A 127,779-nucleotide genomic window follows, 5' to 3' on the forward strand; every position below is an offset into this window, starting at 1 on the left:
ATGCCTTGGGTCAATTACAAAATAAAACTACTTCAGCTACACTTAGCAATATATTCAGAATTGTCAGTGAGCACCCAATGGTTAGCCATAAAAATTCTGAAGCTATTGGTTCCATTGCAAGTAAGATTACATGATGTTAATAATCCTACATAAAATTTCATATTTATAAGGGTTGCTAATAAGCCTTTCTTAAGCCATTTTTTTATTGTTCTCATAAGGAGTAGGCAATAAGTGTTGTTGAGCCATGGGATTTGATCACTCTCTCTCACAAATTCTTGAATGACAACTATGACTTATGAATGTTGCTTCTTTACTGTTTTGACCTATTGGGTTAGTATGTCCATGCCATAGATAGGGTTGGCATCGGGTCGGGCTCGAGGTGGGTTTTGCTCGCCCCGAACCCGACCCGATTTAATAAAACTTGCCCCGAATCCGACCCGATTTAATCTTTATTAAACCCGAACTCGATCCTACCTGAAAATTTTTTTGATTTTTCATACCCGAACCCGACATAATGTAAATCGTACCTGACCCGACCCGACCCGAAATTAATAAAATATTATTTTTTAAATATAAATATTTAAAAATATCATTATATAAATATATATAATAAAAAATTAAATAATTAATTAAAAATAATTTTTTATATAATATCGGGTCGGGTTTTGTCAAAAACCCGACCCCGATCAGACCCCGATTGTTTTCTTATTTTACCCGACTCGATACCTAAATTTTTAAAAAAAAAATCGACCCCGTGAGATCGGGTCGAGTCGAAACCCGTCGGGGATGGGTTAGTTCGCCGTCCCTAGCCATAGATGATCAAAGTGTATTTAAGTTATTTTTTTATATATTTTAAATTTTTAATTATGCAAAATACAAAAAACCCATAATGAAGCACGAGGATTGTTTTAGTATATATAAAAGTAACCTCTAAGTCAATACTATTCATCATAGATTCTAATTTTGCACCAAGTGTTGGATAACAATTGAATCTTCACTTTTTTATGTTTTAATTAATGTCTCTACTATATTTTTTAGTTAATTTTAAAAAGTAAAGAAAAAAAAGTCAAAACATAAAAGCAAAATTACAAAAAAAAATACAAATAAAACATCTGTGATCTAACCAAATTCCAAATTTTACAATTTTTAAACTTAGTAAAAAGCAAAAAAAAAAAAAAAGAAAGAGGAAAAAATATTCATTTTCAATATTTTTTAGAAAATAATAATGAACAAATCTAAAAATATCTTTCAAATTTGAAAATTTTAAAAATTGTCTCCCAAAAACATACAAAAATAAAATGTCCCTTAAACTTTTTTTTTTAAATGTGAACTTATAAAATCCATAAACAATTAAAGTTTAAGTGAAAAAAAAAACAACAAAATCAAAAACACCAAAAATAGAGAATATAGATCCAAACCTTATATTTATATTTTTTCCTTTTTGGTAGTCAAAAAATAATTTAAAAATCCCAAAAACTTGAGTTTTTCAATAACTAAAACCAACACAAATACAACAAAACACCATAAGCATTGAATTTCTTTTATTTTTTTATATATTTTTTATGAGATAGAAAAGTAAGAGAAGTAAAAGATAGTGAAATTGATAATGCCAAATGAAAAAAAAAGGGACAAATGAAAGAAAGGAAAAGAGAGAAAAGCATATGAATTTTTACAAAGCTGAAAAAAATAAGAAAAAAAATAAAGAAATGGAAGAAGCAGCGCATGTGAAAGGCAAAGGAGATAAAGGAATATGATATAGGTTTTTAGTTGAATTTAGAGTGCCACTAAAAAACTATCTTGTGCTAAGAATGGAGAAGAGAAAAAAAATGTTATAATACACTACCCTCGGTCCAATCTAGATTTGTTACTTGGGTTATTCCCAACATGTATTTTACTAATTTATTTTTAAGGTGAAGGTGTCACGATCTTGAAATAAAGCCAAGAATCCCACATCAACTGTGTACTAGAGTTAATTTTGAGATATAAGAGTTCACACATTTTTCTCCTTGTGAGGTACCTTTTACAGGATAAAATCATGAGATCAGAGGGGTCAAAGCAGACAATACCTCACAAGGGTGTAAATCATAATAGTTAGGCTGATGTAGGATGTTGGATGAATGCATACCCAGGTTCTAGAGCCGTATGAGCCTAGAGGTTGAGTTTCAGCCCATGATAAGTGGTATTAAAACCAGTTTCGATGGTACAAGTGATGTGCCCTCGAGAACGGTAAACCTTAATTGAAGTGGAGAAGGATGTTACGGTTCTGAAGTAAAGCCAAGAATCCTATATCAACTATGTACTAGAGTTGATCTTAGAATATAAGGGTTTACACACTCTCCTCCTTGTGAGACGTCTTTAGTAGGATAAGAACGTGAGTCCAGAGGGGTCAAGCGAATAATACCTCACAAAAGTGTGAATCATGACAATCATGCTGATTTGGGATGTCGAATAAGTTCATGCCCGGATCCTAGAGTCCACGAGCCTGAAAGTTGAGTCTTGGCCTGTGACAAGAGAATATAGCAGTATTTTTTATTTATTTTGGCATTATATTTATTTTTATTGTAGTTAAATGAGCTAAATAATGATGTTGGATCATGGGGTCCAACGATCTCTCTTAAGCACTCGGTATGTTGGTTCATCTGGGTTAGATATCTCATGACGGATCAAATTTTAATGTATGACAACCCAACCTGTCGAGACCCAATAGGTGAGGTATCTCATGAAGGCTTTGCGAAGCTCTTTATGTTTACCTATCGCTTAGTATGGGGCTTTACGCTACTAAAAAAAAAGAATAAGAAAATAGAGTTACGCCTTCACCATTAGCTATAGCTTTTGGTACAATGGTAAATCTTGATCCTAAAAATTGGTATCCAAGCGAGGTTGCAGATTTCAATCCCTCAAGTGTCGTTAGGGGGGGAGATTGTTGGATTATGGGGTTCAGCGATCTTTTTTAAGGACTCAGTATATCGGTTTATCTAGGTTAAGTATCCCATGGTGGATCAGATTTTGATCTATGACAACCTAACCTGTCGAGGCCTAACGAGTGAGGTATTCCATGAAGGCTTTACGAAACTCTTTATGTTCACCTGTCGCTTAGTACGAGGCTCTACGCTACTAAAAAAAGGAATAAGAAATTAGAGTTGCACCTTCACCATTAGCTATAGCTTTTGATGCAATGATAAGTGCTTGATCTTGAAAACTAGTATCAGAGCTTTGGTCTCTTTTTGTAGGTTTAATCACCTTGAGTAAAGATCCTATGACTCAATTTTGGTTTCAAGATGGTGAGAAAGTCCTCAAAGCTCTTATGATTGATAAATTTAAATTTTGTAAATGAAAAAGAATGATGAAGATGTTTATAATGGCCCAAGATCTTAGAGCTTGAAATTTGATTGAAAAAGAGCTTGAAATTCCTTCAAATGATGTAAATTACATTAGGCAAATAATAAATAATGCAAAAGCCAAGTGCATTTTCTATGGAGCTTTAGATGATTACAGCTTCAACTTGATTTCAAAATGCTCAACCTCAAATAAGATATGGAGAAAGTTGGATAAGTTATATGAAAGATAAATTTTCAACCAACATGCACCATATCTCATGGCTATTGAGGAATCAAAGGTAACCTTTAACTCTTGTGATTCAAACTCTTATACTTTTGATGAGTTACAAGATGCTTACAATGATATAGTAATTAAGTTTGAAAATATGCATTTGAAACATAAGAAAATGATTTCAAAAATTAAAAGTTGAAAATGAATTTCTAATGAATTCAAAAAATGATTTGGAAAAGGAAAATGATAAATTGAAAATGAATTTTAAAGCTCGTTAAAAGAGAAATGAAATGCTAGAAAAAGAGAATTAGAATTGATAAAGAAATTTAAAGTTTTGATGAATGAAAAACAAGAGCTTTTAAACAAAAGTTTAAGTAATAAAATGATTAAATGTAATTTTTGTAATTTTCATTGTCATACTATACATACTTATCCTATTAGAAGAAAAGTTTCATTTAGAATTAGGCAAGTATGATTCTTAAAGGAACAAGAGATTTACTCACTAACTTTCAATGACCTAAAGTAATTTGAGTACCAAAAATCAAATAAGATTGTCTCTTGTAGGTGTGCTAGAGCAAAGAGCCACAATGTGAGAATGAAGATTGAATACTCTAGACATACAATGGAGATGGGTAACCTCTAAACTTTTATTTGAAAAGAATTTAAAATTAGTTACCTATTTTTTATGAAATTTAAATGCTTGATTGATTATACAAAATATGATTAACATTGATTACAAGACATATATTGCACAATCTTGAAAAAATGTGAGCTTACATTGAATATGTATTTATTTTGCTCTTAAGTATGTTTGAGATGCTTGTTGAAATTGTTTGTGATGTTAAATTACTTAAGCATACTTTTGTTGATAAATATTTTATTGATTTGTGATTGTTAAACATTCTTATTTGACCATGATGTTTAAACTTGCTTAAATTTGTTTATAATGTTTGGATGTTGTGAATTCTTTCAACTTGATTGTGTTATACATAAGTGTTTTAACTCTTGATTTGTGATTTTAAAAATTGATGATCATCTTGTGCTTAAATAATATATATTGATGTTTGATTGTTCATCTCTTAACTTCTTATGAAATAATCTTGAAGTATGATTTAATTCATTATCCTTATTAATTCAAGATTTATTTTTTCTCTTGTGTTGATGAATTGACAAACTTTATGTGCTTAAAAGATATATATATTGAATCTTTGTTTATCTATGTTTTTGGTCAAGATATGTACTCATATGATAATTGATTCAATTTGACTTTAATGCTTGTAGTTTAAAATGCTTGAATTGATATATCTCTTTATTTGTGATTTTGAATATGATGAACTACTTGCTTATAAATTATATGTGTTGTTGGTTTATCTATTATTCTTATCAAGTGTATGCTTACGTGATAAATGTTATTTATCTTTACTTGATATGCTTACAACATGACTTAAGTGAGTTATTTTCTTATGATGCTTATTTTTAGTTTAAGTTATTGTTGATTATAGCCCATAATTTGTGTAGAAATATTTATGCTTTTGTGTTTAAATTTTTTTGAACATTTTTTTATGATAAATATGTCCTCCTTGAGTTTTTAGTTTTTATATGGCCTAAAATATATTTTGACATATTCTTTGGTGATTTCTTGAATATACGTAAATATTGAATATGTCTATTTTGTGTTTACGAATGATCTAAAAGGTTTGATTTTTGCACATTACATGAGAACTTTTGCTTTAGTGACATTTTTATAGTATTTGATGTTTAAATTAATATATGACCTCTAGCTTAAGTATATATCTCCCTTGCAATTGATAACTTGTGCTTAGTAAATAAATTTTCTTTTACCTATAATGACTTAGAATATGGAATTGTTTTCTAACAATTGGTATAATTTTTATCAATTGATTTTCTTGGTGCTTCTAATGAAAATCCTTTATCAAGAAATTTTTCTAAGTTTATGCTAGGAGAACTTGAAATGAGCATGAATAAGCCTACATTTTGGAAATTTTAAGTGGAACAAGCAAAAAAGTCATCTTCATCAATCAAGCCCAAGTACATCAAAGACTAGCTCAAATAATGTGGAATGGAGGATTTAAAGCCTCACTCAACTACAATAAGCACAACAACATAGCTTGATAAAGATGGAGGTAATTGTATTGAATATATGCTATGTGTCTATGATTTATAATGCTTAATGCATGATTTGATAAACGCTTGCTTTGATTGTGTGCAAAAATGAGATATTGTGCTAGAACATAAGAACACATTGCACAAATTAATCACTAAGTCACTTGGTAGATATTGTTCTAATATGTTTGAAAGCTTGGATTGATTAACTCACCTTCATTGATATTCATGCCTAGTTCTTGAATACTTTGATTACTAGTTTTTATTACATGAATATTTGTTTGAATCTTTGAATATGGATATGAGTTAAATAGATTTATTTCCTTGAACATGTTCATTGATTGAGTCCATTGAGATAGCATGTGCCATACTTTGTCTAAAGGTTTGCATTTTTTTTTTTTTTTTGCTATACATTTTTGAAATGTTCTTGCATATGCTTGTGTGATTTTGTTTGAAATAAATATATGTTTGATTACTTGCATATGCTTGATTAAATACATTGCTACACATTGAAATAATTTGGATTATAATTGAATAATTATTCTTTCACTATTTATTTGCTATAGCATATGTGTCATCATGTTTGAAAAATCATGTTTATATAATCTTTGTTAGGACATGATGATGGAACCTCATTGCTCATTAGTACTTATGATTCATTATATATTCATATGAGTTTTTAGTTCTTGTTTGGATAGGATAGCTTATGAAATATTACTATTATCATTTATGCATATATTGAATGAATCTTTTATATGCTTGAAGTATCTATGTTTTATGAAAGTTGTTGAATAAAATTGCTAACAATTGATAACAATTGATATCAAAATTGCTAAAGATTTTTTTAACTTTCTAGATGCTTATTTATGTGCCTATCCTTGATATAACTTGTACCTCTCATTCAAAATTGTGTGTGCCTTACATTGATTAATTTTTATTTTAAAAATGAGAAAAAATCTTAGAATACAATTTTGTTTGATTTATTTTATGATAACAATTGGTATGCTTTATCATAATATATCTTTAACAGTTGATGTCCATAACTATTGGTATAAGCTTCTATGCATGTACTTGAATTTATGCTTAATTGCTATTGATTTTTTAGGTTCTAAGCACATCTTATGATAACATGATTTATGAATAGGTTGCATATCATTTATGATCCTTTTACTCATAAATTTTATGTGATTAGATTGAATGAATGATTTTGGGCTATAACATTTCAATTGGATACACTTATACTTTTATGCTTGAATACATGTATGTGAACTTCATTGCGTATATTACACTTGATTACATGTATTCAAAATCTCTTGATATTATTAGCATCAAGCATTTTGTCTTATGCCTTGAATTGGTTTCTCTTTCTTTTGAAATGACAAAAAGGGGAAGAGAGTTTAGAGACATTTCTTCATGTATGCTTATAGCAATTGATATAAGAGCTTAAACATTTGGTATAAAGAGCATAACCAAAAGGGAGGAGAAATGTTTTATGAATATATTTGTTAATGATGCCTCTTTGTTAATGATGCCTCTTTGTGTTTATTTGCTAATTAATTTGCTCATGCCTTTTCACTATGACAAAAAAAGGGAAAAATATCATATGGACAAATTTGCTTGTGCTTGACATGCATATGTTTGATTGTGTTTACTTCATATATTTGACTAACATATGTTTGTTGAGTTGTGTTGGATTAGGATGCATAAATTAAGGGGGAGTTTTGCCATGCATTGTTTAAGGGGGAGTTTTCTAAAATGTCTTTCAAAATCTTAATGTTTGAAAGAAAGTTTTTCATCAAGCAAATTATCTTTAAGTTTTGTCATATCAAAAAGGGAGAGATTGTTAGCCTTGAATTAATCCTTATTTTGAAATGACAAAACATTAAAGATAAACAAACTTGATCAAAATTTTTAAAAAGATTTATTTAGTACATGTTCTTAAGTTTTATATTTTGGTACTAAATAAATAATATGATTTTCAAAGCTTAAACAAATCTTTCTTTGTTTTCATATTTCTCAAACCAAATCTATCTTTAAAGATTATTTATTTGAGCTTAAATGAAAGTCCAATTGTCGTTTTTAAAGTGAACTTATTCATTTTGGACTTAATACAATTTTGATAAAATTGGTTTTGAGAAATAGACTAACTTAAGAAAGTTGTTTTACAATAACAAAGTTTTTCAACATCGAATTTGTTTTATTTTTCTGTATTAATTCACAAAGTCTTAATATTTAAATTTTATATGGTTGGAAAGCTCTTTGAGTCTACTTTCTAATGGATTAAACAAAATTAAAATCCAAATTTTCTAAGAAAAGATTTTGGATTTTTACTAGACACACTGCAGTTGTCTAAAAACTGCACAAGAGGTAGATTTAAAAATTCACTATAATTCATACACATTGAATTAGATGATGAACTTTATGGATAGAAATTCCTTTAAGTCTAGTTTCTAAATCTTCAAACGGTTTGTAATTTGGATTTGTATAACTCAAGATATGATCAAATTAGTAAGTAGAGTGCAAAACAGGATACTACCACCCAGCATAGACAGGATCGATCCCCTCGATTGCTTTTTCAAATAAAATGCTCCCAAGATTGAAAATTCAAAAAAGGGATTGATCCCCTCACATAGGGGATCGATCATCCCATTAACCAATTGATCCCGTACAAAAAGGGATAGATCGGTTAGGCTGTTTTCAAGTGAAAAATGGTTCAAAACATAAACCAATTGATCCCCTCAAACAAGGGATCGATCAGTTCTAAGCACAAGCACACCAACGGCTACTTTTGCATGATTCCAAAGGGCATTTCTTCACTCCAAGCTTTCCCAACGGCTACTTTTTTCAATTTCTCTATAAATTGGGCACTCCAACACACTAAGAAGATTAATGAATCAAGAGAGCAAGAGCCAATAAGCTATATTTTTATTCTCTCAAAGAATCAAGAGTTTTTAGAGCTTCAAAGTCAATATCTTTGTATTTATTATATCCAAATTATATTTGTTGTTCATTCATCATTTTCTTATACTTAAACTTAGCAAACACTTAGCCTTAGAGAGGTTGTTTAATTATTTACAAAATTACCTTTGATATACAAGAGTGGAAGAGAATAAGAGGTGAGGTATTCTCTTGATATTGTAAGGGTAGAGGTTGCTATCTAAGCCTTGAGAAAAAGATAGAGATTTAGTACAAGATAGGCTTGTATCTTGTAAAAATTTTTCTTCAATTAGTGGATTGAAGCCTTGGTGTAGACAACCAAGAAAGAAGACGTAGGTACCTTGTAGAGAAGGATCGAACCTATATAAATCATTTTGTTTGATTTCTCTATATATTTGATTTTAGGTTTATTAATTGTTATTGTTAGCATTATATTTTTATCAAAAGTGCTTATTGTTTTCATTTCCATTCAATTATATTGAAATCATTTGTTTGGAAAGAATTTGAAGAAATCCAATTCACCCCCCTCTTGGATCACCATCTCACCTATAAAGCTAACAAATAAAAATTGTAATTTAAAAAATTTTAAAATTTTTGAAAAATTATGAATAACAATTTTTAAAAAAATTCTTAAATGATATATAACTTTAAGTAATTCCTAAAAGTATTGTGTCGAAATGATTTTAAAAATTATTTCAACATTGTGAATTAATCTTAATTAACCAAGAAGATATATAATAAAAAGAATGAAAAGTTTTTTAAAAAAATCTTTATCATTTATAACATATATTTTTAACAAAAATGTATAATTATTTTATTTTTTATGCAAAAAGATAAAAAAAAACTCTCAAATAAAAATTTAATAATCATTTAAACCCCTAATAATTTATTATAATTAATCAAATCTTGAATTTTCTATTTTGAATCAATTGAATCCATAAACATTATTTATTTTCACTCAATTGAACCCTTAAAAATATATCTTTACTCAATTAAGCTCCCGATTGGATATAAATAATTAAACATTTTTCCTTTAACAATGACTTAATTGATAAAAATAGATGTTCAAAGATTTAATTGATTAAAAAAAATAATAAGGGCTTGTATGATTATTAAATTTTAGTTCAATTGTCCTTTTTATCTTTTTTCTTTTTTATTGTAAATGTTTTTTTTATAAAACAATGTATAACTATTTTAATTTTTATTTTAAAAAATCTACCAATACAGTACTTACTTATTATCATTATCGATCAAGTATCAAATTAAAACTCATTTACCAATGAAATTAAAGGCACTAATATCATCACCCATTTAATTTAATTTTTTTAAAGGAAAAAACCAATAATTTTATTATGATAAGAGGGGTATTATAGCAATTTCGGCTAATGTAGTAGGAGAGCATTCTTGTAATTATGATTATAAGGGCATTATAATAATTTTAATTAATTATGGTAGGAGAGTATCTCAGTAATTATAATAGGAGAAACATTATAACAATTTTAATTGATTATAGAAAGAGAGGCATTTTGGACACGTGTCGTTCAATCGTCAAGTAATTAGAAAAGCATTATGATCATTTTCAAGAGAATTACTTTCACATTATTGTATAGATGATAAATTTTAATATGTAATTATGAAATAATTACAAAGGTATTTTCATAATTATGGTAAATGGTATTATAGTAAATTTGACCACTTATAGTATTTTTGTAATTATAGTAGGAAAGGTATTATAATAATTTTGAAAAATTATGCTAGGAGGGGTATTTTTATAATTATAGTAGTGAGGGCTTCATAGTAATTTTGCCAAATTATACTATGAGGGATATTATCATAATTTAACCAATTTATGATAATAAAGATATTTTTATAATTATGATAAAAGAATATTATAATCATTTACAAAACATATTAACTCTTAATCAAATAACCATAGTAGGATTTTGATAATCTCAATGAGATTAGTAATTTAATATGTACTTAATCTTATATTATGTTAAAATTTAATGTATTTAATTTAACAAGTGTATTATAACAATTTTCAAATAAAATTCTACAAATCAAATTTCTATGAAATGATTATAAGGGTATTTTAATAATTTAATATATGATTAATTTTATATTATTATATTAAAATTTAATAAGTAAATTAAATAGAATATTATAGTAATTTTTAAATAAAATAATACATGCCAATTTCTTATAAAGCAATCATAGAGATATTTTTGTAATTATAATAAGAAGCATTATGGTTATTTTAACCAATTTTGGTAGAAAGGTAATTTCATAATTATGATAGAATGATATTATAATAATTTTGATCAACCATAGTAGTAGGAACATTTTCATAATTATATCAAGAGAGATATTATAATAATTTTAGTTGATTATAATATAAAAGATATTTTTGTAATTATAATATAAAAATATTATAATAATTCATTATTTATAAGAGAGATATTTTCGTTATTTGAAGCATAAGAAGCATTATAGTGGCTTGACATTTATAAAAGGAGTAATTTTGTCATTTAAGAAAGAAAGGATATTATAGTAATTTAACATTTCAAAGAAGGGTAATTCTGTCATTTAATACAATAAGGGTATTGTGGTCTTTTGGACATAATGTCAAGCAATTAACATAAATTGAAAGGGCAAAATTGACATTTCATGAGAGATTACAATCTATATATAGTGCAGGTATGTATAATCGCCAAGTAAAATTTTAGTATATCAATTCCTTCCTCGTATACAGAAGAGAGAAAGCTATGGCGTCTCCAAATTTGTCTGAGCCTATACCGTTGTCATCTTCCTTCAACGAAATAATCTCTCATTCTGATACCCACCCTTCAAATCAAAAGCCTTCATATCAGAAACCCAAGAATAAGATTGTGTTAAAGATCCGTCTAAAACATCATCCCATTAGCTCCCTCGCGGTTGAAAGTGAACCAACAAAAATATCCAAAGAATCCACCAGCACTTTGCCTGTGAATGATCGGACTAATCAACCTGAAGATCAGAATAGTATTCAGCAGCGGAAAGCAGCAAAGAAGGAGGAAAAGAAGCGACGTTTGTCGGTTACGCTTCCGAAAGCAGAGATTGAAGAGGACATAGCAGCGATCGAAGCCTTGGCAGGTGTGAAGCGGTTGAGAAGGCCAAAGAAGCGAGAGCACTCCTTGAAGGTTGATCAAGAAAAGATTGATCGTTTGTTTCCAGGGTTAGATTACTTGCTGAGTTAGGGTTCTATTAATTATAACATCAGTTTAATGGACATTTGTTTAGGCTATACAAGCTATTTATGAAACGTATTTTCAATTAATGGTCGATGGTCATGGTAGAGTCGTAGATAAACACTACGAATTTAAGCATGCAATATATACATGAAGTTCATCTGATACTGTCATGAAATCCACCAAAAACATCAGTCCCATCAAGTTGAAACCATTGACAACGCTAATACATTTTATCGTTGTGTTCTAGTAACCGGATAGAACTGATGGCAAGTTTGTTGTCAGTCTTTGGTGAAGTTCTTCATCTATAAATTAAAAAAAAAAAAAAAAGAATTGAAGCAGAAGAGGCAAACAATAATTAAAATAAGAATATTACTTGATAAGCCAACATTTAATAAACATGAGCAATGAGACCCATTATCTGGAAGGGAGAAACATGTTCGATCACTCTAATTGTGAAGCAGGACAAAGCACAAAACTTCAAATTTGTCTCCTTTTATAGGTGACTGGTCATTTTATATCTTCTAATTGCAAAACATTCATATTCTTCAAGAAAAGGAAACAATTCTAAAGGAGGTTTAGCAGCAATATTTCCACTGTGGAAAGAAAAGAAGAAATGAAGATAAGGACCCTTGTTTGCCTCACCCCTCTGACAATGTCACCGTTTTTTCTTGATTAGTAAGGAATTTGTTGAATGGTCAAAACTCAAAAGTGCAACAGAAAGAAAAAAAAAAAACACCACCATATTGGATTTTCATCAGTACAATAATGCTATTGCTTTTTTCCTCCAATGCAAAAGAAATATGACCTTTTATCTATGGTCCAAAAACCCACAACAAAGAAGAAATGTTGCATTTTGCTTACTATACCATGAATAGATATCAAATTATTAACAACTTTTTCTCCTCTATACATTCATCAAAATTATGCAACTAATACAATAAAAGGAAGTGAAAAATAAAGCATAGAAGTTAAATTTAGATAAGAAGGCAAACCTGCTAACTATAAAATAGACAGAATCTGGCTTTGCCTGTATGGCAGTTTTAGTAAATCCAACCTTATCCGCAGGCCAAAGTTCATCCCCAAAGAAACTGCTAGTATAAAGTACCTGATCCCCTGCCTTAAGCCTTGCTTTTGCTGCATTCCCACCCCATCAGCAGCCTGTATCCAATTAAAAAACCACAGTGAATAAATGTCCATCTGCAACCTTAATTGACAAAAAAGAAATTCAAAACACTCTCATGACTGGTATCAATGTCGGAAGGAGCACCGAATCTGAAACTTACAGTAATAGCTACACCACCTCCTTTCTTCTGACCTAATGTCAAGCCTAAGGGCTTGTCAACCTCGACCTCTATAGTTCTTGCAGTGATCTCAATTCCTCTTCTTGCATGACTGGAACTGAAGGTGCCCTTCTCTCAGCTAGGAAGAAACCCGAGACACCCCTTTTGGCCTCTTGAAGAGGCAGGCCTTGGACTGTGGTTTTCTATACATTCATGGACAGAAGTCACAAAACTGAGAGGTTTCTGTCAATGGGATATGGAAGTAAAAGCCTTTTGAAAGGATCTGATGACAGACGCATTTCATTCATACCTGGGAAATAAAAGGTGTGAATGCCTTGGGAGATGAGGTTGTGGTAGCTTTGATAGAGTGGTTCCTGCTGGTGAAGGCGGCAGAGCAAGAAGAAGAGGCACCTGCAACCACAGCTGATGACATGGTTTGAACTTGATATAAGAACAAGTGGCAGGGGAAGAGAGTGGTTGGAAATTGGAAACGAAATAAAAGGAAATTAAGGAAAGAGTTTGTGTTGGGTGAAGTGGCGTGGCTGCTTTGGTGCTGTGAAAGATGTGTGGATAGGTGTGAATGACCAGATAACCTTTCATGGAACGCAGGTGCATGCTGAGAGCCAAACGCCCCCGCCAGGCCACTGCCTCAATTCCACAAATCACTACTCTAGAGATATTAGTCTACCTACATAATGAGTAGTCTTCTCTCGTCTCATATATTTTATTCCATGATTTAAATTAGATTTAAATTCTCGAGCTTTAAGGTAGTCTTAAACTTTAGTAGTTGGAGTATATTATGTCATACTATACACTTACCTCTATATTATAGGTGAGTATCGACTTTGCCATTGAACTTTAATTTCATTGAATTTTACTATTGCATTCTAAATTTTAGTGATTGCCCAAGTATATTAAATTTATTAAAATGCAAAGTTTAGAATGTGTTATCTTGAACTCAATAATAGATCATGATACAATTGAGTTTAGGCATGAATCAGTTCAATGAATATATTGTAGGCCTTAATTAACATGAAATTAAAGATTTTGTTGCTTAATTATTTTATAATTTTACTGAGTTGAAATGCTATTAATTAATATTTCTGGCCTTTTTTTTTTTTTTGTTTATAGAAATATAATGAATTAATTATGTAGACGTTTTTAGGGATACAATAAGTACTAACAATGATGATTGGAGCTGCATTGGTAATTCAAGTACTTGCGGCAGAGTTTAGGGTTTAATAAAAATTTAGAATTTAAGGTTTTAGAGTTCAAGGTAGGCAGCTTATCAATTCTCTGCTTGTTTAATTAGCAAGTTAATGAGTGATTTAGGGAGGTGTTTTAACGAGTAATTTGTGTTTAATATTTAACCAACCAAATTCGTCTGCTACATTCACTTATTTAAAGTCACATATATAAAAAGATGCAAGATGATTTACTAGGTTACTTTGAGTTTCTTCAATTCTTTTTGTTTATTCAAATATAGGTGCTTTGATTATAAATTTTTTTATTTATTTACTATAATTATATATGAGCTTCAAAATAACAATGAGCATATGTAATTGAAGATTAAGTCTCTGAAAAGAAATTTGGACACTGTTTGTTCCAATTTGTACTATGAAGACTTGATGATCGGCCAACTTCCATCATTTAATGCTGCAGCAGTTAGACTTAGTGTGAAATTGGCCTTGGAAATTAAGGACAAACGATATCTTTCAAGATTTTGAGAAAATGCTCGATTTTTTATTTAATTTAATGTTAAGATATACTAAAAACTAAATATTTTTTAAAAATAAAATTTATTCTCATATTAATATACTAATAAAACATTATAGATTAATAATTAAAATAATTATGTTTAATTTATTATTACTACTTTTATTTATAATATTCTTTAATTTAAAAATGTTTTTTATTATTAATTCTAATAAAAAAATTATAAATATTATTAAAAAAAAATCCCTCGCCAAGCGGGGAACCACTCTAGGAGTATATATTTCACCCCAATATACAAAGAAATCCCTTCCCAAAGTAGGGAACCACTCTAGTATTTTGCATTTCACCTCTGTATACATTATTTCACCCCATCAGCTCCTTCCTTCCTTTATATCATTAATTGTGAAAAAAACAAAGTTATGGCAAAAGCTATGGCATGCTCAAAGCTTTCTCAGTATCTACATCGCTTCTCGTTGCCTCCATGGTCGTCGTATTCCTCCAATGAAATAATCTTTTCTCGTTACTTCCACGCTCGTGGTCTTTCTCCAATGAAATAATGTCTGATTCTGTTACCCATCCTTCAAACCAAAAGCCTTCGGATCATAAACTCAAGAATAAGACTCTGTTAAAAATCCGTCTAAAATATCATCCCATTGGCTCCCTGGTGGTTGAAGGTGAACCAACAACAATACCCAAAGAATCCACTAGCACTTTGCCTCTGAATGATCAGCCTAATCAACCTGATGATCAGAATAGCGATGATCACTCTCCGCAGCCGAGGAAAGCAGCAAAGAAGAAGGAGGAAAAGAAGCGACGTTTGTTGGTTACGCTTCCGAAAGCAGAGATTGAAGAGGATACAGCAAAGATCCGAGTCTTGCCAGTTGTGATGCGGTTGAGAAGGCCCAAGAAGCGAGAGCAATCCTTAAAGCGATGATCAGAAAAAGATTGATCGTTTGTTTTCAGGATTAGATTACATGGATGAGCTAGGGTTCTGTCAATTACTAATCATAACCAGTTTTTATATAGTTTGATAGTTTGATTCTGATTATTATGTAATTAATTTCTAGACAACAACTTGAGGAATTAATATATATTCTTTGTTGTTTTATAAGAAATTAACATACGGTACGGCCTTAATTAGCATGAAATTAAATTTTTTTTGTTTAATTATTTTATAATTCTGCTGAGTTGAATTGCTATTAATTAATGTTTCGGGCCTTTAATTTAATTATAATGAATTAATTATGCAGATAATTTTAGGGATATAATAAGTACCAAGAAGCAAGGGCTAGAGTGATTTAGGGTATGATGTCAGGTGTTCTATGAGTAATTTGATTTATATATTTAACCAACCAAATTCTTATTCTAAATTCACTTAATGAAAGTCATATATATATATATAGAGAGAGAGAGATGTGGGATGACTGTTAGACTGCTAAGCTGTTTTGAGTTTCTTCAATTCTTTCTATTTATTCATATATATATATATATAGGTTTTTTTTTTGTTTATTCATATATATAATATATATAGGTATTTTTTTCTGTTTATTCATATAATATATAATATATATATATGGGTATTTTTTTTCTATGAGCTTCAAAATAACAATGAGGATATATAATACTCCATTGCCAACTACCTCTAAACATCAAATAAGAATATCTTCAGACTTATTGTGATGATTGAGTGAGATGCTACATGCATAAATGCATAACCAACTCACTTTTGAACAAAGTCACTTTATTATGCAATTTGAATCTTAATTTTGCATAATTTTAATGTCCAAGATCTTAGAACATGATAATTTTTAAAATTTTTTAATTGAAAAGAAATCATACCTTAATCTATAATTATTTTTTTATATAAAAATGATGTTATATACTTTTTTTTTTTGTTTTTTTTTCTTGACATTTTGACTTAAAACACATTCCGGATAGATAAAATGTATCAATTTATAGACAGAGAGAGAGAAAGAGAAGCAATTTCTTTATTTATTAATGTCATTAATTCATACATTCCATTAACATATACATTTTAAACAAAAACTTTTCTTTTGTTTTAACTATATTCATTAATTTTTCATTAACAAAACAAAACTCTCATTCAATATAATTAAAACTATTTTGTTTTAATTACATTTATTATGTAAAAGTTTTATTTACATTCGTTAATTAAACAAAACCTTTGTTTTAATTGATCATCTTTAAAAACTTTCAATAAACTTAACTTATTTACTTAAATTTATTAAACCATAAATAAATGTTTATGTACTTAAGTTAAATAATAACATGTAGGCCATAATATCTAATATTCTTTCACTTGTCCTACATAATATTATTGAACTTTATGGTTTAATAATAAACATAATGTGTAGATATAAGTTAAGTCATTTCTTAAGTTGATGAAATCATAAATCATCATTAAATAAAAACTAATAAAAATTATAGCGGTTGTATATCATTAGCTCAACATAGTCCCTCCAATGTATCACATTATTAGCTCTATACCCAACATTACATTAATAAGAGATGTCATAATGTTATAACAATAATATCCTTGTTAGAGACAAATCCCATTTTTATTCACATAATTCAATTATGTATATATACTAACATAATAGAACATGATGCATTAATATGTTAAAAACAATATTTAAAAGAGTTCAAAGTGTCAAATTCATAAAATAAAATAAAATAAAACGTTACCATAATGTTAATAATGATTTTCAATAATGCACATTCTTTCAACATGTTCATTAAATGTCTTTAGTGGCAAATCTTTTGTTAACGAATCTGCAACCATAAGCTTGATGCTAATGTGTTTAATTGACACTCTTTGTTTGTTTTTGAACTTTTTTAGTAGTAAAATATTTTAATTTCATGTGTTTAGCACATTTTGAATACTTGTTGTCTTTAGAAAAGAAGACTGTTGCAACAATATCACAATAAATTTTCAGTGGCTTGGCAATATTATCAACTATTCCAAGTCCTAATTTTTTTTTTTTTATTTAGAAATGGTGCTTTATAATTTTTTCTCTCTCTCTTGACCCTTTGACTTAACATGCATTCTTGATGAATAAAATGTATCAATTTATAGATAGAGAGAGTGATGTGATTTCTTTATTCATTAATGACATTAATTCATACATTCCATTACTGTATAAATTTTAAACAAAAATTTTCTTTTGTTTTAAGTACATTCATTAATTGTTTCTTAAATAAAATAAAACTCTTATTCATTATAATTAAAATTCTTTTATTTTAATTACATTTATTAATCAAAAACTTTGTTTACATTCATTTATTAAACAAAACCTTTGTTTTAATTGATCATCTTTAATAACATTCAATAAATTTAACTTAATTACTTAAGTTTATTAAACCATGAACAAACGTATATACACTTAAATCTATATACCTTATATAAAAAAGATCCCTTGAGGATCCTCATGATACATGTATTTTTTTTTTTTTAATGTTTTGCTTTGTATGTTCACATGTGGCTATTTTGTGCTTTGCAAGTTAACAAGTGGCTTTTATTTTCTTTTGTGTTTGCTAGGTATTACATCTATCTTTTAAAATTTCTTAGGAGCTTTGTTGAAGAGTAAAATAAGGGCTTTCCCATTACCTTTCAATTAAGGGTATGAATAATATATTAATACTCATAAATTATTCAGATTCGATTCAAATAAAATTTAAATTTGATTCAATTATTATTGAATCGAGCTTAATCTCAAGTAACTTAATTTATCGATCAAGTTAAGTTTAAGCATTCTTATACCCGATTCGAATTGTTCACAAGCCTAATTGAACTTTTATATTTTAATATATTTAATTATTTTAATTGATAAAATATTTCGAACTTGAGTTCAAGTTTAAGCAAAAATAATCGAACTTTTATCAAATATAAGAATTAAACTTATTTTTACATGTTAATTGAAGCTAATCGAGCGAGCTCGAATACCTCGATTTTTATCTCAAATCAAGCTCGAGCTAAAAAAAAAACTCGATCGAATTCAAGTCAAGTTTAAGTCATAAATTTGGAGTCGAGTTCGAGCTCAAGCATAATACTATATCATTTCAAACTTGATCGATTACACCCTTACTTTCAATAGAGAAAAATTGAACAAAAATGGCAATGGTGAGAAAACGATCTGGTCTCCTCCAAACTGCCCTTCGCAACAGATCTCATCCTTTTGCTCCTCCCAAGAGAGGCTTCGACTCTTCTTCTCATCACGACTATGCTTGTATGCAACATTTTCTCTTTCTTTTTATTTTTCGTTTCTTCTTACAAATTTTAAATTTTTGTATCCAGTTTGAATCGATTTTCTTTTATTCATCTGTTTGAATGCATATATATTGATTTTTTTTCCGTTGTTTGGTATGTTAGGGTTTTATTGTTTAGTTTACCCTTAAGATTTTAATCAATTCTCTCTTAGACATAGAAGAACTAAAATCGAATTTAGATTATAAAAAAAGGTTGAAATTTGGAACCTAAAAAAAAAATTCTTATAGTTAAAAATCCATACTGCTTTAAAAAATCAAAGCTTCAACGTTAATTTATATATTTTTTCAAATGAAACATGAAATGAGAGTAGATAACATATTTAAGCATTGCTACCTGCACTGTTTTAGCGATTTATAACCTATCAAAGAGTCATCCGCATCCTGAAAACCTCTTCCTATGAGCTTAAATTCCTTTTGTTCAATTTTATTTTTTTTAAATACTGTTCTTATTTGTATAGCTATGTTTGCATTTTTTTTCATAACTGATTGTTGGATGCCATGTGTTATGTGAATGTTTGCAACGTACCCATATCTACACATTTGCAACAAGGAGTTCCCATGGGGTATGTTAACCTAATTGTTACGTATTTCAATTTATTTATGTTCTATTTGAATGTTACTTTTGATATTTAGGCTTTGCTGTTTAGGTTCTATTGGGTCTTTCCATGGTAATTAATAACATAATTGGATTTTTTTTTCTCTTTTCCCCGCTTGGTTGAAAGTCTAGGAATGGAAGTAATTCTAGACAATTGTAAAGAATTTAGGTTCTGTTTAGAGCCAGAACCAAATGGAATTCTATTGACTTTGGTTATTTGGAAATAAATTCAATTCTTTCTGTTTAAATTAATTGCTTTTTCGAACATCCAAAACACTATCTTAGGTAATTTATATGGTCGCCAGCTCATAGTGATGTTTTGCACATTAAATAATATGGAAATGTGCTAATTGCCAACTAATTATGGTCGGCTCTTTTTAACAATACCTCAAAGAAACTTTGAAAGATGCATGTGTAATACCTGGTAAATTTCTTGGTAATATCATTGGTGTAATGAGCATATCACAAAGCTTGGTAATATCAGAAAGCTTGATAATATCACTAGATAGAAGACATCCCCTTTGAGTTAAAGTAGTATCCAGCCACCACTTTCTGCTTTAAGAGTAACATTTCATTAACAAAGCTTGATCCATTATGTAGAAATGCTAAGGATTGTGCAATTGTTTTAGATTCCATCAGAGGGAAAGATCCAAATGATTATTCATCAAGAGACATTCTCTTTGATGACTCATTCTTAGTTGACATCACAAAGCTTACAGTTGATTATCTTGAAGGTGCTGACAAGGAGGGTGCCATCTTTTTTTTTAATTGATTGAACTGCAATATTCTATTTTTGCTTAGAGAGAACTTTAGTATAATATAAAACTTAAGGTCTAATTATTCTAAAACCAGGTTATTCATGTACTTAAATCAAAAGGTGTTAAGGTGGTTTCTTTCAAACTAAATTACACTATGGACTCTGTTCAAGGTATCCTATATTTCACCATGGATGCTGACATGTCAGCCCATTTTGATGAATGGCAATGCTTTGTGGATGATGATGATTATGAAGCTCAAGATCAATGGCCTTTTGTGTTATGCCATGCACATGTAGTTTCAGCTGTAAACAATATGCAGGTCAATGATTTGTTCTATGATTGTTGATTGATATTATAGTTGGATGAATGCGTATACCTTTTCAACACATGTTCTTATGAGCTATTGGAAGATAAAAATATTTTTTACTTTCCATAGGCAGACTTTTAGAAATAACCTGCTAGAAATTAGTCTGTTTCTACATTTGTTTTAAGAAAGCTTTCAACTTTCTTTTAAATTATTATTTTATGTTAATTGCATATATTAATCTTAACTTCTAACTCAATCAAATATTAATTCAATAAAATATTACAAATTAATATAAGAAACTGGGCTCTGATTGCTAGTTAAATAATATGTAGGTCATAATATCTAACACATGCATCTAACCTATTAAAACAAAATGAAATACAATAAAACCATAGAAAAAGTTGCTTTCTTTCTCTTCAAATATTGTTGATCTGCAAAAACCCAATTCATTCAAATGAGTGAGTTAAAATCTTTCCATATTTTTCTTATCAATCAGATCAGACTTTAGCTTCAGAAGTCAAAAATTATTAGTTCCACTCTATATTCTATACATTATGACCCCAAAACGATGTACTTATTAAGTAAGTACATTTTTCCAACATAAGTAAAAGCTATTATGAAATAAGAGAATTTTCCCAACATAATTAAAATGTAAAAGCTATCAAATTTTTTATTGAACAAAAAAAAAAAATGCGAGTAGAATTGCTCGACTGTTGCAACTATGAGCCTTGGGCCGTCAGTGAAGTAAAATTGATAAGAAAACAATTCACTAATTATTTAATAAGTAGCATCATTTAAACCTTATGGTAATGATATATGCTCAAAGAAAAAACTAAAATTTACTGAATCTATGCTATTACACTTTATATATGTCCATTTTGTTTCAGACACGTGTAAAAAAATAAAAATCATTATACCTAATTCTTATCAACAAGACCAATCACATTTTTTTTTTATTTTTATCAAATCCATATATAATATTTATCAAAATCTTATATCATATCATATTTATGTTTTTTTTTTTTTTTGTATTAGGTTATAATATTATATTTAAAATTAAATTTAAAACAGTTTTGAGCATTTTAAAAAATAAATATTAAACATACAAGTATCTTAATCCCGCTTCAATTTTATATCCCAAAGGCAAAAATTTTACTATCAATAAATTATATATATATATATATATATATATATATATATATATATAGACACACACGTAAAAGAAACACTTGTTAATAAACATCAGGCAAATAATGCACCTTCTCGTTCACCAATGAAAAGCAGTATATAACTGATCATTCACCAAAATATCAAACGTGAGTGTAAAGGCTTAAAGGCTAGAGTGTGAGTGTGGCCAAAGGCCTAATCTTAGCCTGTACGAATCTTTGCAAGGTTGCTAGCGAAAGCACATACTAGCGGTACGATAACACGGCAAAAACGAAAGCAAAACAGCCAAATTGGGAAAAACTTTTACACTGAATATCATATACATGGGATGGGACTTGGTAGCGAGATTTAAGGCAATTTGATTTCAAAGTAAAGAGGTTAAATCCAATCACTACCACTCGTACACGTCTCTCAATACTTAATATCTACACCACTATCTATCACCTTGAAGGTAGCTCTGTTGGTTGACCACTTAAGGATGGATTCGATGAACTTGAAGGAAGGGATCCATTCTCTTGAGTAGTTGTATTACCTCATTCCAATTCTATATCAGAGGGTTCCAACACATTTACTGCTCCATCGCTCATGCCTAGCGCAATCTGGTTAGGCTCCGATGGGTGAGCAGCTATGACCACCACATATGCACTGTTGCTGCTGAAGAAAGTTTTTGTCAATGGATGTAAAGTTCAAACCGCGTTTACCTGTCGTATGCAGAAACATTTGAACTTTTTTGTGTAAAATTATCAAATGTTCATGCTCTTACCTGTCAGAGAGTGAAGGTATGTAAGCAGAGGGCGCTATTCGACTTCTGAGCCTCAAGTTATCCGAATCAAAAACTCCAATAGCACCATCACAAAAACCAGCATAAATCAGTGAGCCATCGCAGGAATATATTGCACTTGAAATGGGAGCACTGAGTGGATCTTTTGGAAACCACTGCAAGAATGAGGGTCAGTGTAACTGAATATAAAATCACTGTCGGGACATTTCTAAATATCTATATCAAAAAAATAAATAAAACAATCCTGTCAAAAGAAAAAGAAACTAAAGACAACATATATATATAAAATAATTTAACATGCATAGCCAATGCTAAAATCTAGCAACCATTATGTTATAGTCAAAACTCTATCAAGGTTCCAAAAAATCTTCATTTAACTAAAACATTCCACTTAGCAAATGACCATTTGCTTGACAAATCGGCCATAAGGCCAGGAATGATTTTTCCAGAGCAATAGGTCATTCTGTCAGACAAGTTTAAGAAAGAAACAGGTCATGCTCTGGCCGAGTTAACTAAATAGAAGGCCACTACAAAGCCTACCTATTGATGCGGGACCAGACCACCTAAAACTACCAGAACTCCCTAGTTCAAAACTTATGTTCTATCATATTTCAAACAGGTAACAATTTTATGATTACAGCATGATTCCAACTCAATATTGGCTAAGCTGATGTAATTAAATTATTACAAACTATTCATGTTTAATCATAGACTCAAGTCAGCTGGAAATTTATTCTAAGTGCTGGTATCAGCATCCGGCAGTGTTTTCATGAATTTAGCAACCAGGTTATCAGCATTATTTGACAAGCTGTTGCAGTATTTTCTTTGAAGATAGATACCACTGCATGGTAACACGTGGCACTAGCATTCATATGGCTGGATGGTATAATGTTTAAAAGAAAATATTATTTTAGGGTCCAGAAAAGAACAATGTGGGATTTCTGGCACCCACTTTCACTATTGTTAGGGAGGCCAGTCATGGTTCATATCCCTCTTGTAACCACATCTGGAAAAAACACTCTTCATTTTCTTCCTCTTGTAGCCAATGGTACTCAAAGAAGTAACAGGTATCACATTATTGATCATTCTTTTTTGAGGTAGAAAATCATATAATGATGATAATAACCTACTTTCTCAAAAGCAAGCACAAATCATACAAAGGGATCAAGCCATAATAGGCTTATATAAGCCAATATTGTTGGAGCACAAATCAACTTGGGAATTTCAGGCCAGATAGGACCCAATAATAGTATTAACTGATGTTTGCCTTACGTTTATTCCCCGCATCAGTCATGTTCTTATAATAGTCACAAATATATATATATATATATATATTGAAAAACTACGATACAAGGAAAACGATGCCAGGTAGACAACTTACAGAGCGCAAACATTCAAGCTCGCTGTCATAGACGGCTATTTGGCTTTCATGAACAACCAATAGATGAGTTTGGTCATTGTGAAACTGGACTTTTGTTTCTCCTGCTAGTGGAGATTGACATACAGCTGGTGCCTGTATGAACCTCGATTTCTTTTTCTCCCATCCCTCAATGCTCCAAACACATAACTGCAAGTGAAATAAAAGTCACAGCAAACAACAAATTATTTGGTTAAATTATGTATAAGAAAATTATACAATTGACAGTTGTCATTTGTTAACATGCGTTGCCTTTTTGTTTTAAATACGGTTCATGATTTCGCAAATGGATTGCTTGTTTTATGTTATGATTGTTTGAATTCAGTGGAACAGTTAAAAGACACTTTATACAAGGACACATAAAATTACCACTACATCTACGAAAGTTGCATCATACGATATTCATTCAATCAGAAACTAACCAGTGCATCAGCCCCTGAAGACACCAGAGAATTTAAACTTTGGGAAAAGGCAAGTCCTGTTATTCGATTCTTGTGGCCCTTGAGTTTGGTTTTGACCTGCCAAAAACAACAGCCTAAATATGCTTCCAGAGCTAAATGTCAAACCAAAGAGCTTAATCAAGGAGATGCTATAATGAGTTTTAGTTTCTCAAGGAATATCTTAGTCTTTCCATTCCAGAAAAAAGGCCACTATAAGATTTTCCCTTGTCCACTTAATGATCAAATGATTCTAATGACTTTCATCAAAAACCTATTTTTTAATTTTCTTTCTTGTGTTCTATGCATGCAAAGGGGACAGATGGAGGTAAACAAGAAGCCACCGACTCTGCTACATGTGCCAGAATGATTCTAGCATTCCAAGTTAACTTGCAATCATGGTCATTAGGATGCATATAAAAAGTTGACACACTAAATAATTCCAAATGATGATAAGCTAGACCAATTAGGCATAAGCATGGAGCCATATAATGATAAAATAGTGTTCAAATTTAGTAACAAATAATAAATTCTAAGAAAAATAGAAAATAATTGGTTTGGTAAATGCAAGAAATTAGTATTCTCCTACTTTAACAAAGTTGTCCTAACTGACCATATATACAAACAAAGTAGTTTCTATTGCCAATTGAAGCTAAAAAATGCTTCACCTCATCAACTCTGACATTATAAATTTGAATTGTGGAATCTTCCATGCCAATAGCAATAATATTATTATCTTGGGGATGAAATGCCAAGAATGTTGCCGCAGGAGGAGGGGACATAAAGGTAGTCATAACCTGTGAAGAATTAACCCACGTGAGTAACGTGGATAATTTCAATGAACACAAACAAAAAGGAGAACAGTTCAGAAAACAAGTGAAAAGTAATTGTGGACCTTGAATGTCATCATGTTGAACAAAGACACCTTCCCTCCCGATGCAGACATAACATGAGAATCATTTTTAGATAACGCAATGCATGCAGCAGACTCTTCCGGAGGTTTAGTGTCACTTATATCATTTGTCATCAGAGTACCACTAGGTGGCTGCCATAATTGTGGTGCAACATATACAGTAGCCTGAAGTATTAGAGATGGAGAACTATTAGAAAATAAAAGTTAATGATTAAGAGATACAGATTTTCTCATTTAATGACACAAGACAAACCTTGCCTAATGGACTCCTATCACTACGTTGCCATTTCCAAAGCTTGTGAACAGCATTTGATGCGAGGGCCAAAAGAGCAAGACCAGAGTTAGTATACAGCAGCCTCACAACCTGCAATTAAGGATTGCTAACCCTAAATCATGGACCTAGAAAAATCTAAAAGTTGGATAAAAAAATTGAACAATTAGGTCTCTGAACGCACCAAGTTTTTGCATTTGTAAAACATATGACCGCATATAGATAGCTACACTACCCTCTGATCTTAATTTCTCAATACTGAACTAAGTAGAATAATACAAAACAATGAATATATCAAATATATTCACAATCAAACTTTAAAAAAAAATTATACGATGTGTGTCGGTATTATCCATGTGCATGTGTTTTTGTAAGTGTACAATGAAAAGATGAACCAGTACTCCATTGTTCTTCCTATATTGGGTTACCTAATTGCCTTTTTAAGTTACAGCAAGATTATATCTTCAATAGTTACTTAAGCTCCCACAAGAAAGTCCCTACCTCTAGCTCTTTATGCATGAAACAGATGTAACAACAGGCTAAATATGCATGGAAAAGGAAACGAATTCAAAAGAAAAAAAATTCAAATTAGTATGCTTTCAAATACGCTTCTATCATCTCTTTTACAGATTCAATTAATAGCAAACAACCATATATGTTCCCCTACCAAATACTTTTATCAAAAATCAGATCCTTTGCATGCATCAGGGGGGAAAAACTCCTCTCTCAAGCAAGCATAAAACATTGCTGGTTTTTGCTAAACACATTAAATACGTAGCACTATAAAATAAACGTTTGCTGCACTTTTTTTCACCAAAAGAAAAAGCAAAACCAATTACACCACAATAAAATTAATTTCAGCCAGCAACTGTATCCCAACCCAGGACACTTGTATTTCAGAAACATATAATATACTCTTGAGATCTGTGGTAAGATTTTACTTTTTGGCTATTTCCTGAATGAAGGTGCTATTATCAAGACAGGTTTAGAGAGAGGATGAAAAAAAAAAACCTGTTCTGTATCATAGAACAAAGTTAGCATACTATAAAAAAATTCTTATGATGCATCGGGCAAAACAAATTTATTTGCAGTTATTTATTCATTTGAATCTGGCTTGAATGAGATATTGCATTAGGTGCGAAGTTCAAATGCAGTAAAATATCTCATCCAAAGCCCTATTCAAAAGGATAACCACCCACAAATAAAATTTCAAATTAAACCACTAAGGAAAGAAGACAACATTGCTATCATCCAAGTATATTTGCTTCCAACCAACAATGCACTAAAATCCAAAAACCAATCACATGCTTCAAGCACCTACTTTTCCTGATGTTATGGCATCAGGTATTCGCAGGATTTTCAGGTAAAATGGATCTATAATGTCAGGCATTCTCCAGCCCTTGATCTTGTCTGTATCATCTGAAATCCGAGGTTTAACATCAACAGGCCTGCAGCTGTCCACGGTACCCTGCAATGGACATCCAAATGAAATTAGGAGCTCCTTTAACACCAAAGATAGAATGCAACTGAAACAGCTCAACTTATGAGACTGCTGATACATACAGCAGGAGGGACTCTATCTGGGCGTTCAAGGGCTGAAGCAATGGCAGCATTCCCCACAGGAGCAATGGCAGCATTCCCCACAGGACCAAGAGCATTAATATTCAATGGCTGCAGAAAACATTGTCCAAAACAAGTGAAATAAGGAACATTAAATTATTAGCAACATAGAAAGAATATTCATTAAAAAGACATGTAGAGAAGACCATAAAAGATATGAGAAAATATAGAAAAATAAACCATCCAGAAACAGCTGTCTAATGTGACACTGAACAGTTCAGCAAAGATAAAGTTACAGAGAAATATATAGCCATTTGTATCTAAAGAATCAAGAGCCTTCCTTAAGCTGTAATAACACCAAAAATGAGTAAATTTTGCTATACTCCTGGATCTTGTTTGGTCAAACAAATATCATATGTTACTCATTAATGCTTTATAAAATAGCACTAATGAAAAACCCATCCTTAAACTCAGGATATACTGGCCCTATTGTAAAGAATTGAAAGAATCATGAATGGAAAAACTGTCTTTGTTTAAGGTCATTATAACAGAAAAGATCCATGCATGGACCACCACTAGCCAAAACTCAAACCACAAAAGATAAAGCAACCTGAACATTTTATAAACAAAATTGCACAATAAGCAACCAACAGATTCACCAAAAGCACACAACAAACAGTTCCTCATTCAATAAACTGCTAAAATCATGCCTTCTACATTAAAATTCTGACTTTTGTCTTTTAAGACGGTCTTCCCCACTCTAAGCAATGTCTCCTAGCAAGTTAACTACCAAGCCAACAGGGCATGCAGTTCTAATGATGGTTTACTTCTTACAAGAGAATGATTTTACCAGACATTATTTATCTTTTACTTCTTACAAAAGCATGATTTTACAAGACATTATTTAGACAAGCCAATTGCCAAATTTAAGGAATAATTCAATCCAAGCACAAAACTACCTTAGAGTTGGCAGGTTCAGAAGGGCCTCGATTTTTATCAGCAGCCCTGCTCTCCAACATCCTTATCAGGCGTGAACCATCACTGTTAGCCAAGATTTTGATACCATTATCACTAGTTGTAACTGCCAACAATGAACCTTCCTTGTTGAATCTTAGTCTGGGACTAGCCTGTAAAATGATTAGAATGGATAATTGCAACATCTGCAACTTAACTACTAATGAAAATAACATGTAGCAATACTAACAGGCAACCCGCCATCAGCATCAATGGCCATCAACATGGTAGTATTATCCATGTCCCAGAACTTAATCTGGAATTCATCACCAGCTGCTAAGAACCTGTTTCTGGTTGTGTCAAACTGGACAACACCTAAAGAACGCTTCCTAAAACCAGAATATGTTCTTTTGATAGGTCCCTCACTCTCATTCCACTCAATTAAATAGGATTCGCCATCTTCACTGGTTCCACAAGAGAAGAGCCTGCAAGAAAAAATCTAAGTTTTTTGTTCATATATACATACACATAATTCTTATACATAATTACATATCAAGCTTGCACATAAATAACATCAAAATTATGCTTAAAACAAAAATCAGACACCATCTCATATAGACTACTTCTGAGGGCAAGATGAACCATGGGAAAATAAGCTGCAATCTCCTTAATTTGAAAGAGATTTGATGCATATAAATGCCAACATTTCAATGCATAATTATGTAAATATGGTATGGAAACATACCAAGACTTCCAAATAAATTCAAACAAACTGCCACCTCTCCAACAAATTAACATTTTACCTAGTTCCATCAGCACTATATGCCATTGCCGTGCACCGATGTCCAGGAGCATTATAGTCCACTCTAGATCCAAAGCAATCATACAACCACGCTTTAATCTTCCCATCAATGGAGGTGGAAAAGATAAACTGTTCATACAAAAAGAGTTAGGAAATATTATGAGAATGAGAAATGAAAATTTTCAAAAGAAAGGCTAAAATTCTGCAGACCAACCATGAGAGAATACCTAGAAGCAGAAAACAAAGAGTACAAAGCAAACAACAATTTCTAAATGAGGTTTACCTGATAATTTTCTTTATAATGAGGGCAAACAGAATATACAGGAGCTTCATGGCCTTCAAATGTATAATGTCTACATCCAGCTACAGTGTCCCATACCTGCCAAACATGGAACTTCAATATGAAAAAACCAATTCTTCTTCAATTTACAAAAACTAAACCAAGCCAAAAGTTGATACCTTAATCAGCTTATCATCACCACATGTAACAATACATAATTGCTTGTTGGGATGAGCAAATGCTATGTCATTAACACCTCCAACATGGGCATCAATCTACAAAATATAATAGGTTGTTAATGACCTTATCTGTCATGATTCTCAAGAGATATTTGATGTGTTGTGATGGGCTTACCTCCAAATGCTGTCTTAATTCTCCAGTTGGATTGTAATGATATATCTGGACAATATGCTTCGAAAATGCAACACCTATAGAAAGGAATATTTAATTCAAGAACAGATAAAAGCAACTTCAAGAAGGGGAAGACAGGTAGATCAAACAGTATTTAAGTTTTGAACAGAAAAGCTAGGCAAGCATACCAAGCATATGTCCATCTGGTGCCCAAACACATCGATTGACTGATATCACAGCATCATTCAATTGCGCTGTCTGGTGTAGAATAAAGAAGAAAGATCAGTACTCAGCCAAAGAGATTTTTACAGGTTTGGGTGTATGGGTGAGCATGTAGGAGGATGTTTATTCTCAATTTCCAAGCCCATTTTTATCAATGTTTTACATGATGGCAGGGGATAATTTTATCAACTAGATCCCCTAGCCACAAAGGAAAAATTGGCAATACCACAGGATACAGTACCTGAAAAGACATGGAAGCAGCTGAGATATCCCAAACCTTGAACGGTTTATGGGCCAACCTTTCCCGAGATCCTACTTCCCAAAGGCTGATATCACCGACATTCATGCCAACTGAAAAAAAAGAAAATATATCAATAAATAAGCAATAAATGTGACCTAAAATTTGCCCAGAATTTTCATAGCAAAGTGATATTAAGAAAAATATATATCAACCTAGGAGAATAGTTTGTTGTTGAGGATGAAAGTCCATGCTCATGACAATAGATCCTTGATTAAGGGCCCGCACAACAGTTTTTGGAAGGTCGTCTTGTGAGTAGATATTGGGAGTATGTGCTATACCAGAAACATATACCTGCAGAATCCATATGTGAGCTTACTCGCTGTATTTACACAAGGAAAAAAAAAATCATACCCCCTAGACACAACACAAGGAAATGCAGAGCATGTCCCAGCTAGAAGGTTTGAGAACTAATCTTGTCTAAAGAAAAAAACTGAGGAAACCCAAGATAACTAAGGAATTGCACAATTTATCCACACCTCATCAGATTGGCCATTGTGAATGCACTTCATCAAATGCTCTGAATCAGCTGACTGATAATCCATCCCTGGCAGACCTGATGGTGTCCTTGGATGCATGAGGAATGCAGCTGAAACGTCAGGGCAAAACAGATCAAATAGAGCAAGTTTACTGAAACATTATTCCAACAGAGACACCAAAAGCCAGCTACATTGCACCTACCTGCATTAGAAGGCTGGACAAGACGAGGGGGGCCTGCTGCCATAGCTGCTGCATGAGGTAAAGAAGGATTACCACTTGACATCCAACCCACTAAAGCACCAGAACTCGGGGAAACTACAGGCTGAAATGGCTGCACATCAGAGCCATCCAAGAATTATTTGAGAATGCTGCATATATTTTCTATCAGATAAATAAATTAATGCTAAATTCTTACAGCATGGACACCAATAGGAGGGAATGCCCCAGGCTTGGGAATTGGTCCGACAAGGGGACTATTAGTAGGAGGAGGAGGATGAGCCCCATTAGTAGTAGGAGAACAAGAATGATCCATAAAGAGAGTTTTAATGTCAGGGTTTGGATGAGGATTCTTGCAAAGCTGATGCTGCCAGTTTAGACTGAAAAATCCAACAGAGAAAATGAGCTAAAATACATACATTAAGGTTAGCTACCAATCCAAATTCGATTGTATCAATTGCCCTATATGCACATCGTATAAGTAACAAGTTATTAACGGAGACACATTGGCAAACCCCAGACTTTGTTTTCATAAGGTACGAAAGAAGAAAAGATTGAACCAAAGAATACTGACCAAGAATTAGTAAATAATCATAGAATAAGTAATGAATTACCCCTGGTTTATTAAGGTCCTTAGTCGTGAATTTTTAAAAGCTGGGAACACAAGCTTATCGCGAAATAAAGGATTTACTTCAATCAGCCTCTTAAGCTCTACAAGCATGATATTTCGAGCAGATTTCGTGTCTCCATATTTTGAAAGCTGATCATTTTGCCTGATGACAGAATACAAAGAGCAAAATTTAGCATAATTCAATTAAGTAGCTGTCAAAAACAAAAAGAAAGCAAGAGATCATACCTAAAGTTATCAAGAGTGAGCAACTGGGTAATCTCCTCGAAAAGTTCTTCATTATAGAATGCAAAAAGCTTCAGATCCTTTACAAGAATTTCAACAGCCTTTGCTCGATCCTGCCTGGTAGAAGATAACAGAACAATAAATATAAAAGGCATGCATAGATTAATTCAACATTAAGAAAGAACCACGACAGAAAACCACATAATGAAAGCCAATTCTGCATCAGGCTGAAACATCTTCATGAAGTATTCAAGAAAAGCTACCTCCATTATTCTATAGAATATAAAGTGTTCCTTTGACATCAGTCACTTAGGATTTAAGTTAAAAATGACAAGAAGCACATAGTTCGCAAATCCTACAAGTTCACAATAAAGAGACTAACAACAGTACATCAAGTGCTAACCTGTCAAGAGCTTCCAAATACTTCTGCTTCCTAATTTCAAAGAAAATCTTCATTGAGTAACGGTTATCTTCAACCTTAGTGAACCCACATAGATAACGCTCGACTTCATCCCATTCACCAGCCTGGACCTGATCCTCAAAATATTTCATATTGAAGAAAAAACCAGACTCTTGTTCTAACCTGAAATTTAAGCAAGCCATCAGAGAGTCACATGCAAAAGCAGACACCAGAAAGAAATAAGAATCACATGCAAAAGCAGGGATTAGAAATCTATTCAAAGTCAATAAACTTAAGCCTATCAAAGTTGCTAAGAAAAAATAGAAAGCAGCAAAGTTACAAATTACCAATAAGCTATTTAAAAGCACGGAAAGGTTATTTTATTTGCTTTCCAGAAGTAAAATTAATGCAATTTTAGCTTTGGGAAGAACTAATAAAGCACATTTCTACAATGCTAACCAAATTTCCATGATTGCTTGCCATTTGCAACCCAAAAGGCATTAACTACCAGGTCTCATTAGATAAAATAACAGAACAGAAATAAGTTTTTCCCTCTTTCAGCAATAGGCTTAAAAACTCTTGTGCCATCACCCTTCCATGCTAACTCAACAGCCAAAAAGAAAGTTGATATGAACCAGTACAGCAAAATGAGGTAAATAAACTTACTTATGAACAGTTTCCTTGAACTTTTCCTCATTCAGGAACTGTAAGATCAAAAACACCGTCTCCCTACTTAAGGAAGACATCGTCCCGGGTACTCCTAGTCGCTCCAGCTCACAGATCGAATGGTAAAGCAAGAAATTAACTTTTACACTATAACTAACCCAAAATCTTCCTCCCAAAAACCTTACAACGCCAACAAAATCCAACAATTCATATAAACTCAAAGAAACACCTAGAAAATGCTTCTCCTTCAATTCCTTCTACAATTAGATTAACCTTCAAAATCTCTCATTTAAATACTTACTTTCACTTTTCCAACAAACGACCTTGATACTATTCAAAGCCCCAAATCATTACACCAAAGCCCCTTCTGGCCAAAAAAACAAAAATCCAAATTCTTAAAAACCATAACAAACAAAAACAACCCTTCAAAACCTCTTTTTTCAAGCAAACTCCACCTTCACATAAACCCTAATCTCCTTTCACCTTAAACAAAAGATGCAACAACCTTAACAATCGTCTGAGGAAACAAAAATCTCAGCTTTGATTCTCTTTCTCTCTGTATCTTTATAATTTTTTTTTCTGGAATGATTAGGAGAAAGGTTTTGTTGATGTCTTGTATTTGTTGGATCTCCTTTTTCTTTTCCTTTTCTGTTTTTCTCTCACTCACTTAAACGCAAAAACTCTCTCTCTAAAGAAGTGTAATTTATATTAATATATTAAATACAAAATATATAATTTTTATTAGTTTTAAATTGTGTTGCTTTACAAATTTTTTCTAATATTTTTAATTGTATTATGCTAAAATTAACCTATCTAGTACAATTTTGCCTTTACTAAAGTCATGAATAACTCTCTTTCTCTCTCTACTTTTTCAAAATTTTTGTTGTGTTTTTATTTTTTTCATTGGAGGTTTGAAGATTAAATCCATTATTTATAATAATCAAAATAATAATATGTTTATTTTTTATTTTCCCTTCAAACTATACCAGTTTTAAAAATAAGTAAAAGCCATAATTTTTAGGTAAAATATAAAATACGAACTTTAAAGACAAAATGACATTAAAATAAAGGAAGTGGTTCAAAATAAATAATAATTGGGATGGGAATAGGAATTCTTTTTCCTCGCACCAAAATAAATAACAGGAGAGGAAGGACATTAATTTTTTAAGTTGATGAAGAAAAACACTACTAATATGGGATAGAAACGATGTCAAGAAACATTGGAGAATTAAGTTTTTGGCAAAGGTTTTTAAGGTTGAGTACCTTAAAATATTTGTTCAAAGTTGATCGAGCTCATAAATAAAATTTATTTAAAATTATTTAATTTGAATTTATTATTAAAATGTAAAATTTATATTAATAGTTAAATATTATATATTTTTAAATTAAAATTAAATAAAAATAATTTATTTATTATTAAATATGTTCACAAATTAAATGAATTAAAAAAATTTTGTGTTTATAATGAATCTATTTTAATCAAATATATCTTATAAAAATTATTACATTATAATTTATATTGATACGTTAAAAAATATATTTTTTATTTTATAAAATTTATATAAAAAATTTGTGAAAATTTTAATCATTTAAAATTTTTTATCAATTTTGTTTCGTGTTGTCGTCATCTATAACATTATCATGTGATCCGAACAATCATGTGTTTACATTTTTAAGTGGAGTGGAAAAATGAAATGTCCTTATATAAACTCCTTTTTCTCTTATGGTCGGCATCCAATCTAGCAGTGTAGACTAGAGTTGAACCTCAAAGGACACGTGTCAGATTGTTATGGTTTCGTAAAGTACCCAAATGCCCATTAGTGGATGGGGTCGGTAGTAGGAATTCTAATTTCTAAATTCTGACGAGATGACACAGTGGAAAGTGGAATGTAAAGATAACCATCGTTGTCCAAGGAAAAAGAGCTTCTTTAGGTTGACAGTTAATTTGGTTTCAGTACCCCTCTGGACCAATTTTCTTTTCAAATTCTACCCTATTTTCACCATGAAAATAATTTATTTGTATAATAATTTCATATAAAAAATTAATAATTCATTTCATATTTTGTATAAAAATTTATATATTATAATTTATATTAATATAAAAATATTAAATATTTTGTTTATTTTTTAAATTTATATATAATTTTTTTATAAAATTTTAAATTTTATTATTTTCGTATCTTTTTTATATTATTTGTATATCATTTTTATTGTATTATATATCAAATTATTAAGTTTAAACAATCAATTCAACCCACCTAATTCTAAAAATATTATCACATCTACTTAAATTTTAGGTATTGATAAATGATGAAGGTTAAATATAAAAATAGTTTATGTATTATATATTTTTTGTAGTTTAATGTTAAAAAAATAAAATTATTAGTCTCATTTTCAAATTTTATTTTATCATTTTATTTTGATAAATTAGACTAATGCTATTAAACAACTTACTAATGTAATATGAACAAACAATAAAATAATAACACATGTCAAAAAAGTCAAAAAAGTGTCATGTTATCAATTATCATTTTAGCATTAAAAGAAAATTTCAAAAATGTTTTGAAATTTTCTAAAATTTTTTTAATTTAAAAAAATTTGAAATATTTCAAAATATTATAGAAATTTAAAATTTTAAAATATTTTTAGAAATTAAAAAATATTAAAAATTAAAAATTTTTTAAAATCTCAAAATGTTATTAAAAATTCAAAAAAAATTCAAAAATTTTTTTGAAAAAATAAAAAATAATAATTTCAATAGAAATAATAATTTCTAAAAATTAAAAAAATCAAAAAATTAAAAAAATTTAATACATAAATTTTTTTGAAAATATTGAAATTTTAAAATATATAAAAAAAAATTTTAATTTGAAAATTTATAAAAAAAATTCTTCAAATTTTTAAAATTTTTAAAATATAAAATACAAAATTTTAGTGGCTAAAATAGCTAAATCAGCATATAGGCTAATAGAGTTAACTCTTTGACTAAATTAATACATAATTTCATAATTTAAGTAATTATTTAACGATTTTTTTTTATTTTAAGTATCAAATCTAACAAATTATAATAGTTCAAGAGCCATTTAAGACATTACCCTTAAAAAAAATAATGAAGAGACTGAGACGTTTATGACTTAATTTTAAAAATTTCAAATTTAAATTCTTGAAAATTTTGAATTTAAATTTTAAAACATGTATAATTAATTTACAAGATGTAAGATCTCATTATTTAATCCAATGGTGAAAATTTTTTCATCAAAATAAAATTAATCAAATAAATAAAAAATTCAATCAAATCAATTTGGTTAATTCGAATATTGGGTTAAGTTACACAATTAAATTAATTAAGTCGATTAATTTCAATTTTGAAAGTTTATATGAATTAATATAAGCATATAATCCATAATTTTAAGGTTAGAATATTTTAATGTCTTTAAGCATGTTTGTTTGAACATTTTAAATTTTTAAGAGAAAAAAATTTGCATTTGCTTGTAGATTGTAAATATAGCTGCTATTGATCGTTAGTAATGTTAATTGATTTAATAATTTTAAAACAAAATGTAATATGATACAAAAAATATTTAAAATAACGTAATAATTTTTATATTTTATTTGTATTTGGTAAAAAATAAATTTGACATGATACATAAGTTGCAAAATTTATTATTAACATCATTTAATTTAGTATTATAAATAATAGGCAAAAAAATTACAAAAATGAATAAAAAAATTATTTCAATTGATTTATATAATATTTAAAAAAAATCACATTCAACGAACATAAATTCAAATTTCACAATCTTTTTCTTTATTTTCATTTTACAGATTTTTAGAAAAAAAATTACAAAACATGAAAAAACAAAAATTTCACAAGGGCATTTATGTCATGTCGGATAAAATTTTGATTCTGATTTTGGCACGTCACATTTCCTCGTATTGCTTTAAGTCTCAGCACGTTTTTGAACAATATAATATAATTAATAAAATTGCTGTCAATCAGTCATTATCTTTAGCAGTTTAGGGCACGATAATTTGATAAGTACAAAGCTTATCTATTCTTTTTTTATAATTTCTTTCCTTCGATAACTTTTTTTTTTTCAAATAAGCTCATGTTTTTAAACAATGTTTTTTAAAATTTGAGATTGTTAAACAAAAATATTTTAAAATATAAAAAAGAATAGTCATTAATTTTTTTTAATAAATAATTGATCATCTAAAAATTTATTTTTTTAATAAAATAAATTTAAAATTTATTAAAAAATAATTTTGATATAAAAAAAATTAAGTTTGAAAATCGATTATGCATAGAAAAAAATTAACTATTTTATAGCACCTATAACATTGATATCATTTAATTATGCGTTATTTATAATTTTTTATAAAAAATAATTTTTGTATGAAATTTAATTATAATTTACTTCTTTAAAAAAATAATTTAAAAAATATTTATATAAGAATATTATGCAAATTTTAGATTAAATAAATATTATCAAATTCTTTGACAGAAAAGTAGAATTCAAATATAGTCTTTTCATTTAAAATTTATCATAATATTCTTTCAAAAATAATAAAATAACACTATTTGTAAATAATGAACATTAATGACTATATAATATTTAAGTAGATATTAATAATTATATTTCATAGAATGCTATTTTCATTTATTTACTTAAAATTAATTTTTTAAAAACTTTTTAAGCAAAAAAATAAAAAATAATATAATTAATATTGAACATCAATAATTAAAATAAACATATATATATATATTACAAATGAACACATTAATCTAAAAAATGAGACATAGACAAATGATGATAAAAAATAAAATTTTGAATCGGTTTTCAAATATAAAGAAATCACCTGGACTCTCTAACCTCTAAATAGAGTTTAGAATGACTATTTATATTTAAAATCTTGTTCTATAATTTTTTATTATTTTATATTTTTATATTTATTATTTTAAATAAACAAATTTATTTTAAGTTGCAAAAATGTATAAAATTCTTAATGAAGTAAAATTTCCTAAATACTTCAATATTTATGTAGCATTCTGAAATAAATTATTTCATAAAAATTTTTTATGCAAATCCTTAAAAATTTAAAATGAGTTTGAGGTTTTGGGTATGCTTGCCTCTCTAAAAATCTTCAACATATAAGCAAACTTTTGGAGTAAATTCTTTTTTATAATTCTTCTAAAAATAAATTTTTATATTCTTATATATTTCGAATACATTTCTTTTTTATTTAAAATCATTATTATTATTATTATTACGAATAAATTTAAAGTGCATGAAAAATAAAATATACCAAATATATATTAAAATATAAAAAATTAAATTAAAAAAAGCATGAAAATCCAAATAATAAAAAAATTAATAATGCGTAAAATCAAACTTATAATTAAATTAAATAATATAAAAATGGCATAAGTATAGTTAAAATTAAACACATATGTAAATCAACTTTATTGAGAACAAACTTTAAATCTTATATTTTTAAAATTTTTACTTATTATAAAATTCTAACTAGAATGAACTTTTTGGACTTATTCCTTTTTTGACTAAACAAAAAAATGACAAAGGAAAAATATTCAATGCAACATCTTTTTAATAATGCCCCATACGCCATGACTTTGGATGCTTGCATGATTTTATGCAACAACCTTACAATAATGGCCTCACACCGTAACTTTTGATACTTACATGAAAGGCAATAAGGAAAGTATAAATTCATAACCAAATAGGGAACAAAGCTAACGTTTAGGCATGTCTAGGGACTACCTCCATTTTTCTTTTTTTAATTTTTAATTTTTATATGAAACAAAAATGTAAATAAAATAGATTACATCAATAACAACAACAATAATAATAATTTATGACATTAAAAATTAAATTGCATAAAATTAATTTTAGCATAAAAATTTAAACATTAAACATATTATGATGCATGAGATTTCAACTTTAATCAAGTAAGAAATAAATAAGAATGGACATATACAAAAAGCATGCATGACACCTATCAGGAAGAAAGTCAATTTCTACCTCATGCCTTGAAGTTTTCTCATGTCAGTGAATAAAAAAGACAAAAAACAAATTAATCTTTTTAGACCTTTACTCCATCCAATGCTACTTTTTCACCCTATCTTAGATTAGATAATACAAGGAATAAGAAGAAGAAAAAGAAACTGACAATGCACAGCCTATCTAACCCATCCCTTATTATTAATTTGCAAAATTCTTCAAAATTCCAAGTCTTGGACCCACGGTTTGTTTTGTTAAAAAAGAACTCTTTTTCTGCAACTTAAATCTTAAAAGAGAATAGACTCAAAAGATGAACTCCCATAACCAGAAAGGGGGCGTAAGTTGGGTTTGGAAATGCTTACCGCATATATTTTGTTTTTGCCGCATCTTGGAAACCTGTTGATGGAAGCTGGTTTTATAAACTTTTATTTTTTTATTTTTTTGGTTTGTTTTTGCTGCATCTTGGAAAGCTATTGATGGAAGCTGGTTTCAGAAACCTTTTTGATTTTTTGTTTGTTTTTGCTTCACCTTGGAAAGTTATTGAACTCTTTATGCCTTCATGAAACTTTCATTTATCAAAACAAAGATTTGACAAACCAAAAACATGAAACTTCCTTATGCCAACAACCCAAGTAGGTGCAAGCATAAAAAAATTAAGCTTTTGTTTCTTGTTGCATATTTAAAACTGGTTTATAAGCTATAAAGGTTATCCTTCTATTTATCATTTTATAAACCATTAGCTATCATACAAAAAAGAATAGCAAACTCTAGGAAAATGAAGCTTTAAACTCCTATGTACAGACCAAAAAAGAAAGCCACGAAAAAAGAGAAAAGCTTTGAGCTTTAAACTTTATGAGCGAGTGAAAACCTTCAGGGAAAAGAAAAAAAGTTTCAAAAATAATACCTTTTCCCAAATTCTTTCTTTTATTTTTTTGCTTTCAGTTTTCTCTCCTTTTCTTTTATCTTCTCTTCTCATTTCTTTAATCTTTTCTTTTTGACTTCTTTAAAAATCTCAGACTGCTAAAAAAAACCTTCCTCTTTTCTTTTTTTTTTTTAAACTCCAACCCTGCCACCCCCTATATTGCTGCCCCATTGTTTGTTTCTTCTCTTCTCCATTACTTTGAAACTGACACCACCAGCCACTAACTTAGTTTGGTTTTTTTCGTATGTTGCATGCTTTTTTCCCTTTCCCCTTTTTTTGTGACAAGTAAGCTTATTCTTAGTTGGTTGTCTCTTGGTCCATGCAAACTTCATCATCATGTGAATGAAGATAGGCTCACTAATGCCCAGCCTTCATGGGTTTTCCTTTTCATTCGAGTTCTTCTCTTTTCTTATTTATTAGATTGACTAATGGGTCACACTATAGACTCCACTTGGGCTTCATTTTAGGCTTCATAAAAGACTCATAAAATTCGCATTATCGGCTGCTCGTTGGTTTTACAATGGACCTTTGTGGCCTACGTAATGGTCCCTTAAAATGGGCCAAATATAATGGACCTAAAATACAAGTCATATCCCAAGTGTAAAAACAAGTCCAGATTAACAGTATTAAATTATTATGAATAAAATTAGATGTCTATACTATTTCATCTCGAAAATTATATATTTTTTAACTTTCATGAAAATTTTAATAAATTTTAGTTTTAATGTATTTAAATTTAAAATTTATTTTTATAAAATTAATATTTAATAATTTTTAATGCTAAAAATTAAAAAATAAAAATAATATTGATTGATTGAAATAAAAAAAAAAGAGATTTAAGTATTAAAAAATACATAATTTTGGAGCATATGAAGATAGAAAAATAAAATTAAAAAAATCAAAAGTTTATATTTAATGCACCGATGATGTATACATGTTATATATTATCAATCAACTAAATGTTACCATTTTAACAAAGGTAACCTTAGATCCTTTAATGATAGGTGTTGGTCTCTAGGCTCATCGAGAATAATGCTCATTATAAGAAATTTTTCATATAATGACACTTGATTATATTGATGGTCAAATTACGTTAATAAAAGAAATTTATACTAATGATTTTTTAATACTGTTAGAATATATCATATCTATACTGACACTTTATACAATCGTCAGTATAGATAAATTTTTTTTGATGATATATAACTATCTATCAGTATAAATATATTATATACTGACACTTACTTATACTAACAATCAAATAATGTAAGTAAATATCTATACTAATAGATTTTTGTTATTGTCAGTATAGATAGTGCCTATACTAACACTTTATTCTTTCGTCAGTATATATTGATATTTTTTTGATGGTATGTGAATCACTGTCAGTATATGTATTAATATACTATTCGATTGTATTTTAACTATCGATATAAGTTTCAACTGGTAAAAACTATCCATAAGTAAATGGTGCTATACCAATAGAAGTAATTAATTGTCAGTATAGATATAGGATATAATGATGGTTATATCTACTTGTCAATATACACTACAAAATTTTTTTCATATATTGACACTTAATTATACTAATAGTCAAATTATGTCAATAAAAGATATCTATATTGATGGATTTTTAATATCATCAGAATATACAATATCTATACCAACATTTTATATAATTGTTAGTATAGGTAAACTTTTTTTGACAGTATATAAATATCTGTCTATATAAATATGTTATACACTGACAGTTATTATTATAACAGTTAGTATAAGCTCCAAAAAAATATTAATTGTTAATTTTGTTTTCAAAAAATATTAATTCATAATATTTTACTCTAATAAAAATTCTCAAAAATTATAATTTCTTAAATTTCCCTAAAATTAAATACTAAATTAAATAATTACATGACAAAAAAAAATTATTTATAACAATTAAAAAAAAGTATTACATTCAATAAATCACTGAATAATCAATCAATAGATTAGAACACAAATCCAACATAAAATTAAACCAAATCCACATAGAATAAAACTTGAACCTTACACTTTTAAAGACTCCTCATTATCACTAAATCAAAACTTTATTGAATAATTTATTTTTTATTTTTAATATATAATCATCTTGTTAATTTCATTTATAAAATCTAAAAACTCTAATATCAACTAATTTGATAATTTCTTTAAATATATATACCAAAGGCTTTAGTAATCACAAAGATAACCAATGATTACAATGTATTTTAATCAAATATTATTAAGGCCTTAATAATCACAAACATAGAACCCTTAATAATATTATTATGTATTTTAATTATATGAAAATCTCACAAAAAAAGCTTCCTTCTCTTTTTTCTAGATTAAATCTCTTATTCTCTTTAAAATCTCTACATGTCTTCTCCAAAAACCCATAAAGAGAAGTAGAACTGCAAACCAGATTTGAAAAACAATAGCAACCTTCCTATTTCACCTCACTTTCCCAAAGTTTGCCACTCGTCTCTTTCTTTCAACTGCTAGTCTCTCTTGATTACATTACTATCTGTTTCTCTTTCTTTTGAGATGTTAAGCTGTAAGACTAGGGGTTTTTCATTTACACATAAAAAAGGGAACTTGCTAAATCTACAAAAAAAAGGAATGGATGTGAGGAAAATAGTTATGGTAATAGAAGATTTAGATGTAGTAAGAACAACTCTCCAATGGACTCTTCACAATTTACTACGCTATGGGGACTTGTTAATTCTCTTTCATGTCTTCTTTCCCACAAAATCCAAAGGTAAGAAGAAAGCAAGGCTACTTCACTTGCAAGGCTATTAGCTTACTCTTTCCTTCAAGGAAATATATAACTCCAATTTCTTCAAAGTGAGTCAACTCTTGTTATCAAAAATTAAGGATAGAACTGAATCTTTTTTTTTTTTTTTAAAGATTTTTTATGGCAAATTATCCCACAAATAAACCACAATTAGAGAATTTTGTTGCAGATGAATATTGAAATGACTGTCACGGAAGAAGACCAGAAGGGCAGGATGATTGTAGCCATGGTGCGAAAGATTAGAACCTCTGTTCTTGTTGTTGGTCTTCATGATCAGAGCTTTCTTTACAAGTGAGTCAACTCCGTTCTTATAAATTATTTTCTTGTCTAATCATTATTATCATGATTCTTTTAGAGGCTGGACATGTGAATTAGGGAGATTATTTGTAGGGTATTTTTTAATAGGTCAGAGGTAAGGAGAGCTTTTTAAGAAGATACAAGAAATGGCCATAAGACCATTTTGAGACTCAATTATTAATTATATAGCTAAAGAGGAAAACAAGTTCAAAACTTGGAGGCTTATTGTGAATTACTTATGATGATGCTTGAGAACTAAGAAGGACAACAAGAAATAGGCCTCATTGGCTGCACTTTATGGTGAAAGGTTTCAGGCATTGTTCACTAAATTGGGCACTTATAAGCATGTGTCTATGTCAACGATGAAGAAACAGCCAAAAACCTTGAGTCCACTTGGTAGGCCAAATATAGTTTGTGAGTAATTGTTTTGTTGGGATCCTTTTCACAAATAAACTCCATTGTCATTTAGCAATGGATAAACGTTCCCTTTTGCCCTAAAGCATGGGGGTTGGGTTAGGACGGTTCTGAAATCATGGGATAATCAAAAGGCTTCTATCAAACTAGGCTAGATTTCTTATATGGAACATAGTTAATTGGTTGACAACATATTCATTAGCATATTGTATTTTTACATAAAACTTTTTTCTCTTGTTTATTTATACTTTCAATCAAGAAATTAATGACTAAGAAGTTTGAGTTGAAAGTAAAATTTGAAAGTGATTCCTTTATAATAAAACAAATAACCCAATTCAGAGTTAACAATTTATTTTTGAATCTTATAAAATTTTATATATTATGACAATAAATACTGCAGCATATGCATCATGTTTGCAAATTGCATTGGTGATTGTAATTTTCGGTCTTTGAACCATGTTCAAGGGGAAAAATAGCATAAAGATAGTTTGTGTCCCTAAATTATGTCTATTTTTATATGAATGGATAATTATCCACTGGCAACGGAATGGATTTTTTCAGTTTATCATATTGAAATAATGCAATGGTATTTCATGCAATATATATAAAATTTGAATTTTTTTAAGGTGTCTACTAGAAATTAGATTAAGCTCGTATCTATTCTTAAATTGGATATATTCTACCTTAGATGCTTTTCTAACCAAAATAAGTTTCATTAATGTCAACTATAGTATAGTACCAAATTTCTAGACTTTGTGGCTATTAAAGCCTAACCATACGGGGGCCAAAAATTTTGGAGCCTTATCTCCAATAGACAAAGTGTTAGTTATCAGCTTTATTTTGATTTGCCTGTGTGTAAATATGTATGCCTTTGCCTGTTTGATTTTTCTAATTTAGAGTTAAATTGTTTCTCTTACATCTCACATCTAAGCTAATGTTGGCCATTACTCATAGGCATGCACATTTTGTTTATCAAGTAGATATTTATTTCTTATCAGTAGTTAATCGATTGCTTTTTTATGACTTTTTGTCATTTCTTGCTGTTCTTACCTTTTGTATATATATAAGATAATTTATAAGGATTATTTAATTGTGTTTTTTTATGCTATGCAGATGTTTTTTTGTAAAAATCTATGATGAGATCATTTGCTTTAGGAAGTTGTTTATTTATACACCTTGTTTGTAGACATTTAAGCATAGACATTTAATGATATTTATTTTATCGATGTTTGTTTTATCAAACTTAGTATAATGATTTTAGTTCTTGACTTATGCTAAGTTTGTTGATTATAAATAATTTACTTGTAGTTTTAATGTTATTAAATATCTTTTACTTTATTGTGTATTTATTTTTTATATGAAAACATATCATATTATGATTATAAATAAATTAATATTAATAATTAAAAATATAATTAAAAAAAATTTATCAACGTCTTAACATTTATACTGATACACTTGATCGTTGAAATATTTTAGATTATACTAACAATCACCAATCCTTAGTAAAATATAATAAAAAATTAAAATATACAAGTTTATATTGACAGACGATAATTATTGGTACAAGTAAAAAAAATTAAAATATACAAATCTATACTGACGAGCATTAATTGTCGGTATAGGTAAAAAAAATTAAACATACATGTTTATATTGATGGCATTAACCATTGATAAAATGTATAATGGTGAAACACATAAGAAATACTATACTAACGGATATACAATTATTGTAGTGAGGTGTGTGGCATGTGGCATGGAACTGCCATGGGCTTGTGAACCCACGGACAGTTTGGGCTCTTCATAAGATTGTGAAGAGAGAAGGTCTCGAAATTGTGTTGACATAGCACTTGACAAAATCCATAGAAAGCTTAATATGCATTCAGCTTTCGAGGTGAATGCAACTGGAAGAAGCAGTGGCCTGGTTATGTTATGGAAGGAGGAGGTGACACTAAGTTTGCTTAGTTACTCAAAGCACCATATCGACATGGAAGTAGTGGATCCGTAGGGCAAGGAATGGAGGTTGACAGGATTTTATGGAGAACCAAATGTAAGGATACAAAGCGAAGTTTGGAATATGCTGCGAACAATGGCGACCAACTTAGGGAAACCATGGCGCTGCTTGGGGAATTTTAATGAAATTATGTGGGATAATGAAAAAATCGACAACAAGCTGAATGACAGATACGGGGCTTTAGATAGGCGGTTGAAGATGTTGGTATTTGGGGTATAAAGGGTTATGGTATATTTGGGAAAGGGATGATGGATCGAAAGCAATTTGAGAGAGAATGGACTATGTATTGGGCAATGAAAGATGGAAGGGTTTGTTTCCCCTGTATGCAGTTCACAATTTACTAAGCACAGAATCAGATCATAATCCAATTCTGGTTGACACAGATGGAAGCAAGAGAAGGCAATGACGTGGACAAAAGTGGATATTTCTTTTCAAAGCCATGTGGCCAAAGAGAATGCATGCGAGCAGGTTATACATGATGGATAGGTATATAGTAGCTACGCAAACATTCATGCAAAGATGGACAACGTAAGAAATGGGTTAACAACGTGCCATAACAGAACCTTTAGAAGCCTCTATGATGATATTGAAAGGGTTACCAGAGAGTATGAGAAAGCCAAAGGGCTCGAGCTGAGTACTGAAGCTAGCACAGAAGCAAATAAATTGCTTCATGAACTTAACAAGCTTTTGAAAAGAAAAGAGGTATTTTGGCAACAAAGGTTACGAATCTCATGGTTACGCGAAGGAGATAAAAATACAGCTTTTTTTCATGCACAGGTATCCAGCTGAAAGAGGAATAACTTCATCCAGGGGCTGGAGAATGAAGCATGGGTATGGTGTGAAGATCCTACAGAGATAAAAGAGATAGCAATTAATTATTTCAGGAAGTTGTTTGAATCCCAAAGCCCATCGAACCATGGAGAGGTACTAGAGACCGTTGACATAATAATGTCTGAGGAGATGAACACTGCTTTGCTTGCAAATTTTTGACCAGAAAAAATCAACGAGGCAATAAGACAAATGTCTCCAACCAAAGCTCCAGGACCTGATGGGCCACCTCTATTCTATAAAAAATATTGGCACATTGTAGGATTTTGTATCACTACATTTTGTTTGTCTTTTTTGAATGGTTAAGGTAGCATCCAGGATATTAATTCAAATAATATAGTTCTCATCCCAAAAGTGAAAAACCCCAGAGCTATGACAAATTTCAGACCAACTAGCCTTTGTAATGTTAGCTATAAAATTATAGCTGAAGTCCTAACTAATAAGCTGAAACACATTTTACCTTAATATGTAAGTGAGTTTCAGAGCGCCTTCGTCCCAGGTAGATTGATAAATGACAATGTACTGATTACTTTAGAATTACTGCATCCTTTGAAACTGAAGAAGATAGGTAGGATGGGGTATGCAGTTCTCAAACTTGATATGAGTAAAGCCTATGACAGAGTAGAACGGTTTTTCCTCGATCGATTAAGGGGAAGTTGGCTTTTAAAGATAGACGGATCAACGAGGTCATGCAATGTGTGAGATCAGTATCCTATTTTATTTTAGTTAATGGTGAGGTTTCGGATAAATTCTACCTAAGTCGTGGATTATGCCAAGGTAACCCCTCATCACCGTATCTATTCTTATTATGCACTAAGGGCTTTTTAGCACTTTTACTGAAATATCAGAAGGAAGGAAGAGTAAATGGGGTGAGAGTAAGTCAGAAGGGTCTAAAAATTAATTACTTATTTTTTACAGATGATAGTTTGCTTCTTTTTTTTTTTTTCAAAGCAAACTAACAGAAGAGCAATAGGGTGAAGAGCATTTTTAAGGAACATAAAGAGGGTTTTGGGCAGCTGGTGAACCTAGAAAAATCACAACTTTATTTCAGTGCAAATACTCCAGCGAACGCAAAGGGGGTTGTCAAACATTGTTGGGGTGTCCAAAATACCAATAACCTTGAGAAGTACTTGGGGCTGCCGGCCATTATTGGTAGAACAAAATGAGGGCTTTTAGAGAATTGGTGAATAGGATTAAAATGCAAATCCAACACTAGAGTAAGAGATGTCTGTTTGAGGGGGGAAATGAGGTCTTTATAAAATCAATTTTGCTAGCCTTTTCCGTATATGCAATGAATTACTTCCTCCTAAAAGGATTATGCGAGGAAATAAATAATATAATAAGCCGCTACTGGTGGAGCTTAAGAAAGGATAGGAGAGGCATGCATTAACCGAGATGGGAAAAGGTTTGTTTGGCCAAGCTTGATGGAGGGATGGGTTTTAGAGACTTTGAAAGCTTTAACCTGGCTTTACTGGGAAAGCAAGGGTCGAGGTTACTAAAATATACAAACTCTCTAGTGCATAGGGTTTTCAAAGCAAAAGCACTACCATTGTAGAGGTACCGTTAGGAAATAAACCTTCATTCACGTGGAGGAGTATCTGGACTGCTAGAAATGTGCTAAAAGCTAGCCTAAGATGGAAGAGTGGGAGATGGGAAGCAAATTCGAATATGGGGCGATGACTGGATAAGGGATGGTAAAGAGTTAGCCTTTCCAGCAAACCAAAACGGATTGCATGAAGATTTAAGTTTTTAGGTGGAAGCTAAACCATGGAATTCTACCTGTTCTTTGCAACCTGAGAAAGAGGCATATAGATACACCAACCTTGTGTCCACTATGTGGGCAGAATGGTGAGACTATCATGCATGCGATAAGGGGCTGTTATAGAGCAAGGGAGATTTGGACAGCAGCGGTAGTGGACAGCAAGTGGATGGATCAATCTCACACGATAGAGAAGGACTGGGTAACTGGGTTGGTGGACTCGTTGGAAATGATGGCTTCAAGGAGGGACTAACTGTTTGCTGGGCAATTTGGCACAGAAGGAATGTGTTCGTCAAGGAAGTGGAGTTGCAAAATCCTCAGGTCACAGCCAGCTTTGCTACAAACTAAATAGAGGAGTTCATAAAATGCCAGGGAAACGGGAGATAAGGGTGGATGACCACATTAGATGGATTCCACCTCCTGTAAAATTAGCAAAGGTCAATTTTGATAGAGCTTTGAACACTGCAGAGGTGGCTGGAGGAATGGGAATGGTGGTGAAAAATAATAAGGGTGAAGTCCTGGGATCTGCTGTACGTTATGTGGAAAGGGTTAAGGACTCCACAGTAATAGAAGCTCACGCAGCATTGGCAGGGATCATCTTTGCAAGGGAATTAGGTTTTATTGCTATGGTTTTGGAAGGAGATGCTGTAGAAATCATAAGCATGCTGGGAATAAAGACAAAAGATCTGTCAATGATTGGTAATTTATTGGATGGAGTCAAGGCATTGAGTCAGGGTTGCAATTTCTTTCAATAAGATGTCAGGGCAACGAAGCTGCTCACAAATTGGCAAAACATGCATTGGAGCTGAAAAATAATAGATACTGGATAGGGGACTACCCCTTACTGTTAAATGATACTATTGCTTCATAATGTAATCCTATTGTTTAAAGGAATCCACCTTATTTAAAAAAAAAAAAAAACGACCATATCGTTAATGAACAATTTTAGAAATATGTTTATATTTGATACACTATTTGATAGTGTATAAACTCTATACACTATCATTAAGTCACATATTGACAAATTAATGAGTAAATTTTAAAAGATTAAAAATCTTAAAATTTATATAATAAAAGTTAATTTTAATTTATTATTAAGGACTTCTTAACTTTCAAGTTTATTTATTAATTGTGTGTAATCTTTGATTTATGATAATATATAAAATTTATAAATTGTCATGCACCAAATATAAATTTTTTAAAAATTTAAAAACTTTTAACAATAAATATCTTAAAATTCACGTCAATGTCACGTGAATATCACATGACAAATAATATTTAATGATCCTGAACGGATATTTTATTTTTAAGAGTAACGATTAATAGGGATACAATGAACAGACAGGCAATGTCTGGGAAACTAAACAACGATTTAGTTTACATGCAATCTAGGAGTGACATGCACTTGCAATGAATTTTTCATCACGGTAGTAAATTCATATTTTGCAGTCAAGTCCACAACATCGCCTTTCCAATTAGACCATTTGAAATGCCAAACCATGTTTGCCACAAAATACTCAAGGTGAAGCATTGCCAAATTATATGCTGGGAACATCCTCCTCCCTACCCCAAATGGCATCATCTTGATCTCTCTTTTTCCTGTAATATCAAAAACTACTTCCCCATGATGATGATCATCATCATCACCACTATTTAAGAACCTTTCAGGATTGAATTCCATTGGATTTTCCCATACCTTTGGATCCCTTCCCATTTCAGCCACCATGAAAGTTACAATACTGTTTTTGGGCACAAGAAAACCATCCAAGAGTACATCTTTCGTCACAGCATGAGGGACTACAAAAGGGGCTGGGGGATGACGCCTTAAGCCTTCCAGAATAACTGCTCTAAGATATGGCATTTTTCGCAAATCATCTTCCTTTATCTCTTCTTCTCCATCTCCTATAACCCCTTTAATCTCCCTGAATAGCTTGTCCTGGATATGTTGGTACTTCACTAAATTTGCCATGATCCATTGCAGAGCTGTGGTTGTAGTATCAGTGCCTGCAGTGATGAACTCAGAGCAAAGTGTCACAAGTTCCCTTTCTTCAAGCTTTCTCTTCTGCTCTGGAAGGTTTAAATCAAACAATGTATCAACATATGGAAGGAAGGGCCCATCGCAGTGATTTGTTTCTTTCAATGCCTTTCTCGCTTTTATTAAAGGCACCAGTGTTTTTTCCTGATCTTTTCGAACCTCGAGTAGCTCCCTCCAACGGTTGTGAAAGAAAATTTTCCCGAAGCATGGAAAGAAATTGACCATTTTGGATCTGTTGAAACTTAGTAGCACACGACGTTGTACATCCCTAACGTCTTTGATTTGTTTTTGCTCAAGCTTGCCACCAAAGCACATGTAAACTAACAAACAAAAAGTGGCATGTTGGATTGGTTCCATTACTTCAACACCATCGTCGACGCAATCCGATTGGGACTTCAGGTCGTTGATTAAGATTTCAAGTGCCCATTTACGAGCACATGAATAGGAATTTATTTTCGAAGGGTGGAGAATATTAGAGATGAGATTACGACGGAAGAGGAGCCATGTAGGGCCATAAAATCCCGAGGTGATGTTATGCTGATCACAGCTAAGTAATTTTTCACTGGCAAGAGCTTCAGGGCGGTCAGCAAAGATGGCACCCTTGATAATCAAGGCTTGATGAGCAAGGGAGTGGCTGGAAATAAAGATTATGGGTTTGGAACCTAGTCGAAGAGTGTAAATTGGACCATATTTTGCATGCAGTGTGGGAACCCAGGCAACGATTTGTGGAAAAGATTTATGGAGCCATAACAGGTTGCCAATGAATGGAATTGAAAATGGACCTGGGGGAAGTTTGTGGGTGGTTTTCTTGTTGAGATGGCTGCAGAGAGATTTAAGGAGGGAGATGAATAGGGTGATCATGACGAGAACAACGATGATGATGAAATTGGTTCCCATTTCTCATGAAAATTTGCATGGTTGGGACTTGGGAGTTAGGAGGTGATTGGATTCAAATCAATTTATATGAGATGGAAAGAAATCATGGTGAAATAATTATTTGTGTTCACATAAACTGGATAACACTGACAGCTAACGTGGCCTAAGAAAAATCATATGGAGATTAAATGATAATTTCTTTACTTTGTACTCAAAGTTATCTTTTGCTGTATGATCAAGTCACATTATAGGAACTTAAAGCTTGGGCAGCGGCAGTTAAACATTTGTCAAATCTTAACAAACTCATATATAAGTTTAACGAAAATGAAAAAAATATATGCTTTATATTTGATTTGTAAACATGAATTATAATATTATGAAAAAAATATATGCTTTATATCTGATTTGTAAACATGAATTATAATATTATAATATTTATTATTTATATGTATTTGATAAAAAATAAATATGAAGCAAAAGACATAAATTGCCAAATATACTTAAAAACTCAAATTCTAAACATGTCCATGAACAAATCTAAAAATTAATTCCTTGCCCCACACGGAATTTCAATTGGAAAAACAGTGAACACCATGATAACAAGCAAAATTTAAAGCACCTTCATCACCTTCATCGTGAGCTCTACTACTATTGTTCTTAAAATTTTCGATCATTACAATAAGAAAACACGGCACCAGCTCCCTACAGGGCCCCCACAAAACACGGCTCTACTACTTGTCAAGCCTTTGCCCCAAGTTAAGGCCCTTGCTCTATCCCTAGAGAAAAATATATATGGTTACCTGCATATAGGCTCAAAACCCATAAATCTTTGTTGTAAGCCACTCTCTTGCTCATCAAGCATCGGCGAATCCACCTTTTGTGAAGGGTGTTCGTAGAAACCTTCTAAAATTAAAAAATAACAAAATTTAAAAGAAAAATTGAACACTTTCAAAAAAAATTTTGGACACTTTTAAAGATTAAAAAATAAGAAAATTTGAAAGAAAATTTATCTTAAACACTCTTTCCATCGATTAAATTGATAAATCTGATTAGTATAACATCCTTCAGGCATTCTATGGCCCTACTTGGCTCCGCCTTTGCCATAATCTTATCTCTATTATCAAAACTCAATTGCAAACCGAAGCTGCATGTCCTTGATATCTTTTTTTTTTTAATTATCATGTCGTCATGTCTTTATCATGTCATATATATATATATATATATATATTACGTCTCCATGGTCCGTGCTTCATATGTATCTCTCATCATCTAATGAACATCACGTTGAAGTCATGGAGCCTCTACAACACGCTTTCTTTAGTTTGTTAGCTTTTATTTGCTTTGGTGAGAAGATTGAAGAAAGGCAAATTCAAGATATCAAGGACGTGCAGCTTCGGTTTGCAATTGAGTTTTGACAAAGTCAAAACACTCAATCTGTTTCCGACTTTGGGAAAAATTTTCTTTTACAAGCGTAGGGAGAAGCTTCGTCAGCTTCTACAGGAGCATGATACCTTCGATAAGAGCAAGAAAGGCGCTGAGGGAAGAAAAATATGAAAAGGATCAATATAGCTGTATGAAGAACGTAACGGAATGTGATACTTGGAGGCATAAATCGTAGAATCCTCTGATCCATTAAGTCTTTGAACGTAAGTTGCATACCTAAATTGAGGCACCTCCAACTGGGTGTACGCCTTTACTTCCCTACGTTGGCATATTGTTTGATTTACAACTTATAGAGGAAACGAGAAAACTTGAAGAAAATGAAATTGTGAAATTGTGCTGAGTTCTTCACTGCAGGCACTGATTCAAGTAACAACGTCCACAGGATCTAGAATGGATCATGGCTAATTTGGTGAAGTGCCCACATATTCAAGAGATGTTATTCATGGAAATAAAAGATGGGAAAGACGTCATATCTTAGAGATGTTATTTTGGAAGGTTTAAGGCGTCATCAACTAGGCCATTTTCTCGTTCCTCATTCTGTAACTAAAGATGTAGTTTTTTGGTGCCAAAAAACATTGTTGTAACTTTTATGGTGGCAACAGTGGGACGAAATCCTAAAGTATGGGAAGATCCAATGGAATTCAAGCCTGAGAGATTCAATGGTGATGATGGAAGAGATTTTGATATTACAGGGATAAGAGAGATAAAGATGTTGCCATTTGGCGAAGCCGATCGTTTGGCAATGATTCACTTAGAGTGTTTTGTGGCAAACTTGGCGTGGAATTTTAAGTGGTTTGGTTCGAAATGATCAGATGATGTTGATTTAACTTAAAAACATGAATTTACGACCGTAATGAAGAAATCATTGGAGGTCCATATCACTCCTAGATTGCATGTCCACTAAATTGTCTTCTTTTCTACTTAGAAACGATATATATGCAGCTTTAATTACAAAATATCCCCAAAAAAGTGGTAGATGCTTGAACCGATTAACCAATTTTAACAGTATTTTCTAGTTGTTCCAATATTTTTTCTGAAAGCTATTTGTTCCATCACATAATGTTATAAAAGAATTCCTATAAATATAAATAGAATGTACGAGTCAGGTCTCAAAATTTTGAAGTATTCATTTAATCTGACTCGATTGATGTACATTTTTATAATTTTAATTTTGGATATATTCAATAAATCTTTTTTTTTATTTTATATTCTGATTTTAAAATCTTATTTAAAATTTGATCTTATCAAACTGAATTCATTTGATCAAATGAGTGTCCCAACCATTGAATAGGTATATTGTGATACTATAATTATGAATTCTATAAAAAATATTTATTAATTCGGTCAAATTATATTTTCAAATATATCAACCTTGGAAAATGCCATTAAAATTGTAAACTAAAATTTTTGCGAGTTTATAGCTTGTTTTTAGTGATCTTTCAGGTGTGTCAATTTCTACTAGTGTTGCAAAAAAAAAAAAAAAAAAAAAAAACACTTGCCCAACAACTTAGACTCATGAATTTATAATTTTTTTTTGTATTTTGTTACAAAAAATTATGATTGTTTTCATGCGGACTCCTATTATTTTAAGGACATAGGAGCAATTTCTTAGAGTTGTAAGGTTGAAAATGAAATTAACGCAATACTAAATGGATTCAAATGATGATATTGAGAGGCATATCATCAAGATCAATGACATAATCCAAGAATTGATCTGGCGTGGCTACATACACATTAGGAATGACTAGATTAAATATGAAATACTGATTGATACATTTTTAACTCAAACAAAAGAATCTTCTTTAAAATATTTGAATGTCTTTGAAAAGTGATCCTATGTATGAAATATTAATTAAGTATATTTGTGAAGGAATATGTGAGAATCGGGTAAAGAGAAGTGTGACCCTTTTAATCTACCCAAGTCTCTGTAATAGGAAACATAAAATTCCTAGACCTTCATGGATAGGCAATGTGAATGCAAAACTTTTAAAGGAGTTTTTGAAATCATTGCTTATTCTTAGATAAGTCATTCGTAATTGATTAAGAACGTCTTTAATTAACATTTAGTATATATATATATATATATTATACTACGAACATGTTTATGGATTCAAATATGCTTTGTAAGATTTGTTTGTGTAAAATAAATATATGTTATTGATTATATATTAGTAATCTTATGGTTAGTGGGAGTTCTAAGATAATTGATTTGTTTTATCTTAAAATGATTGATTTTGCATAATGAAATGAATTAGTGATAATTAAACACATTAAAAATAAAATTTAATTGTGAACATAATGACCTTTTAGTTTCATTTTTATGTGAATGATTGTCATTATTTTATTTATTTATTGTAGCAAAACAAGAAGTGTGCAATGCTAGGCATTTATTAGTGTATACATCTCTCAAATGTAAAATTATACTTTGAAATGGCTTCTACTTCTAAAACTATTATTGCTAAATTAAATAAAGGTGAAAAGCTAAATGAGGACAATCATAAGATTCGAAGTATGAAAATCCAATATGTACTTGAAGAATAAGAGCTTCTTAATGTTCTGAATAATATCCTTAATAAGCCTGAAAAAGAGAATACATTTTAGCATAGAAGGACTAAGAGGCTTACAAAGTCTAAAAAAAGAAAAACTTAACTGCACGCATTATATTGCTTAGCAGTATAGAGAATGATTTTATGCATAAGTTTCAATATAATGGAATAGCCAAAAAGATGTGGAGTGCTTTAAATGCAAAGTTTGGTGCAACTTTGGTTACCAAACTAAGGTAGCTTACTATTATGTAAAAAATGACCTAATCATAATATGAGGCAGCATATGAAAGAGATGTTAAACGTGATAAACGAGCTGAAAAAAGTTGACCACACTCTGACAAATGAATAACAGTTTCAAGCTATCATCAATTATTTGCCATATAGTTAGGAGCACATGAAAGTGCACCTTACCCACAATGACAGAATAAAGACTCTTGATGATGTTTCCCATCATTTTAACTAGAAAAAGATCATATGAAAGCATTTAAGCCTAGTGTTAATGCTTGTATGTCATTCTTTAATTTAAAAGAAACTTTGAGCTTTAAGTGTAGGCTACATAGTGGGAATAAGAAAAAAGCTCTGGATAAGCCAAAATATGTCTAAACCAACAAAAGACAAGGTCTCAAGGCTCATCCTAAAAAGAACAAATTGAGAGTCAAGTACTTTAATTATGACAAAAAGGGTCATTTTGCTCATAAAATCAACAAATCAAATAAGTTACAAACCCTTAAAGTATTTTTACGTAATGTTGAAATTATTGTATTTGTTTCTAGTACTATTATGATGACTAAATCATATTTTTTATGAATTGTATTCTCAAGGACCACAAACCATATAGCATGAGACAAGAATACATTCATGGATTTTTGTTGGATTCAATATGAAATAAAATGGATCTATGTAGAAAATTAATCATGGATTAAAGTAAGGGGAATTGGCACCTACAAGCTATCCATGTGTGGTGGCAAAACTTTTATCCTACATAATGTACTTTTTGCTCTTGATATTTAACAAAATTTGGTTTCTATTGCTATTCGTTTTAGTTTTGGATTTGTTTTGAATTTTAACAATTCTGGTTTAAGTTTATATTTGGATACAACTTATTATGGATTTGGATATTTGTCAAATGGTTTATTATGTTAGATATTGTTTTGTACAATAAACTAAGCTTTTTCCTTATAATTGATTCTAATATGAATATTGATGTGAATATTTGGCATGCTAGACTTAGCCATATAGGTCAACAAAGAATGGATAAATTATCAAAAGAAGGATTTTTAGGCCCTATTAAGAAAGTGAATTTACTATTTTGTGAAAGTTATCTAGCAAAAAAAAAATGATAAGAAACTATTTGGTAAAAGAACTAGAGTTGAAGTTCCATTGCAGTTGATACATTCCAACATTTATGGCTTAATAAATGTAAGGTCACAGAAAGAAAATCAGTATTTTATCACATTTATAGATGATTTTACACGTTTCAGGTTCGTCTATTTGATTTCTTACAAGTTTAAAGCATTAAAATGCTTTAAAAAATGTGTAACCTTAGTAGAGAATCAATTAGATAAAAATATTAAGGCATTAAGAATGGATTAAAAATGTGAGTATTTGCTTAATCAGTTCAAACAATTATGTGATAAAAATGGTATTGATAGGTAGTTGAAAATTTCAAAAACTCCATAATAAAATATTGTTATAGAAAGAAAAAATAGAATTCTTCTAGAAATGATGAGGTCGATAATGGCCCAAGCAAATTTGTTAATCACCTTTTGGGGTGATGTGTTGTTAATTATTGTTTATATACTCAATAGAGTACCCTTTAGGTTAGTTACATCCATCCTTTATGAATTATAGACTAGAACAAAACCTAATCTCATTAATTTAAGACCTTATGATTGTACTACCTATATACATGAGACCATTCATCCACATGGCATGCTAGGTCCTTTGAGGTAAAAAGAGTATATTTTTAAGATATTTTAAGTATTTAAAGGGATACATGTTTATAGATGAATAGTCAAATGTGAGTGTAACCAAATTTGAATCTTGAGATACCACTTTTTTGAAAAATAAATTTTCAAAAAGAGGTGAGATAGATTAAGAAATGTCTCTTTACAAGATTAATGAACCAAATGATTTGTTAGTTTCAAATCAATTAATGCATATTCTTATTTAAGAACCAATATTATCTCATGCATGTGGGAGTGTGAATAAAGATGATGAATTTAAGAGTTAATTTTTCAAGAATTACTAGTTAAGCAAAGTAATCGTGAAAATATTCCTTGACATTGTTTTAATATTAAAGGGAAAGCATTTTTCAATACCCCATAAGATGAAATAGAGCAAAAAAAATGTTAAAAATGTCTCTCATCTATTGTAAAAAAAAAAGTGGATGAAAATAATGGAAGAAGATATAGAGTATATGAGATCAAATTGCGAAAATTGGTTGATGCTCCTAAATGATGTAAAGCTATTAGGAACAAATGGATTCTTAAGATTAAGCATAAATCAGATGGGATAATTGAGAGATATAAGGCTTATCTAGTAGTGAAAGGGTATAATCAATAAGAAGGAATTGATTATTAAGAGACTTTTTTTCTTGTTGTGAAATTTACCTCGATATGTTTAATTTTAGCCATTGTAACCAGTTTAGATTAAGATTTACATCAAATGGATATGAAAATTATTTTTTTTCCTGTTGTGAGATTTACCTTAATATGTTTAATTTTAGTCATTGTAATTAGTTTAGATTTAAAGTTACATCAAATAGATATGAAAATTACTTTTTTAAATGGATGACTAGAAAAGAAAATCTATATGAAACAAATAGATATGTTTAATTTTAGCCATTGTAACCAGTTTAGATTAAGATTTACATCAAATGGATATGAAAATTATTTTTTTTCCTGTTGTGAGATTTACCTTAATATGTTTAATTTTAGTCATTGTAGTTAGTTTAGATTTAAAGTTACATCAAATAGATATGAAAATTACTTTTTTAAATGGATGACTAGAAAAGAAAATCTATATGAAACAAGCTATAAATTTCATTAACAAAGGTCAAGAGCATAAATGTGCATGTTGTTAAATTCTATTTATGGTTTTAGGCAATCTTTTAAGCAATGGTATATTAGATTTCATTAAGCTATAATTTCATATGATTTTATCATAATTAATGAGGACTACTATGTGTATGTCAAAAGAGATAAGGAAAAATTTATGATCTTGTCATTTTATGTGGATGACATACTATTAGCTGATAATGATAAAGAGTATATCACTAAAGTGAAAACCTAGTTGTTCTCATATTTTGAAATGAAAGACATGGGTGAAACAACTTACATACTTAGTGTAAAAATCATGACAGATTGTTTCAAGAAATTGTTAGCTTTTTCATAAGAGTAGTTTATTAGGGAAATTATGGAACAATTTAATATGCAAAATTGCAAACTAATAGATATTCCTATGAAAAAAGATGAAGGTCTTAGTTAAAGAATGTGTCCAAGACTCTATAAGAAAAAAAAAAATAAATAGCAAGAGTTCATTACTCTAGTGCTATTAAAAACCTTATATATGCTATAATGTGCACAAGATGGGACATCTGTTATGCCATAGACATGGTAAGCAAATATTAATCCAATCTAGGTCAACCTTATTGAAAAATTGTTAAAAGAATATTGAGACATCTAAAAGACATTACAGATTATTCATTGTGCTATTAAAGAAGTGATCTTGATGTTCATTAGGGAAGAGATTTAGATGAAAGAAAATCTACCTCTAGCTACATTTTTATTGAATAGTAGTATTATTTCACGAAGTAGTAAGAAACAAACTTGCATAGTATTATCCACAACTGAAGCTAAATTCAATAGTAGTGTAAGAGATTGTTTAACTTAAGAGATTCTTGAATCATTTGAGAATTGAGAAGGATGAGTCCAATTTAGTGTTAGTGAATTATGATAGTTAAGCTCACAAAGGATCCTAAATATCATTCTAAAACTAAACATATAGCTATTAAATATAACTGCGTGAGAGATATGTTGCACAAAAGAAAGTCAACATGCAGTATATTTTTACGCATAAGATGCAAATCCATTTATTAAGCTCATACATAGAAATGTGTTTTATAGTTACATAAGATCTTTAAGATTACGTAGATATTGATGTACATGTACTGATTGAACAGTTCTATTAAACAATGTATGATAGTTTTTGATTAATGTTTAGTACTTTATTTTATGATGCATGTACATATGTATATATATATATATATGTACGTATATGATATTATTTGAAAAATATGTCAATAGATGATTGGCCTTCTAACACTGGCAATCACTTAAATAGTTTGGCACCATAGAGATGAAACTACTAAAGCTATGGATTGAGAGCTTAAGCTTAAAATGAAATTACCCTGATAATGTTCAAGATGAGGTCACTAGATATTAAGATTTGTGAACAAAAGTAAATAAACCTATAATTCACTTTATCTGTCTTAATATGTTAGGTAAAAGTCCTATTGATTATATGAAATCAAATAAAGTTATAGAATTTAAATTAGATACTTCTGAACTATCACCTGCACAGTATTAATACATAAATGATAAAAGATATATGCTCCTTAGAAAAAAGAGAGTAATACTATAGCATGTATTTTATACCAAATGTGTATTGTTTGACTAACAAGGGTAACAAAGGAATAGATCTCTGTTTCTTATTAGTGAGACTCCTGAGATCAAAAGATCTCATATTTATTACCTTTAATAACTTTCAACTATTTTTTAAAGTTTTAGTCTAATGTTAGTTATCTTGGATTATTACCAATAGTCATAGATGATTCGATCTAATAGGACATATATGGATAGTAGTTTAATTGAAATGGAGAGATTTAAAAAAAAAAAATCATTTTGGTGTCTCATTTAGTTATATTCACTAGTTGACCAATTATATTTGAAACGTCGAATGTACTTATGAATACACAAATATATCATGCAATATAATAAAAGAGAGATTGTGAGAAACTTGAAATATAAGTCTAGGGTATTGTATATTTACTTTACTTGTAAAAGAGTTACTATACATACCTAACAATTGTATAAGTGATTAGATACGATCATGAGCTCTTTTATGCACCTAATAGTTGTATAGCAACTGAGCTTTCAAAGTATGCTGATCGCAAGGATCATTTCCTTGTATGAACATGATGTAAAAAATAAAGAAAACGTTCTCGAGATCATGAGAGTTTGGCACCTATTCTGTGCTAATGAGAGATGAAAGAAGTTGGAGATATGGGTCTATCTATAATGGGTGGCCTGATTCTTATGCATAACGTTTACTTCGTTGAATGAAAACTACATTAAGTAGTTTATGATTAATAAAAAAAAAAGCTGCTCCACTTTCCCATAATATGGCATTCGGCCATTAAAAGAAAAATTAGTGAAGAGATAAGTTGTTAACATTATAAAAAGAAAAAGAGAAAGAGAGAAAGAAAGATTGGTAGTTAATAACTTTCAATGAAGAAATTCTTACATTTAGTATGAAGGATTTATGATGTGGAAATGAATAATTTTTGAATTATGATATTGTTTAATGACTAATAATTCAAGTTATGCTTTCACTTCCGTTTCCCCTAAACAAGTACATATAATTGTGTTCATATATATATATATATGTATATATATCTTGCATGAGTTTACCTTCCATACACTAATGCAGTACTAAATAGTTGTGATTTCTATACAATAATTGTAATTGAAAATCTTATAGGCAACTTTTTCATAATTGTTAATGAAAAAAAAAAAAAAAAGAAGCAATGACACATTTGATGCAATAAGAGAAAAATTATAAGAAACTTAAATTTTCTACCTATATCTTTTATGCCTTTTGTTTTACCCAAAAATATATTTTTTAATTTTCTTTCTAAAAAAAAATCTTCCTTCTAATAAGTTATTGAATTATTAAATACCTGATCATTGATCTAAAAGGATTATTAGAAAACAATTATGGAAAGACAACTACAAATCTACATGTTGTAAATCCATTTCTCATGCCAATGGATGTAGAAACATTGGCCTCATTTGATTCAAATAGGATGTTAGTGTGACATGGTTAGGGCCATTTTTTAACTTTCATTGTGTCGGCTACCCATTTGATTGCTAAGGATATGACACAAAGGGAGCATGGATTTCCTCTAAAATATTTTCTTATATATTTAGATATTTCAAAGCTAGTTGTTCTTGACATAAGCAAAACTAACCTAAAACAAGTTTAGGAATAGTAATTTCTATTTTGTTTTCATGAAACAACAGCACATTTATAAAAGCTAATTGTTTCTTTAAAAAAAAAATAATTGTTTCTAATTTATTCTTAATTCCTAATTTTTTCTAGATGTGAAATCATTAATCTCAATCATTCTCATGGCCTTATCAAAATTTCAAACTTTTCAAGACTTCTTAGTCTTGAGAAATTGATGCTTAACGGTTGCAAAAATTAAACTGAGTGGGATTAATCAATTCATTAGTAGCTAAAGACACTGAATTTTTTTAAACCTTAAAAGATTGCTAAAATCTACGGAAACTTCCGAGTAGTATTGGTTCATTAATGTCTTTTGAAAGAGTTTATTTTATCTAGTTGCTCAAGACTTGATAATGTGCCATTGGTGCACTTCACATCTTGAAGGTGGATTATATTCTTTACTTAAATTCCAGGTGAAAAAAGTAAAAACTTTGATCGAAAAAAGTAGGAACCAATATATGAATACAAACTAGAAATAGCTTTAGACATAATTGGGAGCCAGCTTGACTTTTTTACCTGAAAATTTTGGCTACTAAAAATGAAAAGAAAAATTGGCTTGAGAAAATTGTTTGTGCCACTGGCTATCGTTTTAATTTTTGTGTGGATTTCTTAACTAACTTGATTTAGGAAAATGAGTTTAGAGTTCAATTGCTTTATTTTTTACTAGGTGGTTTATGTATTAAGTTGTTTTCATAAAAATATCTAAATTATAAGCCTATATAGTATAAGGCGAGCAAGCACTCCTCAATACCAAAAATAATAATAATAAACCAACAAATTTATAAAGTACATAAATGAAGATAGCTCTCATTTCATCTTTACCTATAAAAACATTTTCATTTAAAAGTTTGAATGTAAAAATTTCACCATAAATTATGTTTTATAATTAAAATTAGAAACTACCTTAATGAAAATCTCATGTTACAAGTTACAACAGATGGGGGGGGGGGGGGAAATATTTTAATTTTAGAATAACACTATTGATATGTTATAGTTCTTTATATCTCACCGAATGATCTTTAAAAAATTAATTAAATATTTAAGTAAAGAAGATTTTGAGCTACAAATGGAAAGCTCTCGTAGCTCAGTTGGTTAGAGCACCCGTTTAGTAAGCGGGAGGTCTTGAGTTCGACTCTCAACGAGAGCAATGCCTTTTTCTTTCTTTGTAGTAACTGTTCTTCTAGTCTCCCTCCAAAGCGATAAAAACTACTTCCCCCCTCCTATGTCTGCTATGTTCCCAACCACACACGAAAAAATAGCATTTACAATCTCAAACTTACCCTCCAACAACAACAGAATCATGTAAAACATTTGATTTTGTTTTTTAAACCTTAATATGTCGTCTTCATGCCAATCCCATATCCATTGCAAGTAAATGTTTCTTGCCCACAACACTCCCCCTCTTTTTCTCCACAAGTTCCATCCCAGAACTGCTTCTAAGTTAACGTGTATTCCCAAGAAATTCACTGTTTTTGCTTCCCTTAATAGCTGCTGCTGCTGCTGCTGCCTCTGGCTCTAGTGCCACTGTCCATGGGGCCGTCACTTCTGCTATTACCCAAGTGGATGTTACCGCCGTTGCTATTGCCTCTGGAGCTTGTCTCTCCGCTAAGGTTGACTTATTATGGCCCAAAGTGGAGGTGCGACAAGGTGCCTTTCTGTTACTTGTGTTTTATTTTTTTTGTAACTTTTTCTTTTGTGGGTTTTTATTTGTTGGGATTTCTATGCAGTTTTGGAATTGGAATTTTTGCTAATTTTGTGCTTTTATAATTTGGATAGAAATAATAGTGTTCTGTTACATTCAATTTTAGGCAACCTGCTAGGAGTTATTTTTGCATTGCTAGATTAGGGGAATACTGGATGTGTGCTTTCTTCACGACTGGCTATTAAGCTCCTCCTCATAATCTCATACTATGTTATCTTTTTCGTTATAAATTTAATTCGTGTTTTTGAGCCTGTTTGTTGGTGAATAGTTTTTTTGGATGTTCATTTTATTCTGCAGGCACTGGTTTTCAGTTCTCTAATTCTTACAATTGTGCATAGAACTACAAAAACATTTCCTAAATTAGGCTAAAATGCTAAAAAAGCACTTGGTACTTTTCCAAATTTCCTAAATAAGGCCCTTTCCTTCTATTATTATTTTTGTTTAATTGTACTTTATTTGATGGAAACCATTAAAAGCCATTATCTTTAGTACATTGGCATTTACGTGGCACAAACATGACAAAATAAGAGCTTTCTAGATGGTGATGTGGCATGCCATGCCATGGAAGCCTGCGCTACATGCCATGTAAGAACCAAACTCAGTGTCTTTCTTAGTGGAAGCTCTCTCTCTCATGCACATGTATTTACGTATTTTGAGCCTAAAAGACTCCGCTTTTGATCCCAAAATTATGGAATAATAGTTAAGCATAATAAAAAGGATATAGTTTTCATTAGAAACCTTTTATTACTCCCTATTACATTAATTATTAATTGTTGATGTTAGCTCATTAGCAAGAGGACGACTAAAATTTATGCTCTTTATAGATTATAATGACAACCTACCACTTGCTTTGTCTAATCAATAATCCATTCACTATCTACTTACTGAATCATCTTCATTGTGTTTTCTGCTCTCAATTTTCAAGTTAACAAAGTTAATCAATGTGGTGCAGGTTCTTTTACAGTGGAAGGAATAGATGTGACTGGCTATCCTATATTTAATGAGGAAAAGGTTTGCCTTCTCTAGTTGCCTCATAACTTGCATATAGTCCTCTTCTGCCACTAAAACACTGAATTTGTAATGGCAGGTGCAAAAGGCTATTGCATTTGCAAAAAGAGCTCACAGTGGGCAGTTCAGGAAAACAGGAGAGCTGTATTTATCACATTGCATTCACATAGGAAGAATCTTAGCTATGTTGGTTCCATCAAGTGGCCTATGTGTATGAAACTGTGTAACATTTAAGTTTGTTGCATTTTGCTGTGTCTATATACTTTGTTCTTCTGATAATCTTTCAGCAACTTATTAGTATTTTTTCTGTGGGTGCTACTCACGTACACAAATTGCACGTAGGGTACACTATTTTATTCCTTCAGCATATTATGCTGTTTGACTCCTATATTGGCCTAGTGTTTTACATTTTTAATCTGTCTCGACTATACTTGTAGACCAAAACAATATGACTATTCCTCTCTTTCATAGAAGTTAGTGACCATTCTGATAGTATGCAATTACAAGGATCATTGCCATAAATATGGTAGGAAAGCATCTTAAGGTGAAAGCAATAGACATTTTGATGTTTTAGACTGTGACAGTAGCCATTTTAATGTTTTAATTTTAATGGTTAATGGTTTGTTCTTATGATAATAATGTTTACACGGGTAGATAGTTAATTGAGCTCAATTCTTGATGGTCTGGAAACTTGGTTCATTCTTTCACTTTCTTGTAATATTATGCTTAGTCAATTGCATTCTTTCCTCTTATTACAAAAAAGGTAGCCCTCAAAAGTGCTAGGGTTGCTCAAAAACATGCTTCACTTTTAGTTAATTCCTTAACTAAGTTCCTAAAGTTGGTGCAGGCTATTGACACAGTTGTGGCTGTGATACTACATGATGCGGTTGATGATACATGTGAAAGTTTGCTCAGCATAGAAGCAGAGTTTGGTGATGAGGTGGTAAGGTTGGTAGCTGGTGTTTCTAGATTAAGTTATATAAATCAGGTAAAGTCTTCATTTTAATTGGTTCTGTCTGTAGAGTCCTCATCCTTAATCTGGGTTTTTATTTAAAAAAATTTTTCTAAGCGGAAAGCTTACTGGCATTTTTTTTAACTGGTATAGTAGCCCTTCAAGGAGGATGGTTTTTTCTTTCACCTTTTCCTGTGTTAGTGACGTGCTTGGTCTAGGGAAAGCTAACTCCAGTTGTGTAATCCACAGTTGGTTGTTTGGGCATGTTTTAAAGTGTGAAAGAAAAAATAAAGTGCAAAGAACAGAACAAGTAAAGAAAATAAGTTTCATATTGATGGAAATAGCGTATAATTTCTTTTGTTATATAAACTATTCTTATATTGAGCTGGAGAAGATCCTGCAACTCTGCAGTTATAAGTCATCTTGCATTGAAGAATGAGTATTTGGAAAATTATTTCATTTCTGGAATTGGAGATGGTATTCACGAGAAATTCCTAGGATGTGTAATTCAACTCATTCACCATATCAGAACTCCAGAAAACATAAACATCATTTAGTCATGTTTATCTTCCTATCGATTTTTTTTATTTCAATTTCGAACTTCAGAGGGATATCTGGAAACAACTTATGATTTTAGGTTTTGAAAGTAATCCTTATTTTTTTTTTTGCCCTTATTACATTTAAAAAAAGAAAAAACAGAAAGGGTATTACTTCTTATTTCTATTATGGTGTGTCTGGGAAAAATATTGTCTCATCAAGTGAAGGCAATGATAGGGAAACCATAATGATGTTGCTGTCAGAAGTAGAAAGTTTTAATTATAAATTCTTGCCATTTCTTCTTATTGGTTTTCCTGTTACCTTAGTTTCTTGTTTTCCATCTTTGGTGTTGTTCCCCTTGTTAGCATGCTAGAATGCCTGTGTATTACAATATTTTCTTACATTTTCATGATCGTGCTCGTGTTTTGAATCCTCTGACAGTGATATTTTATCCCTCCCACTATATTATATGTTGTCATGCGACATCTAATATATTGTTTTGCAGCGTCTACAGAGACATCACAGGATAAATGTTAACCGGAGTACCCTTGTTTATGAAGAGGCACATGGTTGTAGAATTTGCACTACAACAAAAAAATGTAGTGGGGATGATGCAATTTAGAAACTGATTTTTAAGCTAAACAATAGGTGAAACTTCATGATTTATATGAGTACAGATTACATAGGCTAAATATCAATTGAATATTTCCTTTTGATATATCTGCATGGTATATTCAATGTATGATTAATTCTTTTTAGTGCTTGTGGTTGGGAGGAAGGTTATAATGGTTTTGAGTGCATTCTCTGAGATGCAGTGAACTTTTAAATCCATATTGTTTTACACCTGAAATGGATCGGTCAAGAAGTAATTTTAATATGTAAAGGAAAGGGAAAACAGAACTGTAGAAAATGCATATGGCTGGGATCAAAGTGATAGTAGTTACAAGTCACTGTGATATCATATAAGGGTCTTGGTAGCAATTGTGTTGATTCTTTCCTAAGGGCATGTCAAGTTCTATGGTTCAAAGCACTTTTCTTGTTCTTGTGGTCATCTTCATGATTTATCTCAATGCATATGAATGGTGAGAATGACATGTTCTCAAAGAACTAGCTGGGTGAAAAACTGTAATATAGGAGGATAGATAAATAAATTAATTAGGTTTAATTATAAGTATGTGAACACTGTTTAGAAGCTGTTGTGTTCTAATTTCACATTCTTTTCTTTTACTTTTAAGGCAAATAATCTATGAGTCATGCTCTTGGGAATGGTTGATGATCCAGGTGTGGTGCTTATCAAGCTGGCAGACCATCTTCACAATATGAGAACCATGTAATGCCTCTCAAATTTTATTTATTAGATTATTATATATGCAGAAAACAGATTTCTGTTTGTTTTTCTATTTCATAGTTCATTGGATAGACAACCAAGGCTTGGCCTAGCTGCCTCCATAAGAGGATCAAGGTCCAAGGTTTGGATTCACTATCCCCCTTGGACTTCCTTGTGTGTATCACATAACTAATTCATTGAAATGGAAAAAATGATTAATCCATTTATTGAATCTTTTGAATTCTAAATTTCTAAAACCTTCTGGAATCTTGCATTATAGACACTGTATTTCTCCATCCATTGGACATATGTATAAGGGCAGATTTTTCCAGTGAGAAATTTATAACAAAATCTCTGGTGCTATAATTCTTAAAATTTATGGTTCAATGGTTTGAAGGTTAATCTTTATGGTATTGATGCATGAATTGCACTCAAAGGTGTGATCATTCTTTACAGTTATGCCCTGCCCCTAGCTAAGGCTCAGGCTGTTGCACAAGAAACCTTACTTGTTTAGTGTTCCCTAGCTTCTAGATTGGGTCTGTGGGCACTGAAAGTGGAGCTGGAAGATCTTTGCTTCGCTGTTCTTCAGGTAAAGGAGTGTGTCTCAAGTTCCTGGAAGCTGCAAAGGCATGTATCATAGCATCATTAATGATATTAGTTGTACTTGATGATTTTACACTACACACGTCCTTTACTCTATTCATCATGTAGTTTGAGCTTTATTAGCTCTATTTGTTTGGGACATATATTTCATTCAGGCACCTTTTACCCATTGAGTTTGGTAATGTTATTTTTAAGTGGTATTATAGTTAAGTTTAGGGTGTATTTTGTCCTCTCAACTAATTGCCAATAGGATTTAGGTTGGATGCTTAACATGATATTAGAGCATTTCATGGTATTATACTCATAATCCCAAAATGCTAGGGCCCTTGTTCTCTTTCTTTCTCTTTGTCTTTTTTTTAACTTGTATAGCTAAACTAATTTATCTGAAAGTAGGACACATATTGTGCATGAGTTTTTAAATTGGGACATCAATCTTGGAATTTTCATTTGATTTGTTCAATGAAAAATATATTTCTCTTTTTCCAAATGTAGCCAAAAAAAATTAATGTATAAAATATGGTTCCTAACACTTACAGTTTAAGGTCAGTTAGAGTATGGTTTTATGGGTTCTACGTTTAATAATCGAGCATTGGTATATGAAACTGTGGTTACAAAGTTCTTGACAGCTATGCATCAGATAGCCTTTTATCGCCTTTTAGATCCATGCAGGAACAGCAATACTTTGCATTGACTTTTAGGTCCATGCTATCTGCACGCTTTGGATGAATTTGCCATTAAGCTTATAAATATTACATATAGCATGTTTAAGATGGTCAAAGATATAGAATGAGAAAGAAGTGACAAGCTTTGATTATGTTGAAACCCGAATGCCATAATGTTATGGTAATCAATGTCATGACTTAAAATTCTTTTCTGACAGATACTATAGCTTCATTTTCTTTTGCTCGGCAGGTATTATAGGTTCTAACTAAAAACGTGAATCCTTTTGGATTATGTATATCAAATAAATTTGTAACCACATTTGTTCAATTTTGAGGGCACTGTTGCAGCCTCAAATATTTAGGAAGCTGCGAGCTGATCTGGCTTCAATGTGGTGCCCAGCAATATCCTAGATGTGTATCTGCAAAAGCCAGTGGGTCCTCTATACAGGAAAACAATTCAGCGCATAAAGATGAAGCTTCTATGAGTGATGAAGATATTACTAGCATAAAGGTAAGCATATAGGACAAAAATGGTGATGTGTCTATATTCTTGTTATATTCTTTTTGTTTGGTTTAAAGCTTGCTTTAATGTATTAGGATTTTGCCAATTTTAATGACTACTTGCTAATATTGGAAAGTTTTAATGCATAATGTTTAGAAATCCTATCTTCCTGCCAGAAAATCGACAAAGGATGAAAAAATTCAGGTAGACAGGTCGCTTTAGCCTTCCTTTGATAGACTAAATACTAGTTTTCCTCTTAGTCAACCTTGGATAGTGTTAATAAAAAACACTTAATATGCTGTCATTAGGCACCTTCAACACATGACCTTGGAAGATGTCTCAACTTACTTTCTAATCATATATGACTGCCTATTGACCACTGAACGGCATGGCTTGCTTCAATTCCTTAGTAAAAGACACTTGGTCTATGAATTTCATGCAGGAGCTTTTTTCTGTTGTCATTAATTTCTATCCAAACTAGGCATGTTGAATGCCATGTGATGGTTGCAATCTGTAGTTTCTAACAGATATGCTCTGGTTGTGCTTTACTGGATATTTTGAAGAGGTTCATGCTCTTTCTCGACTATTTTGGAAACCTTTTGTTTCTTCAAATAAAATTTGATAAGCAAATTGGCTTTCATGCTTTTGCCTTCTTGAAAATAATAGGACAATAATGAAAGAAATTCCAAGTTGAAAAGGTCATAACTGAGTAGGATCTAGCCCTTACTCTCATTATAATATATTATGAAATTAGATTAGTTTTGAGGAATTTTCCTTTTCAAAAATGTTCCAGACAGTCTTAATTTCCAATCATTTAGATGCATTGATTAGCTCTAATTATAATTTCAGCTTTTTTAATCCATGTAATAATAATTGTGGCAACATATGTGCAGATGTCTGGAAATATGTATGCTGAAGAAAAAAAGGGTTAGGATTTTGGGTCGGTAGAAAGACAAACAAGTTTTAAATTTAGTATTCAGCAGAAACCTTAAATTTTAGTAATTGGTTCCAGTTGTTTTATACATGCGGGATCTTTTGGACGCAGTGGTTACTTTTGACATTTTATTGGATCGGAGAAAACATACTTTCTTAATAATCTTGGAAGAAGTTTAGAGATGGAACCAAACTGAAGGTTGTGCAGGATGCTGGAATTGCTCTGGCATCTCTTGTTCTTTGCAAAGAGGCATTTGAGAGGAAGCTGTTCATATCAATTTCGTATGTCTTGCTCACTTATAATCAGTTGCTGCTGCTTATTTCTAATAAAGCTATTTTTTATTTTATTTATTAGTTTTAACTCCTGTGCATGTAAGGGCAACTATTGTTATTTTGGTCGTATCTTGTAGGTGCTTTCTCATCCTCTCCTCTTTTCCACTGCAGTTATGTTCCAGGGATGAAGGTTACTTTATCTAGACAATTAAAAGGTTTGTATGGTATCTACAGCAAGGTATGAGTAACAATTAATGTATGCGTATCAACTTTTGGATGCTTTGCTTCTTAGCTGTAAAATAATATAATTGTGCTTCTTGTTAGAGCCAAGTGCAGTCAAAGCCCCTTATTTGTCATAGCTCAAAATTCTTCTTGGTTTCCATGCATAATTAACAGTATTGTGAAGGTGTACAAGTGTGATTATTTTGTAACTGCAGCTTGCGGCTGCAGGTTTTAGCAATGTCATAGTAGAGTTAATTTCACTACTTGTTTTGAAGAGACATCTAGGAATCAACCATGAACTCGGATTCTTATGTACTGCTGAACATTTATCAATATTTCAGATCTATATAAGAGACTTTCCATGCTGAAAATCCTTTTGTTGCATTGTATCCTTGAAGCATTTAACTTTGCCTTTCAGAAGACGCATTGTCAGTCAAGCCAGAATTAAAACGTGATTCTAAAATCTTTTAATAAAAAATGAGCAAGCAGTCTGACCGTAATTTTGTTGGGAAGGCCTTTACAATGTCCTGCTGATATTGAAGTTTTTGTTCTTATCTTGCTATAGATGAAAAGGAAATATGTTGGCATCAATAAAATATATGATGCACGTGCACCGAGGGTAGTTGTTGGAGACAAGAATGGAACCCTAAATGGGCTGGCAGTTCAATGTTGCTACAGTCCTCTCAACATTGTACACAGGTATTTCAAAGTGTTTCTTCTATTTATTTCATAGATCTTCTCGATCTTTAGCATGGATTCTTGGAATTACTTTTAGTTTATGCATCAGATTTTATAGAAAAGTATGTATAGTAGAAGAAACAAAATAGATGTTTTTGCTTTCTTTATTGGTTTATTTTTGTGGATAATTTCTTTGGCTTGTGGTAGCCATATTTAATAGGAATGTACAAGTTCTCATCAGTTTCACCGGAATTCATAAAGCCATACTTCTCAAAAATGCTGAATTTCGTTTTTAAAAGAAACTATTATGACTCACATCACCCGTCTGTCTCTGCAGGCTTTGGACTCCGATTGACGGTGAATTTGATGATTACATTGTTAACCCAAAGTCCAGTGGCTATCAGGTAATATTTTGCAATTATTCATTGATTTATTGCAGAAATGATATATCAACATTAGTCCTGCAAATATAGGCCAAACATGTATATACCATGCTGCATCATATATGCCCAATTAATTTGTAATAAGTTTCTGCCTTTGAATATTCCACTAGGACTTTATTTTAAGGTGGTAGTTCTTGTAAATTAGGAACTACTGAATCAAGTTCGCAAGCAGTCGTAGAACCCATTTATTTCACCACTAGGACTAGCAGTTCGTTAACTATAATGAGGAAAGTTTTTTTCTACAAAAATAACAATAGAAAGTATTCGCTGGTCAATTACTACATACCAATTCATACGGTTCAAAGAAGAAAGTTCGAACAAATTCATTTCCGCCATTCAGCATGGATTGTTGGACATGGATTTTTAAGTTTAAATTTGACTCAATTAAAATATTTTATTAACAAATAATTTTAAAATATATTTAAAATGTTAATATAAAATAATAATTAAACGGACGATCAAGCTTGACTTGATTTGATTTAAAAAATGAAAGGTCTGGGTAAAAATTAAAGATCGGCCAATGAAGCAAATAAAAAAAATGTAGAACATTAACTTAATTACTATGTCAATAAAAAAGAAGAATTAAATAAGAAAAACGGAAAACTTCTTACATATATTAACCATGATTAAAGAAATTAGATTAATTAAGATTAAATAGGATAATTAAGCTGCAATTTCCAAACATTTAGTTGATCAATAAATAGATGCTACCTCCAACTCAAAACCTCGAATTCTAATCTTACCATTTCTAAATTAAAAAAAAAAAAAAGTTACCAGTGAAATTTACCAGTATATTATAATTCAATATTGAATTTGGCTATTGTACTTCAGTTTTATTGAATTTTTTTCAATATAATTTTAATTTCGTTGATTGTCGGATAAAGAGTTAAGAAAATCATAATATTTAAAGGAATATTTTGTTAATATAAATAACAAATTTTGTTACCGCATTTTCAATTTTATTATTTTTGGACAACAAGTAATAAAATTAAAATGTTTTATGAAATATTATGTTAATGAAAACAATAAATTTTCATAATTTTCGCTATTTTTTGTATGTCCAAAATTCAATAACATTGTGAGTACAGTGAAAGATTCAACAAAATTGAAGTGCAGTTAAAAAATTCAATATTGACCCATAGTATAATAATAAATTTGACCTGAGTAAGAAAAATAAAATTACTATCAAAGAGTACATTCATGGAAAAAAAATTATTAAGCTAATCAATCAAAGAAAAAATCAACATAAAATTAAGCTAAATTTACAAATAATGAAATTTGAATCTAATATTTTATTTACATATAAAAATAAGATGAACGAAAAATTATAATAAATTTTTTTTAATCAATTGTGAATCAAAATCAACTAAATCAAATTAGAAGAAGCGTTAGAACCTTTTTTATTTGAAGAAAAGCATTCAAACAAATTCATTTTCTAATTATTAATTAGTAGCGGTTTTTTTCCCTTAGATAATTTTCTTTCCCATTTTTAAGCTTCTAGATTTGCAATTACTGGCTGAATAAACAACTTCAGAGTTAGGATTCCAATTTTGGGCCAAATGTTAATGTAACTCTATAATCTATCAGATCAATTCAAGATCTAATTTTATTGATTGGGTTTCATAAAGAAATTTGGGGTATCTAGATGAATCATTACTTCTCTAAATTGCTTTTTCTTCTATTTATCATGTATCAAAATTTTTTTAATTCGAAATTTAATTTAATTAATTTATTTCGTTATTTTAAAAAAGTTATATGTAATAAATTAAAAATTAAAAATTTAATATATATAACTTTTTCCCCCATTTTGAGATCGCAATTTCCTTTATATAAAACATATTTTTTTTCTTCGTTTCTACGTAGCTTTTTTGTCTTGTTCTCTTCCACGCCTAAGTCGGCTGTTTTTTCGCCAGTAAGCCCCATTTAAAAAATAATAAAAATTATGAAAATTTATTGTTTTCATTAACATAATAACAAAACTTATAAAAATTATGAAGATATTCTTTTATAATACATTGAAATAATCACATTAAAAATCAACTACTGCATTTAATATAAATAATTTTATAAATAAATAATATTTTAGTTGATCTTTAAAAATAACTAAAGATATTATCAATTTTATAAAAAAAATAATTTAGACCAATTCTTCTCAATTTGAGTTTGGACAAATAAAAAATAACATTATATCTTAATTGGTCATTGTCGAAAATAAGACCCTAAATATTTATTCATGTAAATTCTAAAAATGGTTTTAGCAAAAAAAAAAAATTATATATATCTATCTATCCTTAAAATGAAAGTTAATTACATTTCTTATGATAATGATATGTATATTTGGAATAACTTCACTTAGGTCCAATTATAAGTATGATGTGTAGATATATAAAATTATTTTGGTAAAGTTTGATTTAATTTTTAATTTATATATTTAATATTAAAATTTGATTTATGGATTTACACTTGACTTATATAAATTTAGCTTTTTTTTTTTTAACATTTGAAGTGGCTTGACAAAATTAATGAAAATTTCTTCTTTGTTTATATTTTTTGAGAGTTTGAAATTATTTTTTGATGATGGTTAAATTGGAATTTACTTATTTAATATTCGATATTGATTTATAGGTTTATGGTTGAGTTATATATATATATATATATATATTTAATTTTAAAGTGGTTTGACTTATATAATAAAAAATTCTTTTAATTTTATTTTTTTAATTTGAAATTATTTTTTGATGATAGTAAAGTGTTTCATAGTGATACAATTAACACAAAGACATTTTTTTTTATTTGTCTTACTCATTTAAAAATATTACATCTAGATTATATAGGTTCTAAAAACAATTTTTTAAAATTCATTTATTCATTTAAAAATTAATATTTAGATCATATAGGTTCTGAAAATGAATTTTTTAAAATTATCTTTTACAATTAAAAAACATTATTTTTAAATTCAAATAAGTTTCGAAGCGAAGTTCGCGTCTTTGTACTCGTAATTCACGACTAAAGACATGGCCTCATTTGTTAACACGTGTCAATTATGTATTTTTGGTGCCAAATTACAAAGAATGTTACATTCTAATAAATTTTTTAAATGATATTTTAATAATTTTGATAAATTAGAAAAAAGTTAAATTTAATGTAAAAAAAAAGAAGAATTTAAACTTTAATAAGTTTTTTAATTACCTTTATGCATTTTGACCAAAATTACTCTTTAATATTTATTTCAATCTTTTATGTAATTTTAAAAAAATTACCAAAAATGTTTACTTTTTATTCTATTTTTTTTTTGTAATTCACACAAATAAAAAATTATACTGTTTAATAAATTTTATTATATTTTTCTATAATTTAAAAAATTTTAATAATAAATTTTAATAATTTTTTCATCAATTTTTTAAAAAATTTTGACAAATTACGAAAAAATGTACTTTTTAGTAAGTTATATTTTAGACTTTTTTTTAATTTACGAGTTTTTTTAACTTTTATTCTCTATATTCATCTTTCTTCAAAACATTTAATAATTTTCACTTCCAAACATTTATTAATAATTTTTATCTTAATAATACAAATGAAATAAATATTTATCAAGTTTCACTTCCAAACATTTAATAATACAAATGAAATAAATAGTAAACATAATTTTTATCTTATAATAATTTTAAGAGAGTATGAAATATAATTATTAGAATCAGATTAGATCATTAGTTTAATAAGTTGAATAAGTGAATTAATGTAGAAATTGATCCGATTTTATAATTAAATTAATTTTATAATTAAATCACTTTAAATTATTGTGATCCAACGGCTTACATTCAAATACTCAAAATAATTTAATTAAACTTTTATATTATTATTTCATCTAAACAAGTTTCATAACTCTTATTTTTTACTATTAAAACTCTTATATCTTTATATTAATGATATCTTAACATATTTTGAAACATATAAATAATAACATTATAAAAAAACTTACATATGTATAAAAATAAAAAATTTTAAAAAATGATATAACAAAATATTTTATTAATTGAAACCATAATTAAAAATAATTATAAAATTAATAATATATAAAATTAATAAAAATAAAATGTTAATAAAAGTGATTGATTATTTGACTATGATAAAAAATAATTAATAATATATATAAATTAATAAAAAAATCTACCTACTTATAAAAATATAAAAATATTTTAAATATTTTTTATTAATTTTCATATATAATAAATATTTTTATTATGTAAAAATTAATTATTATATATTAATAAATAATATTTATATTTTAATAAATATAATTATTTATTAAAATATAAATATTATTTTAATTATTAAAATATAAAATATAATTTTAATAAAATATCAAGTAATTTTATTTTTAATTAATAATTTTAGAAATTTTATATTTTAAAATTTAAAATTTAAAATTTATGATATATTTTAAACTTTATAATTTTATGATTGAATTTTAAAATATTTATATTTTAAAAATATTTTTTATTAAATCGTTAATTGACTCGATTTTGTGATTGAATCATTTAGTCGGTGACCCAAGACATTAAACGATTTAATATCGGTTCTGATAATTATGTACGGAGTACTGTTGTCAGATTTGCATTTATGGCGAAGATAGATATCCGGAGAGAAGATCCCGTAATTTGAGTGTCAGAACATCCAAAATTTACCAAATTATCCTAAAAATTTAACCACAACAAAACGTAAGAAATAGTAAAACAAGGACAGTAATGAACTTTCAAATGTAGGTTTTAATGATTATAGTCTTCCAGCCAAGAAAAAGTTACCTCGATCGAAAAAATTTACTGCAACTTTGATTGCGTTACGGTTGTTTCCCGGAAGAATTCTTTCCCATTCCATCCTCCTCGGGTAAAAGGATAAAATGTTCACACTTTTACTTTTTGGTTACTCAAAAGACAAAAGCCTTTTGAACAATCTCTGCAACTGTTTTTGAAGTAGAGAAAGAAGAAGAACAAATATTTTTTTTTTGCTTTTGCAATGAACAAAAACGAAGGGAAGAAAAAAATGCTCGAAGAAGATGATGCTGAAGATTGGTGTTTTGTTTGTAAAGATGGTGGGAAGTTGCTTCTTTGTGATTACAAGTGAGTTTTTTCTCTTAATTTTTAGGTAATATCAGGGCTTGTTTTCATTTTCGTTTTTCGTTTTCTGGGTAGTTTTATGTGTTTTTTTTTTTTTTTTGGTCTTTTAAAACATAATTTTTGGGTTGGTTTTGGTTTTTGTTTTTGTTCTAAGTAAAAGTCAGAGTTGGACCAGTTTTTGTTGTGTTCTTGTTTTGTATGGTTAGAGAAAGAATATTGGAATGGAAAAATAGTGGAGAAGAAAGGGTAAAGTAAAAAAACTGGAAAAGGGGAAACAATTAAGATCGATAAAAAGAAAAATAACGAAAGCAAGAAAGGATAAAGGAAAATGAAAAGTAATGGTGAAGATATGAACCAAAACGAAAAAAAGTAATGATGAAGTTGTTGTAATGATTGACAGAGGAGGGACAATTTTGTAAGTGTAAAAGTAATGTGCCAATAGAGGGATGTATATATTCTAATTCTCCAATAATATGTGTATATTATTCCTGTGTTCTCTGTTTCCAGGGGTTGTGGAAAGGCTTATCATCCCAGATGTGTGGGAATGAAAAATTCAGTTTTGAAGTCTGAAGGTCGCTGGTTCTGCTGTAAGTCTCTTAACTTCAAATGATACTTTAGAGCATACACCATTTTCCTTTGTCTAAATCTAGCAGGTTAGATATGCACAAATCCAAAATGTCTTGCATGTATAAGTTGTTGATTAATCCTGATTGTGCTGCCATATTTTATTGTTATGAACCGTTTTCAATAGCGCAAGGAGGGGTTTCTTCCTCTTTGCCGACAGCTGCTAGATTTACTTGTGATGCACTGTTATACTCTTGGTCTCAATTTTGTGTTTTCAGGGAGGCATTCTTGTTCTGCCTGCCCTGGTCCCGCTCAACTATATTGCCTTTGCTGCCCTGTTGCTGTCTGTCGGCTCTGTGTGAGATCAGCTCAGTTTTTGCCTGTTAAGTTGAACAAAGGAATGTGTGAAACATGTTTAGAGCTTGCATTACTTGCAGAAAGAAATGCAGAATTTAACTCCCAAGGGGTATGTCACTCAAGTTACAATCTGAATGACGTATTCATAACTAACATTTCTTCTTCTCTGGGGCTTTATCATGCTTCCTTTAAATTTTTTGAATGCTATGTTTTCTAATATTGCAAGTCTGTTAGGTCATGAAACACTTTTTAGAGAATTAAATAGAATTTAACATTCTTAGGTGATTAAAGAGGAAAGAAAGAGAATTGGAAAAGAGATAAAAAGGGATGGGTGCAAGGCTCTGATGGAAAATTTCACAATCTACTTGTTCAACTTGTTGCCAGTATTAACAAACGTTTGCAGCATGTCTTCTCTCTCTCTCTCTCTCTTTTCTTTGTTCTTTGTAGCATGGGCTTTTAAATTTATGGATTGATCTGCAGGACAAGCTAGATTTTGGAGATGCAGATACAGAAGAGTTCATGTTTAAAGACTATATGGAGATAATTATGAAACACGAAGACTTGACATTTGACGATTTGCATCGTGCTCAGTTGGAGAGGAAGAATGACAGTGGCTTAGAGTCTGACAAGATTGATTATAAAGATGCTGCAATCACATTTTCAGATGGTGATACCGATACAGATTTGGATCCAATAGATAATTCATTTCGCAAAAGAAAGAAATCTCAGGTTAGAAAGTATGTTGGATGGGGTTCAAAACCTCTCATTGATTTTCTGAAATCTGTTGGTATAGATGCAACTGAAAAATTATCACAATGTGAAGTATATATAATAATCTCAAAATACATTTTAGAGAAAAACCTTTTTTGTGAGGAAAAGAAGAAGAAGATGGTTCTTTGTGATGAAAAGCTGTTTTCTCTTTTCCAGAAGAAACTGGTGCAAAAGAACAAGATATATGATCTTTTGGAAGCTCATTTTGCTGATACTTTTGAACAATCAATTTTGGATGAAAATGAGAATGATAGTGGAAGTTGTTCAGTGAATAAAGATGAACGGATAATGGCAGAATGTAAGAGACAGAGAACATTGAGCATGGATAAAGTACCTCTTGACGAAAAGGTGGACTATGCAGTCCAAAAGAGTTGTTATGCTTCTATAATTGCTGAAAATATCAAACTTGTGTACTTAAGGAGGAGCTTAGTAGAGGAGCTGTTGATGCAGCCAGATAATTTTGAAGACAAGGTTTTGGGAAGTTTTGTCAGAGTGAAAGGAATGTCTGGAAACTGTTCAGTAAAGACTTCTTTTCAGCTCCTGCAAGTTACAGGTAATCTTTCATTAGTAAAGAGATGATCTTTTTCCTCTAATATTGCATTAATCTTTTGTTATTAATCTAACCCTTATTTGCATTGAATCTGAGCCGTAAATATCTTTGCCATAAATGATTCAGGACTCTGTTAATTTTCATAATTCTTGATCCTTTACTTCTCAGGCATAAAGAAAACCTCAAATGCCAGTAACAATAGGGGGATTCTCCTTGATGTTTCTTGCATGTCAAGTAATATTCCTATCCACATGCTTAGTGATGATGACATCTCAGAGGTAATAAATGTCTGGGAGGTTTTATCTTTTCTTGTTTTTCTAAAATATCAAATGTTGATGTAAATCACTAAAATGATGAATTTTGTTATATCCCATATAAAAGGTAATTTGGTCTGAACAAACATATTTTCTTCTGAAGGACTGAATGTATTTGAGAGAAATCCTTTTAATTGAGGATTTTCTTTAGATTGTATAAGGTTTTTTATTAATTTCATTTAAAGTTATGTGAATTATAAATTCCAGCAATATCTCTGTATGCTTCATGCATGTGGACTCTACTAAATTTACTAAGGTAATTTCCTTGGTTTTCTAGAAACTGTTAGATGATACCAGCATTGAGTGAATTTCTTGTGATTGGGTTTGCGTGTGTCTGTCTTCATTATTTTTCTCCCTTTTGATTCATTGATTTCAGGTAACTGCTTAAGCTTTGATGGTGTATCAGTTCTCTTGTAGCTGTTCACACCAGGCTGAAGTGGCAGTTCTGTTCTTTCCCTTGTGTTGGTGTATACTGTTTATATCCCCTGTAAAATGCTATTTTGCTGTTGACATATCCATCCTAATTTGATTCTACAGATATATTTTCTGTTAATGAGGACACTATTGTTCAGAAATCTCCAGACTAGATTATTTATTTTTGTGATGTTTGGTTAGCACCTGCATTGTGTGCTTAGTTGCATAGTGTTGTGTTAGCAGGAGGAATGTGTAGATCTGCAACAGAGGATGAAAGATGGTCTTCTCCAAAAACCGACAGTTGTAAGTTATTTCCTATGTGAGAAACTCTTACTTTACTAGAAACAACAACTTATTTGATTACCTTTTATGAGTGATTAGTACTTGTATGTTTATATGAGTCTCTATGCTAATGTACTAGTAACCTTACTTAAAGGGTACCATTCTTAGAACTACTAGGAATGGAAATGTTGGCATAAAATGGTACTGGAGTTGTTACTTGTATAAGTGATGCTGAACTTAACAATTGGTTAAAAAGAATTCATTTAAAAGGATAGATAATTGATTAAAGAATCAAAAAAGAACACCTAGCAAAACTTTGCACTTTGTTAGGAGGCAGCTGTGAAAAATCATTTTATTTTGATTTAAAAGGACTTTCGTTTCTTCCAACTTGGACAATGCTCTTCCATGCTAGAAGCCTAGAACATTCGCTTCCACCCAAGGGTGAAACATTTTTGTGCAAAGCTTATCCACTTTGCAATTTGATATTTTTTCCTTAAACATGTTTGAAGGTTGAAAGTTATTGCTAATAAGTGCATCAAGTTCTCTCTTATACAATCTGACAATTGGTAAAAGAGATGTACTGGTGTTTCTAATCCATCCCTGATGACAGTTCTTGCAATTGTGCATCTTGTTGAGGGCTGTTTCAGTCCTCCTGTTGCTCGATGTTAAAGATAGGCATATGCTTTTTGGATATTAACCTCAAGATCTGGATTATTAATCACTAAGTTACTATTTACAGTTACACTTACCATTTTACAGTTTTGAGAGCAGTTGATGAGAAAGATGAAATACTTTTCTTTTGTGGATGTGAGTTTAATGTGTGAACCACTTAAATTGTAATATATTCTTCTATGTTATTCCCTTCCACCAAAGTTTAAGATTTTGTGTTGAGTTGGCTTCCTATTTATTTCCATTAATATTTATTGAATCTGGATCTATTAAAATTCATAGCAAGAAGGGAAACAGGTCATTGAAAAATTTAACCAGAGTATTCTGATTGAAGGTGGAGCTCGAACAGAAGGCCAAAAGTCTGCATGAAGATATAACAAAGAATGTAAGGATATGTAATCATTCTGATTCTCTTGATATGCTTTAGAAATGTTATATGTTTTCATTTGCATTTCTATTCCCTGTACCTTGGCTGTATGATATTAGGAGGTTTGATCACTTGATTATCTCTTGGGGCTTGCAGTATGAAATATGGAATAAATGCAGATGCTAATGAATGAATTTACAACAGTATGCTTGCACTTTATTGTAACTGTCTACTTGTGTGAACTCGGTTATTGTTTTTGTGGACTGTGGGTGTATGTGTGCATGCATGTGCATGATTGAGGGAGGGGGGTGATGATTAAGGACATGTTAGACCTTTTTGCTGGTATATATATAAGATGAACTATCTTTAAAAGGATGTTCTGTTTGAATAACTGAAAGGATGTTCTGTTTGAATAATTAATTTGAAATAGATACTTTCATATGTTTGTTCTCACCCAAGAACTTATGTTTGCTATCATTTCTTTACATTGATCATGCTCATGCTCATGATTAATGAAAATTCGTTCTTTTATCAATTTGGTTTTGATTCACATTTAGGGATAGGTGTTTGAATAATATCTGTATCTATTTACGGTTCATTCCACTTGAATAATATTGGTATCTATTTATGTTTCATTGCACTTTTCTTATTACTAATGATTTTATTGTAGATTTCTCTAATTGTCTTTTGCGTTATTTGGAATATTGTTGCCAGTGGATTCAAAGACAATTGGTCAGCTTGCAGAAAAAAATTGATTTTGCAAATGAGAAGGGACTGAGATACATATATCCTTTTATGGTTTTGAGCTACACTTCATAATCTGCCATTGTAATGAATGCTTGGTAACTACCAATAGCTTGAATTCTCTTGAATTGGTAATTAAAAATTTTAAACATGTTTTTCACGAAATCCAACTCTTCAAACTTTCTTCTGGGAGAATCCAGTTTGTTTACTTGATTTTCTGATCAAACTTTTCCATATAGACTTCTACAGGATTGCCTCTGATTAGCACCTCCTTGTAAGTGATAAATTTTGTTTTTGTTTGGTATAAAATATTGTCTGATAGTAGGTAGTGCACATTGTATAAGGTGTCCAAATGTTCAGGTTCTCTGCCATCTTCAATGAATGGTTGGACCTTAACCTCCTCTGATTTTATACGTTAGATCAATATCTGGATGAAAGAGAAAAGCTTAAGAAATCATCTGAACAGCAACGATTACTACAAAAGCTGCCAACGATCATTGCTGAGGAAATTGACCTTGATCTAACTGCTAGGGATTCTTCACGAAGTAAGTGCTCTACCGGGTTGTGCTAGCACGCAATGTTCCACGGATAATCAGGCTGATGATGGAGCTTAATGGCAGATTCTGGATTGGTGAAAAAATTATGCAGATTTCCTACCTCGTTTTTTGTCATCATCAACCATCACGCTGGCTGTGCAGAGCAATAGTTTTGTTACCTTTTTTTTTTTTTTTTTTTCAGTACAGAATTTTGTTATTTGGCTTGGGTGCATCTGCATTACAGGGTTGATGGTAGCCAGTGGCAGCAAATAAAATAATTTCATCTCCTGGCAACATTTTATTGGATGTTGGTAAATGTTTTTGAGGTGGTAAAAGCAATAACTATATTAGTAGTTTTTAAGTTGCCTCCATTGCATCCATCTATCATTTGGGTTGATACTGTTTTATCCCTTTTTATCACGTGTTATTTTGATTCTTCAGTTTAGCTATCAAAAGTTATGAGCATGTTAATGCTGGCATTATGATCATCTGTACAATGCCCTTTCCCTTTCCTTTTCTAGGTTTTACCTTAAACTTGCCCCCGATTAACTTTCCCTGACTGAAGCTATTCATATTGGGACAATGTTCCACAATCACATTTTCCTTGGCTGGGAAGTGGAAGGCAAATTTCCCTTGGCAAAAGCTTGTGAGCCTTTCTAAAGAATGAAATTTCAAAGTCTCAAATCTAATCATCTCTTTCATCTCCCCCGGTAGCTGCTGTCTCTGTCAATTTCCTGCACTCTCTTAACCTCTTGACAATGAGTTGCACCGGTGTTCTTCAGCTCTCGAATATCAATTGTGTATCCAAATAAATATTAATAGTAAATATAAAAGAGTGAATCAGCATCACGATATGCCAAAAGCTCAAATAGATGAGTGCATAAGTTTACGCCAAGCATGCTTTAGCAGATTTAAGTTTTTTTTGCCAAAAAACATATTTAAGTTTTAAGCAAAAATCCTTTGAGCTCGAAATGAGATACATTCATGTTCGTGCAAAGCTTACAGAAACATATTAACCAAGCAACGTTTAAATAAGGCATAGCTTGGATCATCTTGGTTCATTTGCAAGGGCAACCGCAAGAATTTATTTGAATAAATTGTTATAGAAAGTGTTTATTGTTTAAACTACAGAAATGAAATCTAGATTAGTTAAATTTAGAATCCCTTTTTTTTTTTTTTTTCATGTTTTTGTTTCTACTATTTGGATCAACATTTGCAGCAAAAACCTAAAAAATGAGAGATAATTAACAATCATTTTCCACTTCACATATAAGAGTAAGTGTCAATCAAAATATCCCCGGTGAGTTAACAATTTTCATTGGAAGTAATGCCTGCCTTTTAATATACACATTGGACAAATTCATTTGTCTAAGTGCCACAAACAGCGGAAGGGAAGCACCCCTAGTAAAAAACTTCATCAGCTTCAGACTCACTAAACAAAGAAAACTTTGATTACAATTCCGGACATCCCGATGGTTAAACACGGCTTACAAGCTTCAATGCTTCCGATAATGTACCTGAGAAATTAAATGAAGTCATTATGGTTTATTTTCTCATCATCAAGATCCGTTTTAATGCCATATAGGCGATAAAAAGACTTCCAACCTGTATTTATGTTTAGAACGATGATGAACCCAGTGATGATGAATATCCAGCAGCTTTCATCTCCTTGAGAGTTCCGGCTAACCAGTCCAAGCCCTCGTAGAGGCCATCCCCTCTAAGTGCGCAAGTACCTTGAATGTGCCATTTTCTGTTCTTCAGATCAAAAAGGCCTAATCCGTTACATACCTCCATTGCGGTCATTGCTCCTTTCTGGAACGAGAAAACTCAAAATCAGATAAAAATGAAAGACATTTTCTGCAACGAAACTTTGATGTACACATCATAGTACAAGGACACAAAAACAATAATAGCTGATTCACTTCAACTGGCAAGCACAAAAGATGATTATTGAAGATTGCTCTGTTCATCTTAGATATCCAGCCAAAAAAAAAAAGTAAGGAAGAGGGAGAAAAGAACTAGCCCTTTTCATCTGCAACATAATAACAGCCTAAACAATTGGATGGAGATAAGAACAAAAGCAAAAACAAAATTAAAATGATGACTATTAAAAACATTAGATATTGATGCATAGAAACAGAGAGACACATCTCCACACAATCTCCACATTACATTATTAGCAGAGATGTAAGAATAACATCAAGAAATCCAAACAAAACAAATATGAGGCATATTGGTATTGCTAGGTTAATAGTGCACACCTATTTCATCAGTCATTTAAAAGTTGCTACCCAAGAAAATTTAGTCTTTACAACTTGATCACCTTCAAAAGACAAATTTCTAAAACTCAATAGCTTGTCTCATCATCCAAACTGAAATACTATTCAGTGTGAAAGCACACCTAGAAATAAATAATTAAAACAACAGAAACACTGAATTTTAAGCCGGGAAGTGACAATTTTTGATTACAAACTTCCTTGTCTGCATTAGCCTATGCTCTAACTTCATGGCTTCCACTTTCTCCAAAATACAAGAAATTTCACAATAAAATATTTCTATATACATTTTGGGTAGTTTGGTTAAGTATTAATTGCCATGGGAGAATTCCAATTCCGGAAAATCCATTATTTAACCCAATTTCTTAGAATAAAGCCTCATTTAAGAGGCTACAAGCTCCCTCAGAACCTAGCCATAATTTAAATATGTCCATATTGTGCCAAAAGGAACAGAAGGAAAGAGAAAGCCACTGATGCAGTTGACTTGAGACAATCTAACAACACAGACGTACATGCAGGTTAACTAGAGGGAACTAGATATCCATGTTATAACTTGAAAACATTGGTGGCAGGATGCATGGCTCAGAGTAATTAGGGAGAAATCCTGGATAGCATCATTTACAGAGTGCATCACAATATCTTACGAACATTTGGAAGTCTGTGAAACAAATACTAGACAGCACAGGTGGGAAATAGTATTATCAAGAAGACCCTAACAGGATACATAACATACAAAGATCACATGAATAACTTTATACTATTGATGCAAAATATCTTCAGAAGGATACAGAAACATGCTAATATCACATGAATAACTTGTAGGCTAAATTATTATAACAGGTTTTAATGTCCTAAAGTTGACACTTGACATGACTGGCAGTCAACCACATAAAAGCTACAGCAATCAACCACACTCCAGCCTAGTCGGTTCTAACCATCCGAAAAAAAAAAGAAATCCTAACAGTCTACAATCTGATCAAACATAACAAGCACTCTTAAAGAAGTCCTTTTGGTTCAAATGCTGCATTATTCTATGCATGACCACAACATATACTCCTAACAGCCATAATAATTTAATCAAACTGCACTAATAGGACACTCACAACAACCTGGTCCATTTATATGCTGATTGCTTCTTAGCAGAGAACACTGAAAAGACTCCTGTGTTTCATAATTTCATCCAACCAAAAGCAACATTGAATTGTGTTTAGTCCAGGGAAGCTAAGCACCCATGCTGCAATTTCTCAGATGGACAATTTTAAGGCAAAAACAGTTTTCAGACAATGACAAAATGATGCCTTTTTCAATGTTGAAACATGTCAGAGGAGGATCCCTGGGTTAAGGATTTACAACTCATACAAGCATTCATTGAGGAATCTCATATTGACTCATAATTTGGACATTTTTTAATGTTAAAAAAGAAAAAAGGGCGATGGGAAACAAGAACACAAGATAAACAATGAATGAAGTTATCAAACATGCAGCTATACATGAAAGCCATATTTTATAGATAATGGGCAATGAGGCAATTAAATGATGCACTTCTTCAAGTAGAAACAACTTAAGGGTGGACCCCTGGGTTAGGGATTTCCAGCTCATGAGATCATTCATTAAGGAATATTCTATTGAGTCATAATTTGGACACCTTTTCTACAGAAATTGTTAATGATAAAAAAAGGAAGGGGATGGAAGGGCTAATAAAGAGGTATCACATTACATTGTCAATAAATTAAGTCATCAAACATGCAGCTACACATGAAAGCCATATTTTACCAATAATGGACAATGAGGCAACATTTTGTTCTAAATCTTTATTCAAAGGTAAGATGCAACCTGATTATGATAATCAGACATGTCAAATGATATTTAAGAGCTCATAGCATAAATAAATAACATAATTTTCTATACACAAAAACATGCAATAGTACTATTTTCTTCATATGTTACAATCATAGATACTATTAAAGTTCAGTTTCTTTGCTGCTATTAATCTTTTGCTGATCCAGAAGTATATAACAAAAAGGAGGACTATAGTCTGACACTTTAGAAGACCTTCAATGTTTTGGCTCTTTTAATAACTTTTTCATTACATGTAAGAAAGCAAAACACACTTAAGACAAAACAGCAAGCAAATGAAAAGACAAGAATCCCTTTTCAACACTAAAATATCCAAGAGACTGTTATGTCAGACTGCTCAAAATTGCATGCCTGTGTTCTCCATAGTTCATCTTGCAGATACCACTCGCATTTTGCAGTATACACAGAAAGACATAGATCTAAAACCACTAATAGAAAACATACCATGTCCTGCTTGTTGGCCAACACCAAGATGACACTGTTGAGCATGAACGGGTCATTGATGATAGTCTGAAAGAATACTAAAAAAAATGAGACAGTGTTAAGCCCAAATGTCTAACAAGTTTGAGTATGTTATAACTTTACAACCTGAAATTCTTGTTTAGCTTTGCCAATCCTCTCTCGGTCCAAGGAATCGACAACATAGATCTGCACAGATATATATATTAGAGAGAGATATGAATGCGCTTATCTTTTCAATCAGTAGTGAAGAACACAAACAATTTAACTAATTAAATCTGTCAGTTTTGACAAAAGGATGAGAAATATTAACCAACATAGAAATTATAAAAAACCTCCTAGTTTGACATTGTACCTAATCTCTCAAATTTAAAAAATACAAGTTTCCCTCTGAAATGACAACAAAAGAAAACATTATGTAATAAAACAAATCATATAAAATGGAAAAATAAGGAGAAAGAGCAGCTCTAAGATAAAAGGGAATATGTCTAATATTGATATGCTAGGAGGCATTTGCAATCTAGGCTTTTGCAATCTAAGTAACCAATAAATGGCACATATTGATATCAATCAGAAGAAACATTAAAGGGAGAAAAGATATTTCTTTTTCTTTTTTTTTTTTTTTTGGAGAGGGCTAATTATCACCAGTCCATCTGTATTATTAAAGTAGTGCCTCCAGAGTGGCCTTAGTTTCTCTTGTCCACCAACGTCCCAAACTGTGAACATCACATTCTTGTATTGGACTTTCTCCACGTTGAAGCCTGGAGGAGATAACAACAAGAACTCAGTTTTCATATAAACTTTTATAACCTCATGAGAAAATTTCATAACATCTAATTTATAGCCAAGAAGAAATTTCAAAAAAAAAAAGAAGATAAGGATCCCAGAGATTTTACAAGGAAAATGAAATAAGACCAGAAAACTAATCCATGACATACGTCAGGAAGAAACTTTGAGAAAAAGAAACAGATTCCAAAGATTACACAAGGAAAAGGAATTAGGACAAACAAAAACTAATCAATGATAATATCTGATACACACTGAATCAAAGTTCACACAACTCAACCACTTGGTTCACATAAAGCCTATGATGAAGAAGGCTAGAGAAGCGCCATCTCTGTCCCAGACAACAACCATATTGCAATAGAAAGCTGGTGCATGACACAGTCACAGGGAAACTTTGTAAATAAGCTAAAACTTGCTATTGACACGTAAGTCTAAACTAATCAGCAACACAGGCCGAGTGGACATGGTGAAAAACTATTGAATAATAATATTTCCTTAGATCATGCAATCCCATTTTATAGTGATTTGGGCCAACCAGGAAGAGCAGTCTTTTCATAGATGCAAGAGCATCCAACCAAAGTAAAGGATATAAGGACCCACTAGTACAGTTGGACAGGTTTGCTAGTTTTATGAAGCATTAAAATTTAAATCTTCAAGGGTTGCATTTTCAAAAGCAAAACAATAATTAGTTTCACTATTATGGTTTTAGGCCTTCCAGAAGTGGCACCTTGCATGTCATTTTTATCAAAGAAAGGCTGAGAATGTGACAAACAACAAAAACAACGCAAAAATACATGATAAACAAATCAACAAAACATGATCCAATCATTTTGCAAGAATATCATCATAAAAACCTATTTATATTTATAATGAGAAGAAAAAAAGAAGAGAGTACTGTCAAGAGCTCCAGAGAGGACCAAAAAAACAGCAAAATACAAGAGCCTCAATCGTGTAATCAACCATTTTTAAAATCAAGTTGTTATGAGATAAGTTACCTACCAATAGTGGGGACTGTTGATAAAACTTCTCCGATGTGCAACTTGTACAATATAGTAGTTTTGCCAGCTGCATCGAGGCCAAGCATCACAACCTAAGCCAGATCCAGAAAAAATTACACATAAGAGAGGAAAATATAAAGTTAAATGAAAAAGTCAACAGCACTTGTGTCTAAGTATAAGAGTACTTATAAACTAGAAGAGCCTTCAATAAATAGGCTGGCATAAATAATAATAAAATAATACTACATGTGGCACAGAAAAGACATGAGAAATACGCTACTGCTTAAATTAAGAAAGTTAAAAACAATATACTAATTTATCAGCAATGCACTGGCTTCGACTCTAGATTCTAAAGTGAACTCATATCAAAACACTGCCTCTATTTTAAAAAAGTGGACAATATTAATTTAAGCTGATAAAAAATATAATTCATTACATGTTTGATTCATCTATAAATATCTGTCGTGGCACCTAAACTTCAACAAAATGAGAAAACTAAGCCACTGTTTGACTTCAATCGTACTCATGTCAATAATACGAAGCACTATTTACTATTTCTAGATCCTCCAACATAGTCTAATGGCAATGCAGAATATCAAGTAAACATGATATTAATAAATTCCCCATAGCAAATCACATATAATTCCACCACATAACAAGCAATGGCAATGCAGAATATCAAGTAAACATGCTATTAATAAATTCCCGATGGTAAATCACATATAATTCCACCACATAATAAGCTTATAATAAAGCATGTATGGATATTACAATCCTTTTTAGGAATGCATCAGAACCTAAATGAAGTCAATGTGCATTTAGTACAACTTCATGCTTCACAATTACAGATTCTTAAGATAAATATTTCAGAAATTTATTCAAAAATAAATATACATTTTCCAGATAAGACAACCGCTCAAAAGATAAATTGAAACAGCTTTAAGATTCCTTTCTCATTGGTTAGAATATATGGGTTAATGGGTTTGTTATCATCTTCAATGGCAAGGAACTGCCAAGAATATTTGATGCACTAGTTATACCGAACAACAATTAATCAACAACATTTAATTATTTCTTGTTACTACATCCAACTAGATAATTGAAGGGGGAAAAAAGACAACATAAAATTAAAAAATTTTACTTCACGAGAAGACTTTTGCCAATACATTGACCAATTTAAAAGACATAACCAATAAATAGATGCATACAGGATTCAACAAATGAAACAGTCTGCCAATTTTAAATATTCTAGTTCTGCATTATCTATTGCATGTCCTATTAGCAATAGAATATAAAAACTAGAGCAAATGTAAGTCATGCACGCTGGTAAACATGCTGAGCCTTGCCAAGAGTGAAAAAAAAAAAAAAATGGTGAGTTAACTTACTCTAAATGCTCAATAATATTAATGGCAAAACCATCCAATTGTTGGTCTGTTTTTCATTTATGTCACTCCAGCCAGAGTTAGCTATGGCAAACATTGAAAGAGCGAAGACATCTGGTATGATTTTCATTTCTACCAGCAAGGTAATAGATGTAAACACTTGCATCATTCAACTCAAATTATGACATAAAAACCCTGTCTTTGCCACTCCCATGCCATGGAAGCAACAAAAAATTGATTTTCTGACACGATGGACAACCGTTTTTATATGATACAAAAACATTCCTTAAAACAGCCAGAACTGACAAATTTTTCCTGCAACAAAAAATCCTAATACAATAAAGGTTTTCTAGTTCACAGGTTGATCCCATTTTTTTTTTTTTTTAACACAATTTAGTGAAAAGCAATGAAAAGATTTAGCTAAATTTACAGACATCTACAACTTCATATCACTAACCAATTAGAGAAAACTTTGAGCAGTTCCTAACATAAGTCAATTGGAGATTAGATCTTCAGCAAACTACATCGTCTTTTATGGCTTTCAAGCTATAGCAATAACAATGGTAAGGAATTTCCTCAATTCTACATTAATTATAAACCGGAAAAATCGGACAAAACAAAAAACCCTAACGATGATGGAAAATTCAGTTAAAAAATAAAAAGAAATAGAAATAGTCAATCATTAACAAACAAAAGAAATAAATAGAGAGAAGAAAAATACCCTCATCTCTGTGTTACCGAAAAAGGTATCGAAGAGCTTACGAAAAGCTTGACCCATGCCTTTTTAATTTTCGATTCTTTCTCTTTTTTTCAAAAAAACAACTGACTTCTGATTTTAATTTTTCGTTTTTTTTTTTTTCTCTTTCTCTCTAACAAAAAAAGCTGAGAAATTTGGATTATCAAAAGGTCGCGTTTGTTTGCTGAACAGAAGGGAGGATGATTTTGATTTTTGGCTTTTTCTTTTTTCCTTTTTTCTTTTATTTCGAAGATGTTTCGTGGTGAAATGGAACAGAAGCGGGCGGAATACGGGCTATGCAGTTTACTCCTTTTACAACTTTTGACGGAAGGGCAATTCTAAATTTTATTTTATTTTTTTTTAACATTTTTTTCATATTAATTTTAAAATGCTTTAATTCTTTCTTTATTTAGCATTTTATATACGTTTTAGACAAAACTTTACATAAAGATTTTAATTAGGTAAATTTCATACGACTTTTCATTAAAAACGATTAAATAGAAAATAATATAATCATAAAAAATTGGTAAATCGATAAAATTTGATGACTAAATTAGAAACTATATGAACAATTAAGGGGTATGCTAGTAATCGATCTATTACAACAAATTCAAGGCTTAATTCATGCTACTATTTTAGATGATGCTATTTAATAAATTTAACTTTTTAATATTAGTATTTTATAATTTTTATTTTTAAATTAAAATATCCTTTATAAAAGAATAAATAAATAAAATATTAAAACCTAAAATTTTCATAATAATTAATGGAACTAAATGAATGGTTAAGACTTAATTTGTCGTCAATTGAAAATTATAATTTAAAAAATCTAATTTTTTTAAAATATTTACAATTAAATTATCAGATTTGAATTTTAACTATTAAATTAAGAGTTTAATATTTTAATCGAAAATTAAGAGACTATTGATTTTGAGAAAAAAGCATTGTGGTCCCTTAATACAAAAAATAGCTGGAAGGATTAACAGCTGGACTTCCAAAAGATTATCTTATGATGGTCGTTTACAATTAATACAATTAGTCCTTCCGCTTTACAAAATTTCGGTGTTCTTTATCATCTTGTCATAGGAAAAAGTTATCAAAAAAATCAACCAATTATCTCCAGCTTTTTCCATGGAAAGGCAGAGAATTTTTCAATTTTTCAACTAACATCACACCGAGTCCTTGAGTTCTAACACAAGTGATCAGATGGTCAGTCCGAATGGTCTTGATACTCCACTTGGTAGGAATTTGAGAGAAGCTATGGGACTAACCACATTTGTTTTCACTACAAAGTTGAAGGAGCATTCAATTACGAAAGAAGATGATAGCTCATTATAGCATTGACTTTAACTCAAGCGAAAGACATGTATTCTATTCACAAAAGAAGATCAAAGAGAATAATGCATGTTGAGAAAAGGAAGCTAAAATCCAAGATGTTAATTGCACGGTTAAGGAAAAGAAATAAGTCACATGACGTGATATGTGCTTGGATCTCGACGTAAAAGATGTAGTTGACGAAGATAGTCAGTAAGAAACAAAGAAAATCCTTCTTAAGTAAAATTGAAATATATATATATATATATATATATATCCACTCAAAACGAAAGCAAAAACATTCCCAATAAAGATTAAAGATCCATATTGAAGTTTAAAAGCTAACTTAAGTAAGATCTATAATAATTAAACCTTTGTTGACTTTGATATAGTCTGCTCAACTTATTATCTTTCTTTCCAGGAGTTCTTACATCCGGTATGTGCTGACCATTTGAAACCTCTGATTATATTATCCGCATCCGCAGGATGTTTAGTCATGGCTGCTTTGAATCGCTTCCAGTCATAGAGAACCACCGTTAGATCTCCAAACTTTGCGCTTATGTGACGACAACAATTCGCATGGACAGTGGTTACCGTGGCGACATCTCGACTTTCTTGACAAAAACCACTGAAATGCCTCGTCTCCAAGAACCTTACTTGGAGATCCAGTCGGGTGAAGAGCCCATCATGCATTAGTTCTTGCAAGACCTGTTGATCGTTTTTCCCTGTGAAATGATCCTTTTGGGAATACCATGTATCGTACAATGAGATTGTCTTGTTGTTTGATTTGATGTAATAGAAACCTGTGTTGATGAAATTATGCTCCGGTCGAGGGTCACCAATGAATGAATCAACACTGATTTGCAGGTCCTTCATTTGGTTTGGACTTAATTTTGCAAATGGATTCCTTAGCCAAAGTATATCTGTATCCTAATAGAATGAGCAAACATTATGAGTTATAAGCAACATTACCAAATCTATATAATCTATGAGTTAGTATATAAAGTGGGTTAAGAAATTAATACATATATCATTTTTTTAATTAAAATTTATTTTAAATATAGCATAATAAAAACATGTTATCTTATTAATTTCGTTTATAAAATCTTAAAACTTTACTTAAAGTTGTTCAAACTCTAAATATTGATATATATATATATAATATTTTGAGAAATTTTATAGAAGTAAAAATGAATCTATCGGTTTTGCTTTATGCATGATAGCTATGTTCCATCCTAAATGAACTCTAAGTCTTAACTAAAATAGTATTAAAAAGTTCAACATTTAAATGGAGTTATTTAGTTAAGTAAATTTGTAGAATTCTTAATTAGAAACAATTGAATAAAGTGGGTTAAATAAGTAAATAAATAATATCTATATTTATATTATTATAAAACTTTAACTGAGTTTGGTATCAAAAATCAAGTGACATCAATTCAATTTTAAAAAATTACATAAAAATTTTATTAAAGTTCAAATAATAAAATGAATTTAAGAATAAAATGTCTATTTAAAAAAATATCATTAAATTTGTTGAAAATTGAAATTATATAATATTTAAAGATATACATGACTTGATTTTATAAGTTTTATTACTTTTTATTAATTCCCTTTATACTAGGATACCGAAACTATAACTTCACTTAGATAAAAATTTCATCTGAATAATTTCCAAGATAATTAACAGCTAGCATTAAAATTAACAAAGTTGGAAAAATTTGTACCGTAAAAATGAAGCTGTAGCCACGCTTGAGGACATCCAAAAGAAGAAGAGTCCTTCTCCATGTCATCTTGATATAGTCCTTTGACATGTAAACCTTCTCCCCACCAAAATCAACACCCTCCGTCACCAATCTGTAACAATGCAATCGCTTAAATTTGCACCGTTCATGGGCAGCTTGATCGACGGTAACAACTAGCAGATGGTCAAGCAGTGGTCTGGTACCTTCTCCGAACCAAAAGCTCTCCAAGAAAAGGTCCAGCATTGTTGTTTCTTCGTCAACACTTTGCTCAACATAAGCTTTGTTCACAACTGTAATGATCACGGTCTTGTTCGGCATGGAAGCATCCTCTAACGCTAAATCAAGCTCGTCTTTTCCCTGAATGATCAGTTTCAACACCAATAATATTAGTGTTGAGAGAAATCAATAATAGTAATAATATCATGCATGGAATAATTTATACTTACAGAATTAGAGCTTGGGCGGTTGCTTCGTTGGTAAGGGAGGAAAGGGTTAGATCTTGAAGGAAACCATAGACAAATGCAGAGAGCTGCAGTTAAAAGGAGAAAAACAATGGCAGAAGTTCCCATACAAGAATTCTTTGAATGATCCATGTATGCAAAAAAAGTGTTTGCGCGATAAATATATATATTTGTGTAGCAGGTGAAGCAGTGTTTCGGCTTTTAAAGAGTCCTGTGAGAAGGCGAGCAATGTGGGTGGGTTGGGTTTGGGTAGAACTATCATGCAAAATAGCTGAAGTCAGACCAGCCTTACGTACGCACTCATAACAAAAATAAAAGAAATTTCGTATAACAAATCAATTTTGTTAAAAAACAATTTATAACTGATTCATGTCACTAAAAATAAAATTATTTTGGAATAAAAATTAACAATAAATCAAAGAATGGATCTTTGTTAGGCTTTATCTAAAAATAGGTGATGGGCATGAGGGAGCCCAGACTCTGTTCATCTTTGGAATTTGCTTAAGCAAGTACGGCCCAAATTCAACAAGCTCTGCCTTACACATTTCAACTTATTAGGAGTAACTTCGGGCTATGCGAGAAAATTCAAGATTAAAAAATCTCATAATTCACATTCATTTCATAGGTTGAGATAATTATTATAATGCTCCCATTCTCGCAATAAAAAATTATAAAATATAATATAATATATATGTAATGATTTAAATTTATAATAATAAAATTTTTTTATAAAATAAAATTATGAAAATTTTGAATCAAAAGAATGTATATCTCTATGATTGATATAAAAACCAAGTTATATTTACATTCAGGGATGCTGGTGTTGTTTTACTAATTACCTCGCGGATATGAATGAATAGAGAACAACACATTTAGTATTTATAACAACATGCAATTATTATGCTTCAGATACTTGGATTGGAAGTCATTGGTTGAAACATTACATCCGAGACATAAAAGCTTACAATTCCGCACACTATACTCGATAATCAATTCTAGGCATAATTTTGGCTACATACTAAATCCAACAATTTCTTGAAATTTTCAGTAGAGCTCCCTTTTGGTCCAACTGCTTTTTGTGCAGCTTCTTTAACTTCCCTCAAATTTTCCTTCATTTTCTTCCCCTTTTCTTGTCCCAAAACTAGATCCAAGCTACTCATTATTTCTTTCTTTGTGAAAATTCCACTCTTAACAATCAAACCAATCTCCCAAACCTCCTCTACCATTCTTCCATTCAGCCTATGATCAGCAAAAAATTGCCTGAAAATCATTGGCACCCCACCCGCTATGCTCTCCACTAGTGAGTTCCAACCTCCATGAGTTATGAACACCCCAACAGCACCATGAGCTAGCACATCTATCTGGGGTGCCCATGGAACCACCATACCATTTGCCTTGTCTAGGAATCCATTGGGCAAATTTACCTTTAATTTATCTCTAAGGGACCATATAAATGGAACCCTGCTAGCTTCTAATGCTTCTGCTAGTGCTACAAGTTCATTTGGAGGTGGGGTTACAACCGAGCCAAAGCTGATATAAGCCACGGTTGCTGGTTTTGCTTGTCAAGTCATTTCAGGCAACCATATGAATCAGGAACTGATGGTGGTTGTGTTGAAAGAATGAAAGGTCCAACATTTAGGTATTGCTTGAACTTGGATTTGAAATCATTTGTCATAACAGGGTCTAGTTCTTCGAAAGAGTTTATGCAGACTGCAGCTGCCTAAGGTAGCACTTGGCCCATTTGATGCAGCATGCGAGACAAGAGTGATTCCAAGTTTCCAAAAAGGATTCCCTCAGGCAAGTCACGGATGCGTACATTAGACATTCCAGGAATGAAGTTGAGGGTTTCATCTTCTCGCCCAACAATGCCTGTATAGATTTACACAGACAGATGTAAGTAAATCCATCTCTGAAACCAATGATTAAGGGTTCCTTCCAATATATGATTGTAACATGGTAAAATGGAGGTGTTTTACAAAATAATAAAAAGAAAAAGAAAGGAAATATACCTCCAACGCCTAATTTTTCCCTTATAAGATCAGTATAAAGATGGGAAGAGAGGAAGCAAGCCCCAGCAGTCCAAAAGGGTAGCCAAGGCACACCATTCTCCTCCGCCATCTCTTTGGCAAACCAAAAGAAAGCATCAGTAACCAAGCTCACTTTTCTCCCTGTCTCTGCCACTGCCACTTCCATTCCCTTCCTGAAGTTCTCTGGCGCCACTTTCATGAAAAACTCAATGTCCTCCTGAGGCTTCCCAACAAAAACATAGCCTTCAGGGACCCCATCTGATACGTTATAGGCTTTAACGTTTGGTTGAGTTCGCTGGTATGAGGAAAAGATAGAGTTGTTGGAATGTGCAGTGCTGAAGAAGGAAAACAAATTGTTTGGGGAAGCGGAGACCAGGGGGTTGATGATGGTGAGGAGTGGAGCAGCGAGGGTGGAGAAGAGGAAGGCAAGAGCCGCGATTTGGAGGTCAGCAAGTTGAGGCATGTTGGTCAGATTGGTGCTGTGCTGTGTGAGAGAGGTTGTGATTTGTGAGCTTGTATGACAAGGGTTGGAAAATGGTGTTGCAATGGTTTAAGTAGTAGATGCCTATATTGAAAGTTTAACAAAAAAAAAAAAACCATGGGGTTGGCACATGCTTCTGGATACTCCTGCTGGTCTAAGTATGACAGATTAACTTCATAATCCCAAATCCCAACAAACCTTTTGTCGGACACTTGCAGAAATTGTGCTTCTCTTCAGTGAGTTGTAAGAATGATTGTCATGAGTAGTGTAAAATATTGCACTTGGTTATGATTAGAAGGCATACCAATGGGAACTGGTGCTTTCAACGCTTTCTATAGAAATAGAAGTGACTGGTCGCTTGAACTTTGAAGTGAAACCGAGTGATGCACATGCCGACACCCGTTCATTGTTGAATGGTCTGCTTTGCAAACTTTTGGGAATTGGACTGGGGACTGGGACTTCTACAAACAAGTAGTCAACTTCCACATTACATTTCTTGTAGGGTGTAAACAGTACGACAGATATTTTAATAAACAAGTAATTATTCCTTAAATGTAATAAACAAATATAAATAAAAAGATATCAAATTTGTTTACAAATTATTCGTTTTACACTTTGTTAGATAAATAAATTTTATTACATTCAAACTATTTATTTAATTAATAAATTTTAAAATATTATTTATAATTATTTATTAATTTTATTAAATAAAAATAAACAGATAAAAACTAAACACATTAACAAATTGTTTACAAATTGTTCATCAAATATTATTAATTTACATCATCCATAATCACCATAGCTGCCAGCTTCATATGGATTCTATCATAAAACTTTTGTTATCCATAGTCTACAGAGTTTTAACACTTCTAAACATTAAAACCATTTTTTGTTGTCTTTTACGAAGCCTCGCAAGCAATTCTACCAATGGTTAAAACTTGTGGATTTTTAATTCCAGGCTGAGGATAAGAAAATCGGAAACATGATTTAAAAGATACTAATATATTTAATAACGAAGTAAAAGTACATTATCTTAACTTGAAACTATAAACAAAGACAAGGCGCTGTGGCCAAACACTGAAAAAAAAAAAAGCAGAAGGAAAAAAAAAATTCTGCACAATCCCCCAAGGTTAGTATTCCCATTCAACCTAGGATGAATCAATAATACTTCAAAAAGAGTCATCTCAACTGCATCCCAACCACATTGATTAATACAAATATCAAGCTGGAGGTAGGAATCCCATAACAATGACTCAGATCGGATATATATATCCCTACGTTAAACACCTAAATATTCTACACATTACCGATAGACATATAGGCAGCATCTCCAGCAGCCAAGCCTGTGTGCACCAGCAAAGGTGATTCACCATTTTCAACAAAAATGGCGAGCTCCGGCTAAAATGAGAAACAATGGGCGAAAAATGCTTTACATTCAAGGATACTGGTGGTAAAACCAAGGCGCAACCTTTAACTCCCAAGTCAAACTATAACAAATTAGCTACCAAGGCAAAGTTAGCCACATCTACGAATCCAACATCTCGTCTTGTATCTCGTTTGGGGCAATGAGACCCGGGATAGAAAGCATCCGTTGTCGCTCTCTTTCCCTCTGTACAGCAGCCTCTTCTGCATAGAGATCTTTATTATCCTGCAGAAAGTACAGTTAAATGATCAGTTTGCTCATCATGGCAAACCACATACAGAGATGGGAAATTTAATACTATCAAAGGCCATAGAGTGAAACTTCTAAATTTTAACTAAACTTAACAGTTAAATAAACTCCATAAATGATAAACATAGATCTATTTACAAGCTCATAAACAAAGATCCTTTTTGCTCTTTCAAAGCTTTACCTGAGCTGAAAATTCTTTTGATTGCACAAGGAAGTCCCGTATGTGATTTTTAAATGTGGACAAATCATTTCTCGACTCAAATAGTCCATTCACAAATTGAGCGACCTGAAACCCACATAGATCAGTGATATCAACTCAGTAAATAAAAGAAGAATTGATTGGATCTGAACCTGTTATTATACCTCAGCTGCAGTCATGTTGGGGAATGATGTACTAAGAAGTTTTATTGTGTATTCACGAACAAACGTTCCATTATTTGGATATGGATATGGAACCGTAGCAGCATCCCACAAGGGCTCAGTCAACAAACCACTCTCAACCTGAAAACAATTCATCAACTAAAGATTAAACTGATGCAAATGAGAACAATCAAGGCACAGTAAAATACTTTACCAGGAAGAACAGGTGCTGTAAAACCAAGACATGTAACTTGAAGCCAGGTTTGTGAAATGTGTCTGTCAAGACGGCAAATATTTCTTGCTCAATTGTCAAAAAGTATGTCCGGTAGAACTGGTTACAAAATTCAGGAGCCTGTCAAGGTACCAAAACCAAAAACTCAGCATCTTGCATCAACAAAGTCATCTACCATGCAAAACTACAACACTGTCAGACCTGAAAGTTTTTCAGCATCTCCAGTAGAAGATTTAGACCAGTTTCTGCAATATTCCTTTCTGTATGCCGGAATGCCCAAATGATTGAATCCATAACTAGCTTTAGTTGCTGATGCAGATGAATGAAAAAAATTAGTAAAAATAATGATTGCATTGAAACTATTTCAAACATTAAAAAAAAAAAAAAAAAAAAACTGACACTACATAATCCGTTATTAATTGAAAAAGTAAAAGCTTCGACCGAAACAGAAATTTAATGAAATATTTCATGTTTTTATTGAAGGACAGCTATAATAGATCAGCAAAAAGAAGAAACACTACACCAACCTGACTTGACAACCGAATAAGTGCAGGAAAACAGTGAGTAGCAATGGCACGAAGTAATGAAAAGAATTTGAGGCGATGTTCGGGGTAATCTTCAAAATTTTTAGTTATCATCTGCAGGGCATCACAGCAAGCTATTATAGGCAAAGCAACTTAAGAATAAACTATAACATTTCAATTTTAACTAGCCATCTGCAAAGCAGCATCAGACTTCCAGCGAGAATATTATCAAATAATGCAGTTATGACATGTTATTTATCAGCTATATCACATAGTATGAATCCAAATTTTATCAAATCTCAAGGAAATGAAAAGATGATCTACAAAAATTCCTCCATAAAAGTATAAAAATTAAGGGAATATAACATTGAGGGACCTTCATTTTATTTAGTGACGTGTATACAACATTTTAGTACTCATTCTTGCAATGCTTAATCTGATAATCTCTTGTGAGTTAATACACAATATTAGAATTCCTATTCAAATATGAGCTTTTGCCTTTGGTATCACATCCTAAGCTTTACAAAGGGCATAGACAACACCCTCTCCCCCATCCCCTGTAAGCTCGTCCTCCTTTCCATAACACAGGCACAAAATAAATATATCAATAAAAGACTCACCTCCAGTGTGCACTGGAAAACAGCTTCAAATATACGAGGAACATCATCTATCATTGCAGCTTTATACCTTCATGCATAAATAACAGGAACAACATATAAGAAATGCAAAGATTTTATACTAAAGATGACAACAAATATTGAAACTAAAGACAAATGGCATTACATCAGCCACCACCAGTACAATAAATAGAAGGTAAAGGCTGCTTTGTTTTAGGCACAAAGAAAATGTTACACTTGGACAATTTAGCAACCAGTGAAACTTAGAAGAGTTTCAATACAGCACTGATACGGGTCAGAGCATATGGGAATAAAACTATTTGCATTTATAAGGGAATAAGAAAACGATAGTTCTTTCAGTCGCAGAATAACTAGTGTCAGCAAGATTAAGATTAACGTGCAAAGGTAACAATGGCTTCCCATCTTTTTAGTTGGGCCTTGGAAGAAATATCAACAATTGACATACATGATTCTCTGGTATAATAAGTACTAGTCAATAAATCCATCCTACCTAAACATCTGAAGGATCAAAGCATTTCATGTACTCAACAAGTCGTTGATTAATGTTCAATATTATACCATAAAAATGGTACCTCATAAAAGTGGAAGAGGCATGCAAGGGTTACCATACTTGTTTATTATTGTAGCAAAAAGTGACAAAACTTCAGATTCTCTAGCATCGGGCAAATTCCTAGCATAGTCACCAAGAACTGGATCCATCATTGGGGGCACAAATTGTTTACCAATTTGTGGTTGATCTTCTGCTTTGTCCAAAAATGTGTCAATGAGCTTAAGAGTCTCCCTCTTAACAGATCTGCTTCATAAAGCACATTAAAATAAAAAAGAAAATTTTGATTGAACCTTAACAAAGAAAAGCATATCTGTAAATGGTCTCACCGTAGAAGTTTCACATAGGATGTTTTCGATGCAAAGGGTCCACCTTCCGCAATGCTACTTGATATAAGTTCACTGTACATTCTGTAAATTACAGCACCATAAATTACCAATATTAGCAAGAAGAAAGTTTATTGCATTTCCATGCTCAAATTTGCATTTTGAACTACTAAATTAGATTTACCTGTATACATTGAGCATGTCTAGGAAGATCAAAGAAACCTGTGTTAAGAAATATGTTCCAAGAGAACTGGCCACACTAGTGTTTGTCTGCAACATGTAGAGACTCGTTCTAAGTCTCACTAAATCCCAATAAGCAATAATTATAACCATTGTATCAGAAATATCAAGTCTGCATGGAAAGAATAGCTCTATTCGACCACCAAAGAATCCAATCAATGGATACACAGACATAAACCATTAAATTATCATAGCAATCAAGAATCCTCACCTCCATATAAATGACAAACTTTCGAGAATGAACTACCATTTGAATTTCTACTTTTTATTTTGTACAATGCAATAGAAATCAGAAAGAAAAGCATAGTTTATCTTTCAACAAAAGGTTGGTCCCTGCCTATAATATGTAAAATTAACTAGGCGCATTTATGCTATATTAAATTTGAACAAAAGAAATGAAGATAAAACTTCATATGAAAATAAGAATACCTGCAGTATGTTTAGCACAGTTCTTATCACGTCCGGATCTTTAAGGAAGTCAACACTTTGACGTGCCTGTCCTATAATTTCAGTCCATTTCTGCAAAACAAGCATCATCATAAGAAACAGGCTACCAGCACAACCTTATCATATTTGCATGCAATGGCACAGACACGTAGATACATATGAGAGAGAAACAAAAAGGTAACTGTTCCTCTATCAATGACAAACCTGGTTGGGGAGTTCCATCAGTCTATGCAAGTATTCATCCCTCTTATGGGGATCAGATTCCGCCTGAATCATATGACCAACCTGAAATTTAAAATTTAAAAAAAGGAAAAATAAGCTTATCAAGCAACAAAATAGACATGCAAAGATCTTAATAATACAGGCATGGATAAGAGGCATACAGATTCATAAAATGTATGAATCTGATGAGGCTCAAGATCAGCAACTGTTGTTGCAAGAGCAGATAAAAGTTCAGACACAAATGGTTCATTTTCTCCAACCTGAATTCAGAAGGTATAGTTCATTAATATAAGAGGTTCTGACCTAACTATATATATAATATAATAAGTTACAAACAAAGAGGCAAAATGTCGAAAGTAGATGATACCTGCACGATCACAAATTTTCGCTTGCATTTCTGAACAATTTTCAAGAATGTGTCACAGGCCATATCCTGAAGCGCCCAACATGTTATATTAAGACATTATAGTATGAAATAATAGCCACAATCTCCTATTATCATCATTATCAGTAGCAAAATCATAACATAATGAGATGATCATAAACAAAATTAGATAAAAGGCAAAATTCAACTTATTGTGTACTTTCAGTTACACTTTACAAAACATGTTAACCAATAAGAAACATATGCCACATTAACAAGCAAATCAATAGTGTTAAGTACACAAGTGTTTTCACCATTGAATTATTTCATCAAAAAAATCAGAAGATAAAAGTTATTTCTTTTCCCAATGATTTTACCTGAACTCCAGGATGTGTTTCATGCATGAACTCAAACAACTTATTAACAACAGTTTTCAGGAACTTCCAGTGAGCCCTTAAAAACCGTGGATACTGTCCAACAACATACCTGTAAATAAAACCAATAACAACATTAAATTAAGATTAGCAATTTTAAAATATAGCTTGCAGAAAAAGAGCAGCTGTTAAGTTCCTTCAGGCTCCCCAAGTCACCAACAAGCACATGCCAAACTAAGAATGCCCGAAAATAGCCATTCCATTTGAATAAAAGCACAGGTTGTAAAAAATGTGGCATGCTTTAAATGGCAGGCAGAGTCCAGGGAGAAACAAATATGGACAGTCCACATATACTCTTGAAGTTGCATATTCTTACATTATGTTACTAGCAATAACAGCTTTATTGTCCTTCCCCTTAGTGATTTCACACAAATTCAGTAAATCACGAATGACCATCACCAGAAACCTGTTTTCCTGACATGAAACCAAACATGTTAACTAATATCAGCAAAAAACATACAAGGGATGAGAAGCTAGCAACTCATGCAAGTATATGCATATGTGTCTACATCACATCATGTAAGATCTTGTGGTTAACATTTCTTGGTGTAGAGAGAAGGATACCTGCTCTTCCACCATGGAACCAGAAATAGATCCTATTGCCCAGCATAACGTGTTCAAATTGTTCCAAGTCCAATCCTCACCACTCAATTGCTTGCTTAATTTCTTTAGCATCTGCATTACATAGATAATGAAACAAATCTAAATTGAATCATTTATATATTATTATAAAACCCAACTGAGTTGATGTCAAGACTCACAAGTCTATTAACTCCAACGCAATTAAGGAATTTACTTAAAAGCCAATATAAAATTAGATTTCTTCTTTTTTTTTTTTTAATAAAAAACACATTTATAAAAACTTCTTAAAAAAAAAAAAAAAACACTACCACATTTCTACTCACATAACGTCTTCTTCCCTTTAAAAACACAATTTTTTAGATACTCACACAGTGGGTGGGGAAATTCTAGTATAAGTTAAGAATCTGCCATAAACTTTAGAAAAGAATGACCAATGGAAAATAATCGATGCATAAGATCTCTAGAGAAAATAAAAATAAAAACTAAAATCCAAGACTGAACTATCATAGAAAGAGGACTCCTTCAGGTTCTCAGAATTTGTGAGTTGACCTCCCTTTTTTCTCTCTGATCGTTCCTTCATTTACCATTACATTAGTGATATCATATGCAACAGAATATCTACATGCCAAATTGCTGCAGTTGTTTAGAGAAGATAAAGGAATGAGAATGACGAAAATTTCATTTTTATTAGTGAACACAATGACTCCCAATCTCAGGAAAATTAGGTAAAAGCAGTACATAACATTATTTAACTTTTAGAAAACAGAAAATTATAAATATCTCATATTCCTATACCTGCTTTTCAGTATCCTCATGATCCAGGTGAGACAAATAGATCAGCGTCTCCCTCATAATCTGCAACATATAACTTTATTAACAAAGGAAACAGGAGAAAACTAATTCATATATATATATATTTATAAATAAAGATAATAACTAAACAAAAACTTCTAAAACATATATTGGGATAATAAAGCTTCAAAGTGTTTGCTCTGCATATCAAGTGCAGTATAGTCCGGGTGATAGATGAAATTTTGTTTTACAGGCATCTTTACACAAAAGACATACATGCCTGGTAGATATCTTACTAGATGAAGTTTACAATGGCTGGTAGATATCCTACTAGATAAAGTTTACAAAAAATGGCAAGATGAAAAACACTAAAACTGCAACCTATCAATCAGCCGTAATTCATCAATAGATTTTTAGGGAAGAAATACAGTAAGCACTCATGAATGGGAATAATTTCATGAATGTTAATCATCTAGATTAAGCATCACATACTTGAAATTAGAGATTTATCACCTTATACTGAACAAGAACATCATTGTCTTTCATTGTCTCTCGAACAATATTGCCATTTTCATCTTCGACTATCAGAACTTCCTCAGGCTTAGCCATACGACAAATCATTAGCATTCTCAACTTCGACATTGTTCCAGCATAAAGTTGTCGTCGTTGCAGAAGCTGGGCACCATGGCCCTCAACCATGCCAGGAAGCAAAGGCACCTGCCGGATTCAATCCATTGACAAGAAATGAGCAAGCCTTCCACAGTAATCTAGAAATGTCAACTCCTGTAGCAATTCAACATTCACAGAAAACCACAGCCAACATCTATCCACAAAAATAAGCACAAAACTGCCATAGTGCTATCTAAAGTTAACAATACCAATTCCACATCACTTTTCACAGACAGGTAGACAACCATTTAAAAGAGAGAGAGAGAGAGAGAGAGAGAGAGAGAGAGAGATCATATCTAAGAAGCCATCCATCTAAACATGTAAAAATAAGTAGATCAACATGATTTTTTTTTTCACATTTTCTACTATATATCATTGCCAGATATGAGGGCAATAATAAGTGTGGCCCTATGTCATTTCTTTCCAGTTGGCATACCTCTCAGACAGAAACCCAGAAAAAACAAGAGGAAGATTTTGCCAAAAAGGTGGCTAAAAGAAAAGAGTTACAAGATGCTATGCAGATAGACTTGATAACACTTAAGCTATTATGGAGATTCACAGTAGCTCTCTAAATTCCAAATCCTTTACAACAAATGGCTTTAAATTAAACATATAACAATCCTGATACCTGCACTCCTATCATTTTGCCAGTTACTGCAGGATTATCCATGTTATCATGTGCATCAAATAGCTCCAAGACCAAGGAGTTCCAATAGTCCAAGCAAACCTATTTACCAGGAGATGAGTAAAATAATGCTTTGGAAACCAAGTTCCAAAAGATTAAAAAGGGAACAACCATATATAACAAATAAAGGATATTGAATTGCCATGACACCTTAAAAACCTCTGTATCATCCACATAAGAAATGTTGAGAAGGTATTCCAGACCCACTAACAGTGCAGAAATATTTTCTTGTGCTGTCTCTAGCACCCGAATGTGAAACTGAAAACAAAGAACAATTTTAGCAACATAATCATCAAAAACACCAACTAGAACTGAGATATCAAACTTAGATCAATCCAATATTTAACAATATGCTTAATCAAAAAGAAAAAAATCAACTGTCAAAAGAATATATTAGAACAACAATATTTGTAATTTGGATCAGTCTTTGAATCAAAATGCATATAGGCACTCATCAACCACATCAAACTTGGGGCTTAATGGGAACTAAACCAACCCTATCACTCATTAACCATCTTTCACCTTATGATCAGAAGGAGCTTTGTTGATTTCATCGGCAACTTACCTTGTAGAATGAAGTGAAGAACAGTGCCAAATTCTGAATGAATGCCTAGAGCAATAACATAAAAGAATGAGTATACATAGACAAAATTTAAGTATATCAAATTGTATGCCAGACAGAATCCATCTGACTGGAAATATACCTGTTCCTCAGTGGTTCCATGTGTATAAGCCTCAGGGATGTTTGTACTTGATGGGAGAATAGTCTAAAAACATCCCAAAAGTACCCAAATATTAACCAGAGAACAAAAAGAAAAGAAGGACAAACACACAATGAAGAAAAGCAACATCAAATCTACATATCAACCAAATGAAATAAAAAAAGTAAGCCAAATAGAAAAATGTACAAATCTGCAAACCTAAGTTCTAAGTGCAAATTTCAATGAACTTATAAAGTACATGCTCACACACCTGCAACTGGACCATGAATATATTGTACATCTTAACATATTGCACATTATAGTAGTCCCCAAAATTTAAGGCAGCAACCTGCAATCATCCATAAATGTAATAAATAAAGCTCCACATTCTTAGAGTGAGAACAATATAACTTTATTCTATTTAGGAAAAATTTAAAAAAAAAACAAAACAGAATAAAAAAACATTTACCTCTGTAAGACATTGGAGGGTGAGATTCCGATACGATGGCACGGGGAAAAATTTTAGGAGTGTTTCCAGCTGTAAGACACATAAATACAGCATTAGTGTTGAAACAAATGATATCAATAATAAATATGAACTTCATAAAAAACGTTGCATGCACAACACATGGGCAGCCAAGTCATCTGAGAAGCAAGAATTATTTACCAATGTTGATTCAAAAATATAGCCCAATGGAATCCAGGAAAGAAATGCATGCAAGGTGGATAGCGTAGCCCGTATAAGCTCTGTTCTCTGAGAAGCTGATAGTATGTATAAGCATAACTCATGAATGAGTTGAAACTCACTGTAGAAAACAAATACAAAATTTAGCAAGATGGATTGCACAAAGATAAAACAAATAACAAAAATAACCCTTGCTTGGAAGAATAAAATTATTATCAGTGAGACCTTACGTTGCATAAAACAGAGCAGCAAGGTAAATACTATAATTAATAATCGAATGTTAATGGAAGACCTTCAACTCATCTCTTTATACCAACAAATAAATGAGATCTTCATCAGATTATAGTTCATTTAACAGTTTTTACATGCAGATTAAAAAATTCCGGACATTAGGTACCTTAGAGGGGGACATATTTGATTGCCTAAAGGGTAAGACGTGCCCTTGGATCATAATTCAAGAATTATTTAAGCCCTTAATCTTATATTTCGACTCAATTGAACTCTTAATTGGACGAAATTTAGTCATGTGGAAAAATTGAATCAAGCAATTAACAAACTACAGTGAATTGAACCCTTAGAGGGATCTCAGAGAGAAAGTGGGAGAGAAATAGAGAAGAAAAAGAAAAAGAAAAAAAAAGAAGATTTTATTTTATTTTCACATATATTAACTGCACAATTTGACAATTTTATCTATTTTATTAATATCATATGAAATTTTATCTTAGTTGGAAAAAAATTAATAATGTTAATTTTTTCATCCAAATAAGGACTTAATTGGATACAAATAAATATTGGATAATTTTTTAATTATAGTTCAAGGGCTTTTTATACCCTTTAGCTATTTGGTCCTCTTCCTTTTCAGACCAGTTTTTTCACTTACTATTAGAACTAATCTCAGATCTTATTGCCAATTTACTATGCAAAACATGATTTCATATGCTCAAAATGATGTCAACATGCAAACAAAAATTCAAAAGACATTTTTTCCCAAACATGCCATGTTGCAGTTGTAATATGATTTTCAAGTGGCCTATATCCAAGGGCAGAAAGATGTGCCAGAAGTTAAATCAGAATTCATTTTCAAACAAACGTTGATTTCCATATGACCATTCAATCCAAGGATAGACATTTTATACGACATGACCAAAATACAATCAGAGATTAACCAATAAACATCCAAGAATAGTACTGAACAGCAATATTTATAAAATCTTATATAATTATATAAAAGCCAAACCTCTACAAAAGAGGAAATAATATGATGTGGATAATTTACATTTTCGACATGTGAATAATCTAAAAAATTGGTATATGTTTAAAATTAATTATGCATTTCAAATTTAATTGTAAAATAAATTTAATTTAAAATATCTTATTTTCATTATTATAAAACACATTCAATGATTCTTATTACATTTGCTTTTAAATAATTAATTGATTAAAATAAATTATAAACCAAATCAAGAGTAATAATATCTTAAATTGAGAGAAATTTATACTTAATAATTAGAATAGTCAAATATAAAGTATATTTAATACGCTTAAGAGAAACGAAAAAAGAGATTTTGAAATTAATGTAATAATGATAATAAAATTAAATTTTTATTAAATGATAGTTTTTATACATTCCATAAATTACTCTCATTATTTTTATTTTTAGTTTTTAGTCAAACTTATTATAATAAATACTAAATACCTTGAACACCTCATTAATCTTATATCTTATCTTATATAAATATATAAAAATCAAAGCTTTCGACAAAAATGAAAATATTCAATGTGGATGTTTTATTTTTTACACGTGTACAATCATGAACAAACGTCATGTGTCATCTAATAAATACATTTTATTTTATGTATTTTTAATTTTAAAAAAATCAATATGCTTAATTTGATGTGATTCATTTGTAATATATAAAAAAAAGAAATTTATTTAATTTAGATTATTGCATTTATTCTCTCTTAAATATTCATTACTCTTACTTTATATAAATAAATTTCAATTCAATTTGTAATCATAGTTAATTATTTTTTAATTTTAAACCACTCTCAATTAAATTATTCTTAATTTTTCACACCAACTTGAACATTATAAATAGAAATATGTTTTTGTCCATTTGAAATAATAGTATTGGACATTTGTTCTATGATTCTATTATGTTTCGTTTCTCTTTTTTCTTTTTTTTATTTATTCCATTGATATGTTTCTTTTTCTTCCATTTGTTTTATTCCTCTTTATTTCAAAATGTGATTTCTTTTATTGTTTTTTAATATTAAAATTTGCTTTTTAGCCAAAAAAAAATCTGATTTTAGTTTTTGAAACAATATTAATATAATATACAAATACGTTGATATGCCTTAAAATTAATCTAAACATTTCATATACAATATAAAATGACTTGCTTCGTTTTATCTTTATATTTAATTTTTATTTTATTTTTTAATGAAGTAATTTATAATTTTTTTATGTGCTAATGTATATACGTATGCTATATGATTAATATTGACTACAAAATTTTACCAGCATTTCTAATTGGTAGCAAGTTGCTATCAGAAACATGTTTGATCTCAAATAACACAGTGAAGGATTACTACCATGAAAAAAAAAAATAGGATAGGGTATGCAAGGGAATATCCAAACAAATATAGATGGCTTACACCACTTAGTCTCGCATGGGATTACCAATTTCTAAATTTCAATTATTCCAATATCAAATGAAATTCAATTATCTTATACATACAAATGAAAACAAAACTTTAATTAGTTATCTAAATTATAAATGTATTGATTTCTTAAATATTATTATATGTAATGAGAATTAAGCTAACTGATTTGCTTGGTCATTTCTTTTGAAAATTCAAACCAAAATTGAAGTTCACATTAATCACTTAACATACAATCTCTATCAATTACCTCTAACTAAATTAATTGGTGTCTTTTAAGTTTGAGAAATGTGTTGGCATTCATTAGAGTAAATTGAACAATAGAGATAATAAGTTATTGCATTACTAGAGATTTGTTATTTACCCATCAATATGCTTTTACAGTTTGTAAAAATGGATCCAATAATAAGAAATTGTGTTAATAATAGACACAAAGTTTTAAAAATTAAAGTAAAAATCAAATTTCCAAATAGTGTTAGTATTGATCAAATTGAGTGTTATTGATAAAGCAAAGTTAAATGAGGATTTAAACCTCTCAAGAGATTAAGAGTTGAGAATTGATTTATCAGAATGATTTATACAATAAATATAATATTATAATCATTTTCTTATAAATGGCCAATGTTTTTTACTTTTATGAATAAGTTAAAATTCAAATTGTAATTAAACTTTAATTTTTCATTATTGTTTACCTTAAATTGCTCAAAATTAAACTCCACTCTTAACTTTTACCATTCAACATTGACACTACATAAAAATAGGAGTCTTCTTTGATGTATTACCATTTAATAATTAAAACTCAAAAAATTTTAAATTTAAATTATTATCAGAAGACCAAATTTCAATTTTATATATTGTCTTTCTAATATTACACTACTACATTAAATGAAAGATTTCTTTTCTATTTCATGAGAAAAGAATTTGTGTTACTTCCAATTAATTAATTCATATAAAAAACATATTTTAAAAAATTATTATCTATCAACTATTTGGCATTCGAACAAATACTTATAACATTTGAAAACTATAAAGTCATTCAATTAATAACTATATACTTTTTATAAAAAATTTATTAATTTCATTCCCTTATTTAAATAAAATTTATCCTACATTAAGTTAGTATTGCCTACTCTTGATTTGATTTTTATATTATGTACTTGCCTCAAATATAATCTTAAAATATATGTTAAAATATATATATTCATATCAAAAGGAAAAAATAGTATGTACAAGTATGAAATAAATGTACTTGCTAATAAAATCTATTAATTTTATTATTTAATGGTTAATTGACAATGATAACTATCAATGGATTGACTGCAATTAAATTATTAGATTTTTTTTAACATATAAAAACAAAATTTTAAAATTAATTTTAACATATATTTTTTAGATTATAAATTTTCTTAATATTTTTGCTCGATTGATGAATTTATAAAAATTAAAATAACTTCTTTTAAAACAAGTGATTGTCCAATCATAAATTATTGTTACACTTTTATGTGCTTTATCAAATATGTTACAGTAAAATTCAAATCTCTTCTTTTAATTCTAAGTTACCAAACCTAATATATAAGTTGTTGGAAAAAGTAAGGATAAAATATGCTTTTTGATTTTAAATGAAATTTTGTATGGAGAATTTTTTACATTTTGATTTCAAATTGAAATAAATACAATAACAACATATAAATTTAGTTAAAAGAAATATAATATCATCATATGAAATTTAATTAATTAAAATAATATTATAAAAGAATAAAAATCCTGTGCAATTATATTATAAAAGAATAAAAATCCTGTGCATTGCACAGGTCACAAACTAGTAGAAACTAAAATGCAAACAGAAATCTCAACAATAAACATCCACAAAAGTATAACTAATAACCCTAATATATCTCAAAATAAGAAAAATATTTTCACTAGATTAGAGATTGATTAAGAAAAATATTTTCACCTGTTTAGTGATTGTTTAAGCTCTTTGATCTTTTGTTGAGTCATCTCACCTCTTGAGAAATCAAAAACTTCTTCACTTAGAAGCTGACCACAGAAAAGCTCATGTTGCCATCAGATTCTACAACCAGTTTTACTAGGAAAGAATTCTAATATAAAACTTACTTTCAATATTGCCATGCAATTTTCGCATATTGTTTCACTAGTTTTTGCTGCAGCAACAAGATCAGGAATGAAGCTTTGCCACCTAGCTGGCCAATCATGCTTTAGGATCTGTACATTCAGTAGGCATAGAATTTTTAAGATAACAATTACCATATATAATGAATTTATTGTAGTCATTAATTTCCTCTCATTTTAGATTAATGAAGTAATACTTGTGAAACCTTCCAAGGAAAAATTCAAAAACTCACCAGTAGGGTAACCAATGGGCAAAAGAAATGTGAAATAATTTTTTTGGTGTTATAACTTGTAAACATGGTCAGTGGTTAGAAAAAAAAAAAAAAAAGTCTGTAACTCTTTTATGAAATACATTTTGTGCAAGGCACATAAGTTATACCTGAACCAGTATGATATTCAGTTTGTTGACATACAGCCTTTCTGCTCGAAAGGAGGCCTCGTTGCTTGACAACTAGTATAGGATAAAGCACAAGTAAGAATAAATATACAAATAGCAGAAAAGGAATAAATGGGATAAAAGGTACAAAATTTTGAGATTCCTCAAACCAAAAGGAAAAAAGCAATTAAGAGCTCTTTTACCTGTACAATGACTTCAGAAATATAATTTTTCATTCCATCTCGCTGCTCAACAGGCAATGCATTCCATCTATACTTTATAACACCTTCAAGAACCTGTAGACAAGCACAAGAAAAGCCCCCTAAAATCATCAGATTGAATGGAGGATTTCAAATACTTCTTACAGTATTTTGCAATACTCAAGTTATTTGTTAGAAAAAGTTCTTCCAAAGTAACAACCAACTACGCAGCTACAAGGGCAAGACAAGTTATAGGTAAGCACCATACACAACATAGGAATGCGAACTAGAACTCCCTTGAGCAAGTTTTCCATACTACTAATTATAGATTATAGAGCTAACTGACCTGCAAGGCAAAGAACTTGGTATTCAGGCTCTTTGTCTGCTGCAGGATGTGCACAACTTGAAGCCACATGTCTGGATTATTTTGCAGATCTCGCAAGATCTGATCGGCATGAGCTCTCTGTGAAGTGACATACAATTAAGGGAAAAAATTTGTCAAAAACAAATAATGATATGACCAAGCCAAATTGTCCAAAACAAATAATCATATGACCAATCCAAAATATAGTTATAGCCCAATGAGGCGTGTCATATATGAAAAATACAAATAGATTCATCAAATGCCAGAAATATGGTAGTGGTAGTAACTATCTGACAAATCATTTACTTTTATCAATAGTACAACCAAATAAAACCAATAATGTTGGATCAACAAGGTGAAATCAGAAATACTACTGAAATGTAAATAGATGCTAGACTTATCTAAGGGAAACACAGATATTTAAAAGTCTTTTTGCCCCAAAAATGGGGAATCAGATTAACAACTCTTATCCAAAAGTACAATTAACTACTAATTTCTTACTAGTTTAACTTCAATAAGGTTGTCAATAATCATAGTAAAGCCACAACAAAAATTTTAATCGCAGAAGAAAATTTTAAATGACCACTTGTTGGTTTCTAAAAGAATGTCTACCATCACTATAAAGATCTACACTAACAGAACCTACTTATTCCTAGAACATATCATGGTCAGCATCATAGAGAATTAAGGTCTCACACAATCAGCTATTTCTACAATTCTTGAGCATGAACAATCAAACTAAACAATCTGTTCAGTTACAGGGAATCCAAAGCATAAGAGAAAAAAAGAAAGGTAAAATGCATAAACTGCTTCAGCTCATTAGATTGATAGGAGAAAAGATAACAGAAAATAAATGATAAGAGAGAATGAAGTGAATTAAATGAAATTTAATTTTTCTCTTGTTTTTTAGAAAAGAGAACTGATAAACTCAAATGAGTTATCAATGAATTTAAAGGGCATATTTATCAATGACCAAACAATAAAGAATGCACCATTTGGTTTCATTTCTCTCCAAATCTATTAATTTTTAGAGAGATTTAATCAAGAGAAATATAAAAAACAAGTTTTCCTTTTCTTTTTACTTCTATCATAATTATTCTATTTGAACGGAAGAAATATAAAGCCTATCAAACCAAAACGACTGAACGCCAGCCATATCCTAAACCTAGAAATGACAACAGCTAAAAAGCTTCAACCTACCTTCATTTTCTAATAGCTGAAAAGAAATCTTAAACTTTTCTGAAAGAAAAAAAAAAAAGATGATTCAAAATTGCCCATATTTGAAATATCAATTTTTACATCACAAGGAACTTCCCAAAAAGAAAAGGTTCGTGCACTCAAAGCCTTAATTAGGTCTGTCATCCCCTGTCCCCCCACACACACTCCCAAACCACCACCACAGTTCCATAAATTATCCAGTAAACCAGAAAGAAATTTAAAGCTCTAATTAAAAAACTGCATTTAAGTAAAAGCTCACTCACATTAAAACCTAGAAATTCGAAAAAAAAAATCCTCCAGATGGCAGGTGCCCCGCACTTCCCCGGGACTTATCTCCATTAAGTAAATGCCCAGCCATATTAAACCCTACCAAACCAAAATCCCCCACACTCTCTCTTACTTTCTGGGAAACCAAACAGAAATCACTTTAAACTAAAACCACATTTACCCGCTCATTTCCCAGTCAAAGAGTCATGCAACGGATACAGAAAAATGTAAATAAAGAAAAAAAATTAAAGAAATAACCGAACCTCTTCTTTAGATCCGGTACCGTAAAAGGCCGCGACGGTGGCGTCCAGTAAGGAGACATCAATCGGCTGACTCAAATCCCTAAGCCTCTCAGCCGCCATATCTAAAAAACACTTCCCTCTCTCACTTCCACCCAAAACAGAACCAGACACTATAACTCTTCCACTAGAAATGTTAATGAACAAAAACCCTAGAACCTGTACGGACCAAACCCTAAGCGCGACAAATAGAAAGGGACTAAAAACAAAAAAAGAAAAAACTAGAGGATCTTCCAGAAAGAGAATGGGGGGGGGGGGGCAGAGTTTTTGGCTTTATGGGAGTGAAAATTGAAAAATAGTTTCGGAGAGAAAACGAATTTATATATAATAATATAATATAAGTGAGAAAGTGATTTAAAAAAAAAAAAGACAGCTTAAAATTGAAGCAAAAAGAAAGAGGGGGGGGGGGGTGAGGCGGACGCAGCTTGGAAGCGACTTTGAATATTTTTATTATTATTATTATTATTATTATTTTGTTTATTTTATATGTTCACTTTTGGCACTTTTGTTATTTTTTTTTCTTTTAGTTCCGAGGCGGAGAGATTCTGGACCCTATAATTTAGAAAAGCGAGAGTGAGGTGAAGACGGAAGAGAACGGCCTTGGATTTTCTTTTTTCCGTTGGAATTTAATTTTGAAAAGAGATACTCACGACTAGGATGGCGACGGCAGGGTACTTTAGTCTCGATCTTTACTCGATTTTGTTTTCATTTTATATCGAATTATTATTTTTTATTTAATTTAATTTAATATATATAATTCATATCTAATTTTATTTATTATTTATAAAAATATTATTTTATAATAAAAATGACATTTTAATTATACATAAATATATAAACATAGTATTTTATTATATTAATCTTTCAAATTAAAATATTAAATAATAATTTTATTAATATAATATATATAATTAAATAAATAATATAATATATTTTTATATATCGCAAACCTAATTAGCGAAATATCTTAAATTTATTGTTATAAGATCTTTTTACCGATAAAGAAATCTTGTACCGATGATTGGTTATTGGCACAAAAAAAAATAAAATGCTAAAAAAATGGCTTCGAGACGTTTTAAAAAGTCGCTTTTCCTTTAGACTTGTTTATGAGATGTAACAAGGATTGATCGATTAGTTTAAAAGATAAAATGAAGCTCTTGTTTGAACTTTCCTTCCGCTAATAAAATTCACACCATCGAACACCCTTAAAGAGAAAAGAAAAAATCTAACCTTAGCCTAGTTTTTTCTAGCAAACAAAATCTAATTTGAAAGTGAAAAAGAGAGAATTTTGAAAATTTTTTGAAAATTTTGCAAGTGCTCTAAATGTATTTTAATCATTTTTATTTATAGAAATTGAATTCAAGAGTTGTAATTTTTTAATTAAGTTGATTCAATCAACATTTTTTTTTACATTAAAAATTATCTTTCTAAATAATTATAGTTATAATTATTTATCTTTTATATGTGAAATGAATTATTTTTTAAATGACTAACTCATTTCAAGAAAAACAATTTTTTATTTTTCCAAAAAATATAACTTTTAAGCCAGGGCAATTGAATACCATAATCCGGCATCCGACTACTTTAGTTTAATCTTGCAATAAAAGACTTTTCCAGACACGATAGTGGACCGTCATCAGTTGGGCATCCGATTGTTCTAATGCATTTTCATGACTAAATGACTCTTCTTTACAAGAAGAAGTTGGCAATCGACTCCTTCGTATAGCATTCAACTGCTCTTACAGGTAATTTTCACTAATTGATTCTTTTTCATGCCTTGAATCCAATTTCATAATTATTGAACCTTACCAAAGCTTAATCTTAGCTTTGTTTACTTAGTTTCTCAGTACTTTGATTAAGTATGTTACTTAACCAAATATCTTTTAGCATTTTAAAAATGTTTTCAACTAAACGTGCATTTAGTCAATCTCAACTATTTTATTTATGAAAATTCTCATCATGACTCGATTTCAATTTTAAAAAATCAGCTTTATTTTGTTAGGACGAATCAAAACAGGTTAAATACATATTATTTTATCATCTCTATTCATAATAGTAGAATGTTTTAATTTTTTAGCATAAATAATATAGTATGATTTTAATTTTATATAAATAATTAATTTTGAAATAATAGTATTATACTTTTTATTATTTTTAATTAAATATGTATTTTTATGAAAATAACAATGCAAAATTTATGAATTAATAAACCTTGCAAGTACATATTGGCCAAAAAACCGATTCAACCAAAGCATAAAAAAATGGAAGCTATAAAAATTTAAGGAGTGTTTTCATAATATTATACTATGCATTAGAATATATATATTGAGATGGCAATAGTGCATATCAAAATGATTTTTATTCATCACAAATTTGATCTAATTTTATATAATAAATACTCAAACTTGATTTAATATTAAAATATTATTTTTTATATCTAACCTAACTTGCATGTGCATAAAATCATAACCAATCCAACTCAATTTGAAATTAATAAAATATTATTTTTAAATATAAATATAAAATTAAATAAATATAAAAATATATTAATATATATAAATATAGAATTAAATTAATAATAAAATATATATATATATTGAGTATGGTAAAAAAAAGTTACCTTCAAACTCGACTCGATTTTTTTCAAAATAAAATTAGACTCAATTTGACTTAAAATTCAATTTTTTATAAAAAAATCGATCTTATAAAATCGATCGGATTGAAACCCAATAAATTCATATTAAATTGCCAACCCTACATATATACAAAAAATATATGTATTTAAATAAGTTAAAAATATTTAAAAGCATTAATTATGTCATGTAGTGTAACTTGTAATAATAAACATATCATGTTCATGACAATGACTTTAATACGATTAATAAATTAACATGTTTTTATTATACAAATAAGTTAGCATTCACTTAATATTTTAGTAGTTGCTTATTGTTATCACCTAAAGATTTGCATCTTGTTATCATAGGAGAACTTCTACATTGTATGTTTTTTCTGTTCTTCTTTTAAATGGATCTTATTTTCTTGCATTTTTTTATTATATTGACTACATTGCTTGAAGTTTTATATAAAGTGTAATTTTTTTTATCTCTAATTTGAGGTCATGTGATCATAATAACCATATTTAAAATACCAGAGTTTACCTATTGTATGTGATTATAGTAACCATACTTAAAATACCAAAGTTTACCTATTGTGACAAATAAACCTAATGAGGTAAAGGTGGAAAAGGAACTTGTTAAGGGCATTTCATGATCATAAGAGTATAAACTTTTTTCCTTAAAGGATGACTCTTCAACAAATGGAGGATACTTCAATCATTTTGACTCGAGCTGACATGATGAGCTTATCTAAAATCTAAGGATCCATATCAACTCGAATAGCTCAACCTTTCATCTAAATGCATATGGGCATGTTGACTTACCATCATTTAATTGGACTTTCACTTGTCATGTCAGGTCAAGTTAACACTGTTAGTCCTGGACTCGACTTTCAAAACTAAGACCAACCAGGCACAGCACTCTTACCTTATAAGTATAAAGAACCCCATCATTTTAAGTATATAGGTATGGACATTTAATTCCCTATCTCTTTTTAGATTTCTCTCATTCTTTCTTCCCAAATACTGACTTAAGTGTTGGAGTATAAATGCCAAACAAACCTCTAGCATTTGCTTCTAATTAACTTCCCACTTTGTGATTTTAAGTTATTGACCTCATCAAATAATTTGACACCAATATTTTGGAGTGCCAAGTAGGGGATATTTTTCCATTTTGCCAAGCTAACCCTGCCTTCCAAAAAGAGAGCCATAGAAGAAAGAGATAGTATTGCTGCAACTAGGACTAACACCCAACTTAATCAACCAAACCAAGGCCAAATTATGTAAACTACCTTAACCATGGAATAATTTAAAGCTTTAACCTAACAATTGCATTCCCTTAAAAACTAATCCAAAACTTAACTCCCTTACAGATTTAAAAAATACTAGTCCCTACAGTTCCTAGAAGCTCATAAACATAAAAACTATTGACCTATGACAACAATGTCACTGCCTTGTCAACCTTTAAAAAAGATAAAACCTCTTAAAAGCTATTATCCCATAAATACCTGAACACAAACACTTAAAAATCCAAACAAGTTACCTTAAAATTATAGTCCAATAAGGACTTAAAAGCTCATATGAAGGTAATGGAGAAAAAGATAAAAAACAAAGTCTTTACCTTTGACAATAATCTTAAAGTTTTGAAAGCATCTTTCTTTACCAAAGATATTGACTGAGCTTTACCACCCAAGGAATTCAATATGCCTACTCTTGAGAATTATGATGGTATTACTGATCTATTTGATCATCTTGAACTTTATAAAACTAATATGCTGATACAGGAAGTTGATAAACCCTTAATGTATAAAAAACTTACCATTACCTTGAAAAAAGTAATGTGGTCATGCTATACTAGCCTCGAACCCAAATTAGTCTTAACCTTTAAATAGCTCAGTCACTTTTTTTTAACTATTTCATAAATAATTACCAAAAAAAAAAAAAAACATTGAGTTTGATGTCTATTTACCAAGGACGCAATGAATCTTTGAACAAATATGTCACATGTTTTAATGCTAAAAGTCTTCAAGTAAAAAACTTAGAGTAAGTGTCTATTATGGCCCTTCTGATAAATGGAGTTAATGATGAAGTATCACTTCAAGTTCACTATTTTCCTAAAACCCCTAAAGATTTTAGTTGACGTGCTTCTAATAGCAAATAAATATACAAATGTCGAAGTTACAATGAAAAGTAGCCAAAGTGAAAAAAGAATATCCTCCTACCTTAACCATAAAAGGGGCAGAGAAAGTGATAATTCCCTAAGAAGAAAAAAATCAATTGAAATGTACCTTAGAGTAAAAAACTTGAATAGGAGATTGATAGCTATATTACACTGAATACCTCATAAAAAAGATTTTGATGCAAATCGAAAAGAATCCTCAACTTAAATGGCTTAAACCATGAGGTAAAATATTAAAAAAGGTCTAACTAAGAATTATGCTTTCCCAGAGGTCATGGCCACAACATTAAGAATTGCATAGATTTGATGAATGAAATAAAGAATCTAATCAGCAGAGATTGGTTAAATGAGTTTATGGATAACAAAAGGCAAGGACAAAATAAGAAAACTTTTAGGAGAATAAATAAAAAAGACTAGTAAAAGAGAAACCAAGAGGATTAAGGAGAAAGTGATGAATATCAATTATAGACCCGACTATAGAGGTAAATAAAGAAATATTATGGATAACTAACCTATTGTAAGTATTATTAATGTGATAATTGGCTAGACCCTGGTATCAGCCAAAAAAAAATTTGACATAAAGACTGAAATTGCCATTGGATCTATGACCAAGAAATAAAAAAATTAAAATAATGAGTTGATCTTTTTTAGCTCGAAGCATTTGGAGGGAATTCAATTTTCCCATGATAACACCATTGTTATATAGGTTGTGGTATACAATCATGTGATAAAAAAGATACTTTTACAAAATGGGAGCTTAACTAATTTCCTTTACTACTCCACCATTATTAGGATGGGAATTATTAAGGATATGTAGGGACCCTTCACAACCACATTGATCAATTTTAGAAATGAATAGGTGCTAATAAATAGCACTATCAGGTTACTGATCACACTAAAGACTGAACCGAGGACTGTCAACTTGGTTATTGAATTTATGGTGGTGGATATTTCTTCAGCATACAATATGAACTTAAGTTAGTTGAGCCAATCTGCTGTGAGAATTGTAAAATTAACTATTCACCTAAAAATCAAAATTTTTACTCCCAATAAGATAAAAAAGGTTTGAAAAAAATCAATCTACGGCAAGGTAATATTACCACTATGAAAGGGAAAACTAGGAAGCAAACTTCAAGCTCAGCCAACGTCAAGGAAATTTAAAGGAAAAAAAATAAAGGTCTGGATTATGATAGAAGAAAGAAAATCAAATGATAAGAAGAATGTGATCAACCAAAAAAGGGAAAAATGAAACCAGTTTTTTAAGCTCCAAGAATGAAAACAAGCTCTTAAGTTTGAAACTTGTAAATAATTTTTATGAAGTTAAGCTCTTAAGTCGACTAAAAATATCCATGCTGTGAACATCATACAATTGAATCTAAATGAATTCATTTGAGTAAAGTTCACACTTAGCATCTTAATATATGAGTTTATTTTCTTATTAATTAAGCAAATAAATCAATAAGCAAAAATTCACATTAAGAATTATCATTTTCGCAAGAATCAATTTGGATCTAAAAAACAAAAAGAAATCATTGACTAAAGGCTTGAACAAAAGGAAATCATTGACTAAAAGCTTAAATCGATCTTACTAAACTAAACTAGCGAAAAATCTCATACTCAAGGATGGATCTAGGGTAGAGGTAGCGAAACCAACTATCCCTCCCAAAATCCTAAAAATTAATTTTAATTTTTATGAAGTTATCCAAAATTTTAATGATTTTTGTATTTTGCCCCACTAAAATATAAAAAAAAAAGTAAGTAGAATGATTAGAAATAAATCCAATTTTTTTTTGTTTTAAACCCCATTAATTGTAAAAAAAATATATTTAAGTGTAAATCTTTTATAATATTAAAAGATATATAGATGTATTAAAAAAATTAGTAATAATGTAAATATAAAATTATTATACTAATGTTATTGGTAGTTAATATAATAAATTTGCCCACGTTGAGTATAAATCCTAAATCTGTCCTTATTCCTACTTGTGCCATTTTTTTTAAAACAATCAAGAAAAAAAATGCAAATTGTAGACAAGCTCAATTAAAAAGAAAAATTGATACAACTTTTAAGAAATAATGTCGATCTGTATGTATGGACCTCATTAAATATACGTGGAATAGATCTTTTAATAATAGTGCACAGGTTGAATACTAACCTAAATATAAAACCAATTCGATAGAAGAAGATGTGTTTTTCCCCTGAAAAACAAAAAGTAATAAAAGAAAATGTTGATAAATTATTAAAGATTAGATTCATCAGGGAAGCATAATATCTTGAATGGATATCCGATGTGGTGATGGTAAAAAAACACAATGGGAAGTTAAATATGTATGTTGATTTTACTGACCTCAATAAGGTTTTCTTAAAAGATAGTTTTTCTTTACCAAGCATAGATCGACTTATAGATGATAGTGTCAAGTATGACCTACTCAGTTTCATGGATGCATACTCATGGTATAATCAGATTAAAATGTTGAAAGAAGACAAGGAAAAAATAGCTTATTTGATTGCAAAAAGGGTTGTATTGCTACAAAGTGATGCCATTCAGACTAAAAAAACGTTAAGGTAACTTATTAGAGGTTGGTCAACAAGATATTCAGGGACTAGATCAGTCGTAATATGGAGGTATACATTGATGATATGATAGTTAAAAGTAAAAGCTTGAATGAACAGTTGAAAAACCTAAAAAAAAAAATTTAACATTTTGAAAAAGTACATATGAAGCTTAACCCAAGTAAATGTGCTTTTGGAGTCTCATTGGGTAAGTTCTTAGGATATATAATAAATCAGAGAGATGTAAAAACAAATCCTAAAAAAATCTGAGCTATTCTCGATATAAATCCATCGAACTTAGTGAAAGAAATATAAAGGTTGATAATGAGGATAGGAGTGCTTAGCAGGTTTATGTTTAGGTTGATAGATCAGTGTTTATCATTCTTCAAGATATTTAGAAATATCTCAAACTTTCAATGGACACCATAATGTCAACAAGCCTTTGAAGTTAAAGAGTTTTTCTTATCACCTCTAATATTTTGAAACCCATGATCAACGAGATACTATACCTTTAAATTATAACTATTAGTCAAGCTATTAGCTCGATTTTAGTCTGAAAGGAGAAAAAAAAGTGAGAATTGATGTATTTTGTCTATAAAGTTTTAACAAAAGCTGAGCTTAACTATCAAAAGATAAAGAAACTAGTTTACATTATTATGATATTAGCTAGAAAGTTAAAACCATATTTTTAGTCTCATACCATAAATGTTTTAACTGATCAACTGTTGAGGTATATTTGTAAAAACCCAAACTGTTAGGAACACTAATCAAGTAAATAATGAAGCTCAACGATTTTGACATGTACATACTACTCAGGTTGGTATTCAAATCATAGGTACTAACAGATTTTATTATTGAATGCACCTCGAATGAACTTGAGAAAGAATCTAGTTCGATTAATGGTTGGATAAAGAAAATATAAGGAAACTTTATGTAAATTGGTTAGCCATAAATAAAATAAGCGAAGTCGGTTTGATCTTGATCAATCTTATAAATATACAATTCTAATATGCATTAATGTTTTAATTTAAAACTTCAAATAATGAGGCAAAGTATAAAGTGTTGATCATCGAACTAAAGCTAGCAATTGATCTAAAAATGAAAAACCTCTTCATATATAGCGATTCATAGTTGGTGGTCGAGTTGGTAAATAGTGATTTCAAAGCCAAAGAAGAATGAAGGAAAAAAATACTTAAAAATATTAAAGATACTGCTACCCATGTTTCAAATGGCCAAGGTGAGGAAGATTCTCAGGTCAAGAAACACCTTGGCTGATTGTTTGCCCAAATTACGATAAAGAATTATAACAAACAGCTTAGCTTATGTATTGATTGAAGAGTTGCTTGAGAAAAGCATAAATGAGAAACAAGTACGGCAAATTGAAGAAAAAAAATCATAGATGTCAACAATGAAGGTGTATCCGATGTCAAGAGAATTACTAAAAGATAAATTTTTAGTAAAGGTGTTAATAAAAAAAACACCTCGATACACCATCATTAATGGGAAATTGTATAGAAGATCATTTAGTTTACCGTATCTAAGGTGTATAGATGAGAAAGAAGCAAATTATATGCTTAAAAAAAATTCATGAAGGGATCTATATGAATCATTTTGGATCTCGTCCATTAACTTGTAAAATGTTAAGGTAAGGGTATTACTAGCTAACCATCAAGATGGATGCAACTAACTTGGTTAGAAGATGTGATAAATAAATATCAAAGGTTTGTCCATGTTCAACACTTACCCTCAATCAAGTTGACTCTAATAATAAGCCCATTGCCTTTTATGCAATGAAGGATGGATGTATTTGAACCATTCACCCTAGCTCTTCAGTTGAGGAAGTTTATATTGGCAATTATTGATTATTTCACCAAACGGTTGGAGATTGAAGCACTAGCTACCACTACAGAGTCTTAAATTGAAAATTTTGTATAGAAGAACAACATTTGCTAATTTGGATTACCTCGATCTATAATAATAGATAATGAAAAATAATTTGGTAATCTGAAGTTCAAATATGGTGTTTCAACCTTAGTATTGACCTAATGTTTACCTTGGTTACTCACTACCTATAATCTAATGGCCAAGTTGAGGTAGCCAACAAAACTATACTTGAAGATATGAAAAAGATATTAGATGATACCAAAACAAAATAAGTCGAGAAACTTCTCAGAGTGTGGGCATTAAAAACAACCATTAAGGTCCTCACAGAAAGACTCTTTTTCACTTAACCTTTTGAACAAAGATCATAGTATCAATTGAGATTGGCCTACCAAGTTTTTATGTTAAAGTGAGTAAAGACAAAGGAATAAAAAAGCTTTAAGATCAAGCCTAAACCTAACTAAGAAGAGATGCAGTTTGGACAAAAATATTCGCATATCAATAAAAAATCTCGAGATACTATAATAAGAGAATCCAACAAAAAAATATACATAAAGGTGACCTAGTACTTAGAAAAGTTAAAGTTTCTACATATTGATAACTAATGAAAAAAATTGGCATTGAACTCAAAATGACCATATATTGTTAAAGAAGCCCAATTTGGCACTTACAAATTACAAGATTTGAATGGAAATCCTAACTCGAAGATGAGAAATATGGATAATTTAAAAATCTATTATCAATAAAGGCTATGTGGCCTAGCTAGTTTATGAATATTCGATCTACAAGTTGTAAATTCATAGTCCGAATTAAATAAAATGTGTTCAACGAATATCATTTATAAAACTCTCTGTCCAACTTAAGAATAAATCCGACCTAATCCTTGTTAAATTTTAAGAAAAGTTATATAAAGCCACAACAGCTGAGCTAAAGGATTACACTTTTGTATTGAGCTAAATAATCATATTAAATCAAGTAATATCAAGCTCAAAGATATAAATGATGGAAAAAATGATAATTTCATTAATAATAATAAATATATGATTTAAAAAATAAAAAATATAATCATCAACAAATCCTAAAATTTTTTCTAAAGAACATGTCAGATTTTATCTTTAGGCTAGGCTTCAATAGGAGGTACCTCAAGTTCCCTAATTTAAGCTTCAGGATTTTTAATAGCTTGGCCCTATTTTTAATCAACTTTTTCCCCAGTAACAACCACAACAGTAACCTGATCAATCTCTATATGATCCTTATTCCATTACTATTTCTCATCACCTTAATCTTTTTCTTTGATAGTAGTTTATTGGGTCTTTAGGTTGTTAATATTAATCATCGAAAGATCAAGATCGACAAATATAAAGTTCACATTTTTCAATGCGAGGTTAAAAGAATCAAACACCTATTCTTAAGCAAAATCTATCTGTATGTTGTAAAAACCATTAGACTAAAAGAAGTTCTTCACAGCTTGCTACTTAGTTTCCTTAAAAGCTTGAAGTTGACTTTCAAACATTTTACTTTAGTCAAAGTAACAACTAGTTTGAGAGTGAACTATTGATAAAGAGACTCATTTGTGTCTTTTTAAATGGAAATGTCTTCGAGTTGCTAAGATAAGCTTTAAACTTTCTTGCCAAGTTCATCGTTGATTTTTTTATTCTTAGAGTTGGAAATCTTAAGCTTTTTAATGCTCTTTATAAGAAACTTAATATCTTTTGTATATTTTTTTCATATCTTACTTGACCTTCCAGAGTTGAGCAAAAATCTTATAGTTACATGTCAAGGTCTAACCCATATTTTGGGAGATAGATTGAGGGAACTAGTCAAAATCTATAAGGCAAAAAAAAAATTTTGAACTTTGACTTTATAAAATTTTTGAAGTTAAAAAATCGATTTGCAACTTACCTTTCTTGATGATTATCGTATGCGTGATTTTCTTCACTACCTCAAGGTCATCAAACATACTTTCCCTCACATCAAACTCTAAGGTAATAAAATATTTACCTGAAGAAGGTTGGACCTCAAGCATAACACTATAAGACGAGAATTCAGTTTTAAGCTTTTTTTTACGTTTCTTTGTAGCCTCTTTTTACTTTAGTTTCTACATTTTTATAAGACTTTTACCCCCAATTTGAGAATATTTAAAAAGTAGACTGATGATTTTAATGTCGCGAGATAAACCACCTAGTTGAGAATGAGCCTTTTCCCTCTTTTTCCATTGGAAAGTTGAGTAAACCTAATTATGTCAAAACTCGATATCATCTGACCAGCCATATCTTCAATTGAAAAATTAACCTAAGAGTTAGAAGATATTAAACTAAAAAATAGTTGTGGTAAGAAGTTAGCTTTGGACTAGAAAGGTCAATTCATTTACATTTATCACTAGTTTCTTGTTTCAAAGAAATCATTTATTGTATATTGAGCATCGAGCTCATTGTTGGTCAAATGACTTATATTAGCCTCTACGAATAAGCTCCATAAATTATTTATTTCCTAAACCCCATCAATATTCTAGACACAAAGAAAAAGGACTTTCTAAGTTTTTATAGAGTTTGGGCAATTGACAAAGATTCTTTTAGAAGGACTTGTTACATAATACCAGCTCTTATCATGATAATGTTTTTTAATGGCAAAAAATTTCCTAAAGAAACCTATAAAAGAAATAAGATAGTTCTTTACAAAGAATAATGAGACTTATTATATATCTAAAAAAATTTAAGGCGAGTTCAGTTATAGTTAAATTATAGGATAAAAGAAGTTGAATAACAAAAAATGAAAAAAAAAAAAACCTAAGATCAGCCAAGATGGAGTCCCAATAAACTTTTAACCTATCAGACTCTATAAAATCAATCACCGTATCTTCATACTTAGGCATAACTACCTTATAAGTTTCTAAAAGAAGATCAAACATATCTTTTAAGGCTACTACATGATGAATCAAATAGAGATTGAGGTACTCTTTAAGAGTAGCTTGGCCCTTTAATTTCTTCATAACATCCTTAGGATTTGTACCAAGCTCATAAAAAGTGTAAAAAAGAATAATGTTATCAACGTCGACATTAGAACATTTTCCTTCCTCATCATCACCTTTATCCCATTTTTAACTTGGTCAAACCCATCAACTTGCCCAAATTCCTAAACATGCTTAGTCCTAAAAGTAAGCTCGTTGGTTTGCTTGGCCATTGGAGACTGAAATGATTTTTGAACTTGTGTAGGACTAGGGTCTCCATAACGTCAAAAAAATATAAGAATGACTCAAAAATAAAAAATTCAAAATCAAAAGATGATCTAAAATCAAATTATAAGAGCTGACCTATTATGGTTAAACCACTAAGAAGAATCATTAAAGGTTTGACAATAATGGAGGTTTGGCTAAAAAAAGCATTTGAAGGAGGAAAAGGTCGAAAAAAGTAAGAGCAAGTTAGACATGGGAGCCGAATTGACCACATTGGTTGGAACAAAAGGATTTTAGATGTTGAAATCTATTATCGCCAAGAGCTCATTCGAACCATGAAGAACTCTATCACCTTTAGCTTAGGCATTCTCTTTAAGTTATTTTTTTACCTTTTATAGACATTAGATTCAACTAGTAATTAGCTTGACTATAGTCTTTATCTATAATAATATAAGAGACTTTTTCATTTAAAAGAACCTTTACCATGCTTAGCCAAGTTGACCTTCATAGCCTTTACCTCAAAGTTAGATAAATTTGAACCAAAAAACATATTACAAGTTAGGAAACGTATCAAGGTAATCAAAAGAGAAAAATAAGGTCAAACAAAGAATGCTAAAAAACTTATAAGATCGGTGGAAAAAAAGGTCGATATAAGAGCATAAAGGCAAGAAAAATGCTAGAACTGTGAAAAAATAAGGGCCTTAGGCATGTTTTATCTAGGTAAGGCTCAAATTGGATGAGTAGTCCAAATTGAGCCACGCCATTGTACATGAACTTAAGATGACCTAAAGTTAGATAAATCTGATCTAAAAGACATATTAAAATTTAATAAGCATATTAAGGTAATAAATAGAGACAAAAAATATGAGACAAAAAAAGCTAAAAAAGCTTGAAAGATTGATAAAAAAATAAGTTGACATGAAGCGAAAAGGTAAATAAAATGCTAGAAATGTGAAGAAATAAGGGTCTCAAGCATACTTTATATAGGTAAAGCTCAAATAAGATGAACGGTTCAAATTGAACCACACATAGTACACAAATCGAGGATGACCTAAAGTTAGAAAAACTTAAATTAAAAAACATAATAAAAAATAGGAAACTTATTGAGGTAATCAAAAGAGAAAAAAATGGTCGAACAAAAAAAAGCTTAAAAAACTTGCAAGATCAGTAAAAAAATATTTGCATGAGAGTAGAAAAGTAAAAAAAAATGCTAGAAGTGTGAAGAAATAAGGGTTTCAAGCATGCTTTTTATACGTAAGACTCAGATTAAATGAACGGTCTAGATTGAACCATTTCATAATACATAATTCAAAGATGACCTTTCAACTTTTTTGTTCAAATTAAAAAAACTACAAAAAATTTTTAATCCTAAATTCAAATTCCAATGAATCAGCAACCAACTTGCTCAAAAAATTACTCAAAGTGTCGCATTGCTCACATTATACAAGCAGTATAAAAGAAAGCTTTGGGTTCGAAAACCAAGGACATTTAAGTAAACAAAATTTGTTAAAGCCACATTGGACCTACCATGAAAACTATCTCCTCATTTTCGCACTAAAAAAAAATTATAATCTTACGAAATCCACACTTAAA

General features: G+C 30.6%; 5 protein-coding genes, 1 non-coding gene and 4 pseudogenes across 29 annotated transcripts; 3 read left to right on the forward strand and 7 right to left on the reverse strand.

Moving 5' to 3' along the window:
* Window positions 1–12,159: 12,159 nt before the first annotated feature.
* Window positions 12,160–14,128, reverse strand: LOC111277755 (uncharacterized; annotated as a pseudogene). Its single transcript, XR_016343537.1, has 2 exons — window positions 13,431–14,128; window positions 12,160–13,323 (listed from the first exon to the last, which is right to left on the reverse strand). The product of XR_016343537.1 is annotated as an uncharacterized LOC111277755 (transcript).
* Window positions 14,129–21,175: 7,047 nt separating this feature from the next.
* LOC111276882 (protein TOPLESS-RELATED PROTEIN 2-like) lies at window positions 21,176–33,526 on the reverse strand. 8 transcript variants are annotated; one of them, XR_016343541.1, is made up of 26 exons: window positions 32,852–33,526; window positions 32,189–32,368; window positions 31,789–31,902; window positions 31,547–31,705; window positions 31,132–31,312; window positions 30,918–31,038; window positions 30,716–30,825; window positions 30,392–30,530; window positions 30,180–30,289; window positions 29,905–29,974; window positions 29,720–29,793; window positions 29,545–29,640; window positions 29,369–29,464; window positions 29,087–29,214; window positions 28,534–28,768; window positions 28,289–28,456; window positions 27,333–27,440; window positions 27,091–27,237; window positions 25,752–25,862; window positions 25,481–25,663; window positions 25,254–25,382; window positions 24,571–24,666; window positions 24,113–24,298; window positions 22,714–22,886; window positions 22,260–22,601; window positions 21,176–21,321 (listed from the first exon to the last, which is right to left on the reverse strand). XR_016343541.1 is itself a non-coding variant. In XM_089763713.1 (25 exons), the coding sequence occupies exons 1-25, from the start codon at window positions 32,929–32,931 to the stop codon at window positions 22,484–22,486; spliced, it is 3,312 nt and encodes a 1,103-aa protein (XP_089619839.1). In that variant the 5' UTR covers window positions 32,932–33,526; the 3' UTR covers window positions 22,050–22,483. The 8 variants fall into 8 exon arrangements, 4 of the variants coding, with proteins under 4 accessions (XP_089619839.1, XP_089619838.1, XP_089619837.1 ...); XR_016343540.1 differs by having other exon boundaries at window positions 22,260–22,604; XR_016343539.1 differs by having other exon boundaries at window positions 30,918–31,047.
* A 15,618-nt stretch (window positions 33,527–49,144) lies between these two features.
* Window positions 49,145–50,887, reverse strand: LOC111277727 (cytochrome P450 89A2 pseudogene; annotated as a pseudogene). The gene has a single exon (XR_016343542.1). The product of XR_016343542.1 is annotated as a cytochrome P450 89A2 pseudogene (transcript).
* An 11,291-nt stretch (window positions 50,888–62,178) lies between these two features.
* Window positions 62,179–62,252, forward strand: TRNAT-AGU (transfer RNA threonine (anticodon AGU)). The gene has a single exon. It is a non-coding gene; the product is annotated as a tRNA-Thr (tRNA).
* Window positions 62,253–62,321: 69 nt separating this feature from the next.
* LOC111277429 (putative GTP diphosphokinase RSH2, chloroplastic) lies at window positions 62,322–71,140 on the forward strand (annotated as a pseudogene). Its single transcript, XR_016343543.1, has 12 exons — window positions 62,322–62,752; window positions 63,760–63,818; window positions 63,895–64,026; window positions 64,663–64,803; window positions 65,810–65,866; window positions 66,540–66,634; window positions 67,088–67,220; window positions 68,245–68,401; window positions 69,422–69,613; window positions 69,776–69,842; window positions 70,392–70,525; window positions 70,842–71,140. The product of XR_016343543.1 is annotated as a putative GTP diphosphokinase RSH2, chloroplastic (transcript).
* Window positions 71,141–75,526: 4,386 nt separating this feature from the next.
* On the forward strand, window positions 75,527–81,996 carry LOC111276883 (uncharacterized protein At5g08430-like). 11 transcript variants are annotated; one of them, XM_022862822.2, is made up of 10 exons: window positions 75,569–76,064; window positions 76,569–76,648; window positions 76,904–77,091; window positions 77,463–77,711; window positions 77,910–78,306; window positions 78,472–78,581; window positions 79,272–79,334; window positions 80,317–80,367; window positions 81,064–81,134; window positions 81,508–81,996. In XM_022862822.2, exons 1-10 carry the CDS (start codon window positions 75,961–75,963, stop codon window positions 81,662–81,664), a joined length of 1,470 nt encoding a protein of 489 aa, XP_022718557.2. In that variant the 5' UTR covers window positions 75,569–75,960; the 3' UTR covers window positions 81,665–81,996. The 11 variants fall into 11 exon arrangements, 5 of the variants coding, with proteins under 5 accessions (XP_022718561.2, XP_022718555.2, XP_022718556.2 ...); XM_089763715.1 differs by having other exon boundaries at window positions 75,573–76,064; window positions 79,275–79,334; XR_016343544.1 differs by having other exon boundaries at window positions 75,527–76,064; window positions 77,463–78,306; window positions 80,265–80,367.
* Window positions 81,997–82,863: 867 nt separating this feature from the next.
* LOC111276885 (uncharacterized) lies at window positions 82,864–90,452 on the reverse strand. The gene is made up of 7 exons (XM_022862828.2): window positions 90,109–90,452; window positions 88,007–88,097; window positions 86,867–86,982; window positions 86,351–86,410; window positions 86,207–86,272; window positions 83,235–83,441; window positions 82,864–83,146 (listed from the first exon to the last, which is right to left on the reverse strand). The coding sequence occupies exons 1-6, from the start codon at window positions 90,163–90,165 to the stop codon at window positions 83,247–83,249; spliced, it is 585 nt and encodes a 194-aa protein (XP_022718563.1). The 5' UTR covers window positions 90,166–90,452; the 3' UTR covers window positions 82,864–83,146; window positions 83,235–83,246.
* Window positions 90,453–91,758: 1,306 nt separating this feature from the next.
* Window positions 91,759–93,865, reverse strand: LOC111277728 (uncharacterized protein At1g28695-like). Its single transcript, XM_089763718.1, has 3 exons — window positions 93,599–93,865; window positions 93,162–93,527; window positions 91,759–92,367 (listed from the first exon to the last, which is right to left on the reverse strand). Exons 1-3 carry the CDS (start codon window positions 93,770–93,772, stop codon window positions 91,843–91,845), a joined length of 1,065 nt encoding a protein of 354 aa, XP_089619844.1. The 5' UTR covers window positions 93,773–93,865; the 3' UTR covers window positions 91,759–91,842.
* A 672-nt stretch (window positions 93,866–94,537) lies between these two features.
* Window positions 94,538–96,274, reverse strand: LOC111277729 (anthocyanidin 3-O-glucosyltransferase UFGT-like; annotated as a pseudogene). The gene is made up of 2 exons (XR_016343547.1): window positions 95,650–96,274; window positions 94,538–95,509 (listed from the first exon to the last, which is right to left on the reverse strand). The product of XR_016343547.1 is annotated as an anthocyanidin 3-O-glucosyltransferase UFGT-like (transcript).
* An 857-nt stretch (window positions 96,275–97,131) lies between these two features.
* LOC111276886 (protein EXPORTIN 1A) lies at window positions 97,132–114,265 on the reverse strand. 3 transcript variants are annotated; one of them, XM_022862829.2, is made up of 32 exons: window positions 113,751–114,265; window positions 111,985–112,101; window positions 111,642–111,734; window positions 111,442–111,513; window positions 111,048–111,155; window positions 110,887–110,969; window positions 106,251–106,389; window positions 106,053–106,121; window positions 105,855–105,932; window positions 105,587–105,649; window positions 105,448–105,492; window positions 105,033–105,140; window positions 104,826–104,924; window positions 104,042–104,245; window positions 103,532–103,591; window positions 102,719–102,829; window positions 102,471–102,568; window positions 102,098–102,206; window positions 101,724–101,789; window positions 101,518–101,616; window positions 101,339–101,419; window positions 101,117–101,206; window positions 100,632–100,717; window positions 100,451–100,531; window positions 100,185–100,367; window positions 99,557–99,623; window positions 98,940–99,050; window positions 98,614–98,721; window positions 98,395–98,532; window positions 98,184–98,321; window positions 98,002–98,106; window positions 97,132–97,796 (listed from the first exon to the last, which is right to left on the reverse strand). In XM_022862829.2, the coding sequence occupies exons 1-32, from the start codon at window positions 113,847–113,849 to the stop codon at window positions 97,674–97,676; spliced, it is 3,231 nt and encodes a 1,076-aa protein (XP_022718564.2). In that variant the 5' UTR covers window positions 113,850–114,265; the 3' UTR covers window positions 97,132–97,673. The 3 variants fall into 3 exon arrangements, with proteins under 3 accessions (XP_022718564.2, XP_089619843.1, XP_022718565.2); XM_089763717.1 differs by having other exon boundaries at window positions 113,484–114,076; XM_022862830.2 differs by lacking the exons at window positions 105,448–105,492; window positions 105,587–105,649 and having other exon boundaries at window positions 113,751–113,988.
* Window positions 114,266–127,779: the final 13,514 nt, after the last annotated feature.

The sequence above is a fragment of the Durio zibethinus genome, chromosome 7, assembly GCF_047325235.1.
Source record: "Durio zibethinus cultivar Kanyao isolate XHJ-2024 chromosome 7, ASM4732523v1, whole genome shotgun sequence".
NCBI classification, from domain to species: domain Eukaryota; kingdom Viridiplantae; phylum Streptophyta; class Magnoliopsida; order Malvales; family Malvaceae; genus Durio; species Durio zibethinus.

Coding starts and splice junctions, on each gene's coding strand:
- LOC111276885 (XM_022862828.2), bottom strand. CDS start 90,165: ATGGGTCAAGCTTTTCGTAAGCTCTTCGATACCTTTTTCGGTAACACA. Junction 86,411..86,866: donor TTAATAATACAGATGGACTG/GTGATAATTAGC, acceptor ATATCTGTGCAG/ATCTATGTTGTCGATTCCTT. Junction 86,273..86,350: donor AAGCTAAACAAGAATTTCAG/GTTGTAAAGTTA, acceptor GTATTCTTTCAG/ACTATCATCAATGACCCGTT.
- LOC111276882 (XM_022862819.2), bottom strand. CDS start 32,931: ATGTCTTCCTTAAGTAGGGAGACGGTGTTTTTGATCTTACAGTTCCTG. Junction 30,531..30,715: donor ACAATGGCCAATCTGATGAG/GTGTGGATAAAT, acceptor TGGATTCTGCAG/GTATATGTTTCTGGTATAGC. Junction 27,441..28,288: donor CTGAACCTGCCAACTCTAAG/GTAGTTTTGTGC, acceptor TGTTTTCTGCAG/CCATTGAATATTAATGCTCT.
- LOC111276883 (XM_022862820.2), top strand. CDS start 75,961: ATGAACAAAAACGAAGGGAAGAAAAAAATGCTCGAAGAAGATGATGCT. Junction 77,092..77,462: donor CAGAATTTAACTCCCAAGGG/GTATGTCACTCA, acceptor ATTGATCTGCAG/GACAAGCTAGATTTTGGAGA. Junction 79,335..80,316: donor TTCTCCAAAAACCGACAGTT/GTAAGTTATTTC, acceptor TTCTGATTGAAG/GTGGAGCTCGAACAGAAGGC.
- LOC111277728 (XM_089763718.1), bottom strand. CDS start 93,772: ATGGATCATTCAAAGAATTCTTGTATGGGAACTTCTGCCATTGTTTTT. Junction 93,528..93,598: donor TAAATTATTCCATGCATGAT/ATTATTACTATT, acceptor CAGGGAAAAGAC/GAGCTTGATTTAGCGTTAGA. Junction 92,368..93,161: donor GCTACAGCTTCATTTTTACG/GTACAAATTTTT, acceptor TCATTCTATTAG/GATACAGATATACTTTGGCT.
- LOC111276886 (XM_022862829.2), bottom strand. CDS start 113,849: ATGGCGGCTGAGAGGCTTAGGGATTTGAGTCAGCCGATTGATGTCTCC. Junction 103,592..104,041: donor ATGTTCTTGTTCAGTATAAG/GTGATAAATCTC, acceptor TATATGTTGCAG/ATTATGAGGGAGACGCTGAT. Junction 102,569..102,718: donor GTTCCATGGTGGAAGAGCAG/GTATCCTTCTCT, acceptor GTTTCATGTCAG/GAAAACAGGTTTCTGGTGAT.